The sequence below is a fragment of the Panicum virgatum genome, chromosome 6N, assembly GCF_016808335.1.
Source record: "Panicum virgatum strain AP13 chromosome 6N, P.virgatum_v5, whole genome shotgun sequence".
In the NCBI taxonomy this organism is placed as follows: Eukaryota; Viridiplantae; Streptophyta; class Magnoliopsida; order Poales; family Poaceae; genus Panicum; species Panicum virgatum.
The window spans coordinates 35,846,778-35,990,152 of NC_053150.1; the positions used below are offsets into that span (position 1 = coordinate 35,846,778).

General features: G+C 47.0%; 7 protein-coding genes, 1 long non-coding RNA gene and 1 pseudogene across 10 annotated transcripts; 4 read left to right on the forward strand and 5 right to left on the reverse strand.

The window, feature by feature from the left end:
• Positions 1-1,278: 1,278 nt before the first annotated feature.
• On the reverse strand, positions 1,279-9,384 carry LOC120679522 (L-gulonolactone oxidase 5-like). The gene is made up of 4 exons (XM_039961130.1): positions 8,719-9,384; positions 5,786-5,793; positions 2,535-2,782; positions 1,279-2,440 (listed from the first exon to the last, which is right to left on the reverse strand). Exons 1-4 carry the CDS (start codon positions 9,379-9,381, stop codon positions 1,599-1,601), a joined length of 1,761 nt encoding a protein of 586 aa, XP_039817064.1. The 5' UTR covers positions 9,382-9,384; the 3' UTR covers positions 1,279-1,598.
• An 18,410-nt stretch (positions 9,385-27,794) lies between these two features.
• LOC120679566 (quinolone resistance protein NorA-like) lies at positions 27,795-30,216 on the forward strand. Its single transcript, XM_039961175.1, has 3 exons — positions 27,795-28,339; positions 28,635-29,362; positions 29,467-30,216. The coding sequence occupies exons 1-3, from the start codon at positions 28,031-28,033 to the stop codon at positions 29,894-29,896; spliced, it is 1,467 nt and encodes a 488-aa protein (XP_039817109.1). The 5' UTR covers positions 27,795-28,030; the 3' UTR covers positions 29,897-30,216.
• An 11,757-nt stretch (positions 30,217-41,973) lies between these two features.
• Positions 41,974-42,547, reverse strand: LOC120677483. The gene is made up of 2 exons (XM_039958636.1): positions 42,250-42,547; positions 41,974-42,142 (listed from the first exon to the last, which is right to left on the reverse strand). Exons 1-2 carry the CDS (start codon positions 42,521-42,523, stop codon positions 42,096-42,098), a joined length of 321 nt encoding a protein of 106 aa, XP_039814570.1. The 5' UTR covers positions 42,524-42,547; the 3' UTR covers positions 41,974-42,095.
• Positions 42,548-58,415: 15,868 nt separating this feature from the next.
• Positions 58,416-62,904, reverse strand: LOC120679050 (uncharacterized methyltransferase At1g78140, chloroplastic-like). 2 transcript variants are annotated; one of them, XM_039960536.1, is made up of 9 exons: positions 62,629-62,901; positions 62,434-62,528; positions 62,210-62,341; positions 61,596-61,677; positions 60,359-60,549; positions 60,066-60,177; positions 59,200-59,307; positions 58,790-58,991; positions 58,416-58,698 (listed from the first exon to the last, which is right to left on the reverse strand). In XM_039960536.1, the coding sequence occupies exons 1-8, from the start codon at positions 62,809-62,811 to the stop codon at positions 58,851-58,853; spliced, it is 1,044 nt and encodes a 347-aa protein (XP_039816470.1). In that variant the 5' UTR covers positions 62,812-62,901; the 3' UTR covers positions 58,416-58,698; positions 58,790-58,850. The 2 variants fall into 2 exon arrangements, with proteins under 2 accessions (XP_039816470.1, XP_039816471.1); XM_039960537.1 differs by lacking the exon at positions 59,200-59,307 and having other exon boundaries at positions 62,629-62,904.
• A 758-nt stretch (positions 62,905-63,662) lies between these two features.
• Positions 63,663-64,886, forward strand: LOC120680145. Its single transcript, XR_005677488.1, has 2 exons — positions 63,663-63,863; positions 64,540-64,886. It is a non-coding gene; the product is annotated as an uncharacterized LOC120680145 (long non-coding RNA).
• Positions 64,887-67,881: 2,995 nt separating this feature from the next.
• Positions 67,882-70,231, forward strand: LOC120679650. Its single transcript, XM_039961291.1, has one exon. It carries the CDS (start codon positions 68,345-68,347, stop codon positions 69,788-69,790), a length of 1,446 nt encoding a protein of 481 aa, XP_039817225.1. The 5' UTR covers positions 67,882-68,344; the 3' UTR covers positions 69,791-70,231.
• Positions 70,232-91,690: 21,459 nt separating this feature from the next.
• Positions 91,691-100,296, forward strand: LOC120680276 (annotated as a pseudogene).
• A 5,847-nt stretch (positions 100,297-106,143) lies between these two features.
• On the reverse strand, positions 106,144-107,114 carry LOC120678107 (disease resistance protein Pik-2-like). Its single transcript, XM_039959268.1, has 3 exons — positions 106,479-107,114; positions 106,261-106,391; positions 106,144-106,207 (listed from the first exon to the last, which is right to left on the reverse strand). Exons 1-3 carry the CDS (start codon positions 107,112-107,114, stop codon positions 106,144-106,146), a joined length of 831 nt encoding a protein of 276 aa, XP_039815202.1.
• Positions 107,115-131,745: 24,631 nt separating this feature from the next.
• Positions 131,746-135,302, reverse strand: LOC120678536 (protein FAR1-RELATED SEQUENCE 5-like). 2 transcript variants are annotated; one of them, XM_039959774.1, is made up of 3 exons: positions 134,919-135,302; positions 134,270-134,652; positions 131,746-134,080 (listed from the first exon to the last, which is right to left on the reverse strand). In XM_039959774.1, the coding sequence occupies exons 2-3, from the start codon at positions 134,308-134,310 to the stop codon at positions 132,124-132,126; spliced, it is 1,998 nt and encodes a 665-aa protein (XP_039815708.1). In that variant the 5' UTR covers positions 134,311-134,652; positions 134,919-135,302; the 3' UTR covers positions 131,746-132,123. The 2 variants fall into 2 exon arrangements, with proteins under 2 accessions (XP_039815708.1, XP_039815709.1); XM_039959775.1 differs by having other exon boundaries at positions 134,270-134,609; positions 134,919-135,250.
• Between the last annotated feature and the right edge of the window lie 8,073 nt (positions 135,303-143,375).

Here is a 143,375-nt window from a genome sequence, read left to right on the forward strand (position 1 = left end):
GCGTGTCTGTGTTGCACGAACACAAGTTCAGGTCGTGTACGTGGGTGTTGTCTAGATAGTTGGAGTCCTCGTTCAGTACGTGTGCAAGTTTGTTGCGCCCAGGCTGCCGTGTTGATCGAGTCGTAGGAGGTTAGGAGTGGTGTGCATGATTGGCGCCGATCCAAGCAGAGCAGACCCTGGCATGCGGGTCATGCATGCAGCTCACCGCGACGTGCTAAGCGGGGCTCTTGGATCCTGGCGCGAGAACCGGACGTGGACGCGAGCTCCACTGTCTACTTGTGCCCCAGTGCTCCTCTGTAATCCTTGCCGAGTCCATTTGCATCAATAGAAAGCCATAATACAGGAGCGTTCCGGCTCCGCGGCGTTCGTCGCCAGCAATCCTCTGTGATGTGCTTCCCTTGCGTCTTGTGTTCGTGAGCGAGAGCTTTTGATTGAGGGCAAGGCCAACATTTGGTATTCAGAGCCGGAGATGAAGATCGGCGACTCCCCGAAGGATGATGGTAGCAGCTCGGCGCGTGCTGTCGTGGTGGAGCGCGTCGCCGCCTTCACGGGGGTGGTTCCGAAGTTGACGAAGGTAAATTATCAAGAGTGGGTGCTCGAGATACAGGTTCACCTGGAGGGCACGGAGCACTGGGATGTTGTGGTGATGGGCAGCGCCGAATACGGCAAGGATCGACGGGCGCTGGCCGTCATCCTCCGTGGCGTGCCACCGTAGATGAAGTCCAAGCTCGCCGCAAAGTAGAACGTGAAGGAGGCGTGGGACGTGGTGAAGAAGTTGTGGTCGGGCGATGACCGCATGAAGACCGCAAGCCTCCAGCGCCTCACCAAGCAGTTCGAGAACTTGGCGTTCCGCGACTGGGAGAGCGTCGGCGACCTCATCATGCGCATCAATGGGCTCGTCGCCAGCCTGCTTGAGCTTGGTGAGGTTCTGCCGGACAGTCGCGTGGTGAAGAAGGTCCTACGCGTGGTTCGGAGGAGGCTGATGCAGGTGGCCATTGGGCTCTAGATGCTCGGCGATCTCGACAACATGTCGACCGATGAGCTCGTTAGGCGGCTTCAGGTTGCGGAGACGCCGACGCCGAAGAATAGGAGGTGGCCCATGCAAGCAACGCCGGGCAGCTGCTCCTCGCGGAGGCGCCGTGGGAGGCAAGGCGTCAGCGCAACGGCAAGGAGGTGTGCAGCAGCGGTGCAAGGCGTGGTGGAGTAGAACATCCACAATGTCCTACAGAACATTAGGTTCATCAGCAGGGAGCATCGCTCCGATCCTGCCCAAATACATACAGGTTCAGACCATAAGGCCAATCTCAGTGAGAGTATTATAGGAGTATCACAGACATTAAATTTGCTAACATGTACCATAGTATGAGGAGAGAGGAGGAATGAGTGTCTAAAATGTAAGAGGAGTGTCATCACCATAACAATCCACCGGCACAGTTCTCAAGTTTCCAGTCTTGGTAACTGTGTCGATGACACTCCCACTAAGACTGGCCTAAACCATCTTCTACTAGACAGCCAAATTAAAGACTCAACATATGCAGGTCATTCTCCCTGCATGCAAAGAATCACTAGAAGAAAGCAGCGTTGGCTAGGACGACGTTTCAGAGAACGTCAACGAAGCTGGAGCGCTCGTCGCCGACGAACGCGCAAACCCTCGCTTCGGTGTACACCTTCCCCGGCCGGCAGAGGTAGCCTTTCTCTGGCGCGCAGTGCCAGTCATCGGAGCAGACACAGAGCCCTTCAATGGCGCAGCCTTTCCCCACTATGCTTGGGCTTCCTTTGACGCCCAGCACCTGATCGCTCCACTCGCTCGAAAATATCCCCTCCGGATCGTACCTGTCCTTCACCTTGAGGAACTCGCTGGCCCTGGGGAACCTGGCGATGGCGCCGTCGAAGGCGAAGTTGCGGCTCTTGCCCCAGTGCGGGACGCCGCCGTACTTGAGCAGCCCCATCTGCTCCATCTCGTCGATCACGTCGGCGTGCGCCCGTGGCGTGCCGCTCGTGTAGCTCCGGTAGTAAAGGAGGTCGATGTCGATGCAGTCCTCCGGCTTCCCGAGGTAGGCGGTGGAGGCCCTGACGTAGCGCATCCACACGCCCACGGCTCCGAGCACACAGAATGCCTGTGGGTTGATGTCCCGGAGCCTCTGCACGTCGGCGACGAACGCGGCTACCCGGGAGAGCGGGACGCTGAAGCTGGAGTCGTAGAAGAAGGGCCCCCGGATGCGAGGGTCCCAGATGCACACGGACTGGAGCACGTCGTCCTCCGTGCCGTCGAGGCATGTCCCGGACGCTTGGATCCGGTGCTGGTACCCTACCACTGGGTACCCCGTGAAGGAGACGCCGTCGTTGGTCAGGCCGTAGGCCTGCATCTCCATCTGCGCCACCGCCGTCTGCACCGCCGAGCACCGGGCGGCGTCTGAGCCGTTCGCCTCCAGGAGCTCCTCTGCAAACGCATGCGACGCAGTAACTCTCTGTTAGTAAACGTGTGTGCACGACTGCATGGTGCGGGCGGTACGCCGGTGCGCGTGAGCAGTTACCTTGGACCCTTTCGGCGACGAGTTCGGCAACTGAGTATGGCCGCAAGATGACCATGTCGTTGAGGCCGTTGCCCGGCGCCGAAGCGTCGACACGGTCGTCCTGGCGGTAGGCCACCTTGCCGTCCTGCGGCAGCCACAGAATGTCGGCGAACTCGTGGAGGTAACACCACGCGGCCACTTGCTCCGCCAGGTCGGAATCCACGCGGTTCACGTATGAGACCGACCGCTTGAACAGTAGCTGCAGTTGCCTGCAGAGCAAGAGTAACCTGCACACACAGAGCAAGTACGTGTTCGGTGACTGAAGCTGCGTAGCTTTTTTCATTTTTTTTTTGGAAGGAGCTGCGTAGTTGTCTAATTATCTCTGTGTGCAGCCTTTTCACAGCACATTTCGAATTCATCCACACGGCCTACTACGAAATTTTGAGCTTTAATTACCATTCTACAGCTAAATCTATACTCGATCATCTGTGTCAGCAAAAATATTGAACTAAAAATACCTACCAATTTTGTCCATCAATAACTCAATATTACTGGTTGTGAGGCAATTGATCCATAAGCGAACGAAGTCTTCGAGACTTTTTGGATCGGATTTAGATTATTTTGTTATTACAATTTAATATTTAAAAGCAGGTTGATGCAAGCTAGGGAGTTGTTTGATCCATGGATTATTTATGGAGGCACCGCACCTGTTTGGAGGAAATACAGTGATCCTAACCTAGCTAGCATTATTACCTAGGAATAGTTGGATGGAGGTAGATAGTGGATTAATTAATACAAATAAGTCCAAATTACTCCTCTCAAGCATGGCTAAAGTCCCACTACTACTAAAAGAGCTTGTATGTGCAGGTAAAAACCCATTTGTAGGGGCAGGTTTCTGCACCCGACCCTACTTTTTACTACTAAAAATATTGTTTACAGGGCGGGTAACACACCATTGTAAAATATTTTTTACACGGGAAGGAATCTAGGAAAGATAGGTGGTTGCGGCAAGCAAGGGGAGGGGAGGTTAATACAGCATGGGAGGTGTGGAGAGGAGAGAGGAAGAGATGGGGGACCAACCGAAGAGATAAGGAAGAGAGAGAGAGAGAGCGGCTGCGCAAGTGCCGCTGCTGTCCTTCTAAAGATAAGGAAGAGCTGCCATCCCGGGCTACTGTTTTATTATTTTTCTTTTTCAGGGTGGGTGATTGGGTCACTCACCCCTAAAAATCATTTCTAGTAGCGGGTCAACTGCTACAGTACCCTCACTCCTTTCGCAGGAGATGGTTACGTTTTGACTGGCTCTTAAAAACTGAGACGTTACTACAAATCATTTTTGCAGTATGTTAGAACAAGGGCCCCGAGATATCTGACGTGACACGATCCTGTACGTGATATAGGGTAGGGCATGTCTTCTATGCATAAGTCATGTAACTACACGTATCAATCTTGTACTAGTCGGATCGGATAGAAACCACCTGAGTAGTACTTGGAAGGGACTCTAGGCGCAGCACCGACCTAGGGTTCCATGTGACCCAACTACCCCAACCTATATAAGGGCAGGCAGGGACCCCTCCAATGTATTCTACTCCCCGTAGGCAATACAAATTATCACATAGGACGTAGGGTATTACGCAAGTTGCGGCCCGAACCTGTCTAAACCCCTGTGTTGCTTTCGGCATCGTGTTCTTGATCTGGGCGATCCCCTACGAACAATCTACTACCTTAGGGTATCCCTAGGTAGGCTCGTCGGTAAAACACCGACAGCCAGCGCCTACCATGGGGCTGATCTCTGACGACCCCGTGGTGAACTCGATGGTACTATTTTTGTTTTTGGATCTTGGATATGCATGACCTATGGTAAGGGAGGATTCGGCAGCCATGCCGACTCTCAAGATCACAGGATGAATCCTCTGCCCTCTTCAGGTAACCCCGATGATCTTGCTGATCATCTCGGTAAGATTCAACTTTCCAATCCAATCGGAAAACCAATCTCTAATCCTGAGCCAGCTTCAGCAGGACATGATCATCATGGAGCAAGATGAGACCACCACCTTTGGGAAGGCCTTGATCCACGACGCGTATCCTGGCAACTAGTCGGTAACAATAATGGGGCAACAATTAGGCTTCACAATCGCTTCAACATCCAATGGCCATTACCTATACTTGGAGGGTATGGAACCCCCAAACTACTAGGGTACGATTCACGGTTGGTCGCATAGCTACCAGATCTTCCCTACCAGGAGGGAATTCAACAATCTCTGATCCATGAGGAAGCCCCTGAGGGCACAGAGCTAGTTGAGTACAGTTCCGATAACTCAACATCAATAGATCGCCATGTTTTCAAGGTGCAATCAGGAGGAGGAGCCAATGGCCCTCTCCCTAATGAACGACCGGGAAACATAGAGGAAGATGAACTCTCAGTCAACGCATGCCAAGAAGACGAAGCCCAGCGTGCAGTTTGGAGACAAAGAAACACCGAGTGTCAAGAACACAGAAGGCAAGCGGAGCAGCGTTAGCATCCTCCGCGACGCAATCTGTAATGCGAATTCCAGGAAGCAGCCGAACAGGGTTTTCACACCCCGGTGGCCAACATAATGCACACCGCGCAACTATTGGGAAACTTGCAAGACCCAGCGGTGCAGCAAAGTGTGCTACTGCTACATCATGTTGTTGTCTAGCTCGATAGGGAAAATCAAATGGCCTCGCTCTCACGAGGCCAAGGCCAGTCATTTGGGAGCAGACAAAAGGAGGAATCCTTAAGAAGGAAATGATGGAGAAGAAAAGGATATTCTAGATCTAGAAAGGGCGGCGAACGGGAGCAGGAATCTGAAACAGTAAAGTGAAGAGATAACCCTAACCCACTGCCTAGTTAAATACTCAGTGGGAGGATAATTTTGTAAAATAGTGGAAGCCGAACCGACCCCTTAATTGAACTGATGTAATCCTGAACAATAAGAGATAAATGTACTGAATCATATAGTCATTTTTTTCAGGGATCAGTCCTGAATAAAGAGGCATTGCAAAATTTAGCACAAATCTGAGTATGCCACGATCTTTCGGATCCTTTTCCTAAATTTGGGAATTTTGATACAAGGCTATCAGGGATTTATTTTTCAAAAAATATTTGAAGGATAAGGTGACTGAGTTCAAGATTCAAAGTTGACCCAACCTAAAACTCGGGGGGGGCTACTCCATATAGAGTGCGATTATTCGTCACAACCCATATATGAAGATCTTCTCTGGAGATTTCAAGACAACTCGAGCAAGAGCACCACGTAGCCTCAGTATAGCTCTTTAAGTACTAGGAAGTCACATTCTACGCAAAGTCCAGGAACTAGTCGACAATGACTTCAGAAGTACTCGAAGACCTGCAACTACTCGGCTACGAAGAGCTTGGGGATTTGTCAGACCCGGAGCCACGGGATACCTAAAGTGACACGGTCCGGTACGAGATATAGGGTAGGGCATGTCTTGTATGTATATAAATCTTTTACTAGTCGGATCAGATAGAAACCACTCGAGTAGTACTTGGAAGGGACTCTAGGAGCCGCACCGACCTAGGGTTACATGTAACCCTGCTCCCCTAGCCTATATAAGGGCAGGACGGGACCCCTCCAACGTATTCTACTCCCAGCAGGCAATACAAACCATCACATTGGATGTAGTATATTACGCAACTCGTGGCCCGAACATGTCTAAACCCTCGTATTGCTTGCACCATCGTATTCCTGATCTTGGTGATCCCATACGAACAATCTATTACATTAGTCTTTTCCTAGGTAGGCTGGCCGGTAAAACATCGATAATCTGGATAACCCCTTAACTATCTGTTGGTTCAATTGTACTAAAAAACTATCAATACTAGAAAGCATACCTTTCGTAACATCAATTTGTGTTACCATAGCTTAATAAATGTGGTACTACGTATCCTAATAATACATGTTCGTTAGTGTTTCTATTGTTGATGTTACTACTGTATAATCTATTGTAACACAAGATATGTTTTCCTCTGCATCCAAAAAAGTGTTACTATTTGATACTCCCTCCATTCATCTATGCAAGACCTATTTTTGCTTGGCTCAAAGACCAAGGAAAGCACTCTTGTCATTAGTTTTTCTTGGGAAAAAACAACTAGCATTTATTGCGGATTTAATTACTCTCTGCATGTGCTTTCACTCCCGAGGCATGCATGCGATGAATTATTACCGCTCCGATTCCCGAAGCATCACTACTGAGAAAAAACCAGAATAGGCCTTGCATATCTGGATTTTTCAGATTTCCAAATGGGCCTTGGATAGTTGGATGGAGGGAGTATATAGTAACACAAGACATATGTTCCTTTACATCAAAAAAGTGTTACTACCTGATCTATTGTAACACAATACATGTGTTCCTTTACAACAAAAAAAAAGTGTTACTACTCTATATAGTACACAATTAAAAGATACAAATTTTTTATCCTCGTGCCATACATGGAATTCGAACTTGCAACTTTCTTTTTGCACATTACCTCTCTTACCATCCCGCCACAATGTGTTTCTTGTCAAAAAACAATATAGGTTTTTCTTTTAATTATTATTTGCTAAATAGATGATGAATATTTGGACAACCTAAATGACTTCTAATAAAATAATCTTGAACTGCAACATTGTAGATCTTGCTGAGACCTAAAATTTTGATATAAATATTTTTCTCATCCAAGAAGTTGTATAATTTTTTAATTTTCTTGTATCTCACTATAAACTTAAAAATTGGCACTTATTTTTCAACAAATCAACTTACATGTTGCATATGTTATCTTAGTGATCATGATATTTTTATCAGTGGAGTTCAGCACTCCTCTCTAGTTTATACTTGCATCATAAATATTTCATCTGATATAGAATTAGTGCCTTTCACTTGAACATAATGAGCATGAAGAGTTTGTTTTGTATAAACAACATGTGTTAATATTTATTTTGTGTTAAGAATTAATATAGTTACTTAGCCATGATATCATATTGTTTATACTTTTGAAGTAATTTAGGAATGTTTACCCTTTTCCCATAATGTAATGTCTATTGTGCCTTCGGTAAAGCTTGCGCTGCTCGTAGTAATAAAGTTTTGATAAACATAACTTATGTGTTAACATTGATGCCACTGAATAAATAAATATTTTTATGGTTACTTTCTTTATTTTGAAAATTGGAACCATATTTTTTATCAACTTTAAATAAAAATATCAAGTATAAAGAATATATAAAAGTTAATCTCTGCTAATAGAAAATATGAATAATTAGAGCAATTGCCTAGAACATATCATAGGTTTAATTCTTATTTGTATAATTTTATTCAAATATCAATATTATTTCTTCGCAATAATTAATAATTTTGAAGAAAAACATTGGACACAAAGATATGAAATTTTATGAATAAATTGTCTTCATTCAATAAAAACAAAAATAATATGTTACTTTGTAACATTTTAGTTTTTAATGTTGTTTGTATGTGTTACAAAATATTACCACTTTGTAACATTTTAGTTGTAACATTAATTTTGTGTTACTATTTTAGTTGTTTGTAACACAATTTTATAGAACAAGAGATATATCTTACATGTTTGCTGTAACACAAAGTCTTGTGTTCCCATGATTCTTCTTGGTAACACACTAATGAAATGTGTTATAAGAATGTGTTATAATATCTATGTTTTGTATTAGTGTATGTCATTCGGTTCAATTTACCTGCTAATACGATTCATTCATCTTTTTTTATTTCTCTACGTACAAGTAGAACATTAATTCAAGATTTTTTAGGGTTGCAGTGTACGTTAGATATTGTATTACGTTATAATTTTTTCATACGATGCTCTATCAAAATAATGATGAAACATTCTTGACGTATTTTTACAAAATGTGTTATGATCTCTGCTATCATCTTGCAAAATTTTAACTCGAGATTTAGCTTGTGCATGGATAAATAAAAAATATTAATTCTATATAGGTAAATTGGACCAAATGACATAGTTTAGGGGCAAATTGAACTAAGAAATAGTTTAGTGAGTCATACGAACTTTGAAGATACTTGAGAGAAGTAATATGGACCTTTTCCTTGTTAATATCTTACCAGCTTGACGATTAAAGGAAAGCTTTCCAATATATAGTTGGCCTATTTTGATCAGCTAAAGCAAATAAACGAGATCTTGAAGAACCTATACAATTCGTACCTGAGAGATGACGCCGAGGACTCCGAGCGATACCTTGGCCGCGTCGAGGTCCGGGTGGCCTGTGCCGAGCTCTCTCACCGTGGCGAAGCCCTGGCTCGCCGGTGCTGGCGTCACAATCCTCAGCCCCACGACGTACTCGTGCACGGCGCCACCTTTGCCCCATAACGAGCTGCCGTGGGCGCCGGTGCCCAGGACGCCGCCGATGGTGAGGCCGTACCAGATTGGCGAGTGAGGCAGCGCGAGCCCTGCCCCGGCGGCTGCGTAGATGAGGTCCCTGAGGAGCATGCCGCTCTCTACCGTCATGAGCCGCTTCTCGGCGTCGATCCGCACGGTCCGGTTGAGCCACCGCGTGCTGACGATGGTTCCGTCGCTGCCGCCCGGGCAGGCCAGCTTGGGGAAGCTGTGAGAGGACCTCGTGGCGACCTTCACCTTACGCTTGGCCGCCACCGCGGCCGCCACGGCCGCCACGAGCTCCTGCTCGCTGCGCGGGTAGGCGACGCTGGCCGCGTGGCAGATGCTGCGGTCCGGGAAGGAGCCGTATGCGTTGCTGATGGTGCAGTTGGAGGTGCCGTCGCTGCAGGCTACCGGATCACGCGGAGGGCTGGAGCCGGTGAGGCTTATCTGGGTAAGGACGAGGAGCACAAGGATCTGCAGTCCTTCCATTGTAGCGATGATCCAGCTAACTCGTGAGGGCAGGAGACAAGCAGACGTATTGTATATAACTATACATACATACATACATACATACATACATACATACATACATACATACATACATACATACATACATACATACATAAAGGATCGTGGGCAGGAACTTTGGAGCATTTTCGTAACCCGTTTGGCCAGTCGGATTCCACGCGGTTCACGAACGAGATCGACCGCTTGAACGGTGGCTGCAGAGTGCAGAGCCAAAGAGTACGTAACCTGCACATGCAGAGCAAGCACGTGTTCCGTGAGTGAAAGCTACGTAGTAGTTTTTTTGATTTTTTGAAAGGAGCTGCGTCCCGCTGTCCCTTCTTATTGGTCGCCCGGAAACGTGAAGCCTCACAACCACGGTTCTCTAGCGACGAATAAAAAGGGACCAAGGGAGTAGTTGGTTATCTGTGGGCGTAGTCTTTTCGCAGCATATTTCGAATTGGAAAAATGTCCAAATCCCTACCCTATACTATTAACAAAGTCAACATAACCCCCCCCCCCCCCCCCGCACCCCAAAACAATTTTACCGTTCGCTTAACCCCCTCGATTTTGCAAAACCAGTGCACTATTCACCTTTGGCCCATGTTCTAATCCGGTTTTGCTAACTAGGCGGTGGTTTTGATGACTCATGGGCCACACGGGCAGTCCAGCGTGGCAACGAACAGAGGCGTAGAAAACCCCTCCTGTCCTCCTGAATCGACCCGGCCAAATCCTTCCCCTTCACTCTTCTTGGGGCGCCTTGATCTGGGTGACAAGCATTCCTCGCCGACCACCACGCCACCAGAGTCGTGCGTCCACAGCTCCTCGTGCTTGGCCGTCAAACGCTGCTGGTTGTGGTGCCTTCGTCTTGGCCATCCATCACCGCCGGATGCTGTGCCACGCTTGCCCCCATCGTCGCAGCAAGTTCCGGCTGCTCGCCGGCTCGCCGCCGCCTAGGATGCCATCCCCGTACGGCTGTGGCTAGCAACTAGGCTCGGCCACCTAGGTGCTGCACTGCAATGGGGACAGCGACTACAAGGCTGCACAAGTGCAGGACAGGAAGGATGACGAGCGGCTAACCTGACAGATTCAGCTTCACAGGCAAAGCGAGCTTCAGATAAGAGTAGATGCATATTTTCATATGTAATTGTGACTGAATGTCCAATGGGAAATGTCGTTTGATGTGAACTGAGCTGGTAATCTGAGATTGTAAACTGAAGATTTCGTGAAATGTGTGAATTAAGATTTCTGCATGCTGTCGTTTGGAGAGCATCTCGTTCAGAATAGTTACATCCAAAAGACTGACCAAGTTCACCTACCACTAAACATGATCAAATAGTTACATCCAACCAAAAACAGAATCATTTGCTGGTAGAAGCTCTCTTCTTGTTTCTTGGAGTAGCCTTGCTTGCAGATGATGTCTTGTTTCTAGTTGTAGAGCCTCACTTGTAGATGGTGTCTTTTTTTCTTATAATATGTTGTGGGTCCATTTGCCCTCGTGGTACTAAGTAAAAAACAATCGCACATCAGAACAGTTCATACGAAACAAATGAAAGAAATTCACGGCTCAGTTTTCAACAGCATAAATTCAGAATAGTGCTCATGAAACCCCTACAGAACCAACCAAAACCACTAATTCAATCCACGTCGATTCTCCCCGTGATCAATCCGAGAACCAACACAACCAACTAGAACCCAAAATTCACACCAATATCGGATCCATCCTAATTCCATCCGCTAAAACCCCAGCAGCCAAATCAACCTGATATGTCACATTCTATGCTGTCCTAGGGCAAGGGAAACACACCTACTTGCCGCAGACGCTGCCGATCAGCTCATCTGCCTTGCGATCGTCCGCTTGTGCGATCTGAGAGGGAGAGTTGATTGCGACGAACAAGAGGTGGCGGTGGGAGAAAGAGAGGGGGCGATCTTCATGTGGCGATTCAGGAGGGGGTTTATTGGACACAATTCCTTTTGCCATGCTGGACGGCCACATGGCACCATGAGTCATCAAAACCACTGCATAGTCAGCAAAACCAGATTAGAATGTGCGCCAAAGGTGAATAGTGCACTGATTTTGCAAGACGGAGGGATTAAGTGAACGGTAAAATTGTTCGGGGGCTTATGCGGACTTTGTTAATAGTATAGGGTAGTGATTTGGACTTTTTCCTTTCGAATTCATCGAATGAATTTCATCCACACGACTTACAGCAGGAATTTGAGCTTTACAATTCTGCAGCTAAATCTACTCCATCGTCTAGCTCATTAAAAATATTGAACTAAAAATGCCTGCCAATTTCAATATGGTTAGTGAGGAACATTAAAAAAACTATTTGTAGGAACACAGTTTTTTCAAGGGAACCCTAACCCTAGTATCGATCCATCCTTGGAAATACATTTTTAGGGGGGCTGGTGATAGCACCACCCATCCCTAGAAATGGCTACAGGTGACGCCATCATCCTAGCAATGGTGGCCATTTCTAGGGACGGGTGCTAGCATCACCCACCCCATAAATGGTCCATGCATAAAAATATAATTTTTATATATGATCTCAGATGAAGTCAAATTTTATATTAAAATTGTAGAGGTTGACAAAATCTAAATCTCTATAGTTGATAATTTTTTTATTTAAGAATATTTTATAGTTTAAAATATTTTAAATTCCCTAATTTTAAAATCTTAAAGTTTTAATTTTTTTCAAACAACCTCGGATCTAGAGTAGCTCTATACCGATGTTGTGGTGGTAAGATATAAAAATTTATAGTTTATGCATCATTTATTTAAGACCTTTTTGAATCATAAGATCATTTAATAGTCATGCCCTACACATGGCTATGACTATATAGTATCTCATACAACAACTCAAGTTATACTTTGAGGTTTCCACAATGTTTACCTTTATACATACTTGGCATATTTTTTCTGAATATGTAATGCGGAGTTTCACATTTTTATTTAATTTGTTATATTTAAATATTTAAATGAATTTAATAAAATAGAGAAAAAAAATTAGGTGCAGGTGGTGGGGTCACCCACTCCTAAAAATGGATTTATAGGGATGGGTGATGGCGTCAACGGCTCCTACAAATCAATTTCAAAATTAATAAAAAAATACATACCTCATAAAGTCATAAATGATTGTATGGTGTAGTGGAGAGAAGAGTACAAGTGAGGTTTGAGGTAAGCTGTACGAACCCCGGTTGATGCAAGTGTACATATTTTATATAAAAAATATACAGCTATAGTAGAGGGGCTTGTGGTAGTGGTTAGTTAACTGTGATATTTTTCTTTTTCTAATTTTTATTTTTTCCATAATTATTTTATTTTCTAAAAAATGATTTGTAGGGACAGGACATGACATCGTCATGATCTGTTCCTACAAATCGATTTCTAGAGATGGTGATGGCGTATGTAGGGATGAGTTATGCCATCACTTGTCTCTAGAAATTGATTTGTCACTACCAGAAAATGGAAAATTCTGACGGCTAAAAACCGTCAGGAAAGCCAGGAACACCGTCAGGAATATAATTGACAGCTCAGCGTCAAGATCTTACCGATAGGAACCTGTTGTCAGGAAAGGTGGACTTCTCCTGTCGGTAGTTCCTGACAGCCTCCTTAGGAGCCTCGCTAAGAAGGGCTAAAAAAATAATATACACACATACAGAGCTGCATAAAATATTTCAATTTCTCAGTTCACATTGCCTTTACAATTTGTACATACAGATCAGATTGCCATCTAACAAGTTATTTCCATAAATACGACTACTACAATGCATATACGTCTTTTCATATTGAAGAGAACTTAATATATCATAGTGCTTAAAATTTTATATACAACTCATTGTATCTCTGACTACCAGCTAGTTTTATGAACTTGTAAACAGCTCAAATAAGTCTTAAGTCAAACAAAAGGTAAATGAAGTTAACCTTGAAGTTGAACTGTTGTGATATAAAGGATGATAGTTCATGCTAGCTCCATCCTATCGAATTTTTGTACCTGAAGACAAACTAAATTAACTCAAGCAGATTGCAGCCATGTTCAAGTTGTCAAAACTTAAAAGAACTAGTAATTACGAAATTAACTTGGATACATGACTGGCAGCTAGTTTTGAAAATTTGTAGACAGCTCGATATAACACTAAGTTGAGTATAGTGAAGGTCTGCTTACCTTGATAACTGAATAACAAACGTAAGTCATGGAACTCTGCATGTCATATGTTGAGGCAAAATGCAACACTTCTATGTTGACCTCGAGTATTAAATTGATTAGCAGTAGAAGATAGGATTTGACAACAATGTGTAGACATTACAACAGCAGAACGTAAGATAATGGAAAAGAGATATTGTGCAGACCTTAGTAACAATCCTAATATGACTAACATACTGTAATAGAGTGGAAAAGATAATGGTCTTTGTTGTTATACATGACAAGAGTGTAAGATCTCATGATAATCTACAAACAATAGAATAAATAGGGGTAGAAAGATGTAACCTTTCAAAAACCTAACACACTTAAATGCCTTAAAACCTTGGCATCAACCTGCGTTTGTGCTTATTGATTGTCGAATTATTTGTCTCCATTGCATTCGTTGGCAGCTGTACGGTGACCAGCTCCAAGAAAGAATGTTATACTACAATGCCTTCAAATAGTTGATAGATAATCCGGAGAATAGTTGTCGCCAACGACCTTGCTGCTTTGCTATCAATACTAGGCTTTCAAATGTTCCTCTCCCCACAAGGCTGGCAGATGAAAGGGCCTTAATCTGAAAATGGTATGTCACATGTTATTATTTGGAACATATCAATACTTACAATCAAGGGGGTATGTTATTGTTTGTATCCTACCAAACTGGCAACTGATCCACAACCAAGTTTTGCAATGATATTTTTCCTGTGCTCTTTAGAAACATGACTTTTCATCTTCTCATAAAACTAGAATTTAAGACCAGATTATGGGAAGATTCCATATAGTGATGAAGCTGCAAAATAAAAACAGTAAGTTAGGTGAGTGTACTAGAAACTGGCCTTTAGAAGATAGTGAAATACAATATACGCATACTCATGCCATGGTATATGCCTTTCAGTCTTGTCTGTATATTGTTTTGACATGTCAAGGCCAGCCTAGGCCTAAACACCACTCAAGGCTAACATAGGCCTAAACTCATCAAGGCCAGCCTTAACAATAACCTTGATGATATGACAATCATATCTCTAATGTAATAGAGAATACTTTACAAGTTAATCCAAAATCAGCAAGAACAGAAGTAAAACGCTCAACAATATTCTTAGCATTGTGAGACACATCACTCAGTCTAAGACATATTATCCTCATCTCTAATTGCCAATCAGCATTCACATAATGAGCAACCACACTAAGATAATCCTCCTTAGCATTGCTAGACCAGATACCAGAAGTAAGAATAATAGAGGAAACAGACTTCAAACATTCCACAATTTGATCATGATGATCATTAAAGTATTTAGCAAAATCTCTAGTGGTTGTTTGCCTAGAGACCTTAGCAAATCTAGGATTAGAAGCAGTAGTTATGTACTCTTCAAAAGCATCAGATTCACTAAAGCATAAAGGTAGGTCATGACGTGCAATTAACCTACACTGACTATGAGCAACATCAGGCCTATACTCCCAAGTGTGCACAGAGCCATCAGGATTAAACATAAGCTGAGATTGAACCATGGCAGAACTACCTTTCAAAACAGGACATATAGTAGAAATGTGCCTAATCAAGTGGCCAATACCATAGGTCGATTTACCAGTAAAATCTTCCTTGCAATGATTACATATAGTGCCAGTTTGACGTTCCTTACCACTGAATACCTCATAGATCTCTCTAAGTCATTCCAGATCTTAGAGGTGGATGATCTCCTCTTCCTGGAAACACCACTACCACTGGCAGCATCAGTGCTCACGCTCTCAGACCTGGGTGGATGAGCAACCTGCACCTAAGGAAGACCTGGACTTCTGTTTCAAGGTCGATGGCTGCATTGCTGCCAAGCAACTCCTCAGCATCCGCAGCTAGGTCATCATCGTCATCTCCGCGAAGACCCAACGCCTACAACACATAGTTGTAGGACGTAGGGTTGTCAACATCGTCCGTCGCTGGCCTCCAGTCCCTCAACGACCTGCACAAGAAACAAGTGAAGCCGAGAAAGAAACAAGTCCCAAGTCAATAATGAATCAAACCCAAAAAAAAAGAAAACGGGAAGGCGAGCAGAGTGGGATACCAGACTTACTTTTGGGAGCCCCGTACACCAAACGATCACACACCAAGCTCGAGAGCCCCATACGCCAAGCCCGGACTGCACTTGATTCAAACCAAGGCGTGCCAGTCAATTTGACCTGTAAATTGATAGGGAAACAGCAAAATGTCAAATTCAAGAGTGTATCGGCTAGATTTTCGAATCACCCTTACGTAGCGTATCGGTAAGGCTCTGTCGATACAGAAAACAACAGCAGATCGAGTATAAAGAGCGTGTAATAAAAGCGATCTCCAGGGAATCAGCAAGGACCTGCCGATACCGATATGCAACTAGACGGCTAGATCTCGAGCCGACACGTGCCAGATAACAATGTACAAACCCAAGAATGTATGGATCTGGACAAAGCTAAGCTTGTAACCGATCTAATCAGTTTTACAGGATTTACCGTGATAAACAAGGAGCTTATAGCCAATTAAACAGATCACTAAGCTGGGTAGTTCTGAATAGATCTAAACGAGAAAACAGCGATGCGCCCGAGATCAAAGCTTAGATAAATTCGGTAAATTTTGAATAGATATGAACAAAGCCACAGTGATGCGCCCGGAAGCTAAAGCTCAGATTTACTCGGCAAACGAAGACTTACTAGCAAACCAATTTGCTCAAATGTGAGGCGTCCTTGATCAGCTTGAAAGAGCTCGCGGAAAAAGAAAAAGGGTGGCAAAGTCGCCGATGAAAAAGTAAAGAGCAAGTAGAGTAAATTTGTGTTTGTTGGATGTGTATCAATCTTTACAATAGCCAGGGGGCTCATATTTATACCCCACACTAACACAATCCTAGCCGATTATGGCAAAGCACGATTCTATCTTAAGAAATAAAACTAATTCTAAAACAAGATAACTATTGCCGAACTGAAGCCAAAATATCCGGTCAATCTCTCCTTCCTCGGTCAACAAGATTACCAACGGTGATGCACGATCACCCTTCCAAGTCCACCGTTCGTATTATTCAGAACCTTTTCTCCTCTGCTACACCCTTCCTGGACACGTGCCAAAATCTGGTGTCAACACGTGCCCCCCAATTTCAAAGTAAAATGTCCTTTTTACTTTGAAATTAATCTTTGTCATGATTACACTGCCGAACGGTCTTCTCATTACTGCCATCTCCCTTCCCGTGCGGGTGGCGAACGAAAATCTTTTCTTTGCCCTTCTCCTTTCACCTCCCCATCCACACAACGGGAATCTGTCGATTCACCTTCCATCTTTATACCCATACGCTCCTCAATTAAATCCAGGGGTAAAAGCCATACCGGCGCACCGCAACCGATTCATCTTCTTCACCTTAGGCTATAAATAATCCCATCGGCACTGTAACTTCCCCATCGGCCATCGCCTCCTTTGCCTTCTTCCTTCTCCAGCCAAAAACCCCAGTCTCCTTTTCCTCTTCCAAGTAGATGGCAAGCAACAAGCATGCCAGCGAGGGTTCCTCTGACGCTCCTTCGCCGCTCTATCCCCGTCTTGGGTAAGACGCTTCTCTTCTCCGCCAATGCTGCTCCCCAGATCTGCATCTGACTAGTTCTTGATTTCTGCAGGGACGCCGACGCCGAGCTCCCTGACAACTTCCAGATCCTGGACGAGGGCACCCAGGGGCTCATTCGCGACCTCCTCCGCCAACGGGATTAGGCCCGCCGCGAGCTCGATCGGGTACAGACGGATCAGGTCATCATCCGTGGCCAGCTCTCCTTCGCCGACACTAGGGTTGCCAGTAAGTCCCACTAATCGTACCTTTCTTCAAGATTATCCTTGGTTTCTTGCGCTAATCTTTTCTTTCTGAAGACCTAGAGTCACAGGTCCAGACCCTTCTGGACGCTTCCCGAGTCTTCATAGACTTGGTGCATGCGAGGGGGAGCACCGTCGCCGCGCGCCTGTGGAACATTCTGGCCCACGTCAAGGAGGTCGCCCGCAACGGAGCTCACAAAGGCACCGCCAGGGCCATCACCGTGGTCTCCACCATGTCCGGGGCGGACTACCGGCAGTGGGAGCCGGTCTTCCCCAAGTAGGGCACGGCGCAGGAGACCTTTGAGGAGCTTGTCGACGACCTCTACTTACCTGCTGATGTCGTCGTTGGCTATGTTAGCTTGGACGGTGTTGTCAGCAACCTCTTCGGAGAAGAGTCAGACTTGGTTGTACTATGTAACAGCCTATCTGGCTTTTGTAAATATAATCAATGGACGTGCCTCCTTTCTTTTTGCGTCTGTCTTGTTTCAATTTCCCTTTTAATTTTCATATTGCGATCCGTGATCGTCACACTGAATGAACCAATGCGTCCTCACGATCCGAAATCGAAAGACCATCCACAAAGAACTCTGATATCTTCAAATAAAATCACAATGCAAAATCCAAACCAAACTCAAATTTATGCGTCTGGATTGTATTTTGATCTAAGGGCGATACACGTCGTATCGGCTATGAAAGTACCCGAACGTGCTTCATTACGATCAAGCTCCTCCTTATTTTTATGCTAAAGGCGATACTTCTCTGTATCGGCTATATTTGAAACCAACCGATCCTTAATGCAATCGGCTATGCATCTACCCACACACTCGGGTAATATGTCTTCAGATATTTGCCATTAAGTGCACTGAAAAACTCTTCTCCTTCCAATGTTTCCAAAATGTACGCATTCCCAGGAACACATTTGCTGTGTATGGCCCTTCCCACGTCGGGGACCATTTGCCGAACTTGGGATCCTTAGTTCCTATCGGCAGAACCAGCTTCTATACCAAGTCCCCCTGGTCAAAAGTCTTGGCTTTGATTTTCTTATCATACCATCGGCCCACTCTAGCTTTATTAGCTTCAATATTTATGAGAGCGTTCAGCCGAGGTCCAGCCAAATCTTCCAACTCGTCTTTCATTAATGCAGCATAATCCTCGGCTGTTAACTGATCTTGAAACGTAACCCGTCTGGAGCCGAGCCAAGTTTCCCAAGGAAGAACAGCCTCATGTCCATATACTAGCTGATACAGGGACACTTTGGTAAATCCATGGCAAGACATTCTGTAGGCCCACAAAGCTTCATTAAGAGTAGTGTGCCACCTCTTTGGCTGTTCATCAATTTTTCTTTTAATCAACTTAATGATCCCTTTATTAGAAGCTTCTGCTTGAACATTTGCTTGGGCATAATATGGAGAAGAATTCAACAGCTTAATTCTCATACTTGTAGCAAATTCTCCAAACTCATCTGAAATAAACATACTACCTTGATCGGTTATAATAGTCTGTGCAGTACCAAACCGATAGATAATATGTTCCTTTACAAACTCAATCATCTCTCTGGATGTCACGGTTTTTAGAGGAATTGCCTCAACCCATTTGGTGAAATAATCTGTCGCCACCAGTATGAACTTGTGATTCTTGCTGGACGGTGGATAAATCTGTCCAATCAAATCAATCCCCCACCCTCTAAACGGCCACGGCTTAATAATGGGATTCATAGCCGATGCCGGTGCTCTTTGCACATTACCAAATTTCTGACACTCTTGATAACCTTTATAATAAGTGAAGCAATCTTCCAACATGGTTGGCCAAAAGTATCTGTTTCTTCTGATCATCCACTTCATCTTGTACGCCGATTGATATGCGCCACAGACACCTTCATGTATCTATCCCATCAAAACCTTAGCTTCTTCTTTGTCAAGGCATCTGAGCAAAACACCATCAATCGTCTGGTAATATAATTCTCCTTCAAGCAACACATTTAATCGCTTGAAATCTGATTCTCCGACTTACTTTCTTGGAAGGATCTTCTAAATAATCTACGATCTCATTTCTCCAATCATCAGCAGGTAACTCTAGAGCCATTACACCTTCCATCGGCCGATAACCAGAAACATGCTGTGCTAGCCGATTGGCATCACCATTATAAAGCTTGGGAACATGTTCTATGGTCACCTTTTTAAATTCTTTCAGCAATCGGCAACACTCCTCATGATAAACCCGTAGAATATCATCTTTGCATTCATATATGCCGATCAACTGATTGACCACCAACATGGAATCCCCAAATATCTCTACTGCATCGGTCCCTATTTCTTGCAATAGCCGAATTCCCTTAAGCAAAGCTTGGTACTCAGCTTGATTATTGGTAGCAGTAGATTCTATCGGAAAAGACAATTCAAATGTTGCCCCCCGAGGCGACACCAAGACGATGCCAATACCAGATCTAATTCCACATGATGAACCATCAAAGAACAATGTCCATGAAACCAGATCAACAACTCCCAGTTCTGGCCCACAATGTTGAGCAACAAAATCGGCTATGACTTGTCCCTTAACTGCTTTAGCCGATTCATACCTCAAATCAAACTCTGATAAGGCCAGAATCCACTTTCCAGTTCTCCCATTCAAAATCGGCTACGAGAGCATGTATTTAATCACATCATCTTTGCTCACCACAACACACTCGGCTGATAATAAACAATGTCTAAGCTTGGTACAAGAAAAGTATAAGCAAAGACATAATCTTTCAATAGGAGAATACCTAGTCTCAGTATCCAAGAGTCTTCTACTGACAAAATATATCACACATTCTTTTCCCTCAAACTCTTGAATAAGGGCCGATCCGATAGCACGTTCATCAGCTGATAGATATAGTTTAAACGGCTTGTGCTTTTGTGGCAGAACCAATACAGGAGGTGATGTTAGATACTGTTTAATTTCGTCCAACGCCTTTTGCTGTGCCTATCCCCATACAAATTTCTGATCGGCCTTCAACTTCAACAAAGAACTGAATGGCTGTATTTTACCGGACAGATTAGCAATAAATCTCCGAATAAAATTAATCTTGCCGATCAATGATTGAAGTTCAACATTTGTTTCTGGAGCCACTACCTTATTAATGGCTGTAATAGTCTTCTGACTAATTTCAATTCCTCTTTCATGAACCATAAACCCAAGGAATTGCCCAGCTGACACACCAAATGCACATTTGTTAGGATTCATCTTTAATCCATGTTTTCTAGTGCACTCCAAAGCTTTACGCAAGTCGGCCAAATGTTCCTGATACCCCTTAGATTTCACCACAACATCATCAATGTAAATTTCTACAATCTTGCCTAAGGTTTCATGTAAGATATAATTCATGGCCCTCTGGTATGTTGCTCTAGAATTTTTCAACCCAAAGGTCATGACAATCCATTCGAACAATCCAACATGTCCCGGACATCTAAATGCAGTCTTATGGACGTCTTCCTCAGCCATGAATATTTGATTGTATCCGGCATTCCCATCCATGAAACTGATCACCTTGTGCCCTGCAGCAGCATCTACCAACATATCGGCAACTGGCATTGGGTAACCATCCATCGGCGTAGCTTTGTTTGGATCCCAGAAGTCAATACACACACATAGCTTTCCATTTTTCTTATATACAGGAACCACATTAGATATCCATTCAGCATATCTACACTGCCTGATGAACTTTGCTTCTATTAACCTTGTGATTTCGGCCTTTATATCTGGTAAAATCTTAGGATTACATCGTCTTGAACCCTGCTGATGTGGCCGATATCCAGGTTTAATAGGTAACCAATGCTCAATAATAGATCGATCCAAACCCGGCATCTCATTGCATTCACAAGCAAAACAATCTTTATACTCTTTTAACAGCTTCACTAACTCTTGTTTATACTCAGGATCTAACTTAGCACTGATAAACGTCGGCCTTGGTCTATCTCCATCCCCAATATCTATTTCTTCCAAAGCATCGGCCGACGTGAACCCATGCCCCAGTTTCCCTTCATCATCTAGGAATGCATCCATTAGGAATGGTTTGGGAAACCGACTGCTTGGATCAGTGGAAGCATAGTAATCATGTTAACAAGTGCAACCGATGATCCTGATTCGTGCTTATCATCGGCCCTTTGCTTGACATGCCAAACCTTTGACCTGAACCCTCTTCTGGGAGCTTTCTTCCTCCCTTCCTCCAGTGCTTCTGTCTGACGTAGCCTCTGAACTCAACTTTTCTGTGATCTGGTCAAACCCGCTGGACACCACTGAGGCCGATCAATATTATCATGAACAAGCTCTCTTTCTGGATCCCTACAATGTGGGTACTCATCTGACATCCGGGCATCAGCAGTCCACTCAACCCGCTCATCGGCAGAAATCCTTCCTCCTGCAGGATCACACAGCATGGCCCTGCCACCCAGCTGATTATGTACTGAAACCCTACCCCCCAGCCGATCATGTACAGGGATGCGTCTGTCATCATTCCTCTCCCTGATGATCGGCCCATGAGGCCTCTGATCGAACCGTGACTTCTTGTGTGATCGGTCTTCATGGTAGAAACGGTTGCACTCCGGACTGTTATCCACTCTCGGCAGAGTCAAACCTTCCTCCCAACAGTACACAAAGAAAGGACATCTCTAGTGCTTGTCATGTCATCGCGCCGCTTCCTCCCTGTACTGTCGCCTCTCTTGATCACGCTGAAACTTGTTCAGCAACATCCGAGACGTGACCTTCTTCTTTGGTGCCACAGATTCTTCTTTCTGTTGCGGCTCCTTGCCTTTAGCTTCATCGGCCGTTATCTGAGCTTTAGGATCAACAGCTCCAGACTCCTTGGCCGATTGTGATGTGAGCACCTTTGTCTGCAATGCATTCCTTTTCCCTCCAACATCTACCATGTTAGCAGGGAACGGGTGCCCATCAATCTTCATCGGCTTATTGGGTGTCTCAAACTTGAGCCTACCCTGCTCTATAGACGATTGTATCTGTTGACGAAACACTTTGCACTCATTTGTATCATGAGATGTCACATTGTGCCACTTGCAGTACTTGATGTTCTTCAACTCTTGATCTATCGGGATCTTGTGATATGGCTTCAGCTTAATCTGACCCTCATCACTTCAGCAATCTTGGATGCCCAGTCAATCTGCTGACCATCAGTTGATGCCAGCTGTAGTGCTGGTGGAGCTATCGGCAAAGCTGCCGATGCTGGTTGTGCACTGGGTGTGGCCATTGGCTGATCAGCCGATGCAGTTCGCGCAACATGATGAGTGATTTGATTGGATGGTGACTGGTAGAGTGCCATCTCGTTGCTATGACTACTTTGCGCTGACATCTGATTAGATTGTTGCTGTGCCACAGGAGGTATGTTGGGCACATTCACGTGACGCACAAAACCAGTCACAGGATCATGGAATACCCAAGTAACTCCATGAGCATGAGAAAGTCTATTTGCCAGGACTTCTGTAGGAGACTTGGGTTGTATCATCATCGCCAAATTCTACTGTTGAGATGTCGGCCACGGAGCCGACATGTTGCTTGGACTTGCTAGCGATGGCGCTAATGCAGGTGTAACCGATGGCTGTGGAGCCTGTGCGGTGTCTTGAGACTGGGTCGGCTATGAAGCCGACACATTAACTTGTTGATTCATCGGCTGCGAAGTCGATGAGCTTGGTTGCCCTGCTGAAGATGACACCATGTACTCCGGGGGCATACCAAATCTAGTAGCAAGATTTCAGCCAACTGGGAATCCTGTCATGTAGTTTCCCTGTGCATGTATAGCCATCGGCGTAGAACTGGTGTACATAGGAGGAAACTGGGTTGGTGCTGCAGTACTAATCGGCTGTGCATCCCCGACATTCCCATCTGCATGAGCTTGAGGGTCAATCGGTGACGTCTCAGTAGCCGATCCAGTAGGGGAGAAAACTATCTGACTGGCCTGCTAATAGGCCAGTCCCACGAAGCCAAGCATCCCCCTGTCTTGGAGCGTCTTGAGCATAGCATTGTGAACAGAATTGGCCATGATCAGAGCATGACTCATGAAAGCTTGCCCGATTGCTTGATTCGTCAGATACACCATCCTGTCCTCCTTCTGTGACTCGTCATAGGGTGGAAGAGTAGGAAAATCGTACTTTTTGATTACCTCTCCACTCCTGTTGGTGCTGAAGGATAAAAGGCACCGTTGTTCATAAGCTTCAGTGGCTGCCTTGAGTTCCGCTTTATGTTCCTCCTTCAGTTTATCCTTGTCGATCGGGAGCTGGTTTCCTGTAGAAACCTTGTCCTTCTCTTCAGTTGTCATCTTGATGCTACTGTCCCACTGGGCATGCCAAAAGATGTGTTGACGCGAAACGATCACACACCAAGCCCGTGAGCCCCGTATGCCAAGCTCGGACTTCACTTGATTCAAACCAAGGCATGCCAGTCAATTTGACCTGTAAATTGACAAGGAAACAGCAAACCGTCAAATTCAAGAGTGTATCGACTGGATTTCTGAATCACCCTTACATAGCGTATCAGCAAGGTTCTGCCGATACAGAAAACGACAACAGATCGAGTATAAAGAGCGTGTAATAAAAGCAATCTATAGGGAATCGGCAATGAGATGCCGATACCGATATGCAACTAGACGGCTAGATCTTAAGCCGACACATGCCAGATAACAATGTACAAACCCACGAATTTATGGATCTGGGCAAAGCTAAACTTGTAACCGATCTAATTAACTTTACAGGATTTACCGTGATAAACAAGGAGCTTACAGCCGATTAAACAGATCACTAAGCCGGGTAGTTGTGAATAGATCTAAATGAGAAAACAGCGATGCGCCCGAGATCAAAGTTTAGATAAATTTGATAAATTTCGAATAGATCTGAACTAAGCCATAGCGATGCACCCGAAAGCTAAAGCTCAGATTTACTCAGTAAATGAAGACTTACCAGCAAGCCAAGTCGCTCAAATGTGAGGCGTCCTTGATCAGCTTGAAAGAGCTCACAGAAAAAGAAAAAGGGCGGCGAAGTCGCCGACGAAAAAGTAAAGTGCAAGTAGAGTAAATTTGTGTTTGTTGGATGTGTATCAATCTTTACAATAGCCGGGGGGTTCATATTTATACCCCATGCTAAAACAATCCTAGCCAATTACGGCAAAGCATGATTCTATCCTAAGAAATAAAACTAATTCTAAAACAAGATAACTATTGCCAAACCGAAGCCAAAATATCTGGTCAATCTCTCCTTCCTCAGTCAACAAGATTTCCAACGGTGATGCACGATCACCCTTCCAAGTCCACCGTTCGTACTATTCAGAACCTTTTCTTCTCTGCTACACCCTTCCTGGACACGTGCCAAAATCTAGTGTCAACAACGGAGTATGAGAACCATCAGGCCTATACTCCCAAGTGTGCACAGATCCATCAGGATACTTAAGCTGAGATTGAGCCATGGTAGATCGACCTTTCAAAACAGGACATATAGTAGAATGTGCCTAATCAAGTGGCCAATACCATAGGTCGATTTACCAGTAAAATATTCCTTGCAATGATTACATATAGTGCCAGTTTGACGTTCCTTACCACTGAATACCTCATAGATCTCTCTAAGTCATTCCAGATCTTAGAGGTGGATGATCTCCTCTTCCTGGAAACACCATTACCACTGGCATCATCAATGCTCATGCTCTCAAACCTAGGTGGATGAGCAGCCTGCATCTAAGGAAGACCTGGACTTCTGTTTCGAGGTTGATGGCTGCATTGCTGCCAAGCAACTCCTCAGCATCCGCAGCCAGGTCATCATCATCATCTCTGCGAAGAGCCAACGCCTGCAACACACAGTTGTAGGATGTAGGGTTGTCGACATCAGCCGTCGCTGGCCTCCGGTCCCTCAACGACCTGCACAAGAAACAAGTGAAGCCGAGAAAGAAACAAGTCCCAAGTCAATAATGAATCAAACCCAAAAAAAAGAAAACGGGAAGGCGAGCAGAGTGGGATACCAGACTTATTTTTGGCTGGGCCACTGGAGTTGTCGTTGATGACCTCACCGAAGACTAGGAGAGGGAGAAGGGGGATTGGAGAAGAGGAAGGCAAAGAAGGTCGAGAAGCAACAAAATAGGGGGGGCAGTTCTGACGGTGAGAAGAGGAGCACAGGTGGATGGTGAGTAGAGAAGGCAACTAGATCTTGCTCATGTCACCACAAATCAGTCTTCCCCACCTTCCCCTTCTTGAATCCTCATCACAGGCCCAGGAGAGGCAGGAGAAGGGCTCATGCCGAGCCAGCATTGGATCGGGTGGCGCGTGAGCCGAGGAGCTACATCCGATGAGCAGAGGAGCCGAGGAGGCGGAGCCGCGTCGCAAGAGGCGAGGAGGACCACCGAGAAGCTATATCCAGCGAGCAGAGAGGGACATTGTATCTAGGCGAGGAGAGGCGAAGGAGGTGAGGGGAGTGGGGATGGCGAAAGGGTGGTTCATGCGTCGAATGGGGCTAGGGTTTGGGAGCAAGCTGGCTCCCGTTGTATAAAAGGAGGGGGTTGGGATTGTGGGCCTCACTAGCCTCCCGTGATTGAGCTGGCCCACCGAGCCTGGTCGGGCTGGGAGATACTCGTGCCGGATCGGGCTGGCCCAGGCACGGCCCGACGCCCATGCCGGGCCGGGCCGGGTCTGTTTGATTTTGTTCCGGGCCAAAAACCGGAATGTGGGCTGGCCTGCGGGCCTCAGGTGGGATGGAAAACTATAGCTACATGAGGTCTAAGTCTGCTCACACCCATCCTCCTCTAAATTCATCCTCTATAAAGAATATCCCTATCTGGTCATCAAGATTATTTCCTCTATATCAACTTCTTCCGCGCCCAACCATCCTCTATATTCATCCTCTATCCCAACTACCTTGTAGTGGGGCCCACATGGCAAAGACACTGGCACCTATTTCTCTCCCCACCTCTCTCCGCCGCCCTCCCTCCCATTCTCTCTCTCCTGCTCTGCTCCTCGGGCCCATGTGTAGCACCTCCCCCTTCCTCGACGGCGCCGCCTCCTCCCTTCCCTCGAATCGCCCCCTCCGCTCCCCTCCCCTGCGTTCCACCCTCCCCGGCGTGCGGCCATGGCGGCCTCGCCTCCCCGGCGTTCCTCCCCTCCCCGGCGTGGGGCTATGGAGGACTCCCCTCCCCGGCGCTCCTCCCTCCCGGCGGAACGGCCATGGCTGGGCGGGGCGCGCGTGGTGCTCGCCCACCTCCCTCCCTTCTCGTCCTTCGCCGCGGGGCGGACTGGCTAAGCGGCCGCAGCAGGGAGGCCCGCGCGTGTGGCGACGGGGCGAGCGCAGCGTTGCGGCCGGCGGAGCCGCGTGGCGGTGCGGGCGTGGCGTGGCGGCCCGCACATGGCGCGGCGGGGCAGCCGCGGCGTGGAGGTCGGCGCGCGGTGTTGCGGCCCGGCGGAGCGGCGCTACGGTGCGGCCCGCGTGCGGCACTTGCCCACCTCCTTCCCTTCTCGTCCATCACCGTGGGCGGACTGGCGGGGAGGCCCGCGCGCGACGCGGCGGACCGGCCGCGGCGGGCGACCCGCACGCGACGCTGCGGGGCGGCTGCGGCGTGGCGTACCGCGCTTGGCGCGACAGAGCGGCGCTGCTAAGCAGCTCGCACGCGGCGGAGGTGGCCGGTGAGCGCGTAGCGAGGCCCTTCTCCAGCGTGGCGGCTATTGCGAACAAGTTCGGCGGCCTGCTCTCCGGCATCATGCCTTCGACGGCAGCGTGGGCGCGGCAAGCAACAACAGCAGAGGTCTTGTGGGCCAGCGCGGACGATAGCGTGGAACTGCTATCCCGCTAGAAATAGCAGAAAAGGAGATCTCCTCTACTTTTGTGTTTGCTTTAGCGTGCACCACCGCAGCAACTTTTTACTCTATCCCTTACTGCAGGGAACCATGCTGTCCCCGAGCAGCCTAAAGTCTAGTACTTGTGTAGCACATGAAGCACAAATATTGACTAATAATTAGGGGTACTAAATAAAATTAGTTTACAAAACTAACTCCACAACCCATGTGCTACTTCGCGGGACAAATTTAATAAGGTCTTTGACTGTACGATTAGAGGTTGATTGTTGTAGCCTTACTGTAGCCAATCATATATTAATTACTGTCATTAAATTCGTCGCGAAAAATTACATCCATCCGTGCAAAAGATTTTATAAATTAATTTCATTTAGTACTTTATGTATTCAAAATTCTTTCTATAGCGCCAGTAGCACAACGGAAACAAACGGGCCAATCAAAAAAATATGTGAAGATCCTGCATCATTAGTGCGCAGTGCACACATAGCACGGTGACAGGCGGCTGGTATCAACGCGCAACGGCCACCAAACTTGATTCGATGGCGTGTGCGGTGAAGATGCGGCCGCGACGCCCTGCGCCGGCGGTCTGTGCTGTGTCAGCTGCAGGCCTCCAGCTCAGCCTCGGCAGTTGCTTTGCTCTCTCGCCTACCCACCCACCCTCTCATGGTTCTCATCGCTTGCTCTCTCCGCCGCTCGCGCCCCGCGGGTCAAATCCCCCCAAATTGGAATTGAGAATCCCCTAGGGCCGAGGAGTACGCGCCAGCTCCGCTGCCCGCTGCTGACCCCCGGCGCCAGGCGGCGGGACGCGTCTGCCTCCGAGGATCGAGGTTGATGGCGAGGGACCCGGACGCGGCGGCGCGGCGGCGCTGGACTCTGGTGCTGGTGAACTTGGCGTCCGTGCTGGAGAAGGCGGACGAGGTGCTGCTCCCCGCCGTGTACCGGGAGGTGGGCGCCGCGCTGGGCGCCTCCCCGACGGCGCTCGGATCCCTCACGCTCTGCCGCGCGCTCGTCCAGGCCGCCTGCTACCCGCTCGCCGCGTACGCCTCCGCGCGCCACGACCGCGCCCGCGTCGTCGCCGCCGGGGCCTTCCTCTGGGCCGCCGCCACCTTCCTCGTCGCCGTCTCCGGCACCTTCCTCCAGGTCCGTCGCTCCGTCCGTTCCTCTTCTTTCCCCACTCTTCCGAGTCCTCCTGCCTCTGACACCGCAGGCCCACGGCTCCACGTTTTTAATTCAATTTTTGCACGGCACCTCCTACCGGATATTCATCCGAATATTCCATTCGAAATTTGAAAATCAAAATACTACTAGTAGTGGTGGACGGATATTTATCGGCTTCCCTGACTCGTGGGCCCCGCTTGGGGTTATGGCCCACGCGCCAGTGGGAGTAGACGGCTTCCCGAGAAGCGTTCTGACTTAGCAACTTTGATTTGGCCAGATGGCCATCTCGCGGGGGCTCAACGGCATCGGCCTGGCGCTGGTCCTCCCGGCGATCAGCTCCCTCGTCGCCGACTACACCGACGACCACACGCGCGGCGCCGCCTTCGGCTGGCTCCAGATGACCTGCAACCTGGGCTCCATCCTGGGCGGAGCCTTCGGCGTGCTGCTCGCGCCCGTCACCTTCCTCGGCGTCGCCGGGTGGCGGCTCGCCTTCCACGCCGTCGCGGGCGTCAGCGTCGCGCTGGGCGCGCTCATGTGGCTCTTCGCCGCCGACCCGCGCGCCAAGTCAAAGACCGCCGCTTCGGCGGGGGAAGAAGCCAGGGAGCTGCTCCGGGACGCCAGGCGCGTCCTCGGCGTGCCCACGTTCCAGATCATCGTGGCGCAGGGGATCGCGGGGTCCATCCCCTGGTCCGCGCTCAACTTCTCCGCCATGTGGCTGGAGCTCGTGGGGTTCACGCACTGGGAGACCAGCGTCATCACGGGGCTCTACCTCTTCGCCACGGCCCTCGGCGCGCTCTTCGGCGGCATCGTCGGGGACCCCGTCGCCAGGCGCTTTCCCAACGCCGGCAGGATCGCGCTAGCGCAGATCAGCTCCGCGTCGGCGCTCCCGCTCGGCGCCATCCTGCTGCTCGCGCTGCCCAACGACCCGTCCACCGGCGTCGCGCACGCCGTCGTCTTCTTCGTCATGGGCTTCGCCATCTCCTGGAACGCCCCCTCCACCAACAAGTATGCTGCTCATCCAAGCCGCTAGCGTTGCATTACATTGCAAATATTCCACAACATGTTCTTGTGTTCTGTTTTCTCATTGTTAGTGTTGAATAATAATGCAGCCCCATTTTCGCGGAGATTGTGCCGGAGAAGGCCAGGACGACGGTCTACGCACTGGACAAGTGCTTCGAAGCCGTGTTCGCGTCGTTTGCGCCTCCCATCGTTGGAGTCCTTGCAGAGCGCGTGTTCGGCTACAAGCCTGTCTCTTCCGACACGTGCGTGGACACGGACAGAGAGAATGCGGCCGCACTGGCCAAGGCGGTTTACACGGAGATCGCCGTGCCCATGGCCATCTGCTGCCTGACCTACACCTTCCTCTACTGCACGTACCCGCGAGACAGGGAGCGTGCTCGGAAGGAGCTTCTGGTGGCGTCAGCTGACCAGCTCGGTGAGGAAGGCAGTGACAGTGCGCCGAGTGCGGTTCGCCCACTGGGAGATGAAGAATCTTCTGCCAGATCCTTAAATCAGAGGCTAATTTCCAGAGGAGAGTAGCAGGCGAAAGGCAGGTCGGGAAGCGCAAGACAGCCAATTTTACGGCTTTGTATCGTTTCCCAGATGATGTAAATCCTGGTGCTGCTCGCCTGCTCTTCAGTTTCAGATTCATCCTGTGGATAGACTCGATCTGACTCGTCGGAACTATTTACCAGGCCAGCTACCAATGGAGTGAAATGTACTCAGTGGATGCAATTCTAAATCTATTCAAATGTTGTTGTGCAAAAAAAATTCTACATGGAAATGCAACCTTGTATGAAAAGAATTTCAAAAAATGATTCGAATTGTCATGTGAAGAAAGAGAAATAAGATGAACACCACTATAATATACTCGTGTGCTTATTTTTATTCCCAACTGATTATTTTTTAAGGGAAACCACAAGAGTATAAAAAATATATAAAAAAATATAATGATAAGTGGTGCACAATATGTTCTTTTTCTGAGGGTGGTACACGATAGGTTGGATAAAGACATGTACAATCTGCTTATTTTTGTTTTTACTGTGCAGAGGTTATTTGTTTTGGTTTCTACTGTACTGTGTACTGGTGTAACATTGCTATCCGCATTGCCCAGCTAGTTTGATCCCAATCCTAGGTGGATGCAGCAGTGGGTCTAAAGGGGCTCCACCCCGCCCCCCTCCCATTTTGGAGGAGAAAAGGGGAAGGAGAAATCAATCCCTCCTTAATCCATTCCTGGATCCGCCGCTGATCCAAAATCATCTGAGCTATACTCGTTGACGCCATCATCACATTGGCCTCGGTCTGCCTGCTGCTCTGGTGGCCATTGTGCATGCATCATCATCTGAAGTCTGAAGTCTGAACCACCAAAGCACTGGGAGGCAGAGCAGCAGTCTTCCGATATCCTCTGAACCGATACCTTCATCCATTGTAATATTAACACCAATATCCTAATTAAGTACACCAGTCTTCCACTGGGAGGAATGATTTGCATAACATCTCAAAAGAAAACAATAACAAAATTTGACAATGGGAATTCTACTTGTGTCAAGGTGTAGAAGAGGAAAACTGTTCCCCACCAGCGAAGAGCGGAAGCTCCACTGCTCCAGCCCCTCCTGCGCAGCCACACCTGATCTCCTAGCTCCAGACGGCCGTGGATCCGAGCTCTCCTCCACGCGCTCTCTCCATTCATCCCATTAGGAGTTCCTCTCGTCGCGCAGGCTGGGAGATCAGGGAACAGCTCGCCACTGCCGTAGCCGCCCGCTCCGGCATAGGCGCCGACCCATACGCTGCCCCAACTTTCCCCTAACTTCCCGGCCCCTCTTGGTCGCGATGTGAGTGTAGTGACGGCGTCGCCGCCTCGCCAGAAGCTTGCCGGGTTGTTCGGCAGCAGGAGGCAATGACGAGGGACACAGGCGCCGCTGCCCCACCACCACGTCGCCAGCTGCTGGTGTTCCCTGTCCCACGTCGCACAGCCGTCGGTCGGCCTATGCGCCGGTGATTCCTTCTTGCTGCTACCTTTGTCGTCTTCCTCGTCACGCCGCACTTCACCATCCGGCCGGCATGTGAGGCGTGGTCAGGCCCCTTCAACCTGCGACCCTACGGGCTCCCGAACGGAAGGCCACTCTTTCGATGACTCGTCATCCCGTCGTGCGCCGCCGCTGCCACAGTCCAAGTCACGGGCAGAGCGTAGCACCGCTTTCAAAGCGTGGGCTCGTGGCAGATGCTATCGTTGTCTTGTCCACGATCATAAGTTAACTCCTGCTAGGATGCATTCCGTTGCATCCGCTGTCGTCTTCCTGGACATCAGGAGCGACATTGCTGCCTTTGGTCTCCCTCCGTCGCCCCACGTTCTCGCACCCCTGATGTCCAACCTCACCATCCACAACATGCTCGAAGCTGGGCGGATGTTGTAGCTACGTCCCCATCAGGTGGGCATCGTGATCAGCTACCGGCTTCAACTAATCCCAATGCTAGGTGCGGCATGGATGCCAACCCATGTGTTAAGTACGGCTGTCATTGTCATGCTACACTTGGTTTGCCCACCTTGGATCTTCCATCCATTTTGGGGCCTATGATGGAGTCGCTTTGTTCGAACCTTGAAGAGTTCTTCATGTCTCGACTCAAGGAAATACTGTGTCCACTCAAGGACGAGGCCTCTACCATCAAATTGTGGCTGGCACAGGTGGCTAACTACTTGGAACGTGTGGACCAATTAATCTAGTGAAAACCCTCATGCTGCTGACTTGGTTGGTCTGTTTGGTCCTTCTCCCCGGTTCATCGCTCTCAAACTCCATCCTTCTTCAATTCATTTGAAGTTGCTTGCATGCCTACACGGGACGCCATGCTAGATGATGAGAAGTCTGTGTCCATAGAGAATCGAGCCACTCGAGTGCTTTCAGATGCCAATGGATTGGAGGTGATCACTATTGGAGATATTGTGGGACAGTCATCCTCTAAGGATTTTGGACTTCCCATCGCCAATGAGATAGTTCTCGAACACACAACAACCCCCGCAATGCTGGACCAAACTCCCGAGTTCCAATCAACAACAACAGATACAATAACTCTCCCATTTTATGAGCCACCGAAAGGAATTTCCAATCTCGTCGTTGGGACATCGCCTTCGGCCACGAGCCCTTTGGATTGTGAGTAGCACGTGGTGGTTCCATTGGACCTTCCTGTAGAGCAAATGTTAATGCAAGTTGGCGCATCTATTGATGATGTTGTGGTGGTGGAAGATGCATCTGATGATGAGGAAATAGACTCGGATATGGGTCCGGCGATCGAGGACCCCATTGTCCTCCTCCTTGATGCGGATGCCTGCACCCAATCTACAGTTGAGATCAAGGTGGAAGAGCCCGTACAGCTGCATAATCTTTCAATGGACACAACATCCATTACAGATGCTACATACTGTCATGAAGTTTGAGGAGCTTGCTTGCACTCGTATAGACCCCCCCCCCCAATCAATAGTGACACCATTGGCGACATCAACAGCAAGACGTATGTGCAAGCACTATGACAAATCGTCAGTTCGTCGAAGTGTTCGCCTCGCCCAGTGCAAGGCGCTAAAAGACTTGGGGATTATTGCGAATGATGGGAAGCTTAACAACGATGCCATTCAAGAGTGTGCAGACATACTCAAGGAGTTGCCACCAGACCTCCTCAAGTCTTTAACGAATCTAAAAAGTAAAGACTTCTGGGATGTTGTGGCGAGGTTTACATTGTGTCTTCGTTAGTCTTGGTTGCTGCTTTCTTGCCTTTATGTTGTTTTTTGTTGTTTCTAGTCTCGTCAAGTGGAGTGGTGCGTCTGCATTGATGTCCCAATCCAACCGGTTGTTATTGAGTAGAGTTGGAGTGGAGTTGCGTGGTCGTGTTGATGTCTCAATCCAACTGGTCAGTTTCATTGTCTGGTCAATTTCATTGTCGTTGTTGTGCTCAGTCTGGGTGTTGTTTCTTCTTTCTAATATAATCGGCAGCTCTCCTGCCTGGTTCGTTTGAAAAAAAAAATTGAGAATGGTTCGAAACATCACCTGAAGTTACAATACTCTCAAAAGAAGTATCTGCCTCACATTGTAGAATGTCTAGACACAGCTTGTAATGCTTTTGTTTTTCCCCTCTTTGTTTCTTACTTGATGTAAACTTTTTTGCTTTATTTGATATATAACAAGGGAATCAAACCCCTCCTGTTCCCTAAGAAAAAAATCATCACTGTTTGTTTTTCCAAACAGTTTGACCACAAGAGCAAAAAAACTAAGGAGTAAAACAAGTTGCAAATTTTGCAAACGGATACATGAACTTGTCAAATATGCACATATACGGTCACATGTATGCCACGTAGATGTATTTTGCTTTGTGATAGGAGACGTGGATGTTTTTATGCATGTAACCTCCTTTTTTTTGTCCCTTGTTCTCATTTATATCTTAACCAGGGGCAAGACTGACCGAGATGCAGGAGGGTACGTTAGGAACATCTCATTATATATATAGTTTTCAAGTAGCATTGTATAAATATAACAATATAAATATCATTTTAATACCAATATCTCAATATTAGTTAGTGACAAGTAGCTTTCAACGAGAATTAAGTAGGGATAAAAGTGACTAAAAAATATGTAAAGCTCAAAATTTAAACGTATTAGTGAATATTGTTGGCGTGTAAGAAATGATTAATCGGCTTGGACAAAAGACATTATTGAACATTGCATTGACAGTTAATATAATATTTTTTAACTTTATACCTACTCATCTCCTATGGATATATGGATATTCCATGCATAGTCAATCTATTGCTTGCGGTACAACGTTTAACCGCCCAAGAATAAAATGTAGAACCTTTTGTATGTAGGTGTTTAGAGATTTTTACCAAGAAAAATAAAAAGATAGGAGATAATTTGAAAAAATCGTCCAAGTCACCTGCCATGTTGACAAAAATACATTTGCATGTGGTACAAGTGATCGTATATGCACATATTTGACAAGTTCGTGTATCAATTTGCACATTCTGCTACTTGTTGGATCAAAGTGATATAATCATACAAGTTTGTTGTATGCTGGGTGCTATTTACCCAAAACTAAAAAGTAATTAATCTATAACTAAAAAAATAAGTTGCCACCTGAAGTTTTCATTCCTTGAGCAGCGGATGGTCGAGTGCAGGCTGCTTCTCGGACTGTAGCGGCAAAAAGGCGCCTCTCCAGTTCTTGGTAACATTTAGCCGATGAGAGGGGGTTGAGATGAGCGTGCCTTTCGGCGCCCTCGGCTTTAGCGCCCTGCATCATCACCGGCTGCGGCGTGCCTATCTCTTCTGGCGCTGTCGGCGGCAGCGTCGCTGGCTATCAGATGTGCCACGCCATCTACAGCGGGGGAGAGTGCCCAGTCATCATACAATGCGGGCATCTGTTCCACCGCCAGTGCATTCGGTGATGACTGTGCCAGAACAGCACCTGCCCGACGTGCAACACAACTACAATCGCGCTGATCGGAGTCGGAGACAGTTGCCGCCATAAGTTTCTGAGGCTCAGAAGTCAGAACATCAGGGCATCAGGGCTTCTGATCCTTGGTGCTTTTTTGGGAGGATGTAGTGGATTCATTTGTTAGAAGATCAGCAAGACTAGGAGACTTCAGGGCTTGCGTCACGCTGGTTAGGTGTCGGTAATGGAAATAGGTTTTGTCAATTAAGATTGATGGTTATTAATAGATTGGTTTAGTTAGAGATAATAAGATATAGCAGGGAGATTGGTTCAGTTAGAGATATAAGATAGAACGTGGGGACAGGGGGTTCAAGCCCCCTACCCCAGAAACTCCATTGGAGGCAAAGGAGAAGAAGGGGAGGAGAGAGGGGAAAAGAAGAGGTAAAGGGGAAGAAAGGATGGAGATGGAGGGAGAAGAAGGAGGGAGCCCCCTAGACTCCAAACCTGCCTCCGCCAGTGATTGTATAAGGGAGTCGGCTATATAATGCCCCACTTTTGATGAAGTTGAACTTGAACTCATTTGCTCTGTTCCTCCATGTTCCCCACCTAATATATATATTTCAGGAGCCAGAGATAGCAAAATTATCATTTATCATCTGAAATGAAACGCAGGAGGAAAAATAGAATTATGACCTGCTACTTTTTGACCCATAAAGTCTGACTCCACTTAGTAAGATGTGTAAAGAATATGACAGCTCAAGCAGATCTCATACATGCATACAAGGGAGAACAAAAGTAATGACATTACTTTGTGTGCACGGAAATTCAAAACTAAAAAAGTTATAAATCATAAATCAAGTATCCAAATTAAATTTCAATTGCACAATTGTATTTCTTACGATAATATCTTCAAAACAAGACCGCACTTAGTTAAAGATAAAATAAGCAATTAGTTAGTGATTGTACTTGGGAGCAGGAATTTCCACTACTCACATCATTTGTGATTTCGGGTACTTTTTCGCTGCTGCCATTGTCACGTTGCGGTGCCTATTTTTCACCCGGCAATGGGTGACCAAGATTGGTAAGTTAGTGCAGGCCGTTGAGGCTAGGGGTGGACCCTACGGGGGGGGGCAAGGGGGCTCAAGCCCCCGTACCCCAGGAACTCTATTGGAGGCAAAGGCGAAGGAGGAGGAGGAGAGAGGGGAAATAAAGAGGAAAAGAGAAGGGAGAAGAAGGAGGGAGCTAGGGCCCCCAGGCTCCAAACCTGCCTCCACCACTGGTTGAAGCTAACTTGGCTATGTTTTCTGGGTATAATACAACCAAGGGGGAGGGGGGGGACAACTACAACTGCCACAACAACCGAAACACCAGGAAACTGAACTGATATGTTCTGTACTTTGACCCTCTGCCGGTGCAAAGGCATCTTGAGAAATCACTAGCGGGATATTTCAGTATTGAAAAAGAGCAATCAACACCAGTTGGAAACAGCATAGGCACATGACTAAATTAGTGCAAAACAACTCTAAAAATACCTTGCCATAGCTATTCAAATGTTTGGATTCTATATATGAAAAAATCTGCTATTTCATGCATTTATACCTCAAATTCAATTTATAATAACTAATTCGGTTCCATTAGTTGATTTGCTAAATTTGATCGAATGTACTTTCAAAGTACCTTGCCAAAGTCATTAAACAATTCATATTTGTTGATTCCAAGTGAGAAAAAAATCTATTATTTCATGTGTTTCAAACTCAAGTTGAATTTATATAAACTAAATCGTTCCCATAACATGTTTAACTATTCATGTTTGATGATTCTATGAAAAGAAATCCATTATTTCATGCAGTCATAGCTCAATTTCAATGTATATCACATGATATTGTTTAATTGCAAAAAAATTAAATTATCAAACAGATCTGAAAAATAATTAAAATTTGGCATGAAAGAATCTAAGATGTGTATTTTTGAATTCAAACCCCAATTCGCCAGTCACTTTGACTCGAAATCTGAACGGCTCCTTCTCAAATCTATGGATCTTCTCCATAGTTTCTTCGATCTGTAAGGAGTGTACTTGACAACATATGCGAAACCTTCTCAAAATTTTTTTACCACAGTCTTGACGTTTGAAATTATGATATCATGACAAATTTTATAATTTTCAGACTTAGTTTGTTTTTTATAGAATTTTAAATTGATTTGGCCACACATTCGTGGTCATGGTTCGTGAGCAAATTTTCCTTACATTTCATGGATACGGCCTCACATTGGACTTAATAACATGAATATCATTATATTCTGTTATTCAAAACACTTGCAGTTCAAATTTGACTTATCCCCAAGAAATTCGTTTAGTGAAATAAAATAATTAAATATAGTAAAAAGATCGAGAAACATACCAAAACTTAACATGGAGTATCACGTACAGTATGTGGATAGCGGAAAAAGTTGAAAACTTTGCCGTGTGCTTGACCTAAGGCACACGGCAAAGAAGGAAAACACACAGCAAACTTTTCATTTTGCCGAGTGCGTGTATTGGCACAGGACAAACTCTAACGGCTGTTAACCGGCCGTTAATGGTCCTGATGTTTACCGTGTGTCTCGGAGGCACCCGGCAGATAGAGGGGTCATCCACCCCTACAACTCGATTTTCAGGTGCGGACGACCAAACGGCCCGCCCTCAAACGGTCGTATCTAAAAATGGAGGAGCCGAGGAACAATGGCTCCTTCCATTTTGAGTTCTCGACGCTGACCCCTCAAAAAGAGTTCTCGACGCCGAGCATGCAGCAGCCGTGGTGGTCTTCTATAAGATGGCAATCGCCGCCGCTTCTGCCCCCACCGGACTCTCCCACCCGCCCGATTCACATGATGGAGCCACCGCGCATGCTTCTCTTCGCGGCTGCCGCGGCTCTCACTCTCCGTCTCCTCTTCGCCTTCCTCGCCATCTATGCCAGTCGGCAGCAGGACCCGGTCATGCCGGCCGCGATCGTCGGAGTCGTTGCGCCGGCAATGGCATCCCGCGTCGGCGGGGCGCAGGAGATGCTGCTCGTGGTGCGGAAGCTCGTGGTGGGTGGCGCGTGCCCTGACGACCTGGACTTCCACCACGCGATGCCTGATGGCGCCCGCCATCACCGCGCCGCGATCAAGAAGTGGGTGATCGTCGGTGTTGTCATCGCAGGCTTCGTCGTCATGCTGGGTGCGCTCGTCGTCGGCATCTACTGCCTCTGCGCGAGGAAGAGGAGGGCGGAACGCAGGGGCAGATTCAGAGTTTGGGCCAAGGGGGGCTCATTTTCTTCTTCCTTCTCCCTTCTTTCTTTCCCTTCGTCCTCTCTTCTTCTTCTTTCTCCTCTTCACTATGCCAAAATTTCTTAGAGAGGCATGTGGAGACTCCAATGTACAATATGGGGGTAGGGGGGCTGGTGTTAGAATCAGTGAGGGTTCTAGGATCGACTAGACACGGATCAAGAGGGGTATCTTCCATCTTTCCTTTTCACGAGTGCAAAAGGGTTCCTAGATCTAGAACATAGAGTACATTAGAGTACAGAGAGAGAGAGGGAGAGAGAGACCATCACCACCGGAGGAGCTTGAGGCGGCCATCACAGGTTCGCTGATGAAGATCTGCTCTAGGGCAGCGGCGAGCGATGCAGCGGCTTCACGGTCGTGGCGGCGTTGTCGTGGACGACGGCGCCAACGACGACGAACCAGGGTTGATGGTGGCGGCGGTGAGACTTCCCACTGCTCTAGGGCCTCTCTCTAGATCGGCTAGGGTTAGGGAATGTGGGTAAGGGTGCTGCGGCGCGATGATCCTCGTGTCGTGTGCCCCGGCCCCTCACCCCTTTTTTATTTTGGCGCTGTGCAGCGGGGGCCCACCAACCATTAAGGGTTGGGCGCCCCCGATCAGGACGCGGATTAAGGCCCTAATAGACTGTTGGGTCTATTAGGAAGGAGATCAATCCTACATTCTCCCCCTTGATCTCACTTTGTACTTTAACTTTATACTTTAACATGAAACTTTTTCCTTTAGTTGTTCCATCACAGATTAATAAATAGAGCATGCTTTATCGTCACGGTCCAAGACCGATAGACTCAACAGCTACCATACACATCACTGTTTTGAAACAAATTCTTTATCTTTTGGGCCTTTTTTATTCTCCAGAAATCACAGGCTTTCCCTTAAACCCATGCCGGCTATGTGTTCCATGAACACATTGGGTGGTAAGCCTTTAGTGAGCGGATCCGCAAGCCTTTTCTTTGTACTTATATGCTCGAGTGTAATAGAGTGATTCTGGATTTTCTCCATCACAACATAAAACTTTATGTCAATGTGTTTGGCAGCACCACTTGACTTATTGTTGTGAGCATAAAACACTGCTGGTTCATTGTCGCAGTACATTCTGAGTGGTCTTTGAATGCTGTCTACCACTCTTAAACCGGGTATAAATTTCTTTAACCATTCAACCTGCCCTGAGGCCTCATGACATGCCACAAATTCAGCGTACATCGTCGATGATGCAGTGACGCTTTGTTTGGAGCTTTTCCACGATATAGCTCCCCTTGCGAGTGTGAACACATAACCGGACGTGGACTTTCGGTCATCGATGTCCCCCGCAAAATCCGCATCTGAGTACCCTTCTATCTCTTCGGATTTTCTGTATGTTAGCATGAGGCCTTTCGTGCCTTGCACAAAACGTAATGCTTTCTTTACCATAATCCAGTGTGCCTATCCTGGATTACTTTGATATCTGCCAAGTATCCCGGTAACAAATGCTAAGTCAGGGCGTGTACAAACTTGAGCATACTGTAGGCTTCCGATAGCTGAAGCATATGGAACCGCTTTCATTTGATCGATCTCATACTGGTTCCTGGGACATTGAAATTTCCCAAATCTATCGCCCTTGACTATTGGAGCAGGTGAAGGCTTGCACATATGCATACTATATTTCTTTAGAACCTTTTCTAAGTATGCCTTTTGTGACAGTCCTAATACCCCTTTTGTTCTATCTCGGTGAATTTCAATTCCCAAAACAAATGAAGCTTCACCGAGATCTTTCATATCAAAGTTTGAGGACAAGAATTTCTTTGTCTCCAGTAGTAGACCAACATCACTACTAGCAAGTAGAATGTCATCCACATATAGGATCAGGAAAATAAATTTTCCACTTCTGAACTTTGCAAAAATGCAATTGTCCTCCTCATTTTCTTTAAACCCAAATTTTCTTATGGTTTCATCAAACTTTAAATACCACTGCCTAGAGGCTTGCTTTAATCCATAAATGGATTTCTTTAAACGACACCCCATATGTTCTTTTCCTTTCACGATAAAACCTTTTGGTTGTGCCATGTAAACATTTTCATAGAAATCCCCGTTGAGGAATGCCGTCTTTACATCCATCTGATGTAACTCTAAGTCATAATGTGCCACCAATGCCATTATAATCCTGAAGGAATCTTTACACGAAACCGGAGAAAAGGTTTCGTTATAGTCTATCCCTTCTCTTTGCGTAAAACCTTTTGCCACGAGTCGTGCTTTGAACCTTTCTACATTCCCTTTGGAGTCATGTTTTATCTTGTAAACCCATTTACAGCCTACTGTTTTGGCTCCTTTAGGAATTTCCTCTAAGTCCCAAACACCATTGGAACTCATTGATTTCATCTCATCCTTCATAGCTTCCAGCCATTTAGATGAGTGAATACTTCTCATGGATTCTTCATATGAAGTGGGATCACTCTCCATATGAACCTCTTCTGTATTATAAACTTCATAGTCATTAGAAATAGCCGACCTTCTTTCTCTTTGTGACCTTCTAAGGGCCACTGCTTGTGGCACATTTTGTGCCTCAACTTCTGGCACATTTTCCATAGGGGGCTGTAGCACCTCCTCCTCATGTCCAACCGCGGGTTCAGGCGGTTCCTGGATGACAGGTTCCAAACCTTCGCTCACTGTTGGTATGGGTGGAGTTGCGACAGGTGTTGACACCGTAATAACTGGAATAGTTGGCGCAGCAACAACCGAAGAAGGTACTGACGTCACTATTTCAGAAACTTTTGGTGCAGCATCAACAGGTAGTGAGAAAAATGGCTCTTGAATCATAGGAGTAGGCACATACACCCGCTTCTCCTCAAGGTCAATTTCTCTAGGTACCATGCTCCCCCTGATCATTTCACTTTCTAGAAAGACAGCATGTCTCGTTTCTACAAACTTTGTATGTCTGTCTGGGTAGTATAAACAAAAACCTTTCGATTTTTCAGGATAGCCTATAAAATGGCAGCTTACAGTTTTGGGATCCAGTTTTCCAATATTTGGATTAAACACTTTAGCCTCAACTGGGCTCCCCCAGACCCGTAGGTGAGTCAGTGAGGGTTCTCTTCCTGTCCATAGCTCATACGGCGTTTTGGGCACCGATTTGCTTGGCACTCTGTTGAGAATATGGATGGCGGTTTTTAACGCCTCCATCCACAGACTCAATGGCAATGTGGAATAACTCATCATATTGCGCACCATATCCATTAGTGTACGGTTGCGCCTTTCAGCTACTCTATTTTGCTGAGGCTCCCCCGGTGTAGAGTATTGGGCAACTATACCATTTTCCTGTAAAAACCTCGCAAAAGGTCCAGGAACTTGTCCATAAGGGGTATGTCGACCGTAGTACTCCCCTCCACGGTCTGATCTTACTATTTTAATTCTTTTGTCAAGCTGATTTTCAACCTCAGCTTTGAATATTTTAAATTTATCCAATGCCTCAGATCTTTCTTTAATTGGATAAATGTAACCATAGCGGGAGTAATCGTCTGTGAATGTTATGAACGAATCATAGCCATTCACACTTTTCACAGGAAACGGTCCACATATATCAGTGTGGATTATTTCTAATGTTCCTGCACTTCGTGTGGCACCCTTTTTGATTTGCTTTACAAATTTTCCTTTAATGCATTCAACGCATTGTTCAAGATCAGAGAACTCTAACTGTGGAAGAATTTCACTCTTCACTAATCTTGAGTTCTCTTTCTTTTCTTTGTTTCTTTCTCTGACAAGGATTCATGCACATTCACATTACATACAGAATACACTTTATCACGCAAAGATAATAAATAAAGATCATTGTAAAGGATAGCATCACCAATACAATTATTATCAAACCATAGTTCACATTTGCCATTCGCAAAATGACAACCAAAACCATCTGTGTCTAAGCGTGATACATTTATCAAGTTTCTTTGAAGCGAAGGAACAAATAAAACATCTTTTAATACAAGCATGAAACCATTAACTAGCTCGATGGAGACATCGCCAATAGCTTCAACATCTGTCTGTACTCCGTTCGCGACTTTAATGTGTCTTTCGCTTCTTTGCGTAGTCCTTGTCGAACGGAATCCCTATAATGAATTTGCAACATGCACAGTTGCACCAGAATCAATCCACCAAGTAGATTTAGAAAACTGTAAATACAGGGATTCATTAACAAATGAAATTACATTCTCACCATTCTTTGCCATTATCATCTTTAAGTAAGCGGGATAATCTGCTTTACGATGCCCCTTGTCAAAACAGTAGAAGCACTCATCTTGTGCTGGAGGGCGCTGTTGCTGACGCTGTTGCTGATACTTCTGTGGCATAGGTGCTTTGTCTTTGGACTTTGGGGAAGAAGCAGCATGGAAAGGCCTTTTCTTGTTATTATGCACAAAATTGACAGACCCACCATTCTGTTTCTTGAGTCTATCTTCCTCTTGTGCACACATGGCAATTGACTTTTCCATGTTCCACTTCTCTGGCTGTGAGTTATAGTTTACAACAAATATTGCAAACTCTTTTGGCAAAGAAGCGAATACCAAGTGCACCATAAACTCTTCTTTAAGATCCAAGTCCATTGGTTTGAGCTTGGAGTTCAAAGCGCACATCCCCATGATATGATCTCTTATTGTACCGGCATTGCCATAGTACCTCTTTGTGACCAACTGCTCTATGATCTGTGTAGCATAAGTCTTTGAAGAACCAGTAAACTAATTCTTTATCTTTGCAAGGTACTCAGCAGCTGAATCACACTCTCTAATTGAACCCAAAATGTTAGGATCAATTGTGTTCTTTATAACTGCCATACATTTCTTGTTGGCATTATTTCACTTTGTCTTTTCGAGATCATAAGCCATCTGTAAGGGAGCATAGTCCCTTTGCTTTTTCTGCCACTCAGCATCAGTGTCAGAATCTCCTCTCACTGGAGTCGGTGGCTCAGTGAGCTTTGGAGTGGTGATTATCTCATCCACTTCTCCACAGATGAAAGTAAGATCAACCTTGTTGATCCATTTGCCATAGTTGTCTCCTTTTAGTCGGGATGTGACTGATGAATCCAATCAAGTTCATCCCCGCTGAAAATTTCAAAAAATAGTGAGAACATAATAACAATAATTGCATGTAAAATTCCAACGTTGGTCAAAATAGAACATACAACTGTTTATGCAATTAAATCTATATCACCGTTGGGCAGAAATAGAAATAAATGCACAAGAACTATAAAATTATAGTATTGTAATTAGCAACGTTGGTCAGAAAATTAACAATACCATAATCCTCAAAATTACTTTAAACATGCTCTGAATTTTAATTGTCTCGTTGGTTCGAATTAAATTAGAGAGCAAAAACTTTAAACTTTGCAGCGGAAACATGTAAGAATTTCTTTTTCCAGAAGCAAAACTAAAAACTTTTATCTCTAAACAATAAACACGTTGGTGCAAAATTGAATAGAGATCACACTATAATCAAAAACCATTCAAAAACTATTGAAATTTGCTTCTGGAAAAAAGAAAAAACAATGAAATATCAATAACATTGGGCGGCCCAGAGACGAAAAACGGCCCACGTCCCGCTCAGCCACCACCTCATGGGCCCGAGGTCCGACAGCCAACGGCCGGGCCGCCGATTTGGCCCGCCGCGGCGTCCCCTCCCCCGCCCGAATGGGCCGCTTGCCGGCCCAGAAGGCGAGGCGCTCTCGCGGCCGTTGATCACGATCGGACGGTCGTCCGCGGTTTTCGCCAGATCAAAAACCGCGTCGCCGTCGCCGCGCCCCAAACCCTAGGATCATTCTCTCCCTCCCCCTTTCCTCTCTCCACGAGCGGCGGCAGCCACTGAGTGGAGGCGACGACGGCACGGCTGGCCGGGAAGGGTGGCGGCGCCGCTGCGGGTCCATTCGCCGCGTGCGCACTCGCCCCCGTGCGAGCGCGCCGCCGTCGAGCGGCCTCAATGTGGCGCCCGAAGCCGCGCGCGCACCGGCGACTGGATCCCGGCGAGTGGCGGTCCATTCTTTCTGTTGCGCCGGTGAACCGGCTCTGTGTAGAGCTCTGCGTTCGAGACGGTGGTGAGGCCCTGGTAAGCCCCGCCACTCTTTTCCCCTAGGGTTAGGGTTTTGCTTTTGAGTTCGATTTGCATCGATTCTATTGGACCTTTCTTTGATTCTTTCGATTCAAGTCCGAATCCGTCTTTGCCCCTACTGGATCTATGCATTAGCATGATGACTGATACCATTGTTAGAATCAGTGAGGGTTCTAAGATCGACTAGACACGGATCAAGAGGGGTATCTTCCATCTTTCCTTTTCACGAGTGCAAAAGGGTTCCTAGATCTAGAACATAGAGTACATTATAGTACAGAGAGAGAGGGAGAGAGAGACCATCACCACCAGAGGAGCTTGAGGCGGCCATCACAGGTTCGCTGATGAATATCTGCTCTAGGGCAGCGGCGAGCGATGCAGCGGCTTCACGGTCGTGGCGGCGTTGTCGTGGACGACGGCGCCAATGACGACGAACCAGGGTTGATGGTGGCGGCGGTGAAACATCCCACTGCTCCAGCGCCTCTCTCTAGATCGGCTAGGGTTAGGGAATGTGGGTAAGGGTGCTGGCGGCGCGACGATCCTCGTGTCGTGTGCCCCGGCCCCTCACCCCCTTTTTATTTTGGCGCTGTGCAGCGGGGGCCCACCAATCATTAAGGGTTGGGCGCCCCCGATCAAGGCGCGGATTAAGGCCCTAATAGACCGTTGGGTCTATAAAAAAGAGATCAATCCTACTGGAGCCCCCTGCCCCCACGCTGGCTCCGTCCCTGGAAGCACGGGAGCTGTCGCTGCGCGCGACATGGAGCCCGCCATCTGTTCAGCGCTCGCAAAGTACGTGTGGAACTCACTTATTGGCATTGATTGAGCTGAAGGCTGAGATTTCTAAACCTGAAATTGGTAGCTGAAATCGTTGCCGCGCGCCCTGAAATCGACGCTGTTGCATTGGAGGAGACCGTGACGAGGTAGCTGTACATCACTGACGCCTCCACCGGCGAAAACAACGGCAGCCGACTGTGCCGCCGACCCTACGGCTCGGTGAGGTCGACACGGTGGGGCATGGTGTCGTCGCGCATCCGCGCTCTGGACTCGGCAGTTCGGCGGCCTGGATGCATGGATCACGGCGGTGGAGAGCGGACGCGCGATGTGTGGGTGGGTATGGGGCGCGAGGATGGCGGCGGCCGTGGTGACGTGCGGCGGGTGGTGGTGCCGCGTCGGGGGATTGTGGCCTCGCGGGGGGCGGCGGCGCGACGTACGGCAGGTGGGGGCGGGCAGGGGCAGCGCGACGTCCGGCGACTCACGGGGAAGCAGGGGAGGGACGGGATCGTGGGGGCGGGGGTGCGACGTGTGGTGAGCGGGGGCGGCGGAGCGGCGAGCGGCGAGCGGATCGGCCGGGCGGGGTGCGATATTGGCAGGAGGGGAAAAAGCGGACGGGCGAAAACAACAACGAACGGACGAAACGAAGGGAGGGAGAACGAACCCAAAAAAAGTCACCCTTACTCCCTTTTTTAGTAGTAAGTGATAAGTGATGTTTATAAATTGAAACAACAACGAAAGACAAGTGGTGCTGTCCGGCCGTCACCTGAAGTGTGTGCTTCTTGAGCAATGGATGATCCAACGGAGGCTGCTTGTACATGTCCACGCAGTCAAAATCTATACCGTACTCGTCCTACAATTTCACCAAATAAAGACGAGGTCACATCTGCAAACATATCCGGCGTTCGTCTCCAACTCTCCACGTCCTCTCAAAAAAAATCGCAGAAAAAGCATGGACGTCAAGGTTACCTTCAAAGATTTGACATAGGGTTTGTTGAGTATCTTGAGCTTTGTTCTGTCCATTTGCAAATTCCTACCATCTCCAAGAGTTTGGTATTTTTAAGTTGGCAAATCTCCAAAAAAATTTATCAAGCTACAAAAAGAACCCCTCTCCAAGAGTTTGTTATTTTTAACTTGCCAAATTAAGAAAAAAGAGGCCCACAAGGCTTTTTTCCCCCACGCACGATCTGTTGGCGCGATTCTATCGTTGGCCACAGCGGCCGCTTCGCAGGTCACAGCCGCCGGTCTCTTCCTCCCTGCCGGCCATCTCTTGGTCCCTGCCGAACCTATCCTCCATACCGCCAGCAACACCACCATGATCTCCATCGAGAAGAATGTCTGTCAAGAATCCATCTCCTTCCATTTGAATGAGTCTAAAAAAAAAGGATCGGATATAAACCGATATGCTATGGATGTAAACCAATATTCTGCTAGTGCCAAGTAGCTCTGTCAAGCATTAACACAACAGTAACTGAAATATTCTTTCTTTGGCATATAAACCGGACATACAGTTTTCGCTATATGAACTGCCAAAAATGCTCACTAAAACTAAGCAGCAGCCTCAGTTTGATGATTATAGCAAAGAACTGCCAAAAATGAACATAATGATTATAGCAACATTCGTACTTAAAATGCTCACTAAAACTAAGCAGCAGCCTCAGTTTGATGGCTTTCGAATATATCCAGGTACTACTACTAGCAGAACATTGTTTGATTCAGCAAAACAATGTTCTCAAACTTTAGCTTGATGGACTAATGTGCCACCTCTTGGGCAATTTGCTGCTAGCAAAATCTGAAGTAGGTCTACCACTTAATCAAGAACTCTAAGCATATTGCCCTGCATGCAATTTGGTCTTAAAATAAAACTTTCAATTTTATAATTTTCTTTCACACACAAAATCTGACTCTCATTATCCCTGAAGGAAAGGGAAACAAAAGGGAACTGTTTCAAATTCAGAGTTAAGTAGAAGCAGACACAATGAGAAATCCCTAGAACCATTACACTTGTCCACCATCCAATGCTGAACAAAAGTAGATGCTCGAGACCCAAATAATCCTGGTTCAGAAGGAAGAATGGCCAAACTAAATGTTGGAGTATATTGAGCCCGTGTGTATAGAGGCTCATCTAGAGGCCCATGTATAGACATTAAATGTACCCACCCATCTAGGATTGGAAGAATACAGAAATTATTCTCTCCATTATGGTATCAATAGCCTAGGGTTAGGTCTCCTCTTTCCCTCTTCCCTCTCCTACCCAGCCCGCCGCCGCCGCCGGCAGCCATGGCTGGCCGCCGCCGCCGGCAGCCATGTCTGGCCGCCGGCCCCTCCTCCTCTCCCCTCCCCTCCTCTCTCTTCCTTCCCTCCCCTCCCCTCCTCCTCCCCTACACCGGCCGTGTGGCCCGCAGCCGCTTGGCCCGCCGCCTGGTCCTTTGTTCCGGCCATGCGGCCCGGATCCACCGCCTGGCCTCGATCCGCCGCCGCCGGGACCCCTGCTCCGGTCGTGGGGCCAGGATTCGCCGCTGCGGGGGCATCTGCTCCGGCCGTGGGGCCCGGATCCGCCGCCGCCGGATCCTCTGCTCCGGCCGTGGGGCCCGGATCCACCGCCGCCGGGACCTCTGCCACGGCCGCTGTTGCCCTGGCGGCCCTCGCGCCCGCAGCTGCTGACGCCGCAGCAGGGGCCGCCGCCGGGGGAGTCGCGGGCGCAGCTGCCGCGGCGGGCGCCGCCGCCGAGCAGCAGGCCGCGGCCCAGCAGGCTGCCAAGGCCGCCAGCACCGCCCACCAGGGCCCCCTGCCCGACGCAGCCTCTGCTAGCGCTTGTACGGTGGCTGCAGGGCCTACGGCCGCCGCGCAGGACGCCCACCGCGCCGCCGGGAAGCAGCCCGCCGCCGCTGATCCCACGTGGCCCGAGCTCGGGATGCCTCCCGTGGATGTGCCGCTCTCCGCCGCCGCCTTCCGTGGGCAGTAGGCCGACGCCGCTCTTGCCGCGGCCCTCCTCGCCGCCAAGTCGGAGGCTTCGGCGGCCCAGGAGCGGGTCCGTGTGGCTGCCATCGCTTGCGAGCGCGAGCGCGCCACGGCCGATTCCCTCGCTCTCCGGGTCGCCGAGGCAGAGCACTTCCTCCGTGTCTCCGGCCAGCTGCCCGTCGACCTCGAGCACGGTGCCTCTTCCTCCCACCAGGCCCCGCCAGCTGGATCTGGAGCCCGGTACGACCCGGCCGACCCCATGGTCGCCCAGCTTCACCTCCAGGCCGCCGGCGTCCAGAACATCAGGGCCCTGATCTCCATCCTCCTCGACCCCGCGTCCTCCTCCTACGGCCACTGGCGGGACCAGGTCCTCCTCACCCTTCGCCGCTACGCCCTCGACGACCACGTCATCGTCGACTCGCCGATCGAGGCACGGGACGTGGCATGGCTGCGCCTCGACAGCGTCGCCCTGTCCTAGATCTTCGGGACCATCTCCCTAGATCTTCAAGACCTCGTCCGGACCCACGGCGGCACCGCGCGGCAGGCCTGGGTGGCGCTCGAGGGGCAGTTCCTCGGCAACGCCGAGTACCGCGCCCTCCAGCTCGACGCCACCTTCTGCACCTTCGTGCAGGGGGACCTCTCCGTCGATGAGTACTGCCGGCGGATGAAGAGCATGGCAAATGCTCTTCACGACCTCGGGGATCCGGTGTCCGATCGGGTCTTGGTGCTCAGTGTCCTGCGGGGCCTGAGCAGCACCTACGACCACCTGAAGGGCTGGATCGCCCGTCAGAGGCCCTTCCCCACCTTCCTGCAGGTCCGGGACGACCTCGCCCTCGAGGAGATCACCAGGGGTCTCGCGCCCGGATCGTCCTCGCCCACCCCCGCCGCGCTTGTTGCTACTCAACCGACCTCCTCCACTGCTCCTGCCACCTCCCTGCTCGGTGCTGCTCCCACCGGGCAGACCGAAGGAGGGGGGGCCATGGACGTCGCCGGCGGGGGGGACTTGGTGGCACTGGTGGCCCTGCTTCTAGGAGTACCGGTACCGGTGGGGGCCGTCGGGGCGCGCCGACTCCGATTCCGGCTCCCACTACTCCTGCCCCTGCCCCTGGAGGTATGCCCTGGCCATCCTTCAGCAACCCATGGTCAGGGCGCATCTCGATGTGGCCGTTCCAGGGTCCGGGAGGGGGGCCTCGTCCTCAGCTCCAGCCGGCGGCCATGTTCACTGGCGCTGCTCCTCTCTTCGCGCCATCCTGGACTCCGCCCGCTCAGCACAGCCAGCAGCCGACCTGGCCTGGGGGGTGGGACCAGGCCGCACTGGCGTAGTCCTTCAGCACCATAGGACTGACGCCGCCGGCCAGCACCGAGTGGATCGCCGACTCGGGTGCCTCGTTCCACACCACTCCAGATGCTGGTATCCTCTCTTCTGTCCGACCCCCACACCCCTCTTGTCTTTCTTCTATCATGGTTGGTGATGGGTCTTGCCTTCCTGTCACCGCCGTGGGTTCTGCTCCGCGTCTTCCTAATGTTCTTGTTGCTCCTCAAATGGTTCACAACCTTCTTTCTATTCGTCATTTTACTGCTGACAACTCTTGTTCTATCGAATTTGACTCCTCTGGTCTTACTGTGAAGGATTCGGCTTCCCGGCGTCCGCTCCTCCGATGTGGTAGCCCGGGGCCCCTTTACACTCTTCGGCTTCCTGCTTCCGCTGCCTCGCCTTCGGCTTCTTCGTCTACTGCTTTTGCCGTGACGCCTTCTTCCACCACGTGGCACCGCCGGCTTGGTCATCCCGGCCGCGATGTTTTGGCTCAGCTCAGTCGTAGTACCGATGTTCCATGTACTAGGGCTCCTGCTGAGCTCCTCTGTCATGCGTGCCAGTTAGGTCGTCATGTTAGACTTCCGTTTTTTTTCTTCTTCTTCACATGCTGCGCATGCTTTTGATCTGATTCACTGTGACCTGTGGACATCTCCTGTACTCAGCATGTCTGGCTATAAATATTATCTGGTCATTGTTGATGATTTTTGTCATTACTCTTGGACTTTCCCTTTGCGCGAAGTCTGAGACCTTCCCCACCCTCCTCCACTTCTTTACCTGGGTGTCCACTCAGTTCGGCCTCACCGTTAAGGCCGTCCAGTGTGACAACGGGCGGGAGTTCGATAACTCCACCTCCCGGTCCTTCTTCCTATCTCGGGGTGTTCAGCTGCGTATGTCTTATCCGTATACCTCTCCTCAGAACAGCAAGGCTGAGCGGATGATTCGCACGACGAACAATGTCGTGCGCACCCTTCTGATCCAGGCTTCTCTCCCCCCACGCTTCTGGGCTGAGAGCCTCCACACCGCCACCTACATGCTCAACCACCTTCCGTCCACTGCCTCTCCTGCTCCTACTCCCCACCATGCTCTCTTCAGTACCCCTCCTCGCTACGACCACCTTCGGGTCTTCAGGTGCGCGTGTTACCCTAACACATCCGCCACCGCTTCTCACAAGCTGGCACCCCGCTAGACTCGTTGTGTGTTCCTCGGATACTCCCCTGACCACAAGGGGTACCGGTGCTTTGACCTCACCTCTCGCCGCGTTCTAATTTCCCGACACATCATCTTTGACGAGTCGGATTTCCCCTACTCCACTTCCTCCACACCTTCTCCTGACCCCGAGCTGGAGTCTCTGTTTCCGACTGACCCGGTGGTTCAGCCACCGTTACCTGTCTGTCCTTTTCCTGCAGGTTTTCCTGGCACACCAGCACCGTTTCCGGTGATCCCTACTGCGCCGCGCGGCCCCAGTGCCCTCGGTCGCGCCACGCGCGGCCCCCGGACCTCCGGTCGTGCCGCACGCGGACCCGGTGTCTCCCGCTGTGCCACGCGCGGCCCCGGTGCCTTCCCCTGCACCTGTGCGGTATGCTCAGCAGGTGCAGGTGTACCGGCGTCGTTCGGCGTCGACACCGGCGCCGCCTCCTGCTCCAGAGGCTCCTGCGACACCGACACCGGAGCCGTCGCCGCCGCCGCCTCCTCCGGCTCCCTCTCGAGCCGAGCCAGAGGTGTACCACCCGCCAGTCATCCATCGGGATCCTCGGCATATCCATCCCATGGTGACTCGGCGGATGGCATCTCCGGCCGCGACTCTCTCCGCCACCAAGGAGGAGCCGCGAGTCTCTCCAGTACCCTCCTCTGTCCGCGACGCCTTGGCGGATCCTCACTGGCGTCGCGCGATGGAAGAGGAGTACGCGGCTCTTCTTGCCAACTAGACGTGGGACCTCGTGCCGCGTCCGTCTGGTTGCAATGTGGTGACTGGCAAGTGGATCTGGAAGCATAAGCGTCGGGCTGATGGCACACTGGAGCAATACAAGGCTCGCTAGGTTCTTCGGGGGTTCACTCAGCGACCTGGTGTGGACTATGATGAGACCTTCAGTCCAGTCCTGAAGCCCGCTACGGTGCGCACGGTCCTCTCGCTTGCGCTTTCGCGCTCTTGGCCTGTGCACCAGCTGGACGTGAAGAATGCATTTCTTCATGGCACTCTGTCAGAGACTGTCTACTGCTCTCAGCCAGCGGGGTTTGTGGACTCCAGTCGTCCGGATATGGTCTGCCGGCTCAACAAGTCTCTCTATGGTCTGAAGCAGGCTCCTCGGGCTTGGTACTCTCGGTTCGCCACATTCTTGCTGACACTGGGGTTCACCGAGGCCAAGTCTGACACGTCTCTCTTCGTCTACCGCCGTGGGAATGAGACTGCATATCTGCTGCTCTACGTCGATGACATTGTGCTCACAGCTTCCAGTCAGTGGTTGCTTCATAGTGTCATCTCCTCTCTGCAGCAGGAGTTCGCTATGAAGGATCTCGGTCAGCTCCACCACTTCTTGGGCGTCACTGTTGAGCCTCGCCCGTCTGGTCTTCTCCTTCACCAGCGGCAGTACGCACTCGATATTCTGGAGCGGGCTGGGATGACTGATTGCAAGCCCTGCTCCACTCCTGTCGACACTCAGGCGAAGCTGTCTGCTGATCTGGGTGATCCGGTGGCTGATCCTACTGCCTACCGGAGTCTGGCCGGCGCGTTGCAGTACCTCACCTTCACCAGGCCGGACCTCACCTACGCTATCCAGCAGGTCTGTCTCCATATGCATGATCCCCGGGAGTCACACCTTGCTGCCCTGAAGCGTCTCCTCCGCTACGTCCGTGGCACCGTGGATCTCGGCCTGGTGCTTCACCGCTCGTCCTCTACTGAGCTGGTAGTCTACACCGACGCTGACTGGGCTGGTTGCCCGGACACTCGTCGCTCCACTTCCGGCTACGCCGTCTTCCTGGGCGGCAACCTGGTCTCCTGGTCGTCCAAGCGGCAGCCGGTTGTCTCCCGCTCTTGTGCTGAGGCGGAGTACCGGGCTGTCGCTAACGGCGTGGCGGAGGCATCCTGGCTACGACAGCTCTTGACGGAGCTCCACAGCCCGCTTGCCAAGAGCACGCTCGTCTACTGCGACAACGTCAGCGCCGTGTACCTCTCCACCAACCCCGTCCAGCATCAGCGGACGAAGCATGTGGAGATTGACCTGCACTTCGTGCGCGACAGAGTTGCTATTGGCGATGTTCGGGTACTCCATGTCCCGACTACCTCCCAGTTTGCTGACATCTTCACCAAGGGACTGCCCTCTTCGACCTTTTCGGAGTTTCGCTCTAGCCTCAACGTAGCCGGTGGCTATTTGTGACTGGGGGTATTAGCCCTTTGTACTTTCTTGTTGTCCAGTCTTGAACACCGCTGTGCCGGTAGTTCAGACTGCGGGGGGTGTTGGAGTATATTGAGCCCGTGTGTATAGAGGCCCATCTAGAGACCCATGCATAGACATTATATATACCCACCCTTTTAGGGTTGGAAGAATAGAGAAATTATTCTCTCCGTTACTAAATAAACTGGTTCAGAAGGGAGGAATCCTGCCGTGTCTGAATTCAGCAAACAAAGATGGAATGGAATGCAGCGTTGTCGCAAGGATTCCTATTGGAGAAACCAAAGCAAAGCAGAGCAGGCAAGACAATTCCGGGACGATTCCATCTATGAGTCAAGGGTGGGATATGCTCTTTAATTAGCTGCGGCTGGTGCGCGAGCAAATCCAAATATGGAGATGATTACTTGATTACAGTGCGTGACTGATTCAGTACTACAAAAGGGATTTGCTCGCGGATTCAGCAAACAAAAGGGATTAATCAAGGGACCGCCACCGGAGCAAATCCAAATCCCGGACACACAAAAGGCACCGGCGGCGGCCTCGGCAGATGGCGTTTTTTTGCCCAGGCCGGCCGCTGCAGCCGGCAGGCGCCGCCGATGAGCGGCGGCCAGCTCAGGCCCTAGCAACGGAGACATCCATCGGCGGAAAGATAGAGGGGAGATCGTACCTGCCTGGCGAGCACCTCCCGGCGTCGATGGATTGCGGCAGAACGGAGGTTTCAATCCGGGAGAAGGAGAGGCGCGCGGGGAGAAGACGCACCAACGCTTCGCGCGCGGGGGAGAAGAGGCGGCCACGGCAAAAAAAGGCGATGGCAACCGGAGCAGCCGCGCATATATTTGCGCGTGCGGAGGGGAGATATGCCAATTTGCTATTTTTTTGCCAAGTTTGTTTGCCAAACTGTTGGAGTTCTTTTTTTCTTGTTTTCCCAAAAATAGATGGATGCCAAGTTGAGATAGCAAACTCTTGGAGATGCCCTAATGTACCGAGGCCCTGTTTAGTTCCCAAAATTTTTCCTACGGTACCTTGTTACATCGAATCTTTAGACACATGCATGGAACATTAAATGTAGTTGAAAAAATAATTAATTACACAGTTCAACTATAAATGACGAGACGAATCTTTTAAGCCTAAATAGTCCATGAGTGATGAATTCAAAATCGAAAAAGTAAACTTCACTTTACTTAAGATATAGCTAAGTTGGAACGAAGAAAAGGGTTACTACGAGTCTATAGCTATATATTACTTTAGCTTCTCCCCTCCGTAGAGATCTTGCATTTCGATGCACCGGCACACCCAGAAAACCAGTTGAGTTCCTTCTTTCGAAATACCACTCTGCTTGGATGATTCAATAATGACCTTTCTCTATGTCAATTGACATACAGAATCAAGTACAGATCTAGTTGAATATTAATTTCCAAGTAACAACGAAAGTGCTACAGTACTCAAATTCAAAAAAAATCACCAACTAAACACACCCTGAATTGATACATCTGCAAATTTCTAATTCTAGTTCATGAAGACTACTTAAGGGTGGCCTGGTGCAAGTGGTAGTGCTTGCCGCCTGTGAACCGAGAGGTCACAGGTTCGAGCGGTGACCTCTACATATTGCACGGTGTGTGGGAAAAACCTTCCGCTAATAACCTCCTCCAGACTCCGCACAGTGCGGGAGCCTACGGCACTGTGTACATCCTTTTTAGTTCACGAAGACTACTTGCTTGATCCTTCTGTCCAATTGTACAGGGTGTGCATGTTTTTGGAAATAGGCATAGCTGGTGGAACTGAATTTTTAGTGATTCATGCTGAAGTTGATTCTGCATTTTTTCTATGAAGTCACTTGGTACATCGCATTGGTTTCTTTTGTAATCAGAATTCAGAAATAATGCATTTAGAACTTTAATTGGATCGCTGATGATTGATTACCTAGTCTATCCAAATGTTGATTTTTTTTCCATTAGCTTACTGTCTTAACTGCCTGCAACTCTTGACCTGAGCCTGAGATTTGTGGAAGAAGGGGAGTCTAGGGGACACCTCCTACACACCAGAGCCTGAGATTTGTGGAAGACCCCGTGACGAGGTAGGTACCCCTCTCTCTTCTCTTTCTTCCTCATTGTTCTAGTGGATGATTATTGTAGGCATGAATGATAGTAGTGGTTTCTGTTGAGCCATACATCAATTTGATGCGTTGTTAATGAAATTTTCTGGTTGTGCCACATTAATAAAAGACTAGTGCTAGATCTGTGAAACCTTCATATTGATCAACGTTATGTACTTGAACTAGCTTATTTGCCATGTCCATATATGCAACTCTCGTCATATGCTCATTTCGTTTCCCAAATTAATCTAGGTTATAAAAATTGACTATTATGATTTGAAGGTATAAAATTTGTTCTTATCTGTCTGAAGCATGTACACAGGAAGTGGCCTATGTAAATTTTATGGTTTGCTTTTGAACTGACTGAAATAAATGATCAGATGTTTTCTCTAATTACTGTATTCCGATCCTGGTTTGATAAACATGGTTGGTTAGTTATCCCTCTTAATTTTCTAGTCATCTGACTATCACTCAAAATTGGCTAGGGCATTTGCTTGATGCTACACTATATGTCACAATAATACAGCCTACAAAGACCGCAGTTTGTTACATATTTACTTTGGTTCAACAATTTATTCTTTAAAAACTAATCCGGGTTCTTAAACTGATGGATTACCTCATGCTTCAGGCAACTTGGACAACAACTGCACTGACCATTGAGTAGCGGTGGCTAGAAGTATCTTGTGGAGCGGAAATCTTTTGGCCCTGGTACTATGCATTAAGGCAGCAGCCAGCAAATTCGAAGTACCTGTGTTTTGTGGCCTCTCTGTAGTTTTTTCTATCTATAATGTAGCCTATGTGTTAGTTGCTGACTTTATTTTGTACAGCATCTAGAATGTAGCATGGGTGAAGGAACTATCTGATGTATGAACAGCTTTAGTGATGAATATATCTATGAACAGCTTTAGTGATGAGTATATATTATGAAGACTTTAATAAAGGTGATTTAAGCTGATGCATCTGGACTTTAATTTTGACTATCCGTTGCATCGAAACTTTATTGATGATTACCTGTTGCATCAAGACTTTGATGTATAATTTGAATGTTTAAATTAGCTTTCCTTGACGGTGCAAAACTGTTAGGGAAAATTTCTCCTGGCGGTTGTTGACAAGACTCTTGGCAGGCATAATACTATTTTTAATGGAGGTTCATGTTACAAACCTTAGTAGTTATAGATATCATTTGTAATGGAGGTCCATATTCCAAACCTTAGGTATAAATACCATTTATAATGGAGGTTCTTTACAATATCCGCCACTGATAATGAGTTATCTCCGGCGGTTTTAGAACCGACAGTGATAATCGCTATTTCTACCATCACTTGAGTAATGGCGGTTTCAAAACCTCCATTAAAATCCTCTAGAACCACCAGTAAATATACTTTTTGTAGTAGTGCCATCTCAAGCACCAAGTCGTTTTCTTCATAGAGGAGTGAACTTTTTCGTGCCCCATCGCTGCGTAGGAGCAGATAGGAGAGCATGACGAAGATCAAATAGTGCTTCATTCTAACTGTATTGTTCACGTTACTCTTGAAGCACCTTCTGAAATGCTTTGTAACATCACCACATATATTTACAGTACCACTACCCCTTCCCAAAACAAGAACTTTTTATTGTAAGGGTCTATTTGGCAAGGCTCCGGCTCCTCCAAAAACGGCTCCATCTTTGGCTTCCTGGTAGAGTGGCTTCTCTGGTAGAGTTGGAGCTATTTTGAAAAATATTTGGCAAAACAGCTTCTCCAGGTTAATTAAAATACATAGGAAAGATAAAATATCCATAATACCCTTGCTTTTCTATTTTCTATTTTCCTTTTTTCCATTTCTTTTATTTTTCTTTTCCTCTTTCTCTTTCCTCCTTATCTCCCTCTCCTGTCGCTTCTTTCTCCTCCTCCCCAATCCCCAGCGCCGTCGCCACCTCGCCCCATCCTCCACGCGGCCCTTGCCCGCGGCCCCGGCCAGCCACCTCCTCCCTGCGGCCCCTCCCCACGGCCGCCGGCCAGCCATCTCCTCCCTGCGGCCCCTGCCGGCCAACTCCTCCCTGTCCCCTGCAACCACCTCCTCCCCATGACTGGCACCGGCCACCTCCTCCCCATGGACGCCATCTCCAAGCTCTCGGCCGCCGACACCACCTCTTTCCACTCTGTTACCGTCGCTCGGCCTCCTGCCGGAGCCCGCCACCGTGGTCTCGGCCGCCTCAACCTCCTCCCTGCGGCTGCCCGCGGCCTCCTCCGGCCATCTGTTCCCCAGCGCCGCCGACCGCCTCAACGGGGCCCACTCGAGGGCAGGGCTGGGAAAGGGTGAGGAGCAGCTTCGCGGAGCCAGACGGAGCCACCATTTCCTAGCTCTGCCTCGCTGGATCCGCTCCAGTGAGCGTGATTTCAAGGGCTCCAAGGTTCTCCAAGCTTGGAGCTGTTGCCAAAAATACCATTTGGGAGGGCTCCAGTAGGAGCCGGTTTTGGAGCCGGAGCTGAAGCCCTCCCAAACAGGACCTGAATCACGCGCATGCATCTTTTGGGCAAATATTAAACATTATTTTTCAGGAAAATAGTAAACATCGTTTGGCACCAATCAATCCGTCAAATTGAATATTCACATGTTTTAAAAAATACTATATCTGCACAATAAATTTATTTTCATGATTTGATACCCCCATTTCCAAGCTTCAGCTGCCATCCCAGTAGTAGTGACAGGATATTTTGGTCTTTTTTTAGTTAGATATTTTGGTCTTCATTGTTGACTCCATGGAGAAAACCAAATTTGTCTCTAATTTAAAGTTTCGCCTCTTCGACTTTGAAAAGAGCGAGTACTAGGTAAAATATGTATAGTAAAAAATAAAAGGAATGCATTTACTTTAAATAAAAATAAAACATGACCAAATGTATCATCTAGTATGTAGTACTTTGGAAATACAGATTGTCATTAAGCTATAATACTCCTTTCGGCAAGAAATATAGAAGTCATTTTAAGATTTCTAGATGTCATACTTTTTAACTTTCCACCAATATACTAACAAATATAATCCCACAAAATATGTATATTAAGAAATAGGTAAATTGACAGATGAGATCAATGTAATAGATTTATCATAAATAATTATTTTTATATCGGATATAATCAGATATAATATTTATAAAATTGATAGACAAACTTTCATTGCCGTCAATATCCAAGGCAATTTTAAAATAAATATATATCCTGTTATCGTACTTTTATTAGATGGAGTAACACTCTCATCTTACTAAGCCTATAAAGATTTTCTTAATGTAGACAAACAAAATTTGGTGTCGGTGTATCAACACGGTTTTGCTTAGCTTGTTATACTTGCTCATGATCATGGCTATACGTTTCCATGGTATAAACTATGACGGAAAGTGAATTGTATGCTCCATGACTTCGCTGATACACACATATTTGATTGGTTAAAAACAAGAAGAAAAAACTCGACCAGAAAGAGAAACGTCCCTTGCTTTGTGTTAAGGGGGAGACATCGAGTTCTTTCGGGAGGTTCATACATCATACATGACCGCCATCCTAAGTTCAAGCCTGGTTGGCAGCCTCTTGGCTGATATCATTTTCATAAATAAAACATAAAAATTCTGAAAAAAAAACTGTTAATAAACATAATAGAAGCTTCCTGCCGAAGTGTACCTTAAGCTAAACCAGGTCGTAAATGAAGATCAGGCATATCCGTATTTTGCTAAACTAAATTTGGACCAAAAAATATAAACATTGTACAAATAATTTACACCAATTAACAGATTCAACTTATTTCTCTTTCACCTGATCCTTAAATTGCAGAATAATTCATAGCACGTTAGTTAGTAATAAGTCTTCAATAATCAAGGTTACCAAATATATCAACAGTAAAGAGAAGTTGGTAAATTACATATGTGTAACGTCTCTGAGGCTATATACAAACAATTGATATATAATCCATGCCATAATGAGGTCAGTCAAGTCAAACATGTGTATTCACAAATCATATGACACGTCCCTTGAGCAAAACTAGCAGCCATAAGGGCAAAGGGCGCCATGCACAGAAAGAAACCTGTAGCAACAAATTTCAATTTTTATCATGATAACATCAAAGATAATTATGTATAGTCCACCAAATACAATTATAGAAACAGTTTATTCACCATTTGAAGTATCAGACTGAGGAATCCCGTCACAAACTTCTGGATGATCGCAGCACTATATTTAGCTTGTTTTAGTAGCGGAGAACATTATATAGAATCCGTTTCTGACAAATTTGAAATCAACCAGGCCACACGCTTTGCAAAGATCTTCAAACTCCACTTCAGATAAGAAGGTATTATTGCCAGTGATTTGGCTAATGTACTGCAAGATAATTCCAAGTGAAAGAGTAAGGCAACAGAGCAGGGGAAAGTGAATCTACAGATAGCAAAACCAGACTATCCGAAGTTTAATCTCCCATGCTCTGACTTGGAGGTGTCATAGCACTAAAGAATACTTGAGGTTTAACATTAGTTGATCTATTATGGTCACATGAAATCATTATGTGCATGATTAGGAGTAGGGCCATTACTGGGCGTCCGATCCTCAGTATCGGGATAGCTGGCGGAATAACATCTGCTACAAATGTAGAAGCAACAAAAACTCCCCCTGGGCGAAGGACTCTACTGATTTCAGCAACCTATGAAAAGATCACAAACATAATAAGAACTTTCACCAACCGTTACAAGGTAGGGGGGAACCGAAGTTGGATAAAGAACATTGTGATGGATGGATCACTGAACTTCAATGCAGAAGTGTAATAGAAGACTGCTCTGTTCCAGAGAGAAAAAATAGCAGTCCCCTAAAGTTGTTCAGGAAAGCAATTCCTTGATCTCTATTTTATCAAGCTTCATGAACTTGTAATAAGTATTCCCTCCATTGATGAATGTTTGATGTCGGTTAGTTCAAGTGTTCGACAAACATCAAACATATAAGAACGGAGGTAGAACCCTGAATTAGTTTTATTGTATTGTGGTTGTGTTACATAGGTTGTGTTCGTGCACTCAAATGCTTGTGTAACATGGACACAAATATAAAATGCATGCGGGTTCAAGCCTTCAAAACGCAAGAGTGATGTTTGCAATGCATGTGCATTTTGAAGGAGCATTATGGAAGTAGAAAACTACTAGCGTACTGGCATGTATTTGGGTGCACAGAAGAATGTGAAGCAACCACATAGATAGGTTAATGCAAAAAATATATGAAGTGAACTATTTTTTATGGATGTATTTTTTATGGGATTTTTTATGGATGTAGGGAAACTAGCATGTTGTCATTACTTTGTGAGGAGAAGAAGGGATTATTGTTAAGGTCTTCAGAATTGCAATTAAGAAACATATAAAGAAATGAGAGCTTTTTGCTTGTGACATAAATTTGCAATTCAAATAGGGATCTTACAGCACAAGCTGGGGATGGCCAACAATGAATTGCAGCACCTGCATGCACAGCATCAATTGAGCCACTCACAAAAGGGAGCCTGGATATGTCCGCTCTCACCAATGCTAATCTCCTGAAACAAAAGCAGAGTAACACTAAAGTTTACATTTGATGTTAGAATAAACCAATAACCAAGGACACAAAACTAGAAAGCATGAATACTGACATGACAGAGTAACTGAGTGCTGCAACTTAATAAATAAAACATGACAAGTAGGTACAGAAGAAAAAAAATCCAATGATCAAAGCCATACTCATCTGAAATGTTTTCCTGCTTGATGTATTCACTGCATTGCTTCAACATATTCTCTGAGAAATCTAGTGCCACAACAAGAGAATATAGTCCGCTCTTAACAAATAATCTTGAAAACAGGCCACTTCCACAACTTGCATCAACAACAGTCCCTCCAATTGTCGGCTTCAAATAAGTTTTCGCCATTTCAAACTGCAGCTATAGCAAAGCTCTTCAGAAAGTCTAAGAATTATTTTATATGCTCGTATAAATGATACATAAATGCTTATATGTATAGTTAAGCTGCTAAAGAAACTGAACCTGGCTCACGCTTGGATTGTGTGGGTTTACGACCAAGCTAAGAGTAACATTAAAGGCTTGGTTACTTACTACTAAGGTGGCGTTTGGATGGTGAGTGGGAAAGGGAAATGGATATAACATGGGTTACGAAGAGGTCGGCTATGAATAGGGAAATGAGATTTAAAACCCAATCCATTGTTTGTCTTGACTGGGTTTGGGTTAGATGGAGCCCACGAGATTTATATTTTTTTTAGAAAGAAAAAGGCACAGTCTCTTATCCCATTCACCAGACCAGCTTTATCCGCAAGGCCCAAGCGGACTGGAGCGCAAGTGCTGCAGCTCCGTGGGCCGAGGCGTTGAGCTGTTGACCCAGTTCATCTACGACAAGCTCAGCGAGTCTGCTACGGCTGCGGCGAGCTATTGCTGTTCGAGCTTTGATACCATATTGACCTGTATGCACCAACCAATTCAACCCGAAAGCTTAAGCTGATAGGAAGAGGTGGGCAATTCACTTATACTTCAACAGGCCCGGCCCAACTTGGACGCAAAAGTGCCATTTCTCTAGCATGGCCATTCCGAGAAAGTTCTCAGGTCTATGTAAAATACTGTGATCATATGGTTTTGAAGAATTGGTTGCATCCCTCCACCACAGTAAGTAATGATTTTTTTTTGTAGGGCAGAGTAAGTACTGATTGACAAAGCGGTTGAGCACCATGTTTTTCGCATGGGGAAAGAAAAATGAGCTACTAATCAAATCACATTGTGATGAATGTGATGTTATATGTATTCCCCTTGTTGTAGTTGAAACTATTGTAGGTAGCTTCCTGCATATTGTACATGCTTTTCACATCCCCTTTGGGGCATTGCAATAGAGTTGAGTTGCTATTCATGACATATGAGACTGTTTCACAAATGCAGTCGAATTTCCTTATGCATAAAATATAATTAAGTAGCATGACCTCTCTCTCTAGGCCTGGGAAACCACCCCATATGAAATTTTGGCGCCATCCTCTCTCGTAAAGAAATGATACCAACGGAGTCCTGTTTGAATATTCATCTGTAAGGACTAAGAAATAATCTTGGTAGAACTATTTGACAAATGCAGAGTCATATGCTTGGTACCCTAGCTCCTAAGTAAAAAGAGTTCGGCAGACATCGATACTAGTAACACCTTATATTGGAGCATTTTTTTTTTGAAAACGACCATTTATTTGATCATTCCCTGTCTCTAACTCTCTATGCACAAGAAAACATGTTTGCTGCAACATTTTCAAGGCTTCATAAAGACGTGACGATTTCTTGCACTACAGATTTAGAACCTTAGGCATGCTTTCGGCTTTAGTTAGCAGAGACTAGAGAGTAATTGTTAAAAGAATTGCGACTGTCTTTAGACCTGAAGCAGAAGATTAAGTGAATCATGCTACCCATCTGAAGCAAAAGTTGAGTGAATTATGCCCGTAATATGAGTAGTTTCAAGTTGCAGCAGATTAATTTCCTCATATAATTAGCTCAGCCCCTCGTTTCACCCAAACTCACCATGCTAACGGATTCCAGAAGAAACAAACCTCTTTACCTGAATAATTCAGTTGCTGCCGGCATGGACTCCGAGTACTCGGACGAGCCAACTGCCACAGTAAGGTCCCAGTAATCCTGCTTATCGGGGTACACCTTTTTGCAGGTCGAACACTCGAGACTCGAAGCATCACTAGAAAGGAACAAACCGTCAAACCTGGAAGCTGCGCGATAAACAATTGGCAGGCAAGGCGAGGCGGGACGAAACGCGGAAACCTCGCTTACCCTGACTGATCGCTCGCGCTCACGAGGGGGTAGTAGCAGATTGGGCACGCCAGCTTGCTCAGCTTCGTCTCCGGCGCCGGTTCCACCAGAGGTTCCTGAAAATATAAACCGTATTCAGTTGCCGCTGAGCGTGCGGTCCGAGTGGGCCCCTCGCCTGCTCGTACGGAATGCGTCAGCGAGGCGGGGGCCACTCACCGCGGCCGCCTCGTCGGGCGCGTCGGCTGTGACGGCGGGTGAGACGCCCGCGCGCAGCTCGAGCCTCCTCGCCGGGGCGGCCCGGCCACGGCGGGCCGCGACGCGGTGCCGCGGGTGCCGGTTGTTGCCGCGCGGTGCCGCGGGAGCCGCTGCGGGGGTGGTCGCGGCGCCCAGCGCCGCCATGGGAGGTTCGGAGAGGTGGTGGAGCCCCGGAGGCGTGGCCGCGTGGGCGTCCAGGGAGGACGGAGGCGGCCAAGTCGAATAAAAACAGCAGAGGTGGGCAGCGTACGGGGCCCCGGCCTCCACGACAGGATACACTGGCTTTGTTTGGTTGGGGCTAGAATTGTAGCGTGTTAGGAATAGTAACAATTTTAACCACTAGTTACGGTGTCAAATAAAATCAGTTTATAAAACCAACTTCAGAACCCCTGTGCTAGTGACCATAAAGAATCTAACGAGACCTTGACCGCGTGATTAGAGGATGGTTACTGTAGCATCGCTGTAGCAAATCATCGATTAATTACCGTCATTAGATTCGTCGCGAAAAATTACACTCATCCCTAAAAAAATTTTGCAAATAGACTTTATTTAGTACTTCATGCATGCGAGATTCTTTTTCCGAGAAGCGTGTGCGCTGGGAATCTTGCGGAACCAAACAAACAAGGCCACTGTTTGTGGTTGCGATTCTGGGGTGGGGCCCATCCCAATATCCCATCACCATCACGCAGTGGGATACACATGTATCACGGGCACGGCACGCGGCATGGGCCCCTGGGCTAATCTTTTGCACCTACTAGTAAGTTCTGATGAGCCGCTTCTAATGGGCCGCCTCGCGTGCGATTGGCTTTGCTCCAACGCTCCTTTAATGGGCCATAAGATCTTTTGTCATGGAGCATTTTTGCCCCTCTGCATTCGGCCGCCTGCCCGCCCGGCGCCTCCTCTCCTCCCCTCGGCCACGGCCGCCGCCGTCCCAGCCTCCCGCCTCCAGCACGCTGCCGCGGCTGTCACTGCATCCCGCGCCGCCTGAAGGCCGCAGCCGCCCTCCCCGCTATGCTTTTGTCAGCTACATCCAGCTCCCGGTGATTGCGTCCATATGGCCTTGCCAGTCCTCGACCTCGTCATCGCGCTGCGGCTGTCGTCCTGCTCTGATACCGCGTGGTCACTGCAGCTGTCTCCTACCGCGGCTTGTAGGATTCTTGATTGTCCCACAGCAGAAGAACGGCGACACATTCAGGGTACAGGTTACCATGTTACATACAGGTTTTTTCTTCAGTTGGTATTGGGCCGTACACTTAGTACAGTAATTTCAGTAAAGTCTTCACTTTTCACCACTTCTTGCAAAGACTGGGGCTTTGGGATTTAGTTAAGGATTTGCGTTGGGTTATCAGCAATGAATTTGCAAGGAGCCAAGGACTGGATTAGTAGTCAGCCACTTATTTACTTGGCCTAATGAAATGGTCCCAATGGTAAGAGTTATATTGATTTATCAATCCACTTCAGCCAAGATAGCACACAACAGTTTTCATCCCACCATGATGTAGCACTGGAGTTGACAAATAGTGTAACTAAGTTGATGAGGAATGTCGTCCTCGCCAAAGGATTCTTTCTTTTGCAGCAAAAGAGGTCTTCTTATGTTGCCTGATTAAACTTTGTTTCTTTATAGATGTTACAATTAGCTTACATCTTTCCGTGAACTTCATCTGTAATTACTTGCTAGTTGCTATTGGCAAGTTTAAATTTCTATATGCGGGTGTGTAAATGCATTTCAAAAGGAATCCTGATGGCCCTAATTCGTATTATAATTGAGTTCTATTCCTCTAGGTACATCTACATCCCTTTCATGTTCCTAGTAATGTCTAGTCAACAGATAACTGTGACTGATCGATAATTTTTTTTTGTTGTTGTTTAAAGCATGTACCCAGGTTCCTCCAGAGATGCATTGCTTGAGGAGGCTTAATTTGCAACAAAAAGTATGCCGAAGCTACCCGACTCTGTCCAAGTCAAGTTCGACATCCCCTGCCAACCTGGCTCTTCAGCGAGACAGATGGCTGACCATCCATCTCTTGTACCACTAGGGCCTTAACAACAGCCAATGTTCTTCAGTTTCATCATCATTCAGAAAATTCAGAGCAATAATCAATCTGCTTCTCTCACGTAGCTGTCTTGCTTGATGGTCGGACTAGTTGCAGTTTTGCACACATATGCATTGCTTGTGTTAGATCGAACCCAACCGATATGCCGTATTTTGATTTTTGCTATCTCTGGCTCTGTGCTACTCTAGTACTCTCTGAACTGTGTCTGCATCATCCAGGGTGAACTGATGCTGAAACTTCAGCTTGTTTTTCTCTTTTTGATAACAACTCCAGCTTATCAGAGACTGTATGCCCACAGCCCACCACGCACATTTGTCGTGCTGCCTTGTCTATGCTCGAGAAGACGAGAAGCTAATTATTTGTAAGGGCGATCAGAATCTGCTGCAGCTGCATTGTGTGCTATTAGACTGAACGAACATTTGTTGTTTTTGCTTAGGTTCAAGGTCGTGTGCCTTCGTTGTAAAACTCCTGCTTCTTCTTAATTAAATGCCTGCCCAGGAAAGATTCTTCAGCCAGAGAAATGTAAGAAGACCATTCAAAAAAAAAAAGAAATGTAAGAAGCAGAAGTGACCATCCTGATGTCATGAGGTCCATGTCATGAAGGCCGTGTTTAGATCCAAAATCCCAAAATCCAAAATTTTTGTAAATCGTCTGCATGGTGTATTAAATATAGTTGAAAAATAAATCGCATTACACAACAAATGGACTGTAAATCGCGAGACGAATCTAATGAGCCTAATTAGGGAGTGATTAGACACAAAATTGCTACAGTAAATCTACAGTAAACATGTGTTAACGATGAATTAATTAGACTCATTAGATTCGTCTCATAGTTTACAGGCGAGATCTATAATTAGTTTTATAATTAATCTACATTTAATACTTCAAATGTTGAAAGATTCCCTTCCAGAATCCAAAATCCAAAATGAACTAAACACACCATGGGATATCTCAGTGGGATATCTGGAGTTGAGTAACGTGGGTACTGTATTCAGAGATTACCACTCAAAAGCAACTGAGCCACTGACAGAACAATCATTTTCAGCAACTAACTTGCTCTTTAATATTTTGATGTAGTACCAGTTACCATAAACAAAAAGAAGAACAGGAAAGGTTGGTGTGAACAAAAACATGGCAGGAACACAAGAGCGCTAGCAGTACATGTCGCCGACAAAGCGCGCCCATTGGGCAGCCGAACCGTGAGCCTGCACTGACTGCAGCATGCCTAGTCAGTACTCGATCGATCGGCCGTGTCGTCGCATGTACAACCTGTCCCTGGCCCGGCCCCCTTGTACGTGTGGACGTGTCGTCTCTTCGCACGAGCCCGCTTCGTCAGGTGGACGACGACCCATGTCCGTGGGGCGACACGTTCGTCGACATACGCCTCCGCCCATCTATCGTCTGGCCGGCGTACGCGCTCATCTGTACGCCGGCAGGGCCGCCGGTGCATCGACACGACACGCGACACACGGCTAGCTAGCAAACACATATAGTACTTGCAGCAGCAGCAGAGTATGATGTTTTCCTAAAGGCCTGTGGAGTGTGGCTCTTGTGCCTCTGCAAATACATCATGTAACTTCTTCCAATAATGAAATGGGTCCATGTCTCCATTGCAATTTATGCAGCATATACTTCACTTCATTGCAGTTTTGGCAGCATACCAATGAAATCGAGTAGTCAGCTACAGCTTACAGTGTGGATCCTAACATGTATTGCTACAACTATCAGAAAACTCCGAGTACATCAACAAGACTACTAAAACATTATGATCAGGATGAATTCAACAAGACTGCAACGATTGATCATAAGGAATTGCACAATATGTACATCAACCGCCTCAACAAAAATTAAACGACTTGACTGACAGTAGCAGCAGTCTGAGATCATTAAGTCCTCAATAGCAATAACCATGCGCCATGATCCGAAAAGGGTTATGACAGAAAATAACAGTCTTTTTTTGCTGTTCTTTAGCAGAAATTAACAGAAAAGGACGTGGATTTTGCTCTGTTCTACTCCAACTTTAGATTCTATGGATGCTACTTATTTATATCCCATGAATAGGATGATTCTCTCTTGCTCTTCTTGTAGCTGTTGAAAGGCTGCAGAGAAAAGCAGTGCCAGTAAACCCCAAGTGCAAACATCTGCTGCCCCTGCAACCAGCAGCTGGAGCTGGTGGGTGTTTGTGTTGAGAAAGAGACCCCATCTCCTCTCCTGTGATAGCAACGAATCCACCGGGATTCTACAAGGTGGATTCCACACCCTCCGGTCCAGTTTATTTGACTAAGCCCTTGTTTAGTTACAATTTTTTTTGGAATTTTGGTATGTATCACTTTCGTTTATATTTGATAATTATTATCCGATCATGAATTAATTATGCTCAAAAGAATGGTCTCGCAAATTACAGACAAATTGTGTAATTAGTTATTTTGTTTAGCTACATTTAATATTTCATGCATGTATTCAGAGATTCAATATGATGGGAAATCTTGTAAAATTTTGGAATTTTGTATCCAACTAAACAAGGGCTAGCTTGGTAGGATCATGCAAAGATTCTGCTATTTCACTCATGAACTGCGCGAACTTTTTGATAGCAAAGAATCTACTGCTCCGTAACTGGGAGGGTTCACGTCGAAAAATGTGTATCAGAAAAAATGGTCTGGAGGATCATGCAAAGACCGTCACATAGTACAATTAGACGTAGAAGAAACGAAATTACTGAAAGTGAATCCCTCTAGCAACGTGGGAAAATCCACCTTGTAGCATTTTTTTTTTACCGGGCAGTACCAGCAGCATTCACATCACACTGTCACTAATTTACCCCGTTACCACCCAAGTTAGTCCGTGTGACACTATGACCCATTAAAAAAAGAACGTATATGGTGCAAACCAAATATCTTGTGCAAATCCTTGCAAATCTACTAAAAAAATTTCAAAAAATTCTGAAAAAATCATGAATGTGCTTCTCAGCTTACCTCATCTATATACAAAATTTTATGGTCAAATTCATCTTACTCTAAAAGTTACAAAAAAAACAAATTTTCTGACAACAATAATGGTTCAAATGCATCTCAAATTTTTCTTTTTTGTAACTTCTAGAGTAAGACGAATTTGACTATGAGATTTTATATATAGATGATGTAATCTGAGAAGCATATTCATAATTTTTTCAGAATTTTTTGAAACTTTATTTAATAGGTTTGCACGAGATTCTTGGTCTGCACAGATACGTTGCATTTTAAAAAAGACATCCCCGTCGTCGTCCTACCACGCTACAGGGGGCGGTAGAGTTTGGCCGCTCGACGGTTTGACGTCTGCCTCCGGGAGGCGGAGACGCACCACGTGACCTTTGTACCAGCTGTACCAACCCATCTTCTTCCTCTCCCTCCCCCTGCCGCGGCGGTGGTGTGTGCGGTTCGCCTCCCACTCACTTCACACTCTCGCGCACACAGTTCCGCCCGAACTCTGGCCGTATATAGCACGCCCGGCCGGGGATTCCTTAACCCTCCCTCACGCCTCCGTCTGTCCGGACCCCGCCCGGATCCACCTCCACCGCCGCCGCCGCACTCTCCAGTCTCCAGTCCCAAAGAGCCCCGCCTTAGATCTTCCGCGCCGGCCTGCCCGAAATGGCGCGTTGGTCGCCACGGCCCCTGCTGGTGCTGCTCCTGCTGCTCGCGCTCTTCTGCTCCCACATTGCGCTCTGCGCCTCCGCCAAGCCGGGTAAGCCCAAGGCCTCCGGCGGCCGGAAGGCGCTGCTGGCGGCGTCGTCCACCGGTCACGACGGGGAGGACGCGCCGGCGACCAAGCCGGGAAAGAGCGCCGCGGCGGCGGGCAACATCAAGAAGAAGCTCGCCGGAGACGCCAAGAACCAGACCAAGGTCGCCAAGGTCAAGAAGCCGGAGTCGGCCGCCGCGGCGAAAGGGGCCGCCAAGAAGGCCGCCGGGAAGGCGGCTGCGGGCGGGGACGCCGCCATTGCCAAGGTCCCCAAGGCGGACAAGGCCAAGGTCCCAAAGCCGGATAAGGCGGCGGCCGCCAAGGCCAAGGGCGCCGATTCGGCCAAGGTCGCCAAGGTTAAGGGCGACGATTCGGCCAAGCCTGCCAAGGCTGCGAAGGCGGGGAAGCCGACGAAGACGGCGAAATCTGAGACCGCGGCGGGGAAGGCCAAGAAACCGGCCAATTCGACCGCGGACGCCGGTGCCAAGCCGGCCAAGCCCGGCAAGAAGGCGCCGGTGGTCGCCGGCGCGAAGGCGAACGCGACCGCAGTGAGCAAGGAGGAGGCGGCGGCGGGGGCGGAGGTGGAGGAGGACGTGGTGTTCGCGGAGGAGGCGGAGGGGACGGGCGACCTCATCTCCGAGTTCCGGGGCCTGCCCGCGCAGTTGCAGGAGACGCTGATGCCGGACCTGGCGCGCCTGTCGCACCACTCCAAGGCGTACCTGTCCGCGGCGAACGCCGGGATCGCCGACGGCGTGCGCCCGATCCTGGGCGGCCGGTGGGCGGCGGCGGCCGCCTCCGCGGCGTCGGTGCTGGTGCTCCTGCTGCCGCTCTTCATGCTCACGGCGCTGGTCCGGCGCATGGGCCCGTACCTGCCGCTCCTCCACCGCGCGCTGCTGCTGGCGCAGGCGTACCTCGCCATCTACTTCGCGACGCTGGCGCTCGCCGCGGCCGTGACGGGGCTGGAGCCGCTCCGGTTCTTCCACGCGGCGTCCCCGGCCGCGTACGCCTGGACGCAGGCCGCGCAGTCGCTGGGGTTCATGGGCTACCTCGTGCTCCAGATGGTGGACCTCGTGGCGGTCTTCTCCGGCGCGGCGTCCCCCGAGGAGGACGGCGGCGGGGACGCCGCCAAGGCGCTGGGCCTCGCGCAGATGGTGGTGGGGCTCGCCGTCGGCCTGCACTACTACGCCGCGGTCTTCCACCGCGCCGCGGCCGGGGAGGCGCCCCGCGCCAACTGGCGCGTGTACGCCGTGTACGCGGCGTGCTTCGTCGTCGTGTGCGCCTGCGCGCGCGCCGAGAGGAGGAAGAAGGCCTACCTCGCCGGCACCGACGGCGCCGCCGAGGAGTGGAAGAAGAGCTGAGCAGAGCGAGCGAGGGAGGCACGGGAACATCAGAGATTCAACAGAGGACGCGGCCTGACGCCTGTGTGAAAAAAAAGGGAAAGACAATATGGCGGAAACCAAAGGGTGTGAGTGTAAGAAAGAATGGCTAGAATTTAACGAGGAGGAAAAAGGAGGGTAAAAAAAGGAAAAGAAGAAGGGGGAACCTGTGATTTTCGTTTTTTTCGCTTTCCTACATTTATTATTTATATGTCTCCCCCTTTTCTTTTTAGATTATTGGTTTGGGTACAGAGGGATAAAACTTGATAATGGGAGGAAAATAAGGACGGTATCAGTAGCATCCTTTACTATAATGCGCAAGGAATTATGTTGCCCGGTGGGGAAAATCCCCGGAGGCGACTGACCAATGTCGAATTTTGTCGAAAAATGGAGGTGTGATTTGGGCGGTGTTTGTTCATATCATATAGGAGTATATATTTGTTCATTTCATATCATAAGAGTAAAATACATGAGCGGTCCTCGAACTTGCCTCGATATGTCATTTAGATCCCTAAACTCTCAAAATGTTTTTTAGATGCCTAAACTTATCAGAAGGTGACATTCAGGTCCCTAAACTGTCAAGATGCATCATTAGATTCCAAACTTGTCTGAATATGTCATTTCTATCCCTAAACTTTCAAGATGAATTTTCATATCCTTCAAAATTGCCATTAATTAATTGTATTCAAAATAGATGGTTTATTAAACTATTTTTCATCCGATTCATTTAGAAATTTTACCATTAAGACCATTTTAATTCTGAATTATCTGCCTATTAGTTGTATTGTGGGTTAATTTAGATCATTAGATATCAACAATGAAAATTATAGTTTTCTCGTTAACATGGAGATATCAATGCTAATCCTAAATATTTCCTAATAATTATTTATATTTTGCATCCGCTTTATATCAATTTATGAAGATAATTTGTTCCATTCGCGATAAAAAATCAAAATAGCAATTTATTAAGTTTCAACTAACAAAAGAATTTTTCATTAACTTAAAGTAGCAAAACAATTTTTATTTTAAATTAAAAGTGGCACCTTGAGAGTTTAGACACCGCGGGACAAGTTTATGGATCTAAAAATACATTTTAAGAGATTAGGGACCTATGTGACACGTTGGAACAAGTTCATGTATCTAAAAATGCATTTTAAAAGTTCCGAACATGTTTGGCAACCACTTGTGTACTTTACTTATATCATAATATACTTATGTGAAATGTTTCAGTTTCTCCGTGTTGGAGCGCTTGAATTTCACGAGAATTTCGCGAGGAAACAATCAGTTCCTTGGAGAGATTCAGAGATCCATGCTACCGGGAATAGCCGATGGAGATGGGGACGGATGAGTGAATTAATGAATGAATGAATGATTGATTGGTTGATTGCCGGAATTCCTCCCTCCCTAGTCCCTCCCCGTGAGCTGGTCCGGAGAGCGAAAGGAGATGGGATCGTTCCCCTTGGCAGTTGCGCTGTGCGGTCAGGTCGGTGCGTATGTGATGGCATTGCCACGCCGCCGCTATAAACCGGCACAATTGCACAAAAGCCTAACTCCGGTGTCGTGATATCTGTCGAGAATGCAGGAAAGCCTAACCACGTACCGACCTTTTCGACATTGCTTTCCTAGCACTTGACTACTTGACACTTGATTTTTCTCAAGGGAATTCGGTAACAGGGCAATGTTGCTTGCGACCTCGACGGGATTCACGGTCAGAAGGAGAAGAAGCACCACGCTGGGGCCTCGGCTGCTGCTTTGCACTTGCAGCAGGCCTGCGGCAATCATTCATAGGCTGTGTTTAGTTGCCTGGCCTGTAAAAGCAAAAAAAATTTGCGACGGAATCTTGCTAATTTGAAGTACTAAATGAAGTTTATTTATAATTTTTTTTGCACAGATATATTGTAAATCGCGAGACAAATCTAATGATGCTAATTAATATAGGATTAATCAATAATTAGCGGATGGTACTGTAGCATCACTGTTGCAAATCATGGATTAAGTAGGATCATTAGATTCGTCTCGCGATTTACAGCCCATCTATGCAAAAAGTTTTGTAAATAGACTTCATTTAGTATTTCAAATTAGTAAGATTCTAACGCAAAAAATTTTTGCGCTTGAACTAAACATGACTTTATTTCAGCCACGCAACCGCACGTCGCAAGTCACAAGTGCGGATAAACACGCGAAAAGACGCGGGTACGTGCGCGCGTGCGTGCGTTGGTGTGTGTTTAGCAAAGTCTTACACACCCCATCTCTTGGCTGCTCCATTCAACGCATGGAAAGTGCTCTAATATTTAAATTAGTGTTCACTTGCTTTTACTAGCAGTATGGAACAATACCAACCAGCCACATGTTGCTTTGGAATTCTCCTGAATGGGCCATAAATGGACCAAATTCCAACAATCCCCCACTAATTCCAAAGTAAGAAATGAAGGACAAAAGGATCACTGTGCTGTATCATCGTTAATATACCAGTCTTTTGGTATGAGTCCCGTACGGGTTGAACTAATACCTAGAATAACAAGATTCATCTTCCCACAACTGAAGAATGGACTAGGCCTTGAATTCTCAGTCATATGTGGTCAGACTTCACTTGAAATCACAACTGATACTAGGCTGCCAAACCAACATCGCATAACCGGAGTGTTAATGGTATGCTCCCATATCTTTTAGTGAGTTTTCAATGACAGCGCCCTGTCTCAAGAACTGCGACCTACAGTTAGACTCACTTAGGTGTTCCCCTTCAAGAATATCTTGCTGGCTGATATCTTTTTAATGGGGAACATTAAGGCTTAATGCCATCCTTCCAAGCAGTAAAGAGTACTATAGTTGTCATTTGGACATGGGTATATTTTTATTATTTTAATGTACTCTTTGAGTTACATTATCAACTTGTTCTTCCTCTTTTCTATTTCACGGGATCTCCGATCACATAGGATAGGTTACCATTGTGGTGTAACATACTCAAATGGGCCTCATACCAGAAAAGGTCTGCCAGATTATTTCGTGATAATCACAGAAATCACATTTCGTGATAATCCCTTTGTGAAAAGATCTGCCAGATTATTTTCACTTTTCACATAGCTCACAGCTATAACTCCAGAGTTTCTTATTTTTCTGACAGTTTTACGCCTCCGCTTTATATGCTTGTTGGACTTGAAATTATCCATTGTATTCATAACCTGAGCTAGCATTGATTGGTTACCGCAATACATTAGGATGGGTGGTATCGGCTTCTCAAGCAAATGCAAGTCCATAAGCAGCTCTCTAAGCCATTCAGCCTCATTAGTGGCAGTCTCTAGTGCTACAAGTTCTGCTTCAGCCATTGACTTTGTCAAGACTGTTTGTTTGCAGGACCTTCACGCAACTGCAGCACCGGCTAGAGTGAATATATAGCCACTAGTAGCTTTGATCTCGTTCGCATCCGAGATCCAATTGGAATCACTATACCCCTCTAACACAAGTGGGTATCCCGAGTAGTGAATTCCATAATCTGAAGTACCTCTCAGATAACGACACACTCGCTCGAGTGCTTTCCAATGATAATCTCCTGGGTTTGATGTGAACCGACTCAGTTTACTTATAGCATAGGAGATGTCAGTTTTGATCGCACCAGCTAAATACATAAGGGATCCAATTATTTGAGAATATCTCAATTGATCTCTTCCCTGTCCTTCGAATTTTCGAAATTTCACACTTGCATCGTAGGGAGTTGGAGCGATCTTACAGTCTGCAAAGCCAAAGCGGCTAAAAACCTTCTCCGTATAATGGGATTGACTCAGTGTAATCCCATTCTCATTTTTCATCAATTTAATATTTAGAATTATATCTGCTGGACCTAAGTCTTTCATATCAAAACACCGAGATAAAAAAGATTTGATCTCATCAATCACAGCAGTGCTGGTCCCAAATATAAGTATGTCATCGACATACAAGCATAATATAACACCTTCACCCCCACTATAACGGTAGTACACACACTTATTTGCCTCGTTCACGCTGAATCCTGCAGATGTTAAAGTGGTGTCGAATTTCTCGTGCCACTGTTTAGGTGTTTGTTTGAGGCCATATAAGGATTTTATTAATTTGCACACTTTGTTCTCCTCTCCAGGGACAACAAAGCCATCCGATTGCTCCATATATATTTCTTCCTCCAACTCCCCATAAAGAAAAGCTGTTTTTACATCCATTTGATGGACATATAAACTATAGGAAGCTGCTAGTGCAAGCAATACTCTAATTGTTGCAATTCGGGTTACTGGAGAGTAAGTATCAAAGAAATGCTCTCCTTCCTTTTGTGTATAAGCCTTGGGCACAAGTCTTGCCTTGTGCTTTTCAATAGTATCTCAGGCCTCATTTTCTTTATAAAAATCCACTTGCATCCAACTGGTTTCCACCCGCTTGGACAATCAGTGATCTCCCTAGTCCCATTGGACATGATGGAGTCCATCTCACTATGAACGGCCTCTTTCCAATACTCTGCATTAGGAGATGCATAGGCCTCTGGAAGTGTTTTGGCACGTCATCCACAAGATAAATAATAAATTCATCACCAAAGAATTTCGCAACCCTTTGTCTCTTACTTTTGCGTGGAGCATCATCGACTTTATCATTATCTTCGTCGGATGAAACTGGTTCACTATTTGATTCAGGTGGAGCAATTGTTTCAGATTGATTGTAAATCTGAGTTTCACTATTGCTTGCTGATCTCATGGGATAAACTTCCTCAAAGAATGAAGCATCACACGACTCCATGATATTGTAAGTGCTCACAACAGGAGAATCTGATTTCACAACTAAAAATCTGTAAGCCGTGTTGTTTTGTGCGTAACCCAAAAACACACAATCAACCGTCTTGGGTCCAAACTTTCTCTTTTTCGGCGCTGGTATATTGACTTTCGCCAAACAACCCCACATGCACAGAAAATTGACAATAGACTTTCGCCCTTTCCATCCCTCATAAGGAGTGATGTCTTTGTTCTTTATCACAACTCGATTAAGGACAAAATTTGCTGTCAAAATAGCTTCCCCCCACCATTCATAGGACATACCGGAACTCTCTAACATGGTATTTACCAAGTCTGTAAGTATCCGATTTTTCCTCTCAGCCACCCCATTTGATTGAGGTGAATATGGTGGTGTGACCTCAAGGATTATACCATGTTCAGCACAGAATTGAGAGAACTCATTGGAGATGTATTCTCCTCCACGATCATCACGTAAACGCTTGATCTTTCTCTCAATTTGGTTCTCAACCTCAGCCTTAAAAATTTTAAAGTAGTGAAATGCTTCATCTTTTGTTTTCAGCAAGTAAATATAGCAATAACGTGTAGCGTCATCTATTAAGGTCATGAAATATCTCTTGCCTCCTCTAGTCAACAATCCATTCATCTCGCATAGATCTGAATGAATAAGATCTAATGGTGCCAAGTCTCTCTTCTCTTCTAAACCCTTGAAAGGTTTTCAAGGTTGTTTTGCTTGCACACATGATGGACACTTTGATCCTTTGACTACTTCCAGTTTCGGAATAAACTTTAATCTGGACATTCTAGCAATGGTGTCAAAATTTATATGATAGAAACGAGAGTGCCACACATTGGAATCACAAATTTAATTCATGGATGCAATATTCAAATGGAAATTTGGATCAACAGTGTTTAAGCGGAACAAGCCTCCGCTCTCATAGCCTTTACCAACAAAGTTCCCGAATTTAGAAATTACAACTTTATTGGATTCAAACACTAACTTAAAACCATCTCGACAAAGCAAGGACCCGCTAAAAAAGTTCCTGTTTATTGACGGAGCATGCTGCACGTTCTTCAAGTGGACAATCTTCCCTGAACTCAGCTTCAGTTCGACCATACCAACACCAAGAACAGGCACAGCAGATCCATTTCCCATCAAGACGGAGGAAGACCGCTCTCCCTGGTAAGAAGTAAGCAAGGATATGTTAGAGCATACATGTATATTCGCACCAGTATCAACCCACCAATCTGTAGATTGAAGTACCGAAAATACAACTGGAAAATTACCATACCGAGATCCACCGGCCTCATCGCCATTGCCTATGGTGATGTTCACCTTCTTGTTAGGCTTTCCATCATCTCTGTCCTTGCGGTAGCGGCAATTCTTCGCAAGATGGCCTTCTTTGCCACACACAAAACATACTCTGCTTTTATCATCCTTCTCAGGTTTCTTCTTGAAGTTAGTGGTTTTCTCAGACTTTCCACCATAGTTCATCTTGCCCTTTCCCTTACCCTTGTAGGTGGGCTTGTTCACTATGATGTTTGCACTTGCACCTTGAGCGGATGTTCCTGGAACATCCTTTGCCCTTACTTTCTCTTCCACATCGAGAGCTATAATCAGATTCTCGGTGGAGATATCGTCTCGTTTGTGTTTCAAGGTTATGGCAGAATCCCTCCAAGATGTAGGGAGTTTGGCAATAATGCCCGCTGCCACAAACCTATCCGGCAAAGTACAGCCCAAACTTGCAATCTCTCCAACTAGTAGCAGCATCTCATGTGCCTGTGCAACTATTGACTTTGCAGCATCAACGCTGAAGTCATAGAACTGCTCACAGGTATAGAGTAAGCGACCATCTTCTGAGACTGCAAATTTGCACTCAAGTGCATCCCACGACTCTGTGAGGTTTGTGTAATCCACGTACAGATCGTACAACTGATCTGACAATAGGGATAAGACACATCCAAGCGCCTTATCACTATCACCCGCAAATGCCGCGATCTGCTCAACCGTGAATGGCATAACTGGATGGATCACCCACCACAGTTCCATAGACATGAGCCAAAATTTGACTCTAGTCTGCCATCTCCGGAAGTTACCACCGGCAAACCTCTCAGGTTTCATTGCATCCGAAGGACCAACCATTGCTGAATTACAAAAAACACATAAATAAGGTTTCTGGATTGTTGGAAATGTGCGTTTAAAGAGACTAGATTTCAATTTGAGGCAAAATAAAATTAGCGACGCTACTGCTATCTCAAATAGGATTGAAAACTGACAGAGCAGAATGAATCGAAACATACTCATGTTAAATTCGATTACTCTTACCAAGCAGCGCTCCATCCTCATGAAGAGACGATGCAGTGCAGATTGTAGCAGTGCAGAACGTAGTCAATCGGTCTCGAGCGGTCACGCAGTTGCGCTGCCCAGAAATCTTATTGCCGTCCCTCGTGCAGGCTTCACGATGGTAAGGGTTCGGAGATACCGCTCACCCTTCTCCTCAGTGCACGCCAAGGGAAGGGCCGGCGAGATCCAGCAGCTCAATGACACAGCACAGCAAGAGGTGGAAAAATGGCAGAGAAAATTGGAGTGACCTTCCTGAATATTTTCAGTCCACTAATATAAGCGTGGCTGCCCTCAAGGAGCTGTTATCTCTTTGATGACGCCCATAAAAGACATTAAAACTCATTCAGGATGGTCATGACAATTTACTAGGTATTAAGGAATTAACCAACCATTAATTAGCGCCTAATCAATGCACAACGGTTCAAATGTGAGACACAAGTGGTAAAATATTGGCTGTATTACAGCCACAAAATCGCACGTCACAAGTCACAAGTCACGCGGGTAAACACACGAAAAGTTGTCGGTACGCGCGCGCGCATGCGTTGGTGTGTGTTTAGCAAAGCCTTACACACTCCATCTCTTGGCTGCTCCATTCAACGCATAAAAAGTGCTCCAATATTTAAATTGGTGTCCACTTGCTTTTACTAGCAGTATGAAATAATACCAACCAGCCACATGTTGCTTTGGAATTCTCCTGAATGGGCTATAAATGGACCAAATTCCAACAGGAGGGAGTGGAGGGAGGGCCGGCGGCGGTGGATGAAGGCGCGTTGGCGTGGAGAGGGAGGGAGGGGAGGAGCTGCCGGGCCGCCACGCTCGCCGACCGCCGGCGGTGCGCCGCGCTCGCCGTGTGCCATGGCCGCCGTCGACGAGGGGGGCCATGGCCGCGCCACCTCTCCGCTGCTGGCCCCTGCGCTCGGCTCACCGCTCGCGCTCGCGCTCGCGCTTGCCCGCGTCGCCTCCCCCGCTGCGCTCGGCTTGGCGCTCGCGCTCGCCCGCGGCGCGCGCGCTTGCCCACGCCGCTTGCGCTCGCCAAGGCCGCGGCCGCGTAGGCCTACCCCGCCGCTCCGGCCGGGGCTCCTCACGAGGCCCGCCGCCGCGGCTCCTCCGCGGTTGGTCGAGAGGGAGCTCCGCCACCGGATCTCAAGGTCGCCGAGCTCCAGGGAGGAAGGAGGACGCACCGGGGCGGCGCGGCGTGGTCACGCGGGCCGAGCAGCGCGGGGGTGGAGCACCGGCAGCGCACGCGCGTGGGGGTGGGGGTCGGAGCACCGGCGGCGGCCGGGCAGCGGCGGCGGAGATGCAGCCATGGAGAGAGGAGGCCGAGAGGGAGAGAGAGGAGGGAGGGAGGGGTAAAAAGTGGAAAAAAATCCTGACATGTGGGGCCCACGTTTGTTAGTTGATATAGAGGATAAAATATAGAGTATGACGGGTGCGGGAAAACTGGAGATAGATGAGAGAATTTTGATGACTAAGATTGAATATTTTTTTAAAAAAATGAATTTAAAATATAACGAGTGCCGACAGCATGAAAAAGAAACGCTGGGGGCTGAGCTCGCCGTGTCGACTGTCGACGACGACTAGAGTAGAGGGCCCCGTGCACGCTGCGGAGCCGCGCGCCGAACAATCGTTGACCCTCGGCACGGCGACCGACCGGGGGAGACCATGCCAGGCCGCCTCCACGGGCACGGCTCCACTCCCACTCCCGGCTGTCCGTCCGTCCACCCGGTGCCTGTACGGCGCTTCGCGTGCTGTGTACCCGCGTCCCGTTAGGTGCGTCGCATTTGGTGCCTGCCCTCCACACTGCACGTCGAAATGAACCGAGGCATGGACCCGGCCGGACCCCAGCTAAGCAACCTCGCCGTACTTCCTTTTGTACCGCCGGTGAAGCGACGCCGTGAGTGGCATGCACGAACAAGCTGGCGCACGGCACGGAGGAAAAGCGCTGGAGCCCGCTGCTCCGATCAGGGGAAGCCGGCTGGCACAGAAACTTTTGTTCGGTTTTTTTCCCCGGAGAACAGGGGGGCAGGACTTGGCTGAGGAATGACCTTTTCATTACTGGCCTGTCTGTGATTCAGCTTTAGTGCTAAACAAAAAAGAACGTCAGTACTTATAGCCTGCCTGTAACGTGCAAAGTACGCTGGACGGATTATATCACGCCCGGGATTTGTTTAGGACCGAGGTTGATGCTGCCCGCACTAGTACGGGATGACCTTTTTTTTTAAAGAAAAGTGAGACGATCGAGCTCGATGATGGTTGATGGATGGGCCATGGTCTCATGGATGGAATGTGTTGCTCGGGCCCCGCGAAATCTAATCCCGGTCAGCAGATGGTCAACCGCCGGAGTTGCAGCGCTCTGGTCGTTGACGCTCGACGGCCGCGGCGAGAGAGCCTTGCGGTGACCGGCCGGAGATCTGGGCCAGCGCCATTAGCAAAAGGACGGCGCGATGAAGACGTACCTACTCCACCACCACGAGCGAGTTGGATTGACAGTGGACGGGTGCTTGGTGAAATGGTGACCCGCGCGCGCTACCGCTAGCCACCTGGGCCAGGTGCACCGCCACGCGTGCCGGGCGGCGGCTAATCGCGTGGCGGCCACCATCCCCTGTCTGTCACCTCTCTCTCTGACAGTCTGACCCTGGCCGTAACAAAATCTGATGCCAAAAATCTACCCCCACTCCTCTCCGGAGTCCGGACACGGGCTCGATTTGTCTGCAGCAGTGGCGGACCAAAGGGTAGTCCAGATAGCCCAGGACTACCCTAAATTTTGGGCCATATTTTCTGTACTAGTCAGAACGAAAGGCCCAATAATCAGTCTTCAAGAGAGCTGCCACCGTTGTGCTGCTGATTCTTTGCGCACGGGCTCCTGCGCTGCTACAGAGCCTCCCCGTGTTCGGGCCTTGCTGCCAGACCTTTTCTATTTGCTTTGAATATGGTGTGCAAAAGCCCAAGAGTGAACTATTGATTTTGGACGTTTTGAGCACATCTCTTTGCTTGCTCCATATCTGAATTTGCTCTACTCCGTTCGACATGTATGATTAAGACTTTGGCAGTTTCACAATAAATCTAGGCTTTGAACTACTTAAAATATTACATTTTAGGTAATTGCATTTTCAGTCATATTACATTTTATGTAAGTTTTCTACTTAAAATATTGCATTCAAGGTATTATGTTTTCTTTTAAATATACATAAATCATTTTTTAGTTATTCTATATTATATACGAATTACTATAGTATTGACTAGGACTACCTTAGATTAAAATTCTGGGTCCGCCACTGTGTCTGCTCGTGGAAAGCGGGGCACATGCCAATGCGCATCGATCGGGGTGGACGCGGTGGTGGTTAATCCACTCTGAACGCGTGCGTGAGAGCAACGTGACGACGCTCGGCCGCGCTGGTTGCGTCGGCCATGCTTGCCGGCCGGCCGGCCGCCTGCCTTCCTAGGCGAGAGAATGTTGTTTCAGTGAAGATCCGAGTACGCGGCCGTGCCGGCGTCGTCACGGCTGTCGGCGCGCAAGGGGACGAAGCGGCGGGGCAGAGAACAGGAGCGGGGTCGGCGCCGGGCGTTGGCGCTGTTGGGTCACAGGCGCGCGTCGGGATCGGGACGCGCACGCGAGAGGGCGGCGTCGCGCCGTCGCCTTCTCCCGCCCGTGGGGCCCGGGCGCTCCCACGCGCTTTCCGGGACGGGATCCGCCACCGACACTCTGCTATTTACTCCGGCCCAACAAACTTTACTGCTCTGGACTCTGGTCGTCGTCTATCCGAGTACGTGCCCGTTCGGCTGCTCTAAATGTGGCTGGTCCTGCCCCCTGCTGGCCCGAGATGCCGCCGCCGCAGTTTCCATCGCCGGGCGAGCGGCTCCCGACCGAGAAGACGCTGCGATCCGACGCGGCACCAACCGGTCAGAGCGGGTACAATAATCGGCGATACCCAAGCACGCCAGCACTGAATCGGACCACCCGGAGGAGGGAAGCTAGGAGGGAGAATGGAATGGTGCTTGTCGCCAAACTCATCTAGCGCAACACGCTCTCTAATGCACGAAGCTAGAGCAGATTGTAGGAGCCGTGCACCACTTATCTTAAGTATAGAGATACTCGATGTTTGAGCAGTAGAGTATATCATAATTAACTTGAGAGCTACCAAGTTTTAAACAAATTCGAAGTATCCACATATGCACGATAAGACTAGAACTAGAGCAACGATGAAAACTTAAAAAGATATCAACTGGACATGGATTCCTTGAACCGGTGGCATCATTAAGTTCTGTTTCTTTCCATTTGAATTACCATTCCATAATGTAACTATTTATTGTAAGAAGAATACAAATTACAGTTGGGTTGGGCACCAACAATTGATGGTTGCAACGACCTCCTTTCTTCTGTTCCTTCTCTGGCAAGGAGTTGGGCTGGGCACCAACAATTGATGGTTTGTGTGGGCTTGCAAATTGCAAATTTTGGGCCTCAATCTCGCATGGGTTCTGTTTGAGGCTTGGGTAGCGTGGAAATCTGATAATAACAACTGATTTTTATTTTGGATCTGGACGCATAGGCACCCACGGGCCTTAACTGGGCTCCGCTATACTAACAGCATCCACATCTGAGAGGAACGATCACAGGAAGCGAGAGAAAGAAGATGAAAACATGGCTTTGAAAGAATAAAATATTAATGCTAGACCATGTGTATAGACAAGTAAAGCACACCATTATATGGCCTGTCTGTTATGATGCTGATTTGGTTTGTCTATTAGACAAGTACTTGTCTATTTTATTGGGCTTGCTCTAAGCTGAAACGACAAAAAAAAACGCCCCCATATATGCCCATACCAGTGAAGTGAATGCCCTTTGGCTATTAAAAATAGGGAGGGAATCAGGGAACCAAGAGCAATGCACCAAGCCGAGCTATGCTGAATTCGGCGTGCCTTTTGACCCTGACATCGCCTAGGATCGATCGGCAATGGAAGCTTTTCTTGCATGAACTTGTGGTGAAGCAACCGTTTCGGCAACAACTTAGGCTGCCTAGCTAGACGGCGTCTTCAGACATTGCGTCTCGAGTGTATGGCGCGTGGGACCACTCCAGAGAAAAGCAAGACTTTGCATTGGTGAGAGGCCAAGTATCAGCCGGGCTGGGTTAAAATGTAAAACGTGCCTAATCTTCCTTTTGTGGCAAAGGATGCTAAATGTATTCTGCCTCGAACCAAACTTGTCCTGGATGTTGTAAATTCTTGGGTTCCATCCTCCGAATCTATATATGGGCCTGTTTGGAGAAGTATCTCAGAGTTATTTTTTAGCCTATTCTTTAACCCATAGAAATAGCTCTCCACCAAAATAACCCTGAAGCTGTTTGCAGTCAAAGCTGCAATAATGCAGATTCTCCAAATAGTAACGTCTCATGTGAGCACTGAATAAAGAGCCGTACATCCCGGGTTTTATTCCTGAAATTATTTCGGGTGCAATCAGTGTGGCGGATCCAATTATATCATCCAATTGTATCATTTTTCTGGGATTTTACCCGAAAAAGAGGTCTTTTCGGATTCCGGATCTGATGAATCCTGCAAATAATCTGAAGGATAAAATTTGATGCCACGACTTAAATCCTTAATTCCAAATCTATGCTCGGGGGCTACTCGCAGCAAAAGAGATTTTGATTTAAGGCTCGGGGGCTGCTGGATATAGGCATCAGAGATTTATTTTTCAATTTTTTTTGGAAAATAGACTGAAGTGACCCTCAGCCTGATTCTGCGATTCAATCTAAGACTCGGGGGCTACTCCATATGGAGCGCAAAGTACTTCGCGCACCATATATGATCAAGATTTAAGGGCTTGAGCACCTCATAGCCTCGAAGCAAACGAAAGTACTTGAAGGACTACTCGACATATCTGAAGGAAGGACCAGAAGCAACCAGAAGGATGTTCTGACCACTTGAAGTACTCGATGATGCCCAGCCAAGTACTCGACGTCTACAGGACTCGGCTACGAAGAGCTCGGGGGCTTGTCAGACTCGGGACAGCGGGACTGCTTATAGACATAGAATGTTCTAGAGTAAGAGATAACTCATGGATGTACCTTACCTCTTTTGTAACTACCCGAATAGGCATAGAACTAGCCGCAGTACAAAGAAAACTACCCGATTGTGTTGTAGTAGGACTCCAAGTGTACTTGGCTAGGACTTTCCATGTAACCCTATGCCCCCGAATAAATAAGGGCGGGCAGGGACCCCCTCCAAACAATCATCAACACCTAAGGCAAAATAAGCCACACATGACATAGGGTATTACGCAAACTCGCGGCCCGAACCTGTCTAAATTTTTGTGTTCCTTGTACCATCGAGTTCTAGAGCCGTCGATCCCTACCTACAAACCTTACTGCTAAGGGTATCCCTGAGCAGTCTTGGCGGTAAACACCGACATGGTGATTGTCTGAATTACGATAGTCGACTTAACGGGCAGGGCAATCACGTTAGTGCTGTGATTAAGCGGCTAATTACTTTCCTTAGCTGCGGCGGTCTATATATTGGGGGCGAGACGTCGTCTTCAGTACACACTGTTTCCTCTCCTCCTCGTGCTCTTGTGCTGCGCCGCCTCAGTCTTCCCCATCCCGTCGCCGACGTGCCATCGGCGTCGGGAGAGCAGGATCTCCGAAGCCCACGTCTCCTCGTGTCCTTGCACGGGGTAGGGGATGTATAAGGTTTTTGGAAAGCGCCGTCGCGACTGCTCGCCGTCTGTTTGCTTCCTCTAGCCGGAGTCGCTGGTCTGCATCGACGGTCTGCTTCGTCTACTTTTGCATCGTTTCGGTGCCGACAACCCCACTGTAAGAATGTCTAAACTCTCTTTGCAAATTGATCTTGTTTTCTTCATTTTGCTAGCACTAGGTTGTGTAGTGCCAGTGGTTTGTTCACCCATGTCACCTGCTGTTGCTCCTTTTATGATTGTCGGAATTAATTTATTCATCACTAAATTGCTGTTTATTCCAACAAGATGTGGAGGAAGTGGAGGCTCTGGTGTGCATAGAGGGACTTATCCTGGCTTCGGAATGGTGCCATCAACAAGCCATTCTAGCTACAGACAACAAGTCTATCGCAACGGTCTTGATGGCCGGTGGTAGTCTTCCAGCTTGGGAGGTTTCTCATTTGGGAAGAGAGAGTAACGGTGTTGCGCATGAGCTCGCACAATTGGCGATGCGAATGGGCCACTCGGTAGAGGCAGCTCCAGTGTGGGTTGAGCAGCTCATTGCTCAGGATTGTAATCTTTTTTCTAAGTAATGAATAAAGCTATCTTCTCCTCGAAAAAAAGAAGAAAGCAACATCTATCTACTCTTTTACGGACCGAGAACGTGAAAATTTTAGTTTTCCTTGAAGCAGTATCCGATCTAGAATTGTTGGAACTTCGTGACACTTTAGATTTAAACTCGAGAGGCATGCCCGGCGTTAGCTCTCACAAGGGTCCTGAGATTGAGAATTTCTCGGTCATCGCGAACGTGATGGTGGCGTTGAAGTCAGTGGTGCTTTCACGTGCGCAACGTGAAACCACAGCAAGATCATCTTGAGTTGAGAGCACAGATCGAGTCTGCACGTCGCAGGGAGATAATAAAAAATCCATTGGGACGTGCAATTAGCTAGCTTTGGTCGATCGAACATAGTTTATTTGCTTTGGAAGCTAATTAAGTTCGTCAAATGCAGTCTGTAGTGATAGTTCAAGTAGATATTTTTTTCGAAGTACATTCTTTTACTGGCACAACTCATGATCCGGAAACTCGAGGATACTTTTTCTTGAATTGTATTTTGTAGGATGTTTTATAGTTCTGAGGCAGATCTGTTTATAGTAGCACTTGTTGATGCCTTTTGAGATAGAGTCTCTGAGTTTCAGTTCCCTCTCATTTCAGATCCATTATTCTAAAAAATAATTACTCAAGCCAATCTCAATAGGAGTGTCATGGGAGTGTCATGAGTATTAAAATTGCTGACATGTCAGAAGATAGAGAAGGAAGAGTGTCGTAGGATGTGAGAGGAGTGTCATCCTCACGACACTTCTCCGTTTACCTAGTTTACAGTCTTGATTACTATGTGATGACACTTCCCACTAAGACTGACCTCATGGCAATTGGAAAGGAGGATGTTGTCAACTTAGTAATCAGAATAGTTGCCAACTTGACATTAAAACCTATCCTGCACTTGCATTTGAATTCAAGCTACTTTTGTTCTCATGTTGTCATGCTCTTGACTAAAGCTAATACTAGTTTCTCATGCTCATGCTCATGCTCTTAACTGAAACTATTATTTGTTGCTCATGCTCGTCTCTACACTGAACTAATATCTGTTTTCGTACTGCTTTAGCAACAGGTCCAAGCTGGAGCCGACAAGTTATAGAACATAGTTCTACAAGTCAAGAGAGATAAAAGCAGAGTTAATATGTAGGAGTGTTGATTACAAGACCAAGGAAGATTAATGTTATTTTGTTATGAGAGAACTACTCTGCAAATATATGTGTCAATTTAACCTGATATCAGTGTTTCATATGACAACTTTGTAAGCACTTTTGAGTGTGTTTACGCTTTGCTTGTACAACAACATGTTGGCACATATGTTCTGTAGTCATATTTGAGTATGCAGAGGAGTTTTTTTGTTCTTTTATTATCATACGGTTACGTCACTTTGCATTTGTTTTTTTTAAAATTTTCTTGTTTTCTGGACTATTTTAACTTATTTTGAAATAATAGATAAATCCCTGCTAAATCCCCCATAACATCCACATTCTTCTAAATGTCTAGACTAAGAGAGGGATTTCCCATCCACGTGCAAGGGGATCGGGTGGGTGGTAGGATGCACTCAATCCACATGTGGGTCACGTCCACGGAGGGTTTAAACCATTTAATTTGCTGCCAGAGCCGAACAGGAAATGAATTAATGAAATAGGTCAAACACTTGCGGTTTTGGGCAGCACCACTGCATCGAATATTCCCTGCATGTGCCATGCCAGCAAGCATCTGGCACATGGAGCTCGTGGGTTTAGAAAAGTGGAGCAAGAGGTGTCCAAGATGAACAGTGTCAGCTGATTCCTCTGCACCGGTAGATAAAACAAAGCAGGATGGATGCATGCCAGATGCACCACCGCCAACACAGGTATTAACCAGAGCATCAAGCCATCACACCACAGCATCAGATTTTATTTTTAGAAAGGACGACATCTCTCTTTATACATACTTACATAGACATACGTACACATATATCTAATTAGCTCATAGATTTTCTAATTTAAAAAAGAAGAATGACTGATGTGGGCAATTAAAATATAGATATATAGCATTATTTTAGGCTAATTCGTCATAATGACATATGTGGGTAAATTTTTAGAAACAAAGTAAATCCAACAACTATAATTGTCGACGATGATTACTCCATCCGTCCTAAAATGTAAGATACTTTGATTTGTCCTAAGTCAAACTGTTATATGTTTGACAAAGTTTATAGAAAAGAGTAATAATATTTTGAATGTCAAATAAGAATAATTATATTTTTATAATTTACTTATTTGATGTGATAAATACTAATATTCTTCTCTATAAATTTGGTCAAACTTTACTTTGACTTATGACAAAGCAAAATGACTTATTATATTTTGATTGACGGCTAGATTTTTTTTAGAGAATTTCTCTATTTTTTTAGAATATCCACATAGGATTCTAAATGGCTTCACGTGAAAGCTTTAAAAGAAGCCTCAATTAGTAATAGTAAGATGTCTCCTACTTACATTATTGAGAACCAATAGTGAGCGCTCAAAATTAAAAAAAATTAGGTAGGTTATTTCAAAGTATAATGTAGGTACCAGAGAGTTCAAACCCCAGGTTTGGGGAGGCCGGGGTAATGGGGGGCGTCTATTCCTCGCATGTACGAGGAATCGACGACGCATCGCAGAAGGAGCGCCCCCGCCTCTCCTGCCTCCCCCAGCACTGGCGGCGCCACCGCCGCCCTCCACCGCTGCCGACCATAATTAAGCACGCCGTCGCGCCACCCGTCCACTGCCTCGCCCCGGCCGGCGACCTCCGCCCACTGGAGATCCTGCCCTGCCCGGAGCGCCGCCTCGCCCTCCGCCGGCCCAACCGCCGCTGCCGCCGGACTGCCGCCGCCCCCGGCCTCCTCTTCTATAGCAGGAGGCCATGGAGCCATCCCACCCCGGCAATTCGAACCTAAAGGCCGCCACATCCCTACACCACCCCCGCCGCCGGCGACCTCGTTGCCAGCGGCTCTGCCCCACCAACCACCCCCAAGACCCCGGCAATCCCCTTCCCTAACCCCGGCGCCACCAGCATCGCGAGATCCAGAGGTAGAAGAAGCACAGGGTCGCGCGGGCCCACCTGCGAGGGACTGTGTTTCCCCCTTCTACGATAGGTCGCGCTGCAGTAGCGCGCGAGGAATAGCCTCCGTGGGGTAATGGACCAAATAAACACGACTCCAGTATAGTACTCCACCCTGCAGGTGTGCATAGCGAGAAGGTGCTGCCTCCAAGAGAACGTTATAAATAAGATCACAAGGACCGTACCATTTCCGTAGAGAGCACCATCAGATCCAGCAATCAAGCTCGGGCGATCGACCAAAGAGTAGTAATCATCGAGGCAACAGATAGTCCGATCCATTAGCAACCTCCACTACCGGAAACCTCCAGTTTACCGTGTGGGAAATACTTTGCCGTGTGCCAAAACTCGGGCACACGGCAAACCTCACCTTTGCCGTGTGCCAATAGAAAGGACACACGGCAACTAACTGGCACACGGCAAACATTTTTTTTTGCCGTGTGTCATGACAAAAAACACATGGCAAAGTCCCAACGCACGGCAAAGGTGTTCTTTTGCCGTGTGCTGCCAAATAAAGCACACGGCAAAGGCCTAGCACACGGCAAAAAAGCATTTTTTGCTGTGTGCCTAGCCTATTACACACGACAATCATTTGGCACATGGCGAAATTATGAAAATAAAATAAAATTAGACTCCCTATTTTTTGTGCTATACATATATAGTGTATTGTACTCCATGTTAAAATTTGGTATATTTCTCGTTACTTTTGATATATTTAGTCATTTAATTTCTTTAATCGAGATTTTGGGTTTGAATTGGAAGTGTTTTGAATAGTGGAGTATAATGGATAGAAAAATGATCTTCATGGTATGGAGTGCAATGTGATGACGTAAGTTTGAATTAGAAGTAGATTTTGAAGATCTTGCTCGCGAGCCATGATCAGAACTGTTTGAAAGATTCGTTAGAAAATTCCATTAAAAGCAAACAAATTCCGAAAATCATGAAAATTGTCATGATATCATGATTTCATGCATGGAGATGATGGAAAAATTTTGGGAATGTTTTGCAATAGTTTTGAGTACGCTTGTTACAAATCGAAACATGTCCAGAGAAGATCCGTAGAGTTGAGAAGGAAACGTTTACATTTGGACAGAACGTTACAAACGAATTAGCGGTTGACTTTAAAACTGTTTGTGTTTGCAAAAAACAACTTAGGCTCTTTAATGCCAAATTTTGGTTAATTTTCGGATGACTGGTATATTTATTATTTTTTTTGCAATCAAATATTTCTTTCAAACACATGAAATAATAACAATACCAAAATAAAACATAATTTTTTCAATCACTTTAGCAATGTGATGATAAAATGTGATAAAGTTTAAAACATGAAATAGAATACCAAAGCGCTTGAAAACAAAATTTAAAAAGATTTCAAATTGAAATAAAAATGGTCAAATAGTTTGCCGTGTGCAGTGGCTGAGGCACACGGCAAACAGGCCCTTTGCCGTGTGCCGGGCCGTAGGCACACGACAAACGTTGCCGGGCCGCCACCCGCGCTCTGGTGCCGCGCCGCAGGCCTGGCCGCACGCCCCCGCCCGATGCTGTGCCAGGCCACACCCCCCGCTGCCCGCTGGCCAACAGCCCGGTGCACCCGCGTGCTCCGGCCTGGCTGCGCCGCCGCCTCGGCCCTTTGCCGTGGGCCGAATTGGGGCACACGGCAAAGGAGCCCCCCTATGCCGTGGGCCGGATCGGGGCACACGGCAAAGGGGCTCTCTTTGCCGTGGGTCGGATCGGGTGGCACACGGCAAAAGGGGCAACCCCCACTTAGCCGTTTTTGGCCACCCGTTCCGACACCCCGCGCGCTCACCGTGTTTTGGCTCACCCGCGCACTGCGCCGCCACCCCTCTGCGCCCTCGCCGCCGGCACCGCCTCCCACCCGCCGGCGCCTCCTTTGCCACCGCCTCCCAGCCGCCGCACCCTCCCCGCCGCCACCCCGCTCACCCGCCTCCGGCGCCACCCCTTGCCACCGCCTCCCGGCCGTCACGCCTGTTGACGTTCACTAACGCCCCCGATTTGTATACCACAAGCGCACGGTTCGTGATAACTTTTCCCTTAGAGTATTCCCCCAAGGTTTATCAATCCGTGGATCGACAATGAACTTACTAGGGTTTTCCATCTAATCTAACGGATCTATCCTAACATGAAGCATTAATTGCATATAAAAGGTGAACCTTTGATAGATATGAGTGATCTACGAAGGTTGATCTCATCCATGAACATCGGGAAGGATAAAGCATGACCGAAGGCATGACTAAACCTATCACACGCATTCTAGTTGTAGTTCTAGCTAAACGAGTAAGCTCAACATACATCTCATCCAAAGCCTCTTTAAATCAAAACCTCCAATCCGATCCCTCGATACCCAACCTACTCTGTGGAGACGGCCTGTCACGACGCCCCCCTTTTCAACGGGATACCCTGAAGCAAGTCGAACCCCCTTTGGGTAGATCCGGTATGAACTCCTAGCCACCATAGCTACAAGAACACCCCATGCAATCTATCTCGAGAATAGATCTAGGAATAAGCGCACCCAAAGCAAGAACGAAATCGAAAGAGGAGAGACATGATCGCTAAATAGATCGGATGACATGAAGACATTACTCACATAATAGATTCGTTTGGATCGCCACCACTGCGTATACACCATTAACGACTCCAACTAGCTCATGAACTCCACCATGACACAACCACGCAGGGAGGCCATGGCGGCTAGGGATGGCCTAAGCCATCTCCTAGACAACTTCGAAGACTTGCGGCGGCCGTCGTCTTCCTCCGGTCTTGGCCCTAGGTTTTCGTCGAGTTCTGGTTGGATGGATGCCTCGAGTTGAATAAGGTGCGAGCTATTTATAAGCCGAGGAAGCCACCGGTCGAAGGGGAAGGCAAACTGCCTCAGAAAAGGGCTGGGCCGGCCGGCCCCATGGGCCTAGGCCGGCCGGCCTACCCCTTTTCGGGCTCGCCTCGGTCTCATCTTTGGCATGTAGACTCCTCGCATCTTCTAGAGTTTCTGTCCTTCACGATTGCACCCCTTTGGACGTTGTTATCTTGGAGATATCTTCGAGGAAAGGATAGGATAGGGAATCCTTCCTTAATTCTTCATTTGCTTTGCTTAATCCCGAAGTATCTTGATCTCATCTTCGTGGGCTCGGTCCTTTGGGCTCTCTTGGAGGATGGATGTGCATGAATGGGCTTCGAATCAACATGGGCTTTGGTCCTCCCTTTGGGCTTTGGCCTTCGTCTTTACTCGTGTTAGCGCTCAATCACGGGCCTTGTCATTTCATGCTTCAAAATAGGCCAAAAACCTGCAAAAAACGAAGTTCCTCCAAAATATATGTGCAAGTGTGAAAATGACCAATAATTAGGCCGGGGTTAGGACGGTTAGTGATTTTGATATTGAATTCATGCCATTATCAAGGATAAACAAGGGATAAAACGGATACTTAAGGAGCGCCAACAGCGCCCTCGCCGCCACCCTGCCTACGCGCCGGTTCGCCCCGCCTCCTCTCCGCTCCCGGCCGGCCCCAGTCCACGCGGCCGCCAGGCAGACCGACGGCTTCGGCCACCCCCGCCCCGGCCCGCGTGCCGGGGGCTGTCCACCCCGCCTCCGTGCCGCTTCCCTGGGTGAGCTGAACGGCTCCGCCCCGCTCTCGCCACCTGCCCACGGCCCCCACCGCCCGGCGTCCGCCCGGCCCCAGCGCACGGCCGCGCCGCACCCCGAGCAGTGCCCCTGCCCCACCGGCGCGCCGCGCAGGGCCCTGCCTCCTGCCTCTGCTTGCGCGGGCCATGCCTGGGCATGCCCCCCCCCCCGCGCTGGTGCCCACTAGTGGGGCCACCTCCTCGCCGAGCAGAGCCGCCACCCCACCCCGCGGAGCTGCGCCGCATCCCTACCGACCAAGCCCCACTCAGGGCCAAGGAGTTGCCGCCGGGCCGCCCCGCCGCAGCACGTCCACCTCACGCCCGCCACTTTCACCGTGCAACCGCGCCGGTGAGTTATTTGTTTTCCATTTGTCCCATCAATTCATTACAATTTTGGAAAATGTTGATCAATAATTTTGTTGTAAATTGTTAATTGCATGCAATTGAAGATCCACGGTGCGCCACACCGTCTCGCCTGCCCTACACCGGCTTGCCGCTCTGGTGCCACGCCGATCGCCGACGCCTTGCCGCCCCGCCGTGCCCCAACTCGGGAGCCGCTGCCCCGACACGCGTGTTGAGCCTTAGGTGAGGACGTTCAAAAGGCACCTCATTCCATCTCATGTTTGTAGAATATTACGTAACCTAGTTAATCTAGTTGCCTGTGATGATATAAAATTTTACCCAAATTTGGTTTGGGTAACATATGATGATCTTAAGCTTGTGTGAGTGTATTCATTTTGTCGTGTAGTTATGCTTCTCATGATTGTCATCAAACCATGTGACACATCCATGCCCAAAGCAAACTTTCGTTTGTGTTGATATGATGGTTGGGCTGGATGTGTCACATGATTCCATGTATATCATGAACTTTTTTTAGATGATTTCTTATGCTGCAAGTTCAAGATCAAATGAAACGAAACATATCTGAGGCATACAACAGTAGTTCAATACTTTTTTTATTGAGATGACCAATAGTAACAAATTATTGATTATAATTTCACACATATTTTTCTTTTTTTTTAGGACCGAGCACCGCCACCTAGTTCCCGTCGCCGGCCTCCGCCACCGGACCATATAGCAAGGTGAGGCATACAAGAGTAGTCCGCTTTTCGTACCGCATATTTGTATATCACGTAACCTAGTTAGACGTCTCCCGTTCGAAATAGATACGGATGGAAATATGCAAAACTTTGCATATGTACGACCGTATATATTTCGAATTGTCCACGTTTTTTGGATAGCCCGAGGATGCGTAGATGGAGTTAGTTTCCATGTTCTACTCGCATTCGAGACAGAGTATCGGCATCATTTCCCTGTTGTTCTCTGGATACACAATCTCTCTTCCGGGACGTGTATTTGGAGAACAGCGGTGAAATGCTACCGAAATTCTGTCCCGAATCGGAGTAGAGCATGGAAATCGACTGAAGCTACGCATCTTCGGGTGGGATTAGGACCTATCTTAACCTAGTAGAATGTTTGGACGTCATGTAGATGCAAACATTCTCTTGTATATTATATTACTCGTTGATATGATAGAGTATGGACGACTGTGCGTGGATGTACTCCGGTTGGAAACAAGGGGGGGAGTTGACCTTGGAATGGATTCAGAAGACCGAGACTTTCTTGGATCGAGCATTTGCAAAGGTTAAAGGAGGCTCATGCACTTGGTGTCCCTGCACCAAATGTGGAAACACGCGTCGACAGACACGGGAAGTCATGACATAACATCTTTGCAATTATGGATTTACGAGAGACTGTACCCGGTGGACCTACCATGGTGAAGGCAATCGTATGAGAAATGAGGTTGTTAGGCAACGCATTGAAGATCATGATGCTGATGCCGGGGTAGGTGATATTTTAGATGACTTTTATGAAGCACACTTCGAGGGAGAACGTAGCGAGGAGGAGCCAGAGCCAACCGCGAAGGCATACTATGACATGTTGGGTGCAGCACAAGAACCCCTTCATGGGCATACTAAGGTTTCACAACCGGATGCCATTGCGCGCCTGATGGCCGTGAAGTCCCAGTTTACCCTGAGTCGAGATGCTTTTGATGTTATGTTGACAGTTATTGGCACTCTGCTTCCGGAAGGTCACATTCTTCCAAAAAGCATGTATGAGGCACATAAACTCCTTCGTGCATTGAAGATGCCGTATGAGCAGATACATGCATGTCCGAAGGGATGCATCTTATTTAGGAAAGAACATGCAGAAGCAAAGTACTGTCCAAAGTGTGAATCTTCTAGGTTCGTAGAGGTAGAAACTAGTGATGGTCAGAAGAGGTAGCTCGCAGTCCCCGTGAAAGTCCTACGATACCTTCCGCCCATACCGAGGATCCAACGGCTATTCATGACCGAGGAGTCCGCGAAACAGATGTCATGGCACAAAATGGGAACTCGATACAATCCTGATAAGCTTGTACATCCATCCGATGCTGAATCATGGACCCACTTTGACGGGATTCATCGAGTCAAAGCAGATGAAGCTCGTAATGTACGTGTTGCCCTAGCAACAGATGGCTTCAATCCATATGGAATGTTGGCTACACCTTACACTTGTTGGCCTGTCTTCGTTATACCCCTCAATCTCCCTCCCGGCGTGATTTTCCAACGACAGAACATATTCTTGTTGCTGATAATTCCTGGACATCCGGGAAATAATATGAGTGTCTACATGGAGCCCCTGATTGATGATTTGCTCAGTGCTTGGGAGGAAGGGGTTTGGACATACGATCGAGCTACAAAGAGAAACTTTAGGATGTATGTTTGGTACCATTATTCCCTGCATGACTTGCCGGCGTATGGAATATTCTGCGGCTGGTGTGCTCACGGAAAGTTCCCTTGCCCAATATGCAAGGCAACTCTGATGTTCATATGGTTGCGGAAGGGTGGGAAATATTCTTCATTCGACAAACATCGACAATTCCTCCCTCTTGACCATCCATTCAGACGTGATAAGAAGAACTTCACGAAAGGTGTCGAAGTTCTGGACCTTCCCCCTCATATTATGACAGGTGCTGGTGTTCGTGCTCAGTTAGATAGTCTTGTGGCTAATGCAGATGGTGGTTTTGAGGGATATGGTCAGCAACATGCATGGGCGCAGAAGTCGGGCTTGTGGAGGCTTCCCTACATGCAAGATCTCCTCCTTCCACATAACATTGATATGATGCACTCTGAAAAGAATGTCGCCGAGGCACTGTTCGGAACTATCATGGACATTGTAGAGAAGACAAAGGACTACGTTAAGGCCAGAGTGGATCAAACAACATTATGCGATAGACCGAAGCTAGTCATGAGGCCTCCTGCGTCAGGCAAGGCATGGAAAAAGCCTAAGGCCGATTTTGTCCTGACGAGGCCCCAGAGGAGGGAAGTGCTAGAGTGGTTTGAAACCTTAATGTTCCCTGGTGGGTATGCAGCGAATCTGAGGAGGGGAGTCAACTTGTCTACTATGCGAATCAACGGGCTCAAGAGTCATGACTATCACATATGGTTAGAGAGGCTTCTTCCGGTGATGGTTCGAGGATACCTCCCTAATCAAGTCTGGCAAGTGCTGGCAGAGTTGAGCTTTTTCTTCCGCCAGGTTTGTGCTAAGGAGTTATCTCTGACCGTGATTGAAGAAATGGAAAGAATGGCGCCTGTGTTGCTCTGTAAGTTGGAGAAGATATTTCCACCAGGCTTCTTCAACCCGATGCAGCATATGATTTTGCACCTACCGTACGAGGCACGAATGGGGGGGCCAGTGCAAGATCGTTGGTGCTACTCAATTGAGAGATGTCAAAAAGTCTTTCGAACTAAATGTAAAAATAAATGCAAAATTGAAGCTTCCATCGCAGAGGCATACATTCTAGAGGAGGTGTCAAACTTCACATCGAAATATTATACTGAGAATCTTCCAAGCGTGCATAATCCACCCTCACATTACAATGCTGGGGAAGCTGACTCAAACCTCAGCCTTTTCAAAGGGCAACTCGGAAGTGCAAGTGTTGCGAGCATCAAGACCTTAAATTTTGAAGAGTGGCGCAGTGTCATGCTATATGTGTTGACCAACCTATCTGAAGTGCAGCCATACATACAGTAAGTTCTCTGCATTCATTTAGTTCTCGAGTACTTTTTCGGCATCCAACCCGTTCGTTTCTCTTTCGACCAGGGAATTTCATGTGCAATTCTGGCATCGATCAATGATACCTACCCTCCAGGAAGCTGAGACCCTTCTTAGATAGGGTGCGGGAAATGGAAAGCCTGATTTTATTTCTTGGTTCAAACAAAAGGTAATGTCTACGTCGTGGCTCTTTCGTAGTATGATTTTACAAGTTGCTCGGACATGTACATAATTTGTCCTGCTTGAACTTGCAGACCCAAACTGATGCCTCAGTGAATGCTGAGTTGCGTCAGGTTGCCAATGGTTGTGCCTATAGAGTCAAGTCATTTGGAGCTTTTGATGTGAATGGATATCGTTTCCACACAACAAGTCATGAGCAGAGTCGGCTGAATAGAAGGGCCACAAATTCCGGAGTGTTTACGCCAGGAGACGATGGGCTCGAGTACTATGGAAGAATCGAAGAAATATACGAACTCACGTTTCATGGGTCGAAACCTCTGAAACCTGTCATATTCAAATGCCATTGGTTTGATCCTCATGTTGTGAGACGGACTCCGAATCTTGGGCTAGTTGAAGTTCAACAAGCGTCCGTGTATCCAGGAGATGATGTCTATATTGTGGCTCAACAAGCCACGCAAGTTTATTATCTCTCATATCCGTGCCGAACCGACAATCGTCTCAAGGGTTGGGATGTTGTGTACAAGGTATCGCCACACAGTAAATTACCTGTCCCGAACAATGAAGATTACAACATAGACCCAAACACATATGCAGGTGAGTTCTTTCAAGAAGATGGGCTAGATGGGACTTTTCAGATAGACTTAACCGAAGCGATGGGAATGGAACAGGACAATGAAAGAATTGATAACGACGATGCACGGGATGAGGTTCACAATTGCAAGGACTTAGAATTACTAGAGCGATTATGCTTAGACAATGACAGTGATGATGACAGTGTTGCTCCTATGGAGATCGATGGTGATTATATCGACACACGTGATAGCGATGATGAGACATATGATCCGGCTAATCCGGATCATGATGACTATTTTTAATACATGTAAGAACCGTACTACTTAATTTTCTATACTATTTTTGTTTATTTTAGTCATTGTACTTACTTTATATACTAATTGTACTATTTTTAATGACATCTACTGATTGATTAACTCATTTTAATTTCAGGAGATTGTTCGGCGATGGCAGGGCGCAGCAGAGGTCTGATGAGGTCACTCACAGACCTATTGGGCGGCAGATCTACCCAGGCAGGTGAGTCCTCCCAGGGGACTCGACGGACAGGCAGGAGAAGTCGGAGGAGTGGAGCGGGTTTGTCGACGCGCGACGCCGTTGAGGGCTCCGGCACGGCTTCAGGAGGGAGGGCTGGGAGGAGGAGGAGGCGCAGGAGAGGTGCTCCTCTTGTGGAGGAGGAGGCGGAGGTGGCAGAGGAGGAGGAGGAGGAGGAGGAGGAGGAGGAGGAGGATCCCGGTGCTGAGGAGCACGAGCACGAGCAGGAGCAGGAGGAGGAGGAGGAGGAGGAGGAGGAGGAGGAGGATGGAGCGGACGAGGAGGAGGACTTGGGCGTACCTGCCGTCTGGCAGCGAGGCCCCTCGAGGCTCCCGGATCGTCTGATACCTCTAGAGCACCGACCGGTCCTCCGACCTGACGGGAAAAGGTAAGTAAGTTTACAAGATTTCAATACGTTTCCTTTTGATATATTCAAAATCACAATTGACACTAATACTATCTCTCAATAACTTGAGCAGAAACTTTGACATAGTTGTTCCAGGTGTTGCTCACAACCTGCATGGCCAATGGCATCCTGGGCCTCCTCTGCAAGCGACACTACCCAGGCGCCATGGATATTGCTGGGGTACGTCAGCCAGCCTCTTCGTGGGAGCACTACATCGCCGCACCGGATGGACCAGATGAGAATGGCAGGGCATTTGACAACAAGGCGCACCGGGTGTTGAACGAATTATGGGTAAGTCCTCATGGAACTACATTTACGAATACATCATATTCATTGCACCGGGTTTTGTGCCTTGCACCCAAGTCCAGGCATACTGTTTGGCCCACAAAGGAAAGGCGACGTCCGATGTCACCTTCAACCCGCAGGATCCGCCCGAAGTGTACAGCAACGCAAGCGTCCACAGCCGCCTCAGTGGGTACACCTCGATGGCACAAGAAGTTCATGGGCCGGAGTTTGATGCGATCAATGAGCCCATTGATGGAGAAGTCGTCATGAGGGCGGGAGGAGGCAAGAAGCATGGACGGTACTGGTTTGGCGACAGCTTAGTCGACACGGCGACTACTCCCACTCTCTCGCAGATTCGAGCCAGGAGTACCAGCTCAAGCCCTGCCATACGCCCACGGCCAGACACTACACAGACTCAGATTGAGGCTGTCAAGGTTATTTCTGTTTCATCCGTCGTTCCTCCATTTTTACATATGTTCGCTTTGAATTCTAACCCTGGAATCAAATCCTTTAGGCCCAGATGGAAGCAGCCTTCCAAGCACGGCAGGAGGCGGCAGAGGAGAGGTGGAGGGCCGAGCGGGACGACATCCAGCAAAAATTGGATCAAGCTCTAACATTTATGCAAAGCCTGGGCTCGGCGATGGGTGTTTCGCCTCCACAATTCCCTCCGGCCCCACTTGTTCGTCGTGCAGAAACTCCTCCTACCGTAAGTGGTTTTGACTCCTATCGAGTTTCGGAATGTCTTAGTGACTTAGCATTAACCTAGATTTACTTAAAAATAATATCTTATGATACATCTACAATGACTTAGAACTTAGGCTAATGCTTGTAGTTTCATTCTTATGTAACTCAATATATATTCGCTTATGTGCAGAATCAGTCGGCGGCATCCAATGATGGGCCAGTGAATCCTGACTTCTCGCCTCCGGTGCAGCAGACTCAGCAGCCTCAGCAGTTTGTGTGGCCACCGCCTCAATGGGTGGCTTGGATTCAGCAGCAGCAGCAGCCAGGTTGGTCGCAGACGCCTACATGGCCGCCCCCGCCGTGGCCGCAGCACCCGCCACCGCCGCCACCGCTGCCGCCGCCGCCGGCCCCGTGAACTGTATGGACTTCATTTCTAGAGACAAGCTTTGCACTTGAACTTGTATGGATTTGACTTAAACTTGTGGTTGCCGATGAACGATACTAGAGTTTATTTGTATTTGTGCATTTATGGATAATATTGAATGCATCCGAAGCTTATTTGGATTGCATGCGATGATTATTATGATATATGTCAACTGTTTGTATTATCTGGGGTACCATATACGCAATAAACAAAAAAAATACAGGATCAGGGACCTTTGCCGTGTGCAAAAACCATGGCACACGGCAAAGAAACCAATGTTTACCGTGTGCCAAAGCCAAGGCACACGGCAAACATTTGAACTTTGCCGTGTGCCACGTCTACAGGCACACGGCAAAGGCCTGGCCACGTCATCGTTCCTGGGTGGCGACTTTTTTTTGCCATGGGTCGATAGTTGCACACGGCAAACCCTTTGCCGTGTGCCCGATATATAGCACACGGCAAAGCCAGGTTTTGCCGATCCCTGGTTGCCGTGTGCGCTTTGCCGTGTGCGGCACACGGCAAAGGGTTTGCCGTGGGCTTCAGGGGCTTTACCGTGTGCCCCTGGCACACGGCAAAGGGGGGGGGGGGGGGGGGGGGGGCCTCCCGTAGTGTTCCCAGGGCAAGCAATGGAGAGCAGCCGCAGCAGCTGGTCTGCGTGACCGGATCAGGCAGCTTCATTGGGTCGTGGGTGGTGAAGGAGCTTCTCCTGCGCGGCTACCGTGTCAGGGGAACCGCGAGGGACCCTGGTGAGTGCGGGCATACATTCATACGCATATGGACTGCGATCTCTAGCTACTCGATCTGCAAATTCTTCTCTACTACAAGTTTGCTAAACCGCCGTCTGATCTATCATCTATCCCTGAATGACATGAAGCGGACAGCAAGAACGCGCACCTGCTCGAGCTGGAGGGCGCGGACGAGAGGCTGTCCCTGCGCCGCGCCGACGTCCTGGACCCCGACTCCCTCCGCGCCGCCTTCCGCGGTTGCCGCGGCGTCTTCCACGTCGCCCCCCGGTGTCCAACGACCCTGTCTGTACATGCCGCCTGTCCCCAGCAGCTCAGTTTGTTTCAAGTTTCGGCGTCGTCTTCGCCATGGTATCGATCATCGATCAGTTGATGACTTGATCATGGACTGCAGGAGCTCGTGCCGGTGGCCGTGGACGGCACCTGGAACGTGATCCCCGCCGCCGCGGACGAGGGCGTGCGCCGCGTGGTGTTCACCTCGTCCTACGGCGCGGTGCACATGGACCCCAACCGGAGCCCCGACGCCGTCGTCGACGAGACATGCTGGAGCGACTACGACTTCTGCAAACGAACAGATGTCAGTCAGCCTTCCCTACCCTCTCTCTCTCTCTCTCTCTCTCTCTCTCTCTCTCTCTCTCTCTCTCTCTCTCTCTCTCTCTCTCTCTCTCTCCTCTCTCTCTCTCTCTCTCTCTCTCTCTCTCTCTCTCTCTCTCTCTCTCTCTTGTCGTCAGGACGATCAGGACTCCATTTGATCATCGACAGACGCACGTGCAGAACTGGTACTGCTGCGCCAAGATGATGGCCGAGATCGCGGCGACGGAGGCGGCGGCGAAGCTGGGGCTGGAACTGGCGGTGGTGGTGCCGTGCACCACCATAGGCCCGGTGCTGCAGCGGACCCTCAACTTCAGCAGCCACCACGTCGGGCGCTACCTCACGGGCACCAGGAGGACCTACCCCAACGCCGTCGCCGCGTACGTCGACGTCCGAGACGTCGCCCGCGCGCACGCCCTGGCCTACGAGCACGAGGGCCCCGGCGCCGGCGGCCGCTACCTCTGCGTCGGCGCCGTCCTGCACCGCGCCCAGCTCGTCGCCATGCTCAGGGAGCTCTTCCCGCAGTACCCCGTCACGGCCATGTATATACTAGATCCATTCCCTCGATCGGACCGCGATCGATCCATTCCCGCAGATCTTGTGCCGCCACCAAGCTAGCAACTTAATTATTCCATCTTCTTGCTGGCTTCAGCTCATCACATGTGGTCGGTGTTCTTGTGTCTTCCCAGGTGTGAAGATGACGGCAAGCCAATGGCGAGGCCGTACAGGTTCTCCAACCAGAGGCTCAAGGACTTGGGCCTGGAATTCACTCCCCTGGAGAAGAGTTTGTACGAAGCAGTGGTATCCATGCAGAAGAAGGGGCACCTGCCTATCATCCCAAAGCAGCCAAGTGCAAACATGTAAATCAAGAATATATTCTGCTGGATTCATGAATTGTGAAGCCATCACGCAGGTTGGTGATAAACGGGAATATCGGATATATCGGAATTCTATCGGTGATAGAGAAATTTTTTCGGACAAAATTTAGAGAAAAAACTCTCATTTTGTGTAGAAATGAACTTAGATTTTTTTTCAAACCATCTAGCCTAAAAAACTATACATAATAACGTAGAAAAATGAAAGAAAATAGCCGGTAGGGAGACATGTCTGCTACGTCGGTTCTCACTAGAATATGAAGAATTGGATGGTGGAATAAAAGCAAATAAATGGATTAGGATTAAAAGATGGTTACATGCTCTTTTTACTCGTTATAGTGGGTAAAAAGTATGTGCACAAACTTGTGGGTTAGTCGAATGTAGTGTTAAATTTAAAACAATGATATTTTTAGATGATAAACTAGTTCTATCGGTGTTCACCGGTAAAACAGAAATATCGGAATTATCGGAAATCTATCGGTGATAAGGTGAACCATGCCATCACGTCATGAATTCCTGATGCGCTGTAAACTTCTTGTTCTTCCACTTTTGTTTGTTGTTTTCGCTGAAGCCTGACACAACCTGTAGCCCTGTTTTATTTCGGTTAATTGTGTGTTTTTTTTGGGAGGTTTAATTGTGTTCGTCGCTTCCTCTTCTTATTAGTGAAATACGTGCAATGCAATGTGCATTCTTGAAAAAAAAAGATGCTGTCACCAACTTAGTCAAATCTACAGTACTGATTAAAAAATGATTATACATGATGAGTAGACACTTCTTTAAAAATAACCGTGTAAAAAATCCAGAAAATCGGTAGCTGCCTTTTTTTTAGACTAGAAAATCGGTAGCTGCCTGGCTGGGTCGTTTCGGCCTGGGCTATGCTGTCGTGGCCCAAGTAGGCGAAACATTTGAGGGCCCAAAAGCTCTAGTTTTTAGTTTCTTCTATTAGCCCAAGCATGGAACAAAGAGGGCCCATCCAATCCACCGGTTGCGTCTCGGCGAGACGGCGACGGCCGCGGCAGAGCGCGGCGGTCGGCGAGGGCGCGGGGGCGAAAGTCCACTCTGCGCGGTGGCTCAACGAGTCAACGGCGCGAGAGAAGCGGGGCTCCGGGTCCTGCTGCTCGGACGTCGTCGGCGGAGGAAGCGCGGGAGGCGAACCCCGCAGCGGTCAGGCTGGTAAAGGCAATCGCGGGCAGTCAACAGTGAGTGCTACTACTCTTCTGAACTTTTCCTTTTTTTGATTGAATTACACCCTTCTGAGTTGTGAAATCTGGACTTGAGCGCCTGAAAGTGAAAATAAAACCGGATTTGTTGCCGTTGTTGCGGATTTGTTACTCATTCTGCAGTGAAGTTATGACATATTATGCCATGCTGTTGCATCCTGTAAAATATCACTGTCCCTTTTGTTTCTCTCGTTCGGGCAAGGAGCGAGATAACTGAATTTGATTAATTGGCACAGTTATTAATAACAGAGGGAAGTTGCAATTCGAATAAATGAGGGTAATCTCAATCTATGCAATAAAAGAAAATTAGATAAGTGTTACTTCCGATTGCAAAGGAACAAATAAAGGCTCATTTCAGATCCAGGAACTGCAGACTAAATGGTGAGGTTACCCTTCTGCTTTTATGTGTAATGTGACTATAAGTCAGTATGTATCTGTGGCCAACCCATGTACCTTCCACTGCCTGAATCTCTACAAAGTTGCACTCTCTAGTCTGAACCATGGCCTCCGTCATTCCTTTCAAGCTCATCTAATTTCTTGAATCCTATTTGTTCACATCTTGTCCTGAAGGTACCCACACATTTTTGGTTTCCAGAACCAGACAAACCAGAAATATGACAGTTGAACTCCATTTACAGTTTCACAACATAGTGAAACGCTCCAGTGAGCTATGGTTTTAAGATAGCTTTGTGGCCCATATATTATACAGATGCTCCTATGCTTCATGACCTAGAATTGCTGCCTTTCCAAAATGATGAGTCACCGTGGATAAAAGATTCCCTTGTTTACTGTTGAAACTTTGCTTTATTTTCTATCAAAAGAAAGATAAAAGCGGAAAAATTTCCTAGTGCAGTCTAATTGCGGCATAACTTTCCTTGTATGGTTTCTTCTCTTTATGCTGGAAAAATGCTGGAACTTGTATTCCACATGACATTTTCCCATTTGTAACAAGTCATAGCAACCTAGAATGTCATACTTACGTGTTTTGACAACATTAAAAATCTTAAAAGCTAGCATTGCAATTCTCTGTTTGTAGTTTCTGTTGCTATCCTCCAGGTCAGTATGTACAATATAATTGTCTGAAATGGCAGAGAAGCTTGACATTTGAAATCATTGGAAATGTGGAAGTTAAATGTATGAAAAAGAGTAAGTTGGCACATGCAATTGTTGAAAATTACACACTTAGTCCCACCAGGCTAGTTCCAGATGTCATTCATTCCTTTGTGTGGTGAACTGGTGATGGTATGGTCATGGTAAGGGGAAAATTTTTAGCCATGCATATTTTGGTGTTTCCATCTGAAACTAGTATCACTTGGACATTTGCCAGTCATAGGGATATATTTATGCCTTCATCTGGATGTGACCAATTTTGATACATAGATCTCATTATTTGGATATTTATAGATTTACTATAATATACAATGCTAATAAGATACTAATTAAAATGGTAATATCCTAAGGGGGCATGATCCCTAATGGTATTTAGGTAGTTTCTACTAGCCTAACTTTCTAACTGCAAAAGGAAGTTATTGCCTTATAGATGCTTTGCTGATTTAGATTTTCTGCCTTACTGCTCAGGAACAGAATTTTATAACATAATTGTTACCAGAAAACATATGATGTACTACTTTTGAAAACTCGTACTCTCTCTTTCTTTTTACAGTAATCAAGACAATCAAGAAATGAATGCTGGCAGAATCAAATTGAGACAAAATTTTTGTAGTGTCCCTATAATGTAGGGTTAATTTGATCTAGCCTCCAGCAATTTTGCCAGCTTTGAAATATGCTGCTATGATGTATGAGCATGCTATTTTCCATGATGGCCGCGTTTTGTCTACCAAGACAACACTGATGACACCGTGATGACGGCAAAGGCATCACCCTGTTTTAGTCATAATCCAAACCTGCTGCATAAGAAAAGAGAATAAATACTGGTGCAGCAAGCTGTATTTGAAATACAACTTCAAAAGAAGACAAAGGAAATACTGAAAACTTGAAGAATCTTACTCTGTCATGTGGAGGCACCATCTAGTTGGTCTACAGCACCACTGTCCTCTGTCTGCTCCTCATCCTCTACCATACCCTCTTCCCCAAATATATGGATTTCATGCCTTGGACGGTTAGGAAGGAGAGCTGCTGCCTTTGTAATGGTGGCCTTGACAGCCTCCACCTCCCAAAGCATTGCATCCTGACAATTAATGCTGACCCAGAGACATTTGAGGGAGCAAAGGAGGCTAATGCCAAAATCAAAGTCAGTTCCATATGTGGATACTGTATCATGTGCAACGAATCTAAACCAAAGACGGTTGAGCCTTGGCATTGCACCTGCTTCAAATATCAGGCTCATCATTCTCTTCTTCTTTTTCAAGTACATAGAAGGGCGAAAATGGAAATCCTCAAGACACTGGAATCCATTGGGTTTTATCATGAGCGATTCCTGCGGGTATTCTGTTGTGAAAATTTGGAGACAGCGTAGAGCAGGCAAGTCTTTGAGCACATCAACATCTCCGCCTCCCACTTCTTCTATAAAAATAACTAAGTTGGTGAGTACTGAAAGGTAGGATATCCACTTTGGGAGTCTAGGGAAAATTGAACTTTTGTTAGACGTCCGAATATGACATGGACGAGGGCACAATGAATCAAACAAGAAATCCATGGAACAACGTTCCGTTGTCTCAATCCGCAGGGAGTGGAGGTTTCTTTCTCCAAGATTACAGAAAGATGAGATCAGAGATTTCTTAAAGCTTCCTTCACCATTAATTGCATTGCCACCACACCACTTAATACCAAGAACCTTCAGTTTGGTTAGGTTTCTCAACTCCTGCACAACTTCTGGGGAGTTTTTGCTGGCATCCAACATTGAAAGTTCCTCTAGGGCTGTCATGTCACCAATCCCATTTGGCAATCGTACACCATTAGGGACAGATAGGCGCACTAATTGGTGTAGTTGAACAATAGTTGCTGGCAGTTCTTTTATTCTGGTAGCTCTGAGATCTAGTGTTTGCAAGTGTTGTAACCTTCCAATTTGGATTGGGATCTTACCGATATTGCTGTTATAGAGACTTATATACCTCAAGTGGCTCAAACTTCCAATATTCTCAATGTCTCTGTCCTCTAAATTAGGACAATTTTGTATATCTAGGACCCGTAAAATATGAAAGTTCAAGAGAGGTGGTATCTTCCCAACATTACCAAATACAGTAAATGACCGAACTTGAGACAAGCTTTTCGTCCCTAACAAGAGACATTGTGCTTCACTGTTTCCCTGGAGTGAGAGACGCCGAATTTTGTTAGTCGAAGATGTCAACTTATGATCAGCCATTATAGTAACAAAATTTTCTTTATCTGCTAATGATATAATAAGATCAAACATTATATCATGTACCCGGCAAGCTCTTGGCCTTCCACTGTAGTCAGTGCCTACTGGTTCGATCATGTTTCTATTGATGAGCTCGCTGAAGTAGTTTTCTGCAGTATCCACTAAGTTTTGTCCTTGTTGTTCTGCAATAAATCCTTCGGCTATCCATTTCCTTATTAAACACAACCGGCCTATCACATGATCTTCTGGAAATATACTTAGATCCAAGAAACATATCTTCAAATAGTGGGGTAAATCACAATAGCTAAGAAACAATATCTTTTTAACAAGTTCCAGCTCATGATCTTGCTCAAGTGCAGATCCAAGAGAATTCCGCACCCTCTCCCACTCTCTTTTAGAGATTGGTTTAGTTGCTAATAGGCTAGCAATATTAACTATGGCTAGTGGCAAACCATGGCATTTCCTTAGTATATCATCAGTCACTAATTTCAATTCAGGAGGGCAATCATCTTTGTGGTAGAAGATCCTTTTCAAGAACAAGCTTCTTGAGTCGTCACTATCAAGGGGCATCATATGGTAAACATATTCTTTGTGTGGAAAGCTGCAATAATTTGCAACATCGTGAATTCGTGTAGTTGTGATTATTTTACTTGCATTATTGTTTTGGGGAAAAGCACATTGGACTTCTTTCCAAGCTTGTTTGCTCCATAGATCATCAATTATGACAAGGTACCTATCAGGCAATTTGGTGAAGAAGCATTGCATTAGTAGCAATCCAAGGAATGTGTCCAATCACCATTGAATTTGATGTAACGGTAGATAAGGAGCTATGGATTCGATAAATAGCATATTGCATACAGGCATACATCAGCATCCTTCGCCAGACTTAGAAATCTACATGTTACAGCTACAACTCTAAAGACACAGATCCTAATGCCTAAACAAATGCTGCCACTTAGCCAACAGGGCATTTGCAATAGTGTGCATATTATTGGGTAGGTACTTTATCGAGTAGTGCCAAATCCATTACTTGAAGTGTGTATCTGTGTGTTTGTGATTAAATGTGTGCTTTAACAATTTTTTCTGTAGACCAGGTCTTGAAATCTGAATGATGTTTCCTGTTTTTTTTTTCTAAAAAAGTAGTTTGATCTAGTAAGTGCTGGCTGTTCTGCAGCAAGCTAGGGGAAACTCAATTGAACATGAATATCTTGTTTCAAGCCCCATTTGTACCTTTCTTTATTTTTTTATCTCCAAAAAGTTTCTATGCAGGGAAAAAAATCTATATATCTGTTTCAATTTTTTAACTTTGATTGTGCAATGTGCATACACACATAAGTGAACTGATTACACAAAGAGAAAGGAGCTGAGCCAGAAACTCGAATTTTCCTTGAGGCGGAGACCTCTGTCCCTGCAAATATACTATAATATAAACACATGTTTCTTTCATGTATTATCGCGTACCTTTTATTATGAAGATAGTCCCTACTCATTTTCACAAGCTGTGGATATTCACTTGTTTTGAGATAAAGATTTTCCTGCACCCTTGCAATGTCTTGAGTTTGATCTTCTGCAATCGGGCTACTCTTAAGAAACTGCAATAGTGTGTCACTGAGAATCTTATTGACATTAGGGCTTCGGGTCATGGAGACAAAGGCAGTGCAGTCGAATTGACTTCGAACCTTCTGGAAGACCTGATTAGCAAGTGTTGTCTTGCCTAATCCCCCAAATCCAACAATTGAAACAACCATACGCTGTGTGTGCGAACTAATGCTATTGGTGAGCCATTGGACAAGTTTGTCCATTTGGCCATCTATACCCACAAGTCTATCTGCCTCCTCAAAGAGCGCAGGTAACCTGGGATCAATTGCCACGGACTTTGGGAGTAAAGTGGATGGATCAATCTTATACCTTTTGCGCCGATCATTAACCTCTATCACACGTTCCTTCAGCTCATTAATCTGAATACTGATATGATAATGTGCTTTCAGAGTGATGACCTTGCTTATGATCTTCTGGATGAACCCATTGCAGGTTGCAGCACGGCCAAGGTGGTGCATGAAGATGTCAATGCAATCCTCAACATCATAGGATAGCTCCCTCAACTGGCCCATCCACTCCTTTACTTGCGACTTTGCTTCCTCCGACTCCGACACCATCTCCAGGGCGGTGGTCATGCTGCTTAGTTCATCCCGCAGAAAGAGGATCTGCCGATGCACACCTTGGATGTTGGCATCCTCCCTCTCCAACATGCTGCCGAGCCTGCCGAGGAGGGGGTTCATCACCCCTATCAGAGCACTTGCTGTCTCCCCAACCATCTCTCACTGTGCACTCTACAGAAGTTCGCAAGAAATTTGCTGCAACGGATCGTACTGGAATGACGCTTGTATCTCTTATATTCCAGCACTCGTCTGAGCAGGAAGTTTCGCCCATGCCACCCAGACGCGTGGACTGATAGGAATAGAGGCTTACCAGGTCATATGTTGTCAGAGTGGTCGTGTAGGACTTGAGAAAACCACTAGAAGTTACCTTATGCGTCGAGGCATTTAAAAATACAGCACAGCTTGTTCTACGCGATTGCTACACCAGATCTGCTATCAAAAACTACTCCCTCCATGTTTGTCCATATGCATTTTTAGATTTCGAGTAGTTAGTCTTTCATCTTTCTTGACGTGACCTTTGATGACTACAGAAGGTAACAACTATCTAGATCGCTCATCTGTGTGCAAATACTATTAAGTTTGTAATGACATTTAGCATACAATGTTCTATACCTTGAGCTAGCTTCATTGTAATATAGGAAATTTATGTTCGAATTTTCTTTAGCGAAAACCTTGTCTTGTGGCAACTCGAAAACATCATATTTGAGCAGGCAACAGAAGCGCGAATATCATAGATTGGGTCTACCTTATACACTGGCACCTGTTTAGGTCATTAGGTGACTCCAATCTACTGGTCTTAAGGTCTTCTAGATTGCCAAATCTACTGGTCTTAAGGTCAACTTTTCAAAATCATGAACTGCCCCTTTCAATGCTCCTGCTGGTGTCTTGGGCTGCAAATTGTGGCACTTGATGGGAAGGGACACCAACCTAGCAAAGACTCCATCAGTCAATGGAACCTTTTAGGTCGGTGATTCCCGTCCTGAAAACCTAAGAGGAGTACGGTATTGGCGAAGAGTAGCAATTGAATAGTCAGCATCATCAACTCGGTGATTGTCGTTATCGAGTCAAGTATTCATACCTCGACAGTTGAAATATGTATAGAGTCATCACATGCAGACGAGCACATGTATGGACTAATATTTTACTAACAGAACTAACAAAAAAAAACATGAAAGCTTCAATTTCTTTCAGCAGCTTCTTAGCATCATTGAAGTACGATGACAAATAAGTAAAATTCAAATGTGTGATTTCTTCAAGTTCAAACTCAGACCCGTTATCTGAAGAATTCAAATATGACACCAGCTGAAGAAATCACACATTAATTTGAATTATGTACACAAGGTGAATATCTCTACAACCATGCATCATGAGTCGTGACTATGGTGTCTCTTTCCTCTCCAACCCCTCTCTAACACACACACACACACACAATCGATTGAACGTGTAAATTGAGTTCTACAAGTGGTTCATCACCTTAATGAGATCACTCACCATCGTTCATTCATTCCATCCATCTGTCCCTGTGCAGTATGTAGTCTTTGGAAATGTGCAACAAAATATTTTATATAATGCATAATGGAATTTTTTTTGCCTTTTCTTTAGTCCCGGTTCCATAACCTTAGGCATTCTGTAGCAGTGGCCGGCCAATTCTTGGGCCCAAGTTGGCTTGGCACTACTACAGAAATGATTTCCAGGAACGCCCAATTTTTTTCCAAGGGCGGCTGTAAATGTACCCCGCTCCTACAACAGGAGCTGGGTACTGTAGCTTTTCGCCCGCCCCTGGAAATGCATCTTCAGGGGCGGGTGACGGCACCACCCGCCTCTAAAAACAGGGCTCATTTTCAGGGGCGGGTGGTGCCGTCACCCGCCCCTAAAGATTAGATTTCCAGGGGCGGCCGGTGCCATCAGCCGCCCCTGGAAATGCGCCCTATTTTCAGGAGCGGCTGATGGCACCGGCCGCCCCTGGAAACCATTTCTAGGGGCGGCTGGTAATGCCACCCGCACCTGAAAAGCATAATAAATATCTAGCCGCCCACCATCTTCTTCGTCCCGTCAGAACAGTGCTCTCTCGGGAGAGGTGTTGTCCGAATTTTCCATGCATCATAAATAGGGGGGAGGTTTTAAACTCGATTTCCTTGAAGTTGGAGGCTCTAGGAGGTAAGTAGCACCTAATTCTATGTTTTTTTCTAAGCTTTTGGGTTAATTTTAATGGTCAAATTGTGCTCTCATTTCTCTATCTAGATGTAGATCTTAATTAGGTGGATTTATCATTTAAGCCACGAATTGCTTTAACTTTTTGGATAAATTTAGGCTATTTTAGTTGGAGCACATGACTAGGTAATTATTTGGGACCAATCTTTAAGTTTTAGCCTCATTTAGATGTGAACATATTTCCGAAAATTATAGAGGAGAGAGAAAATGATATGATTTCCCTCATATATTTATACACATGCAAGATATTTTTTCCATCCTATGTTTTCACACGAATTATTATTTCTCTTATTTGAAATTATGTGAAATCCGAAAGAATAACAAAATACTTTCAGAAAACGCAAGACTTTAACCCTAGAATTAACATCAAAGATTTATTATTATATCGGATGACATAGTAAATTGACTTTATCCAATATTTATGCTTATGTGTAGATTTACTTGGCATATATTTCGCAAATTATTTAAGAGCTTGTTTTAATTCATTTGAATCATGTATTGTTTTTCTATTATTGGTGTTTAGAGATGGATAGAACTTGGATGTACAAACACGAAGAACGAATACATATTTTCGTGGAGAAGTAGATAAATTCATTCAAGCTGCGGAAAACCATGCAAGAATTGAGAAGACACAGATGATACATTGCCCACCTGCAAAAATCTGAGAGTATTCAGCAACACAACTATAATTAGATCGCATGTGTTGATTAGTGATTTTGTAGACAACTATATGATCTGGAATAAGCATAGTGAAGAAGAACAAACTCAGAGAGAGAATTCAATCGATGAAATAATGCAAAAGCCCGAGTTTAATATATTGTTTGATGCCTTTGATGATGCTGGCTGTGAGGATGAAGGTGTTGGTGGTGGTCATTATGATGGTGTCGACGGGAGTCCAATAGATCTTGGCAGTGATAATGATAGCGATGAACTTGATGATGGTGATTTTCTGAGCCAGTTGTTGCGTTACACTAAAGCGGAGCTGTTGGTTGGTAGTGCTAAGGGGTTAGAAAACTTCGAGACGGTGAAGAAATTAGCAGAGGAAAATATATATGAGCGGTCTAAAGGATGTCCGAAACACTGGACCATTCTTCGTTTTGTACTTGAGCTATTGACCCTAGAGGCTAAGCACAGCTGGTCAGACAGTAGTTTCAATGATCGCCTAGGTATGTTGGCCTGGTTGCTTCCAAAGCCAAATAAAGTGACTGCGAACACATATCGAGCAAAGAAGCTTGTCAGCCCGTTCACAATGGGTGTGGAAAGAATTCATGCATGCCTGAATCATTGTATTTTGTATTGTGGGGATGCTTTCAAAGACTTGGACAAATGCCTTGTATGTTCTGCAAATAGGTACAAAAACAATGCTGGTTATTGTGGTGGTGATAATCAAGGTCCAGGAGACAGGAACAAAAGGAAGAGTAAGGATGCAGCGAATAGTGTTGCAGAGGCACCAGATACTACTTTAGGCATCTCTGAGAAGCAGAGGCGAATTTCGGCGATGGTTATGTGGTACCTCCCGGTTGCCGACTGCCTAAGACATTTCTTATCCAACCCAAAGGATGCTGAGCTGATGCACTGGTGGGATTCAGATAAGCGCAAGAAGGGCGATGGAAAGCTTCGACATCCAGCTGATGCTCGGTAGTGGAAGAAATTTGATGAGCAGTATTATCTGGAATTTGGAAAGGACCCAAAGAACATTAGGTTTGCGTTGAGTAAGGACGGAATGAATCTGTTTGGTGACAGGACTAGCACTCACAGCACTTGGCCGGTGATATTGACGATGTACAACCTGCCTACATGGTTGTGCTAGAAAAGGAAATATCTTCTATTGTCCATCCTTATACAAGAACCCAAGCATCCTGGCATCGGTATTGATGTTTTCCTTGAGCCTCTGATGCAAGAGATGGAAACTCTTTGGAAGGAGGGTATCGATATGTTTGACGGCTTCACACGACAGACCTTTAATCTCAGAGCTATTATCTTCACCACCATCCATGATTACTAGGCTCTATTTGTCCTTTCGGGACAGGTCAAAGGTAGGACGGGATGCACGGTCTACGTGGATGAGACCGTATCATCTTTCCTGGAAGGTTCTAGAAAGTTAGTTTACCTTGGCCACAGATGCTTCTTGGTGGAAGGACATCGATACCGAAGTAAGAAGTTCTACACATTTTTTGATGGCAAGGCTGAATTACATTCTGCTCCAGTAAAAAGAGACGGGCACTATATTTTCAGAATGGTGAGGACCATCCAGGTTAGCTATGGGAAGGTGACAAAAGATGGAAAGAAGCAAAATAGAGATAAGGCACCAATCGAAGGCGTACCATTCAAGAAACAGTCCATCTTCTACAAGTACTTGCCATATTGGGGTGATCTTGAAGTCCGCCATGCAATCGATGGTATACACCTGAAGAAGAATGTGTTTGGTAACACGATTGGGCTTCTTCTGGAGACATCAGCAAAGACAAAGGATACCTTAAAGTCACGTCAAGACCTAGTAGCCATGAAGATAAGGGAGGATCTTCACCCTATAGATAAAGGAAATGGAAGATATGAACTTCCCCCGGCTTCCTACAACTTGACGCATGATGAGAAGAAGGCAATGTGCGAGAGCTTACGGGGAGTCAGAGTCCCAAGTCGTTTTTCATCCAACATAAAGAAACTATTCTCAATGAAAGATCTATCGCTATGCGGCTATAACTGTCACAATTGTCATGTTTTGCTGACGGTGTTCCTCCCTATTGCAATAAGAGCGATTAAGCCAGTATTCGTGAAGATGGTAATCACTTGGATGTGTTATTTCTTCAACAAAATTTCTCAAAAGGTGATCAACGAAGATGAATTGAATGATCTCCAAGAATTTATTAGGGAGACTATGGCACAACTTGAGATGTGTTTCCCTCCCGGTTTTTTTGATATAACGGAGCACTTAATGATTCACATGGTCGACCAGATACGTGCACTTGGCCCACTTTACCTTCACGAAATGTGGACGTACGAGCATTTCATGTCCATTCTAAATCGGTACGTACTAAATCGTGCTTACTCTGAGGGTTCCATGATCGAGGGATACAATACTAAGGAAGTAATCGAGTGTTGCCTTGGTTACCTAAATGATAAAGTATCTATTGGTTTGCCCGTTCCACGCTTTTTTGGGAGGTTGGAAGGGGTTGGGACAGTTGGGAGGAAAACATTTATTGACAAGGATTTTAAAGGAGTGCAATAAGCACATTATTGCATCTTGCAGCATCTCGCGATAAAGACACCTTTACTCAATGAGCACTTGAGCATAATTCGTGCCGAATCTAATGGCCGCTCGGATGATTGGATCATGAGAGAGCACAAGCGTCAATTGACTGCATGGTTGAAGGACATGGATCTACCAGATGGGAAGACCGTGGAAGAACAAACGATTAAAAGATTAGCAGCAGGCCCATCAAGCCAGGTCACATCATGGCAAGGGTACGATATTAATGTATATTTATTTTATAATGCCGCAAAGGGCAAGAAGACTGTATCCCAGAACAGTGGTGTCCGCATTGAAGCCTTGGACAAGAGAACAGACCAAAGTATAACTTACTATGGTGTCATAGATGATATATGGAAAGTGCACTATGGTTTCAATATACAAATTCTGGTTTTTCGGTGTCATTGGGTCAAACACCCTAGAGGGGTTGAGGTGGATGGCAATGGACTCACCATTGTTGACCTCAATAATGTTGGTTGCAAAGATGACCCATGGGTACTTGCTTCACAAGTCGCACAAGTTCTATATGTAGCTGACCCCGCAAAGAAAGGAAAGCATGTTGTTGTCCCAGGAAAACAAGATATCATCGGGGTTGATGGTATCAACGATGTGGAAGATTATAATCAGTACAATGAAATGAACCTCTTCACAGACCTACCCCAAAAGATGAAGATTATAGAAGCAAGTTTAAGAAAAGATGACAAGCCATGGACACGCAAGGATGGCGAATTGATAATTGTAATTGGTTAAATCAGTAGTTATTTAAAATCAGATTGCATGTAATCGTATTTTTCTCTTGTATTCTGAATATCAAACCTGTTAATGAACTATTTGTTGATGTATTTTTCTCCCAGATTTTTGAAAGAGTTTTGTTATTTTTTTCAAATTTAATACAACCTAGAACAAGGACAATATCAATCTCAGAAACTCACACTTAGAGATAGTAGACTTAACAAATTCATAGCCTACATTACCTAGCGACAGAATACATGCATGAAAACTCATAGCGAATACATGTTGCAAAAGCTCAATTGCATGCTTACTACATCATCTAAGGAATATTATTCCAAACCAACAAGTACTGAACATAGTTAACATCATCAATCTTGTACCCCAGGGCATCGTCAATGAAAATCAATGCACGGATAAGACAGCTGTCCTTTGCTTTGCTTCTACGAGGAAGTGCTTTGCCGTAGACGGTGAACATTGGTTCCTCGGTAGGATCTGGCGTAGTTCGAAATTCATAAGAACTCTGGTAGAGCCCTTCCCTTGTATATTCTTGTCCGGACTCAGTCGAATAATAACCCAACTGCTCAACGGCTTGACATAAAATTTCTTCTAAGCTTATTGCCGTAAAAGTGTTACCAAATATACCCTGCAATGGAGATGGAATGCAAATATAATTAACTGCTTTGCGCAATCAAAGAAACTATCATAATTCTTGAAAATAACAAAATTTACTTACTATGTCATATAGATTTTCTCGTGAAAGAGTCTCGCAGAGAGTAATAATATCTTGTTGATTCTGTTGAAGTGCTTTGATTTTGAACCATGACAAATCTCGAATAAGATAACCATAATTCTGAAGTTCCAAAAGGCAGGCTTCTATGGCTCTTCTTTCGTAAGTCATCTGAACTGGTGATTCTTTCCCACTGGCCACTATTTGAATCATGGTACCTCCATCTTGTCTTGATGGTATCTCGAAAGAGATTGTCATTTTCTTGAATTGTTGGCGTTCTGTGGTTACTACTTGAAGAGGTGAACCACCTAGGTATTGTAGAACCTCAGTAAGCCATTTAAACAAATCGATACGCTACATTAGAGGCAATGTAAATAAACATTAATAATTATTTTTATTACTGAGATCAAATATTGTGGATTATAGACAAAGAAATGATTCTTACTATGCCTGGAGCTGGATTGTTCTGTTGAGAACATCACCTTGGTCTAGTCCTGTTGACTCTGCTGAAAGTGATGCCAGGATTATGAGCCTGGGGCGGGTCGTAATCCTGATGCGGCATACCATGACCAAAGCCACCACTTGCCATATCGATACGCTGCTCAAATATGTGTATTTATTTACTAAATCACTCACTAAATTATATGTGCATCAATATATTTACATCAAAATATAAATCACTAACTAAATTATATACATCAATATAACACGTACCTGGATCAATATATGTGCATCAATATATACATATCAATATATATTACTAACTAAATTAATAAATCGTTAACTAAGTATACTTTCCATTTACAAATGGAAAGAATGAAAAAAACAAAATATAACACGTACCTGGAAGATGGCGGCTAGGGGCGCGTGCGGGGGGAGTTGGTGGCGCGGCGTGCGCGGGGGGAGGTGGCGGCGACGGCGCATGGGGAGGTGGCGGCGTCGAGATCTATTCTGGATGTGGCTAAGTGCGGCATTTTCGTGTATATATAGGCTGACCATTTTCAGGGGCGGGTGACCCCAGCACCCGCCCATGCTAATGCGTTTCTAGGGGAGGGTGACACCACCACCCGCCCCTAGTAATAATTCTCAATTTTCTTCAAAAAATTCAATTAGTTCCTTAAAAATAGCAAAACAGATCAAAGAAACTTGAAAATTTAACCTTATCATTGTTATGACCAGTAGAACACGAAAAAAATATGAAAGTTTTATTCCAGTGTATATTTTCCATGAGGATGTGAAAATCTCAAAGATTGGTTTGATGTTATAGTAGTGAGAAGCCTACAATGTGATTTATACACTATAACTTTTAATATATCATCAAAACACTGTTCACATATTTTTCTTTTGCTTTATTTGTGTCAATAATGGTAGGGTTAAATTTTCATATTTTTTGGATGAGATTTGCTACTCATTTGGACATAAAACTATTTTCAGAAAAAATTGAAAAAGATTTCCAGAGGCGGGTTATAAATGGTAATAGGTTTCTAGGGGCGGGTGACACCACCACCCGCCCTAGTAATAATTCTCAATTTTCTTCAAAAAATTCAATTAGTTTCATAAAAATAGCAAAACAGATCAAAAAAACTTGAAAATTTAACCCTATCATTGTTATGACCAGTAGAACACAAAAAAATATGAAAGTTTTATTCCGGTGTATATTTTCCATGAGGATGTGAAAATCTCAAAGATTGGCTTGATGTTATAGTAGTGAGAGGCCTACAATGTGATTTATACACTATAAACTATAATATATTGTCAAAACACTATTCACATATTTTTATTTTATTTTATTTGTGTCAATAATATTAGGGTTAAATTTTCATATTTTTTAGATGATATTTGCCACTCATTTGGACATAAAACTTTTTTCAGAAAAAATTGAAAAAGATTTCTAGGGGCGGGTGACGCCACCCCCCGCCCCTGAAAAGCCATTTCTAGGGGCGGGTGGTGGCGTCACCCGCCCCTACAGAGCATTTCCAGGGGCGGGTGAAGCCACCACCCGCCCCTAGAAATCGAAACCCTACATAATACAGTGGCATCCCAGGACATAGCCACTTTCGCGGACTGAGCAAGGGGACGCCGCCAGGCTGCCAAAATTTGGACCCGAGCCCACGCCGCCACCCGTTCTCCACGCCGCCGCCGCCGCCGACCCGCACCAGCGCTACCCCGGATCCCGTCCTCCGCGCCACCGCCGCTGCCCCGGATCCGGTCGTCCTCGCCGCCTCCGCCGCCCCGGAGCCGGTCGTCCGCGCCGCCTCCTCCTCGACCCGCGCCGTCGAGCCCCGCTGCCTCCTCCTCGACCTGCGTCGTCGAGCCCCGCCGCCTCCTCCTCGACCCGCACCATCGTGCCCCGCCGCCTTCTCAACCCGCGCCGTCAAGTCCGCGCCGCCTCCTCCTCCCACCTCGCCATTGAGTCCGCACCGCCTCGACCCGTCCTCAAGCCCGTCCGCGCCGCCTCGACCCATCCTCAAGCCCGCGCCGTCGAGCCCCGCCGCCCCCGCGACAGTTTAGGTTTTTTTTTAATTTTTTTATTTTTATTTCTGTATATGTTGATATATATATCTCTTAGAATCTCTATAATAATTCCTATAGTTATTTATTAGTCTTAGAAATAATTTCTATATATGTTGATCCTAAAATTTCTATAAATAATTCTTATAGTTATTTATTAGTGTAAGAAATAATTTCTATATATATTGATACTAGAATTTCTAGAAATAATTCTTATAGTTATTTATTTGTCTTGGAAATAATTTCTGTATATGTTGATATATATCTCTTAGAATTTCTATAAATAATTCCTATAGTTATTTATTAGTCTAAGAAATAATTTCTATATATGTTGATTCTAGAATTTCTATAAATAATTCCTATAGTTATTTATTAGTCTAAGAAATAATTTCTATATATGTTGATCCTAGAATTTCTATAAATAATTCTTATAGTTATTTATTGGTCTTAGAAATAATTTCTGTATATGTTGATCCTAGAATTTATAGAAATAATTCTTATAGTTATTTATTTGTCTTAGAATTAATTTCTGTATATTTGGATATATATCTCTTAGAATTTCTATAAATAATTTCTATAGGTATTTCTTAGTCTAAGAAATAATTTCTATATATGTTGATCCTAGAATTTAGAATTTCTATAAATAATTCCTATAGTTATTTATTAGTCTTAGAAATAATTTATATATATGTTGATCCTAGAATTTCTATAAATAATTCTTATTGTTATTTGTTAGTCCTAGAAATAATTTCTGTATATATAAATCCTCGCATGACACAACTCGTTTAATGTCGCATTCCGTTCACGTCTCCATCGTATGACATGACTAAACTTGTTTGGCCATCCTCGTTTAATGTAGAAGTTGTAAATGTCTGATCCGTCGCCATCTTCCCCGCCAAGGGAGGTGCCAATGACACAGAGGAGGAAATTGAACAACTCGCCTCTCAAATGGACTGGGGTGACGACGCCGGAGTTCAGAGTGGGGATGACAAAGTTGACCGGGAAGGACAGGGGGCGTACGTAGCAGGAGTGTGGTTGGATGCTATAGATCCACATCCGATCCCTCCAAGAGAAAGGTTTTTGTTGTCAGATTTTGATTCAGATTACGTTCCGAGTCCAGCACGGGTAAGGACTTACAATCGAGCATTTATTGTACACTTTTAAGAAATACATGTAATAAGTTGATGAATTCGGATATGTTCCATGTAGGATGCTGAGATAGGAAGAAGTAGACGTCGAGGCCAACGTGCAAACGCAACAGAGGAAGAACTTGAAGGCAATGAAAGCTCTGGTCTGGAACCTCAAACAACTTCCTCTGGCAGCTTGAATAAAAGGAAACGGGGTTAGCGTGGAAGAAGCAAATACACCGAAGGCCAATGGGTGGTCAACGTAATTAGTGTTGCAGGCGAGCCCATAGAGCCTCCAGAGGTCTGCGCAAAGTTTAGGAACACAATCGGTTCAATAATAAGGACAAATATGGTTTTGGATCCAACGATCCCCGATTGGCCAACAGTTCCTGAGGGAAGGAAGGAGGTGATGTGGCAAATGTTGAGGCAAACCTTTATTTTGCCAAGAGGAACTCAAGATAGGGTGAGGCATTATGTTAGAAAGATGCTGGTGAGAGTTTCCGCCGGTGGAAGAGCGAACTCAACACTAAGTATGTCAAAACTGGCCAAACACCATTTGCGGATTACGGGAAAATCACTCAAGTACAATGGGAAGAGTTTGTTCGGCAAAAAAGCACCGAACAATCTCTAGCGCTAAGCAAGAAAAATACTGAGCAGGCAACGAGCAATGTACATAAAGTCCATCTTGGCCCGGGTGGATACCAAAGGAAGGCTGATCAATGGCGCCGTGAAAGAGAGGCTGCAATAGCCGCAGGGCAACCAGACCCTTATGAAGGCCTTACTGAGAGTGCCATGTTCTGGCTTCAAGCCAGGAAGCCTAAGATAGTGGAAGGCAAGCCACATTTTGACAAACCCGAGAATGAAGCCGTCGCACCAAAAATGTACGAACTTACCGAGCTTCAGAAACAAGGAAAGTTCAGCATCAAGAGGGACAATGACGTGCTTAGTACAGCCATTGGGACCAAAGAGCACGGAGGCTGCATCAGAGGCGTGTCCTCAAAGTTGACCTTTAGGGATGGATTCGAGGAGGACCGCTTTACCTACAAGAGCCATGACTGCTACAAGGAAGAGATGATACAAGTGGCAGAGAAAGCAACGGAATTAAAGTTTAAGGAAATGTTTGCACAACTAGCAGAGCAGCAATCAGGACAAATATGGATGAATCTGTTGCAATTGGGGCAGCAGCAATCTGGCCAGATGGTGACGATACCCCCTCCGGTATTGGCCCTAGCGAATACGACCTATGCTCAGAGCAGTGTTGCCTCAACCATAGCACAACCATATCCGGTTGATTGCATCACAAATACTACTCCATGCATGTTGCTCTATCTAATAGGCAGAGCTGGAAAGACGAGAGAAGTTGCCAAGGCGCACGTGGATCCTGTGGCGGGTTTATTTGATGGAAAACCAATCCCGCCCCTATAGCATGCGTGCAAGTGCAGGAGCTACTGAAAATAAGCTACGAGGACAACGAGATAGACATCCCTACTTCGGATAGGAGGACCACGCTTGGAGAGTGCATTGGCATCACCATTCTATGGCACAAATGTGATATCGTACTGCTTGTTTCACCAGAAGGGCCGGCACATTAGACTCGACCGGCTCTAGATTATGTACCGGCGGCCCCGCCGCCACCGGCTCCAGCATCGCCGCCACAGGCTGCAGCCTCGCCGCCACCGGCTCCAGCATCCCCGCCACCGGCTCCAGCATCGCCGCCACCGGCTCGGACATCGCCGCCACCGGCTCCAGCTTCACCGCCCCCAGCAGCTCAAGCTTCACCGCCACCAGCAGCTCCACCTTCATCGGCCCCAGCAGCTCAATCATCACCACCACGAGCGCACACGGCACCGGCTCACCAACCACAACAACAACAACAACAAATACTTGGGTTCCCTGTCCAGTGGGTTATACGGTCATACCAGAAGGAGGACTCAGATATTGTAAATAAATGGCACGCCGCAAACAGCAAGCAAAAGTTAAAGGAAAAGTCAACAGATAAGGCACGGGAAAAGTCAAAAATATTTCAGATTCTAGTGCCACCAGACGATCGGGCGTTTCCGAGCCCCGCACTGACCACGACTTCATTAGAAAAATTGGGGTTGATGACATACCAGATTTACCGGATTGCGCGAAAAAATTTGAGTATGGTAAAGATTTTCTACCCCACTCTTTGTTGCAAGACTGTCCAGGTTTTTTGAAAAGGATGCACACTTGGTACAGAAGGGCATGTAGACTTCACCTCACAAGCCTTTGGGCTAGGTACCCTCCGGAAGTTTTCAGATTACGAACTGAGGGTATCACTGATATCATGTTCGATTTTAAAGACATCCAAGAAATGTTCTGCCTCAAAGAAATTAACGTAGAAATGATCAGACTGGTGCATGTAAGTGTCGCATCCAAATTCATATCTTATATGCAATGGTATATACTTATATATGCATACATATCTAATTAGTTGTGATATTTCGTTCTACAGGATGATGCAACGACAAGTGGATAAGGCAGGTAGGAAGGTCGCGTTCCTTGTCCCGTTAGCTATTGCTGAGAAGTGCCATAAAGGGCCAATGTTGTGGAACGATGACCACGATGAATTCAAAAACTGTACATCTCGCAAGGAAATTAATGAAGTGCGGAAGCGGGAACATAGAAAAATCATTACGATAGTTGCTACGTACATATCGCATCAGTTTCAAGAGTGGCAAGACAGGGATGTCATATGGGCACCATATAACTTTCTGTAAGTGTAGTCTCAATGATTTGGTATAACATGCACTTCCTTCGAATATCTGACTAAGAAATCATATATGATATTTTTGCAGAAATAATTGGATTGTATTTATGATCAAGCCAAAGAAAGGACGTATTCTAGTATTAGACTCCGCTGATTTCGATCCGGATACTTATAAGGAATTCGAGGGCATCCTCAACATGTTAGCAAAATCGTTATCCTATACTTTGACTTCATGCTGAATCTTGCATACATAAATAACTACTTATTTCTTTTCTTTTTCTTAAAAAACAGGTCTTACAGGCACTACGTGCTCAAAGGAGGAGAACACCCCCCTCACCCCCGATAAGGAAAAAAAATGGTGATGCGCACACACTATCCATGCCACAAGCAACCTGCCGGTTCTGTGTACTGTGGATACTACGTGTGCGAGGCTGTGAGGGAGTTCGGGAGGTACACAACAGATCCCGAACTGGTAAGCATCTACTCTTTCCTAGGATAGATGCATAACTGCATATTGTAAGTGTTTGCATATTGTAATTTTGGAATGGATTTCTTATTTTCAGGATCAACGGCCACTCCACGATGGTCCACTCCATGAGAAACAACTTCTTTTTATAGTTGACGATTTATGTCGCTTCATTTTGCATGAAGTGGTCCATATAGATGGAGAATTTGTTCACCCTAAACATGAATTATCAATCGACCCAAAATTTGCAACCCTCCGTCAGTGTGACAATCAGGCACTTCGGGCCGGCAATAGTAGCGTTAGTCAATGTAAATGAAGTCTATACTCTAATGATGCACTTTCATGATATTTGTCCTCTAATGATATGCACTGTAATGAAACTTTTATATTATTTTATGTTGAATTTTAATGATATGCAATGTATATGATTTTATGTTAAGAAATATATTCATCATCGATCCTTTCAAATAAAGCGGAAATTTGGCGGAAATAGAATTTTGAAAAGCTGAATTGAATCGCGCAGTTGATTTAAAGGTGAAAATTGGCAGGAAACAAAAATTAGAATAATTAAATACAGCGAGAAACAGATTAGAATAAATTGGCGGGAAACCGAAATGTGAATGGAATTTCAAATTTTGGCTTGGCGGGAATTGAATTTCAGGGGCGCATGAGCCACCCCTGTAAATGATTTTTCGGGGGCGGGTGATGGCGTTAGCCGCCCCTGGAAAAATCATTTTCAGGGTGGGCCACCCTTGAAAATGGGTTTCCAGGGGCGGGTGGTGCCATGGCCCGCCCTTGGAAATTGATTTTCAGGGGCGGGCCTTGTACTCGCCTCTGTAAAACTTGTAAAACTCGATTTCTAGCTGGGAGACAGGGACGGGTCGCGCGCCCGCCCCTGAAGATGCCATTCTACCTGCCCCTATAAACATTTTCTGCAGTAGTGTGGATTACTCCATGGTTTGCTCATTCTACCATTACTCGTAAGCAAGATAATTACAAAGCTTTGTCCCTCTGTTCTATTATTTTATTAATATGGAAATTGATGCTCGAACTTATTGAATTAACCATGGCTTGTCGAAACTTGAAGCCACCACGTACTTGTTAACAGAGAAGAATTATGACATTATTTATCATTGTTGTGTCATTAATATAACGGAAAACTGAAACAAAAAGGCGCAGCCTCATCACTAAATTGTATGTCTGTTGTGTTGGATTGGTGTGAAAACTGCACACTAATCCTCCAAAGACTGAAGTAGTCAATGGCACCTTTAGAGCAAGGGCAATAACGCAGCCAGCCGGCTGCATGCGCTCGCTGCTGCGCCTTCTGCCGGCTGCATGCTGCCGCTCCACTTTATCCGGGGCCACTATCAGACAGCGAAACGTTTGCTTCAGCCGGCGGTGAGGAAAACGCCTGCTTTTTTTTCTCTCTTCTTTTCTCTCTCCACATAAAATTCACCACTACTGGAAAAACGCTCATATGTACCGGGCGGGAACTCCCGGTTTGTAGCGGTCGCCCGCCGGGACCGTCTGGCCGGTACTAAGTGCGACGTCACTTAGTACCGATCAGGCTACCCGGTACTAAAGAGGCACTTTAGTACCGGTCGGTTGTCTGCCACGCAGGCGCAGCAGGTGGAGACAATTTAGTACCGGTCGGTGATACCGACCGGTACTAAATGTATTTTTTCTTTTCTATTTAATCATTTTTTGAGTTTCAACTAATTCGTATTCGTATACGTTTGCATATTCATATTCGTGTACGTCTGTGTATTCTTGTACATCTGCGTATTCATATATATTCGTATCTAGCATACAAGCGAATATATTTATTATAATTACATACACTAAGTCGTCATGCACATAATATATTTACAAGTCGTCATACAAATAAATTTTGTTTGACAAATGTGTACAAGATACTAAGTGTCAGCCGCCTCATCATCGCTGATGTCCTTATTCGGATCCACTCGACCCACACTTATCTTAGGATCCGCACAAAATTCTCCATTTGGATTTATGACCTCATCTAGGAGGAATCCACAGATTAATTCTTCAATTGCTTTGATTCTTTCAGATTGGATGAGGTCATCCACCATAGTAGTAATCTGTCAAGTGTAAACACCAATATTTTGAATTAATACCTAGATGGAACTAAATGCAAGTAATTGTTAGTAATGTTGTTCTACGTACATTGAATTCATGTCGTGACATCGAGCTGCGGTAGCAAAAATTCATCATGTACTCACATACGTAGTAGCCACATAGGTTGTTTCCTTGCTGTCTCATAATATGTATATATATGTATGTATATATATGTATGTATATATATATGTATGTATATATATGGGTTATGAAATATTTATGTTGATTAAAGAAACGATAGTAGATGTGCGATATGTATTCATACCGGAAAGTTAGTGTTGAATTCTAGCTCTCATGGTGTTGATGCAATTCCTATATGTTTTTTGTGGAAGGGAGCCCATGCCCTTTGCATGATGTTTATGAGGTCTTGGTAATAATATATTGGCTTCCTCAAGGAGTCGTACACCCGAACTCGGCATTTATCGATCTCAATAATAAGAAGGATCCAGTGGAATTTGTTTCACACACATATATGTATAAGAAATGTTGGATATATATAGTCAAGTCAAGAAAAAAGATAAAGAACTCACTCGAAATTGTACGGTAACAGAATGTATTGACAAGCATTCTGCTTATGCAAGGCCCTGAGTATGTTGTCGGTAACCTCGACCCTGCGGTGATGACACTGCCTTTCGGGGGACACGGTGCGGTATAAGTACATCACCAATAGGCTAGTCGCAACACCAACATTTACGGTTGATAGGAACGCAGCACTTGGCACACAGGCAGCATGCTCGTTGATATGCTCTCAGTGCAACAACGGCCACGCTGACTGCACCAAATGATGTGTTCGTATCAACCACAAATGCTGGTGTTGCGACCAACCTATTGGTGACGTCCTTATAGCGCATCGTGTATCCCCGAAATGTAATGCCATCACCGTTGAATGGAGATTAACGACATATATTTATTTCGAAATAAAGATTTTTTAAGCTTGTAGATGGTTTCAATGTGAACATGAATAAATACATCACTAGAGTCTCAAAATAATCCATTCATAATACAAAAAAATTCTATTATACTTCTTTCAATAATTTATTATAAAAAATTTACTTTCCATATATAGTCATATATACAAGTAAATCACATGAAATCTCTAAACTCATTCTACAAATTTCCATTGTCCACATATACTCATCTCATTCGAAATATATACACATATATATACTATGGTCATTTCTAATATATAGAAAATGATTAAAAAATATCTCTATAAATTATCCACATTCAACCTAGCCATAAAAGCTTCGCTCAAATTGAAGTCACGGGCTCTATATATCTCAAATCAAAGAATAAATCAAAAAAAATCATGCTCATTCTCACTATTTCTAAAATCACGAATTCCTCTAACTATAGAGCATAAAACGAAGCATGAAGACAATCAATAAAGAGAGAATGAAGTTGCAAACCTTTGGCACACTTGGATGACTAGAACACTCACTAAAACTAGAAAAAATGGCGATACCTCTCTAAGGGGAAGAAGAACCCGTGCTCGAGCTGTTCTGGTGAAATGGCGCTAGCTCGGGCTCGAGGAGGAAGAATGCGCCATTTTATAGTGGGCACATTAGTACCGGCTGGTGGATCGAGCCGGTACTAACGCGCCACATTTAGTACTGGCTGGAGCCACCAGCCGGTACTAAGTTTCTTGACGACCATTTAGTACGGGCTGGTGGCTCCAACCGGTACTAAATTGTCGCTAGCCGTTGCAGGTGGCTGTCGGTGGCGCATTTTAGTGCCGGCTGGAGCCACCAGCCGGTACTAATTAGCTCCCATGGGAACTGTTCCTTTGGCCCGGTACTAAATTGGCACGTTAGTACCGGCCGAAACCGTAACCGGTACTAACGGCCGCGGACGAATGTGCGTTTTTCCATCAGTGGACCTTCTTCTAGCTCACTATAATACTTGCTCTTAGGTGTTAACCCCAGTAGGGCAGTAGAAAACCAAAGTCTCATAGGACTTCTAGACCTTTGCCCAATCTACTGGTCTCAAGATCAGCTATTAGAAATCATGCACTGTCCCTATCAACGTTCCTAAATAAATTGGATCACTTCCTTCCACATACTTGCAGTATTGCATAGTTGAGTCCGCCTATTGGCACCACCAGACCAAGGATCAATGAGTACGCACTTTGGGGACAATCTTTTATATCCAGAACAGCAGAGGATTATGTTTTGGAAACTTACAGCAAAAAGTTGTAACGAACAGAGTATACAAAATTTTGAGTTTTTTTATTTTCATAATATGGTAACTTCTACACAGTCTCCAAAGTAGCAATTAGATCTATAGCAAATACTTGAGCGCTTCGGCAACTATTGCCTGCTTATTCCGAAAAGTAGTAAAAATTTATTATACTGGCCTGGTTAAAATTTGAAAATACATTAGATTTGAAAAATATAATAATATATAAATATGAAAAATAGAAACAATGTTGTTCAAGATATAAAAAATACAGATGAGTACATCTAGAATCTAGATGAATAATAAAATGAGAAACAACGTGGTATCCATAGATAGGGTACAGAACTAAACTAATTGCATGTCACTTTGGTTGTTTGAAATGTCAATCAAATCCGGCTAGAGGGAATTCTTGTTAACAGAGGATTATATTTTTTCCTGGCGGTGTTGTTTACCATTCATATGTATCAGTTGGAGGAACAGGCGACCAAAATGCGAATGTGCTGCTTCAGACACTGAATTGCGTGTCTGCTGACTTGGACTGATGGAAACTGCATACCAATCTTGCAAAGACTGAAGCAGTCAATGGCACCTTTCAGCCTTTTAGGTGATTCCGTCCTGAAAACCAAAGCGCACAGGTGAAGCTCTCTAGAGGAATGGAAATGCTCCACCTTGTAATTTACACAAGGTGTAAATAAATGTGGGTCTGGTTCTGCTTTTCTTTTTCTATTTTAGTATCTGACCTTCAATTTCAAGAAAAGGTAGTAAATTGGTAAATCGAAACGAACCGTCCAGAGTAGAAATCAAAAGGGCACAGAGCCACCGTGAGGTGCGCCGCTGCGTGTTCAGTGCTCGGCATTTGGCGCGGCGTATTTCCACGTCAACATTGTGTGATCCTCGGTGGAGCGACGACCCCAAAGAACTACTCGCAAGGAACATACATTATATCCAGGACAAGATGAGTGATGAGCGCTAAGCACACGTTATATTTCGAAACATGCATATGGTCTAGCCATCAGGGATGCTGCCAGTCGGGAAGCGAGCACGGTACTCTCCCTGGATCTTACGACCGAGTGATGCAACCGAACTGGTGTCGGACCGACGGAGGCCAACTTGTCGGTGCAATGCCGGATAGCGACACTGGCTTCCACGTACTCCTGCCTGGTGTGCGCGAACGAGCAGCGGCGCATCTGGCCCTCCACGGTGGCCAAGGCCCGCTGCGCCCTGCGAAGGTCGCCCACGCAGCCGGACCTCATGATCCTGTGACGCCTGTTGATCAATCCATCCTTGAGCATCGATGGAGCCTGCGGTATCGTCGCATACCAGCGCCGCCGTCTCAGCCGCGGCAGTCGCCAAGGTCGAGATCTTGTTGTCGGGCAGCGAGCTCGAGTGCAGCGCCTGCAAGCAGAGGTCGTACATGGCGGAGTCTGTGCCCGCCGCCGCGTGGCATGCGGCTTCGATGGTCATCGATGGCACACCCTCGCACGCATCGCCGGCGGCAAAGAGCAAGGCAGCTGCAAGGATCGGCGCAAGGACAAGGATCGTCGCTCTACTATTCATCATGTTCGTTATTACTTTTTTTTTTTTGCTCTGGAAAGGAAATATTGGACGTCTCAGTGAAAGAAGGCATGGCTTTTTGTAGGACTCCTTCCATTTATGTCAAGTATATAAATGCAATGGATCTTTCTTTGGATTCCTATGTATCTGGCTTCAGATATCTTGGCCTGTTCAATTAATGGCAATTACAAATGCGATCCATCTCTCCTTCGGATTCAGATATCTTTGTTTCTACTGCATTGTTTGTTTCATATGGATATCTTTGATATCCGAATCCGTTCCATATGTATTCGATCCGCTGCCTGCTTTAGTCACCGAATTGCACGTCTGCTGACTGGGCTGATGGAAACTGGAACGAATCCAGCAAAGACTCAAGCAACCAATCAGATGGCACCATTTCGCCTTTTAGGTGTTTCTGTCCTGAAAACCAAAGCAGAGTACGGTGTTCGCAAATGTCTTCTGGAAATTCTAAAGTAGCATCTGGCGGCCTAATTCATACCTTGAAATAAAATATGAAGAGTTAGCAGATGCACATGAATGCAGTTAAGTATGAATCTAACCATTTAATAGCGGAGGACTAAGAAAATTGAAAGCTCAAATTTCTTCCAGTAGATTCGTATAAGGGGATGGAGGGAGAGAAAAAGAGAGATGCGATTGACGGTGCTAAGCTACTTGACTAGATAAATTCAAATATGATCAGAGGTAAACATGAAGAGATAAGAGCGAACATATTTGAGCTGCCGGCATTACATAAAATTTAATGGAGGCGGGCGAAATGGATTTACTGAGGCAGGCAAAGCAAATGCTTTGGACGCAAGGTGGTTAATCGAGGCATTTACCAGCGGTCGAGCAACCGCCTCGGTTAATTGTTTAACCAGGGCGGCCAGTTTAAAGTAACCGCCTCGGTTATTCCTTATTAACCGAAGCGGCTTCCTTAAAACGTCCGTCTCCGTTAGTATTTATTAACCAAGGCGGTCGCCTATTACAGGCCCGCCTCAGTTAAAATTTTCCAGAATAAAAATAAACTTATTTCATTTTGAATTTGAATTTGGAAACACATAGAGTAAACACATATATTACATCTATTTATGTGTCGATTCACGACCCATGCATGTCACACACAAAGTTCATATTACATTCATATATTCACATAGTTCACAAAAAACACAAGATATTCGGTAACTTGTTGTCGTTCATGTCGAGGTCGATTCTCCAATTGCGCAGCTTCACTTACTTCTCCTCCGTTGCTAGCTCGCTTTCGGCATAAAAGAACTTCCCCCGATATAACAACATTTGGGGACAAACTTACAAATGTCAGTTGTTGTTGGATTGATGATTGTTTTGTCCATCTTTTGCCTTTGCCACCATCCTATACATTTTTTGAGCTGCCGCTATAGGTGTGACTGTAACTTCCGCAAACCCTGAGGTAGTCACAAGCATAGTATCCACGCAAGACTGAGCCTTCAGGTTGTTTGGCGCACTGGAGGCATGTAACACATAGTTATTAGGACACAGATACCATGCACGATGTAGTAGCACATAGGATTCTTCATATGTACCGGGAATTGTTGCCTAACGCGCAAGTTTGTGCCATACTTCTGCTTCTTATAGTCGGATCTCCGATCATAGCATTCAGGATCTTCTGCGTATTTCCTATAAACGCCGTATGCAAACCACTAGTGTCAACAACAAATTTGATATGTACTTTGAGTGCATAAAAGAATGAGTAGTCACTTACTATCGCAGATAGTTTTCAAAATCCTTGTATCCCTTTTTATTCATCTCACGCAAGGAGTCGAATATGACAGCTTTTTCATCCTTAGGATAGATTATAAATACAATCAAATGGCCCATGATGTCCAAGCAACACAATTGAAACAATGTGGATCTCAAATCTTGAAACATTAAAAGTGGTAAACCTAATACTCCCTCCGTTCCAAAATATAAGTCGTTTTGACTTTTCTAGATACATTCATTTTGCTAAGCATCTAGATATATATTATGTTTAGATACATAATAAATATAATGTATCTAAAAAAACCAAAATGACTTACATTTTGGAACGGAAGGAGTAGTTATTAAAAGGACCGGCCACTATTAACCGAGGCGGGGCACCAGTCTTCCCGCCTCCGAGCCCATTTTAAAAGGTTGTAGTTAATGGAATTTTGTAATAGTGCGGCATAGGTGATGCTCTCTACAAGAATGGAAATGTTACACCTTGCAATTTACAGAAGGTGTAAATGCGGCGTCTAGTTACACTTCTCTTTTTTTTTGCAAAGAAACGCTTTTCTTTTTTCAACAAACCATCCCGACGGGCCAGTAGATACAAAAGAGCGTAAAAAACTGTACAGAAATGTACACAAACAACACAGCTTTTAACTCCGTGAAACGAGCAACGCAAGGTTCTTGGCGCCCGCTATAATCCAAGTGTTGGCCTCGTCTCTTATCTTCATCTAGACTGTTATTTGTGGACTCCTTATCCTTACGGTTAAAAAAAATCTTGAGTTCCGCTTGCTCCGGTGCTATCTGATCGCTCTGAAACATCGGTATATTTCACCAACAAAAGCGTGTAGTGCCATACCAATTGCCACTCTGAGCGTTCTGTAGCTGGCTGAGCTTGGCATCGTTCCTTCTTCAAATTTAAGGCTCAGCGTAGAGGTGTACATTGGGTGCACCTCTAACCCGATATTTAGTCCAAAGCGTTGTACTATTTTTTTATATTAAATACAAAATTTTGAACTAAAGAGGGTGGAAGGTACCCGTAAGGGCCACCAATTAACAACTCTAGCTTAGGGTGCCCTTCTTCTTTTTAAAGTACTACATAGAAGAGCAATGTCAAGCTAATCGTTTGAGATAAAGATTTTCCTGCACCCTTGCAATGTCTCAATTTCGATCCGCTATAATCAAGCTGCTCTTAAGAAACTGCAGTAGCGTGTTACTAAGGATCTTGTTGACATTAGGACATTGGGTTATATACAAAAGCCATGCAGTTGGATTAACATTGGACTTTTCTGGAAGGCTGCATTAGCAAATGTTTTCTTTCCTAATCCTCCTAATCATACATTTGACGCAACTCAACCTGGCGTTGTGTCTTGTGAGTGAAAACTAACACCATCAATAGCCCTGTTTGGATACTCTAACTCAGGTTAGAGGTTAGAATTAGTTTCCAACACATAACTAACTCTGAACAAACTCTAGCTTTAGAGGTGTTTGGATCCAAAAGTTAGATTGGGTTAGATTGACAATTGGCTCCTTTAAACCTCTTTCCAGCAGGATTTGGTGTGGCCACTCCAATCTGTGTGCTCCCTCGCCGCCCTCCTCTCCCACGGCCTCGCCGCCCTCCTAGCGCTCGCACACGCGGGCGGGGGCGCATGCGAGGCCACCCCGTGCCCGGCCCCAGGTAAGCACCTCCCCCCGCGCCCGGCAATGTCGGCACACCTCTCGCCGACCCACCACCCATCCCTCGCCGCCGGGGACGCCAAGAAGCAGACGCACCTCGGGGCCGACACCAGCAGGAGGACTCCTGCTGCTTCGGCGGCGGCGGCGGCCACCACAGCAGTCCCAAGAAGCCCGGGCCCTCCGCGGCCAAGCTCGCGCTCGCGTCCTTCCTCGGCGTCATCGTCCTCCTCGCGCGGTAGCTCGCGCGGGGGGCTCCCCGTGCCGGGACACGCGCGCGGCCAACATCTCCATCCCGGCCCTCGATGGCGCCGCGGCGAGGGGGGAGGTGGCCGAGCTTGGCGCGGGCGAGATTCACGAGTTCACGTTCTGGGCCCTGGACGACGCCGGCGGGCGGCGCTGCCTCGGCGGGGACTACTTCGAGGTCGACCTCTCTGGGGGCGCGTGGAAGTCGCGGCCACCCATTGTGAACCGCGGCGACGGCGCCTACTCCGTCCGCCTCCAGGTCGCGCCCCGCTTTGCCGCGGGGGAGTTCCGCCTCACCGTCGTCCTCTTCCGCAGCTTCGAGGGGCTCAAGTTCTCCTCCACTAGGTTCAAGTACCGCGCCGAGCTGCGCCGCATCCCACTCCTGTTCCGGTCAGACAGCAACGTGTCGCTCCCGGCGCTAGAGGTGTGCCGCGCCGCGGACTTCGCGCGCGACGCCTGGTCCGGCCGGTGGACACGGCTCGCCAAGAACGACGGATGGCGGGTGTCGAGGCGTGACGGGGAACGTGCCGAGGTGAACGTGCGGCGAACGGCGGCCGAGGCGTGCCGAGGCGAACGGAGGCCGAGGCGGACTCCGCGGCTCGGCGCTCGCCGCGACGGCCGGCGGCAGATTCGGGGGGGGGGGGGGGGCGGTAGCGATGGGGCGGCGCGAGAGAGGATGAGCGGCGGTGATGGGAGGGCACGGGCGAGGAGAAGCGGCGGCGGCGCCTGGATGGGGTCGGGCGCAGGAGCTGGTTGGGCGCAAAAGGATCCAGAGGAGGGGAGGGAGAGGGGAAAAAAAGTGGCCCCACTAATCTAACCCAAATAAGCAATTTTTGGAGTGGATAGTTTTTTAGGGTGTGTTATATGCATCTAACCCACTCTAAGCCACCCTGTTTGGATATTTTTGGGTTAGATGACTCCAATCTAACCCAATCTAAGGGTGTGTTTAGTTCGCGAAATTTTTTAGATTTTGGTACTGTAGCACTTTTGTTGTTATTTTGCAATTAATATCCAATCATGGACTAATTAGGATTAAAAGATTTGTATCATCATTTACAGTTGAACTGTGTAATTAGTTATTTCTTTCAACTACGTTTAATATTCCATGCATGTGTCCGAAAATTCGATGTGACAGGTACTGTAGGAAAAAATTTGGAAACTAAACATGGCCTAACTCTAACTCATGGATCCAAATAGGGCTACAGTTACTGAAAACCATCATGTCTTTTCGAAAATTAAATCTGACCGGGGAGTTCTTGTTAACAGATTCCTCTTGGTATTGTTTACCATTTATGTGAATTGGAGGAATAGGCGACCGAAACGTGAATGTGCTGTTTCAGTCGCTGAAACGCGCTAAGATTGGCAGACCTACACTGAATGTGAGCTTTACTTTATGTTCTGAACATTAAATTGAAATGGATCATATATGCTCAAATAAATGCCAGAATGTTTATTGGATGGATTCTCAATGCCTAAATGTTTATCGGATGGATTCTGAATGCTCAAATGAAAATTCAAGATCTGCTGGACAGCAACACTGAATATTAGAAGTTCTGCTACTACATTGAGTAGTATTCTGAGATCTGCATAGCTATCAAATAAAGCTATTTGCTCAAAAGGGACTTGCAAAATGTGTAGCCATGCTCCTAGAATATTAGCTTACAGAACAGCAAAAGAAAGCTAAACATATATATACATCACTAGGTGCTGCCAATTTGAGGTTAGAACACTGAATGTTGTCAATTTGGTAATATAATTCAGGTGGCAAAGAAGAATGAGGCGTGCCAAAATTCAGTGTCACCAGATGACCATGGTCCTGGAACTGAACATGCATTCAGACATGGCATACATGAATACAGACTTGCATACCACTTGCTTGCAAAATGAGATCTTGGTTGCTTCACCAGAAAACAAGCTCCCCAGTAAAAAGATCATTGGCGCGAACTGTACAAGGATCAGCGCTTGTACATCCATTGACTTTGTCTTCAATTTGCTTACGAAGGATGTCAAGTGTGCTATCTACTAACACAGTGCATTCTGGAAAGTTGGCTGCTCGATGTGCCAAATTGAGAAATTTGCGGGACATAAATTTGTAGCGAAGCATAGCATCCATTGTATTTTCAGCCATATTTCTTCCCTGATTGTCTTGTACAGTTTCAATCCATGCTTCCCATGTCCATCTCTTTAACACATATTGTGGTGGTAGTAACTTGATATTCATCAAATCAAGAACTTTAAGAGCATGAGCACATAATATCCCAGTTCTATCGAATTGCCCGCAGCTGCATACAACTGTTTGCTTTGAAGGATCACCGGTAACTTTGTACTCCTCCTTGAAGGTAAAATCCCCCACTAGATATTCATTATTACCCTCCAATGCCTTGGTGCAAGCTGCCAAGGATTTTTCATATTCACCTTGAAAAGCTTCAAATATAATAGGTGTATACAGCTTGCTAGTCTGCACCAAAATAGGAGGTGGTCTCCTCATACAGATTTTAGGCAAATTTCTCCTTGAATCAAACTCTGAGTTCAGTTCATTATCCCTTTTTCCTTGCACCACCCTTTCAAAATGTATGAAGAACTCAATGATATCAAAATCAGATTTGAAATGGATTTTCAAGTCATTGGTCAAACTCTCATTTGACTGTGTTCTTCTCATTCCTAATGTGAAGACATCCTTCATATAACATTCAGCCCATTTTTCTTTCAACTTGTATATACCATCCAACCAAGTTTGCTTGCTCACCTTTTTCCTAATGATGTTAAATTTATGTTCAAATTCTGCCATGTCCACATACTCAAACATGCATGCACTAAAATCTGATAGCATATTACTGTCTTCATTCTTCTCTTCACATAGATGTTTGATGGCATTTTGCATAATGTGAAAGGTGCATAATCCATGCCATGCTTCTACAAAAACTTCTGCAACTGCCTTTTCCATTGCATAATCTTGATCTGTGTAGATTGTTTTAGGTTGCTGCCCATTATGAGCTTTTAGAAAGGTCTCAAACAACCACTTGAAGGACTCATATGTTTCATCATACATAAGAGCAGCACCAAAAACTACAGTTTCTCTAAAATGATTGAATCCAACAAAAACACCAAAAAGCTGGCTCTCCTTGTCTGTTCCAAAAGTAGTGTCGAAACTAACAACATCACCAAAATGTGCATAGTCCATTATCATTTTAGCATCAACCCAGAATATGTTTGCTATTTGTTCTTCATGGTCCATTTGCAATGCATATTGGAATGATGGGTTCTCAGCAATTTTATCTTGAAAATACTTAAGCATGCTACCTGCTTGGCCATATGCCATCACCCGTTGACGCTTGGTCGGCAAATAGTTCTTGTGATCTTGAAGGGTGTCGCTAAGATTGAGTGATCCACCAACTTGGCGACTAGCCAACTCATGTGCCGATTTCGGCTCAACTCCTACATCATTTGCTGTTTCAATTTCAAAGGCCGGTAAATCTGAAATTTTATTTTGTGACACCATTAAATGTAAGGTTTCTGGCAGGTATACTATGTGATTGTGCTCCAAAACCAGCTCAGACACTTCAAAATTGCCCTTCTTTCGGTCCATTTTAAGACTCATGTGGACTTGACAACCGGTTCTAGTTTCAGCTCGACGACGCTTTGTTAAATGATCCCTTTTGTCTTGCCGTCTATGACCCTCATTTGCACAAACAAATCTACATGATGTAACCTTGCTATCAGACTTGCTTCTGTTTGTGTATCTTTTTCTCACCTCAAAGCCTTTTTGTGCACCATAGCTAATCCAAAATGACCAAGCCTCATCTGAATTTCTAAATTCCATGCCAACATAAGGTGCCAAACTAGGCATCAAGGTCTTACTGTATCAGAAAAGCACCAAGTGTGAGAGTAGTGCATGGACATGCTGATTGAAAAAATTATGTAACCTCTTACTAAAATTTGTGAGGTCCCATGCCAAAAGGAACATGCAAGGAATAGCAGTACTTAGGGACAACTAAAATCCATCTGATGTCACATAGGAAATAACAGGATGGAGTTGTATTACTTACGTATTGGAATCCTGGTGCGCAATATTAGCCTCTTCTTCCATCTCAGTAGTACAGAAGCAAACGTTATAGCAGCTGGGAACCGATCTTCAAGCAATCACTTCTTCTTTGCCTTTGGAATTGCAAAAGAAAGCTAAGGAACAGGGATGGTGTTATCTTTTTGGCATGAAAATCTGCAGCAATTCACGCTATTTTGTCCTCTCGCCATCAGCTACGCGAGTGCTGTGGTGCCAGACAGTGCCACATCCCGGCAGACAACTGACTGAACACTTGCTGTTTCCCTGGGCGATTGCTTCCTGCCGTTGCATGTGGAATGAACATCGATGCGGCATCAGACATCCCTCTGACACAAAATGCCCAGCATCTAGGTTATGCCAATCCAAAAACTGCAATGTAGAATACGGTATAAGCAATACACAATTCGGTAATAACACAAACTACAAACTCTCCGACAATTCGGTATAGAAGTATAACAAAATTAAAAGTATGCTAATACGTTCAGAAGGTCTCATATAGTAACAAATTGAAACACTGAATCGCATTCATATGTTAATGTACACACCAATTTCATCCTAAGCTAAGCAAATCTGCACTTGAAATTGCCGAATTGGAGTAGACAGTAAAGTGCTAGAGTAGTTTGTAGTCCGCTCACCCAGTCGGCAGTTATGCAGAGCAGAGCGAGGCGCTTGACCGCTGGAGTTGGACGGCAACGCGGGGGACGCCAGTCGGGGACCAGCCAGCCGGCGCGGGCGCGGGCGACGGCGACACGTGGGGGTCGAGGCGTCGGGTGGCGGTGCCCGGCGCTCGGGCACTGCTGGATCCCTGGAGGAGTGGGGGACGGCTCCGTGAAGGCTGCCCGGCCTGCCGGCACGGCCGCGTGGGTGGAGCCTAGAAGTCGGGGCTGGGGGTCGGGCGGGCGGCGGCGTCGCCGTCGCGGGAGCGGGGTCGCGGAATTAGGGAGCGGGGGCGGCGGTCGAGACGGCGAGACGCGTCTCACGCGAGCCGGCGAGTGGCTGACGGGAGGATGTGCTAGGTTAGCTTGAGCAGGCCGCTGTCGGGCCTATTCTGCCTTTAGGGCCTTCAAACTTAAAGCAGTAGAATACTCAAAAAAAAATGGAGCCCGTAAACGTAAAGCATCAGGCCCAAGTCACCTAATGAGAGCCCCCTCAAAAAAAAACTAATGAGAGGGGGCTTCACTTGTTAGGAAAGGCCCAAAGACAGCCCAATACTATTATATTAACATTTTTTATGATCTCACAAAAAATCCTGCACAGATAACTTCATTTTTAAGCTCCCCATCCACGTATTGAAGTGACTAACCAGTGCAGGATTTTTAAGCTCCCCATCCACGTAAATAATAACTGCAGATCAACTCACTAAGGATGACACATAGTGACACATATCGATCTTATGTCATGTGGGGAATTCAGTTCAGCCGGCGCAACAGGAAGGCCCAGGCGGCAAGTTAGGAGAGTCTTAGCGTGATAATTAAGTAAGTAGGAGTCGGTTTGGAGTCTGTTATATTTTGGACTATATATATGGGCCTAGGGTTAGCAAGTCATCGAGGTGATCGGTTTCGACAACGAGGAGGAAGTGGACGAGGAGATAGAATGCCTGGCTCTCTCGGGCACCCAGGACAACCCAGCCATCTCACTGCACGCCGCTATGGGCGTCCGCGCTCGTGGGTTCCAAACAATGAAGGTCCACATGCGCATCGGCGACGCCGTGGCAGTCGCGCTTCTAGACTCCGTCTCGTCGCACAACTACATCGACGTCGAGATGGCCTAGCGGGCGGGCATCCAGCTGTCTGCGCGCGCCGGCCTGTCGATGGCTGTGGCGAACGGAAACCGCATCACGTCCCCGGGTCGCGCCATGGGCCAGCGCGTGCGCATCGGAGGGGAGGCGTTCGACATCGACCTCAACGCTCTCCCCCTCGGCGAGTATGATATGGTGCTCGGGGTTCGGCGGCTCGGCACCCTGGGCCCCATCTTGTGGGACTTCGCGAAGCACACCATGGCGTTCAAGCGGGGCGCCAAGCGCGTCCTGTGGCGCGGCATCGACACCACTCCAGGGTTGTCTGCAGCAGCGCTCTCCGGTCCCGGTGATAACCTCATGGACGCCCTCCTGGAGGAGTTTGCTGGCCTGTTCGCAGAACCTCAGGCCTTCCTCCGCGTCGGCACCTCTCTCACCGCATTCGCCTCAAGCGGGGAGTGGGCGCCGTCGCTGTACAGCCCTACCGTTATGCGCACGCGCAGAAGGACGAGCTGGAGCGCCAATGCGGCGAGATGCTGTGCCAGGGGTCATCCGTCCCAGCTCTTCGGCCTTCTCCTCGCCGGCACTTCTCATACGCAAGCCAGACGGCACATGGAGATTCTGCGTCGACTACCGCGCCCTCAACGACGCTACGATCAAAGACAAGTTTCCCATCCCAGTGGTGGAGGAACTTTTGGACGAACTGCACAGCGCCAAGTTCTTCACCAAGCTCGACATGCGGTCCGGCTACCACCAAGTGTTGATGTTCGTGGATGATGTGGAGAAGACGGCGTTCCGTACGCATCAGGGCTTGTTCGAGTTCCTCGTCATGCCGTTCGGCCTCACGAACCCCCCCCCCCCCCCCCCGCCATGTTCCAGGCCTTGATGAACGACATCCTGCTGCCCTACTTGCGTCGGTTTGTCCTCATTTTTTTCGACGACATTATGATTTATAGCTCTTCGTGGACGGACCACCTCCGCCACATGCGCACGGTGTTTCGCACGCTGCAGGATCACCAGCTCTTCCGCAAGCGGTCCAAGTGAGCGTTCGGGCAGTCGTCCGTGGCCTATCTAGGTCACGTCATCTCCAAGGAGGGTGTCGCCATGGACCAGCAGAAAGCCCAGGTGGTGCTGGATTGGCCAGTTCCCAAGTCGGCAAGGGGGTGCACGGCTTCCTTGGGCTAGCCGGGTACTACCGCCACTTCATCTGCGACTTCGGCGTCGTCGCGGCTCCCCTCACCGCCCTCCTCAAGAAGGAGGGTTTCCGGTGGAATGACGACGCGGAACGCGCATTCAGGACGTTGCAGAGGCCCTCACGACGGCGCCTGTCCTCCAGCTACAAGATTTTGACCGGGAATTCATCGTCGAGTGCAACGCATCGGGCTCCGATTTCGGCGCCATTCTTCACCAGGGCTCCGGGCCCCTCGCCTTCTTCAGCAAGCCCATCGCGCCGCGTCACGCCAAGCTCGCCGCCTATGAACGCGAGCTCATCGGGCTTGTCCAAGCGGTGCGCCACTGGAGGCCGTACTTGTGGGGGCGCCGCTTCGTCGTCCGTACTGATCATCGCAGCCAGCGCTTCATCCTCGACTAGCGCCTGACGACGATACCGCAGCATCAGTGGGCTAGCAAACTCATCGGATTCGACTTCCTAGTGGAGTACAAACCGGGCGCACTCAATGTCGTGGTAGACGCCTTGTCACATCGCGACGAGCACCTGGGGGACACCATGGCAATCTCTGGGCCGCAGTTCGCCCTGTTTGATGAGGTGCGCCAGGAGATCAATCGCGACTCGTCTCTCTCCGAGCTCCGCGATGCCATCCGTGGGGACGCCAAGTCGGAGGCCTGGTCGGTGGTGGATGGCCTGATTCTCTACAACGGCCGGGTCTATATCTCTCCAACATCCTCTCTGGGGCCGGCCATCCTGGAGCTCGTTCACGGCGCGGGCATGAGGGAGTGCACAAGACTTTGCATCGGCTGCGTGCAGATTTTCACTTTCCTAGGGATTGGGTGGTGGTGTAGGATTTCGTCTGATCGTGGTGTGCCAGAGGAACAAAAGTGAACACTTGCATCCCGGGGGTTTGCTGCAGCCGCTGGACGTTCCTACCATGGTGTGGGCAGATGTGGCCATGGATTTTGTGGAAGCCTTGCCTAAGGTCAATGGGAAGACGGTGATCCTGACGGTCGTCGATCGTTTCTCCAAGGCGGCGCACTTCATCGCGCTCTCCCACCCATATACCGCAACATCCATGGCGAGGGCATTCTTTGCTGAGATTGTGCGCTTGCACGGGATCCCGTCGTTGGTGGTTAGTGATCGTGACCCGGTGTTTACTAGTTCGTTCTGGCAGGAGTTATTCAAGTTGGCCGGGGTTAAGCTATGTTTCACATCAGCTTTTCATCTGCAGTTAGATGGACAGTCTGAGGCTACTAACAAGATTATTGATATGTATCTGCGGTACCTCACTGGTGATCATCCGAGGAATTGGTTGGAGTGGCTGCCATGGGCCGAGTTTTGCTATAATTCTTCTTATCAGCAATCCCTCAAGACCTCTCCGTTTGTGGTGGTTTACGGGCGACCTCCTCCGTCCATCAGATCATATGCACCGGGTGATGCTCGGCTGCCGGCGGTCGACAGAGCCATGATCGAGCGTGATGAGTTTCTGGCGGAGGTCCGGGATAGGCTTGAACAAGCACAGCAACATTACAAGTCGATGTACGACGGGCGTCATCGGCCAGTCGTGTTTGAGCCTGGTTAGTGGGTGTGGCTGCGCCTTCTGCATCGTCCAGTGGCTTCTCTCCAGGTGCAAGGTTGTGGGAAGCTTGGGCCTAAGTTTTTCGGGCCGTACAAGGTGGCTGAGCACATTGGTGATGTGGCCTACAGACTCATGTTGCCGGCGGGTGCTCGTATTCATGATGTGTTCCATGTGGGGTTGCTTAAGCCATTCCATGGTGATCCTCCGGAACAGACGCCGGTGTTGCCTCCTATTCAGCATGGGCGTGTGGTGGTGGAGCCTGCAGAGGTGTTGCGTGGACGCCTAGCCCGTGGGCGTTGGGAGCTTTTGGTGCGGTGGAAAGGGGCGCCTGCGTCTGAGACGTCTTGGGTGGAGCTTGAAGAGTTCAAGAGGCAGTTCCCGGCGTTCCAGCTTGAGGACGAGCTGCTTCTCCAGGGAGGGAGAGATGTCATGTGGGGAATTCAGTTCAGCCGGCGCAACAGGAAGGCCCAGGCGGCAAGTTAGGAGAGTCTTAGCGTGATAATTAAGTTAGTAGGAGTCGGTTTGGAGTCTGTTATGTTTTGGACTATGTATATGGGCCTAGGGTTATCAAGTCAAGGTAGGCTTTAGATTGTATTCATCTGTAAGCCGCTGCCCTGCCTCCCTGGTGCGCCGTCGAGCCACCACGGCTCCGCCGCGCCGGCGAGGTCCAAGGCCGCGTCCTGTAACTTCGTTCAAGTATAATCTACGCCGCAATTTTTCCTCAAACACCATCGTCCGTGACATCTTAGCACTACTAAAACTGCAGATTAACTCACTAAGAAGTGACTATAAACATTCCAATTTTATGCCTACGAATCAGTTCCCAGAGCAGAGAAAGAAATGAAGCAAAGGACGAACCTAGTGGAAAAACTCTGGGAATGGAGGTACAAATAAATAGGGATTGTATTGCAGGAGCGAGCAGAGGAATCAAACTTGATACATAAATCAGCCAGGAGCTTACGCAAGATTGGCGGGGTAACACTAATCGCTCGCGCACCGGCGCTCCGCCCGCGTCCTGAAGCTGCCGCAGCTTCTCTCTTGCTCCGGCGGTCTCCGCTCGTGTATCACGCCCGTCGGCGGGCGAGGTCCAACCGGCGGCGTGGTGGAGAACGCGATGGAGATGCTGGGGAATGGAGAAGGGTCATCCGCGCCATCAGCAGCCTAGTGTGCTCCGTTGTGGTGACTGGTGAGGAACGCAAGGGAAATGTAAAAGAGACCTGCGTTGACTGACTAGGCAGAAAAACGCTGCTCCCTCTGTTCTAAAAAAATACAACTCTTATTTTCTTAGAAGTTAAATAAATTTAAATTTGATCAAACTTATATAAATATTATTAACATTTACTCTCTTTGTCTCAAATTATTAGTTGTTTTAGTTTTTCTACATACATTGATTTTGCTATACACTTAGACATATATATATCTAGATGTATAGTAAAATTACGAATCTAGAAAAGTCAAAATAACTAATAATTTGGATCGAAAAGAGTATATTGTAAAATAAGTATATTAGATTAGTTTTGTAATATATATTTATATATTAAATCTATTTTGGAAGGGGAGGGGTGCCCAAGCAGTGAGGAGAAGAACCGGACTCTCGTGATACAACGTAGAGAGTTCGGTAAACACCACATACTTTAGGAGGGAGATGAGCTACAAGCTCTATCTTTTCAACAATCAAATATAAGTATTAGACAACGAAATTACGCAAGTTAATGGAATGAGGCTACGAAAGGCAACAATCTCTTGTTCTATTTATTTCAGATGATAGATGCATGTCACATGAAAAATCTATCACGAAATTGTAGTATATGCTAACAGAAAAAACATCAACAGTAATACTTATTATGTGTAGCATTGGTTGGGTATTTGGGTAGTATTGAAAGATTACAACTTTCGTAAAATATCATTATAAACGTTAGCTCCTGTAAAATATACCATCGAAAGCTAGAAACGCCGAATGTAACGTTCCGTCGCGGTAAGAGGAAACGACGTCAACAGCCCGCGGCTGAGGCCGCCGCGTTGGCCGCCAGTTCCGCGACGCCGAGGCTGAGCGCGGCGGAGCCCACGACGCTCTTGGTGGCATCGAGCACCGCCATGTAGAGCTCGCGGGCGGGTACCATGCCCGCGAGGGACACGCCGAAGCTGCGGTAGAACCCCCGGGGCCCGTCGCGCTGGAGTATAGCAGCCGCGGCCGCCTGCGGCGGCGGCGCAACCTGGAGGCGCGTCTTGAGGACGACGGCCGGGTAGAGCGCCACGGAGACGCCGGAGAAGAGCGCGGCGCCAAGTACAAAAAAGCGCGACTTGTCGAGCATTTCCCAGCTCACCTTCGCGGCTTCGCCGGCATGGCCTGCTCCTCCACGGCTCCACGCCTCCACCTCGCCTCCATGCTCCGCAGCTCTCACGGCGCTAGAGCTCATCCCTCTCCGGATTTGGCTCCCAGACCTACAGCAAGCCTGGTTATCTAGCTTGCTTCCTTAGTTCCTCCTCTCCTCTGTTTCTTTGGAGTTTGGATCGAACGGGAGAAGCGATGGCCTGTTCCACGAATGGGAAAAGCGCCTCGTCTCGTCCGTGATGGCCGCCGTGTGTGCGGTTCCCGTGCACACGCGCGCTGGGGGCCCGCGGTTCGTGGCGCACTTCGTGGAGCTCGGGATGGAGCGCGAGCTGAAGCGCGGGCGAGGAGGGGGGCGCAGCGGGCCGGCAAGCGGAAGGGAGGGGCGCCTGATTGCGACGGCATCCGCGTGCTCCGCCCGAGTGCCGGCGGCCCAGCTGCTCCGCGCGCTGCCTCGCCGCGACGTGCGCTCCCCGTTCCTCGCGCGCGGAGTCCACGTCCCGGCGCTGGAGGCGGCGCCATTCTTCCCGTGACGGAGCTCCGACGGTGGCCGCGTTCTGCCTTCTCCAGCGCTAGTCTATGGAAGAAGACAACGGCATCACTAACTTAACTGACAGAATGCTACATTCCTTGTATTTTATGTGGACGAACCAAATTTTCCCTATTACTTATTTTATCCATTAGGAGTCTTGTTTGACATCTCAATCATCAAACACCCGTTAAGCAAAGCAGAGTGAGGTAGCATTTTCAGGGTAGTGATCAGAGTGGTAGAGGCACAACAGAGCTTTCTGAAAAGATTTAAATCCTGTTGCTTCTGTTCATGCTGGCACAAGAAAAACAAGTCTGAATCAATAGACACATAAGGCTGAGGCAAGAGTGGTTGTAATTTTTTTTTTGGCACACAAAACATAGCCAAAACATTAGATACGGAAGCATGAGACATGCGAACATGTATGTTCCGCAAGGAAGTACGCGGAGAGCCCCTTTCACACCCTATCATGGCTTTGTCAAAAAAAAATTTAGAATACGCGCAGCGTATCATTGTATTAAGACGAAAAAGAAATTAGTACAGTATTCGATTACAACCCAAATGGAACGGACTCTAGATGAACACAAACCGGCAAGCCAGGTGAACACAACCCGAAAGATAAACTCCAATGTGAACTACTCACATCCCGCACAACCTAACGACTGGCTCTAAGCATAGCCCTCAGTCAACGCTCCATCACACGGAGGGAGAGCTGTTGCTCTGGTTCTTCAACATCGGAAGTAAATCCCACATTGCATCCATGTGGTGCGGTTGAGGTCCTTCGCGAAACAATTTCTCCACCGCTTGCTCTGCCGAAGCCGCCAAGGGCAGAGGCGCGCCAACCTCACCAAGTCGGCGCATCAGGAGCACCGACCCTCGCTTTGCCGGCTTGATGGCCGAGAGAGGGTCCAAGGCTTGGCGATGGCTTCGCCGGAGGCCGAGTACCTCAGACGAAGGCAGCTGAGGAGACATGTTGACGAGGACAGTGTCAACTCGATGACGACGAGGCGGCTTGTCCACAAGAGGCGGCGGAATATTCTTCGAAACTTTGCTGATGAAGTCCTCCAAGGCCGTGGAATTGTCGTACTCCGACGCCCTGACCGTGCCAATTGCCTCCTCAGAAGCTGGCACCACAATCTCGGCCAAAGGCAGCACATCCACAGGCGGCACCTCCACAACCGGCACCACCTCGGCCGATGGTGGCACCTCCATAGCCGGCACCCCCACAGGCGTCACGGGTGTGGCAGCCCCAGAGTGCTCCAGAAGACCGCCGGAAAGTGGCCTCTCCTGGGAAACCCTCGCCGCCGAAGCCCGATCCCGGAGCTCCTGAGACCGAAAGGTGGCCACGAACAGCCCGGGGGCAGCAGGCCCGAGGGTGAAGTCGTCCTCCTCGATGCGAAGCACAGCCATGATCGCTGACTTGCCAAGTCATCGGTGGCGGAGAGCGTGAGGTCAAGGTCACCGTCAGTAGCAGCAGTCGTCGGCAACAGCCGAGCGTCGGAGACCGGAGGGCGATCATGCCCCAACCCAGCAGGAGCGACCCGACCGTCCAGCCGAGGCTGGCCTGAGCGAAGCGGCGGACGACGAGGCTGCAAGCAATCCTTGGCACGGTGCCGAATGTTGTGGCAGCGCAGGCACCGCGATGGCTGACGACACGAGACAACCCGATGCTTGAATGAAAGGCAGTTCAAGCATCGTCCATCAAGCACCTTGGGGAAGCATCACCGCGGCGGCGCTTCTGGCCGAGAA

Excerpts from the sequence above, each read along its gene's own strand:
- LOC120679522 (XM_039961130.1), bottom strand. The coding sequence starts at position 9,381 with ATGGAAGGACTGCAGATCCTTGTGCTCCTCGTCCTTACCCAGATAAGC. Across the intron at positions 2,441-2,534 it reads CGTCGCCGAAAGGGTCCAAG|AGGAGCTCCTGGAGGCGAAC; the intron begins GTAACTGCTCAC and ends ATGCGTTTGCAG.
- LOC120679566 (XM_039961175.1), top strand. The coding sequence starts at position 28,031 with ATGGCGAGGGACCCGGACGCGGCGGCGCGGCGGCGCTGGACTCTGGTG. Across the intron at positions 28,340-28,634 it reads TCTCCGGCACCTTCCTCCAG|ATGGCCATCTCGCGGGGGCT; the intron begins GTCCGTCGCTCC and ends TGATTTGGCCAG. Across the intron at positions 29,363-29,466 it reads AACGCCCCCTCCACCAACAA|CCCCATTTTCGCGGAGATTG; the intron begins GTATGCTGCTCA and ends ATAATAATGCAG.
- LOC120679650 (XM_039961291.1), top strand. The coding sequence starts at position 68,345 with ATGGCGCGTTGGTCGCCACGGCCCCTGCTGGTGCTGCTCCTGCTGCTC.
- LOC120678536 (XM_039959774.1), bottom strand. The coding sequence starts at position 134,310 with ATGGAAGAAGAGGCTAATATTGCGCACCAGGATTCCAATAC. Across the intron at positions 134,081-134,269 it reads GCGCACCAGGATTCCAATAC|TAAGACCTTGATGCCTAGTT; the intron begins GTAAGTAATACA and ends TTTCTGATACAG.
- LOC120678107 (XM_039959268.1), bottom strand. The coding sequence starts at position 107,114 with ATGGTTGGGGAGACAGCAAGTGCTCTGATAGGGGTGATGAACCCCCTC. Across the intron at positions 106,392-106,478 it reads CTAATCAGGTCTTCCAGAAG|TTTCTTAAGAGTAGCCCGAT; the intron begins GTTCGAAGTCAA and ends ACACTATTGCAG. Across the intron at positions 106,208-106,260 it reads GACTATCTTCATAATAAAAG|GGACAGAGGTCTCCGCCTCA; the intron begins GTACGCGATAAT and ends GTATATTTGCAG.
- LOC120677483 (XM_039958636.1), bottom strand. The coding sequence starts at position 42,523 with ATGGAAAAGTCAATTGCCATGTGTGCACAAGAGGAAGATAGACTCAAG. Across the intron at positions 42,143-42,249 it reads GATGATAATGGCAAAGAATG|GGATTCCGTTCGACAAGGAC; the intron begins GTGAGAATGTAA and ends AATTCATTATAG.
- LOC120679050 (XM_039960536.1), bottom strand. The coding sequence starts at position 62,811 with ATGGCGGCGCTGGGCGCCGCGACCACCCCCGCAGCGGCTCCCGCGGCA. Across the intron at positions 62,342-62,433 it reads AGCGCGAGCGATCAGTCAGG|TGATGCTTCGAGTCTCGAGT; the intron begins GTAAGCGAGGTT and ends GTTCCTTTCTAG. Across the intron at positions 58,992-59,199 it reads TACTGAGGATCGGACGCCCA|TACATTAGCCAAATCACTGG; the intron begins GTAATGGCCCTA and ends ATTATCTTGCAG.